The sequence below is a fragment of the Vombatus ursinus genome, unplaced genomic scaffold (genome assembly GCF_900497805.2).
Source record: "Vombatus ursinus unplaced genomic scaffold, bare-nosed wombat genome assembly UNPS02008961.1, whole genome shotgun sequence".
Taxonomy (NCBI): domain Eukaryota; kingdom Metazoa; phylum Chordata; class Mammalia; order Diprotodontia; family Vombatidae; genus Vombatus; species Vombatus ursinus.
Window position 1 is genome coordinate 10,066,159 of NW_020948739.1, and position 131,498 is coordinate 10,197,656.

At 37.1% G+C, this 131,498-nt stretch overlaps 1 protein-coding gene across 2 annotated transcripts; it reads left to right on the top strand.

The window, feature by feature from the left end:
* Positions 1 to 42,224: 42,224 nt before the first annotated feature.
* On the top strand, positions 42,225 to 105,093 carry FZD6 (frizzled class receptor 6). Of its 2 annotated transcripts, none has more exons than XM_027849969.1 (7): positions 42,225 to 42,309; positions 43,735 to 44,068; positions 75,289 to 75,485; positions 80,458 to 81,475; positions 84,596 to 84,744; positions 88,964 to 89,392; positions 104,337 to 105,093. In XM_027849969.1, the coding sequence occupies exons 2-7, from the start codon at positions 43,892 to 43,894 to the stop codon at positions 104,503 to 104,505; spliced, it is 2,139 nt and encodes a 712-aa protein (XP_027705770.1). In that variant the 5' UTR covers positions 42,225 to 42,309; positions 43,735 to 43,891; the 3' UTR covers positions 104,506 to 105,093. The 2 variants fall into 2 exon arrangements, with proteins under 2 accessions (XP_027705770.1, XP_027705771.1); XM_027849970.1 differs by lacking the exon at positions 42,225 to 42,309 and adding an exon at positions 42,547 to 42,566.
* The last annotated feature ends 26,405 nt before the right edge of the window (positions 105,094 to 131,498 follow it).

Consider the following 131,498-nt stretch of genomic DNA (forward strand, 5'->3'; position numbering starts at 1 on the left):
ATTACTGAACTATGAGGTCAAAGAAAAAATACTGCGAGTGGCCAGAAAAAATAATTCAAATATCAGGAAGCCACAATCAGGATTACATAGGACTTAGCAGTTGCAACATTAAAGGATCTGAGGTCATGGAACATTATATTCCAAAAGGCAAAGGAGCTAGGACTACAACCAAGAATCACTTACCCTGCAAAATGAAGCATAATACTTCAAGGAAAATATTTGATGAAATAGAAGGTTTTCAAGCTTTCATAAAGAGAAGACCAGAATTGAACAAAAAAAAAAATATCTCCAGTATCAAGACCCAAGAAAAGCGTAAAAAGGTAAAAAAGGAAAAGAAAACAAGGGATTTAATGGAGCTGAACTGTTTACATCCCTACATGGGAAGGTGATACTTGTAATTCTTAAAAATTGTACCTACTAGGGGCAGCTAGGTGGCATAGTGGATAGAGCACTGGCCCTGAAGTTAGGAGGACCTGAGTTCAAATCTGACCTCAGACCAACCACTTGATACTTACTAGCTATGTGACCCTGGGCAAGTCACTTAACCCCAATTGCCTTAAAAAAAAACCCCAAAAACTTGTACTACTAATAGTACAGCTAGAAGGAATATATCTAGACAGAGGTTATGGGTATAAGGTGAATTTGAGAGAATGACATTTAAAAAAATAACTAAGGATGAGAAAGAAAAGTACTCTGGGTACAGAAGGCAGAGGTAGAATGTGGTAAATTATTTCACATGAAGAGGTGTGAAAAACCTATTACAGTAGAGGGAAGATGGGAAGGTGGGTGATTGGCATAACTTGAACCTTATTTTCATCAGTATTGGCTCAAAGAGGGAATAATATGCACAATCAGTTAAATCAAAAATCTAATTTATCCAACAGGGAAGCAGGAGTGGAGGACATTAATTAAAAAAGGGGAGGGGACTGATAGAAGGGAGGGCAGACTGGGGGAGGTGATAGACAGAAGCAAAACACTGGTGAGAAGGGAAAGGGTGAAAGGAGAGAGAGGACAAACAGGAGGAAAAATAGAATGGAGGGAAATACACAGTTAGTAATCATAACTGTGAATGTGAATGGGATGATGTCTCCCATAAAACGGAAGTGGATAGCAGAGTGGATCAAAAACCAGAATCCTGCAATATTTTGTTTACAAGAAACACACTTGAATCAGAGAGATACCCATGGAGTATTGGAACAGATTCTATTATGTTTCATCTGAAGTTAAAAAAAAAAAAAAAGCAGCAGAGGTAGCGATCTTGATCTCTGACAAAGCAAAAGCAAAAATAGACCTAATTAAAAAAGATAAGGAAGGAAACTACATCTTACTAAAAGGTACCACAGACAATGAAGTAAGATCAATTTTAAATAGATATATATATGTACCAAGTGAAATAGCATCCAAATACTTAAAGGAGAAGTTAAGTGAGTTACAGGTTCATGACCAAACAAGAGATAGAGAACATCACAAAATGTAAAATAGATAATTTTGATTATATTAAATTAAAAACCTTTCACATAAAACCAATGCAACCAAGATTAGAAGAAAAGCAGAAAGCTGGAAAACAATCTTTAAATCAACTATCTCTGATAAAGGCCTCATTTCTCAAATACATAGAGAACTGAATTTATAAGAATACAAGCCATTCCCCAATTGATAAATGGTCAAAGGATATTAACAGGCAGTTTTCAGGTGAAAAAAATCAAAGCCATCTAGAGACAAATGAAGAACTACTCTAAATCACTTTGGATTAGAGAAATGCAAACTAAAATAACTCTGAGGTACCACTTCACACCCATCAGATTGGCTAATATGACAAAAAAGGAAAATGATAAATGTTGGAGAAGATGTGGGAAAATTGGGACACTAATGCACTACTGGTGGAGTTGTGAACTTATCCAACCATTCTGGAGAGCAATTTGGAATTATGCCCAAAGGGCTATAAAACTGTGCATACCTTTTGATCCGGCAATACCACTACTCGGTCTATATCCCAAAGAGATCACAAAAAAGGGAAAAGGACCTACATATGCAAAATTATTTACAGCAGCCCTATTCATGGTGGCAAAATATTGGAAAGTAAGGAAATGACCATCAATTGGGGAATGGCTTAACAAGCTATGATATATGAATGTAATGGAATACTATTATGCAATAAGAAATGATGAACAGGCAGATTTCAGAAAAACCTGAAAATACTTGTACCAACTGATGCAAAGTGAAATGAACAGAACCAGCAAAACATTGTACACAGTATCAGCAACATTGTGTGATGATTAGCTATGAACAACTCAGTTCTTCTCAGCAACACAATGAAGGAGGGAGAAAAATTTGGAACTCAAAATCTTGTAAAAAATGAATGCTAAAAATTGTCTTGACATGTAATTGGGAAAAAATAAAATACTATTTTTAAAAATACAGGGAGAATACTTGCATTAAGGTGAATCAGGAAAGGCTTCTTGTAGAAAGTGGGATTTTAGGTGAGATTTGAAAAAAAAAAAAGATCCAGGAGTGGAGATGAAGAGGGAGAGAATTTGAGTCATGGGGATATTATCTTCAAGTATTTGAGCAACTCCCTTATGGAAGAGAGATTAATCTTTTTCATTTTGGCTTCTTCCTCTTCCCCCTCCACAGGAAAAAGAGGAGAATAGAACTATTAACGATGGGTAGAAGTTACAGAGAAGCATATTTGGGCTAGATATATGGAAAACTTCTTAATCATCAGAGATGTCCCCAAAGGAGAATGAAAGTACTGCCTCAAGAAGTAATTAGTGTTTGCAGGGAGATCATAGCAGAAATTCCTGTTCAAGTATTGTTGACTAGATGACTTCTGATCAAATGAGATAATATTTGTAAAGCACTTAGCACAACGCCTGGCACATAATAGGTGCTATATAAACTCTTATTCCTCTATTCCTCCTTCGGAGGAAATTCTGTGATTTGATGACTCCCAATGTTCTCTCCTGAAAACTATGATTCTGTAAGAGTACATGGGAATGAGTAGTTAGTGCCAAGCAGAATCTTCCTCATACTTCCACAAAGAAATCAAATTTGAAATTTTCAACAAAAGATGGCCCAAGCCGGACCAAAGTTATAGAGTGAAAAAAAAAAAAAACCCAGATGTCTACCTTGCACGCCAAATATTGGCCATCTTTTTTTGCCATCCTACCACTGGGGCCCACAGACCACTCCCTGAGGACACTCAGCTCTGGAACACCTGTCCTGGGGCTCTGTCATCCTGACTTCACGTGTCTTATTCTGTCCACTTGCCTTTACCATGCTCTCTTCATGTCCTAGTCATCTTTTTGTCTGCTGCCACACACATATACTCTTCCCACCCCTCTGCTAGCTTTCCAGCTCTAGAACCATAAGAAATCAATACTGTCATGGCTACTAAAAAAGGATGTGTCAATATACTCCTCTGTGGCTACACTCACCATCTCTGTGGATTTTCATATCCAAATAACCCTCCCTGGCTACCATTCCTCTATATGTGTTATCTCTCTCTATTAGAATGTATGCTACTTGAGTGAAGTGACTTAATTTTGTATTTGTGTAGCGAGTATTATCTGACTGTATTTCCCAACCTGAGAAGTTTGGGTGTGTCTCTTTTCTACTGCCATTGGCTCAAAGCCCTGCTGGCTGTTTTTCTCCCAATTATTAGGGGCCAACTAATGCTTCAGTTCCATTTAACCACTTAACATAAACTACCTTTTATTTTGAAGACAGAGCAAGAACAAACATAAAACACTTCTTTCCAATTCCTCAGGGACATATTCTTCCTTACACCACCTCAGTCTCTGGGAAGAGAAGGCTCTTAGCACAGTTACAACATAGCTTGAGTCCCACCAAGTTCATCTCTAAGTGTGATATGATTGCCAGATGAGTTCTCATCTTAGCTTCCACTGGCCTGGGTCCAAAAGGTCACTCTCAAAGGTCAATCTTTGTTTCTTAGAGCATCTGTGGTTGCATAAACAGCCCAACTCCCAGATTCCTGTGGCTTGATCTCCTAATCTTTCAAGGTATGAAACTCAATTCCCTTTATCTAGAATAAGAAAGAATAAATTCAGAGGTCCATTTTTCAAGGTCACATGGCCTCCATTGGGAGAAAGCTCCATAGTGTCTCCCCCTAAAGCAATGTCTCTCACTGGACCCCTGAAGCAAAAGGGTCCAACTACGAACAGCAAAGCTGAAAGTGCTAAGGGAAAAGAGATGGTGGAGTTCTTCTAAGGCCCTTGGAATTCCTCTAGAGCCAAATAAAGAGTCTCCCATTCACCATGTGGGTAGCCACTTAGAACAATTACAGAATGTCTACTAACGTTCCACAATCTTTCCAGGGGACATCCCTTACATATCATGATGACTCTTTTGGAAACAGATTCCTCACATTCTCCTCAGGTGGGGAAATAGCATCAGCCAAACAAGGTGAGGCAAACTCTGCACATGCACCAGACCCCCATTACAATTGTATCTCCAATGTTTAATGCTCTTGCTGTGTACCTACTAAGCACATACTATGCACCAACCACTTTGCTCAGATCTTGGTGCATAGTAGGCACTCAATAAATACCTTTTTATTAGTTTACTTAGCAAGTTCTTTAAAAGTGAGAATTTTAGAATTTTTACTTGACAAAAGATAAACAATATAATTTACAAAAGAAAAATGGAGGATATAACCTGTCACATGGTAGCTAATTTGTTAAATTAACAATGAAGAGAAAATGTATACAATGAACTCTGGCTTTGCATAATACTATATCAATATCTGGAGATTAGTTATAAATCCTAACTTGTACATTCAATTCCTAAAATCAGATTATGGATGTGTAAGAAAGCAAGTGAAAACTAATAAATGTAATACCTCTCCCTAAGCAAAGCAGCATCTTCTTCCCAGACTCAGGGTAATTGGTCAATAAGCACATTTAACAATCTCAACTCAAAGCAATAATGTTATTACCATTTTGGAGAGCGTAGCAAACTTCGTTAGGCCGCATCTCTGATATCACTGCACAGGCTATCTCTGACTCACTATATTTTATATATTTCTGAGCTGAAAAATAATTATTTCTGACCTTCCTACTGCAAACCTCCCCAGGCTTACTAGGATAGATGAAGCAGCACCATCATAATCCATATTCTATGAAATTTTAGATCCTTAGCCCATTAGAAACTACACTCTTTACTATACATGGTTATAAAAACAGAGAAACTAAGGCTGTGATACACTTTGGCCTCCTCCTATCCTTCCCACATGCTTCATGGTGACTGAACTTGCTATTATGCCAGAGCAGAGAGGGTGGAGGTGTGTGAAATCATGCAACACGACAAACACAGATAGTTCTGCCTTTTTTGTTGCATGTAATGTCTCTTTGATTGAATTATTTGCTTAGTCTTCTGGAATTGAGAAATTCCAGAGTAGTTACCATACCAGCATTATTAATAAGTCAAGTTAACATTTCTTTATGCATATCCCATCTTTCTCAACAGCACTGAGATGCTGGTCTGTGGCAGTTAGAGAGTAGATATGAATTATTCTGGTTTCAAAATGCTGACTAACCAGAGGAACATAGAAAGCACAAATCCAGGATGTACTCAAGCACAGAGTTTCAGTGGGTGAGTTGTATATTTCTAAAACAAGGAGGAAAATTGCTGCTGAGTCATGCATAGGGTCCCAAAGTCAGTTAATTGGAAGAATAACAACCAACCACCAAAAGCAACAGATAGACCCTAGGAAAAATTTGTTGCTTCCAAGCAGGCCAATGGCAGTCATGAAACAAATAACAGCTCAAGGCAAAGGGCAATTATCTGTTTTTCTAAACATTCCTTGACCCAAAAATCTCCTAATATAATTCATAGCTTTGTAGCCTAATCTCTGGGCTTACACAGACCAAATTCAAGGTCAACAGGTATACCATAAAGTATGAATTAAAAATATATATATATAGGACCTGTTATTTAATTATTATAGGGAGCCCCCAGTGAGGAAATTCCTTTTACTGATGCAGATCTGAAATTGACCTGAAACATATAGTCTTATACAGTTTTCTGGGGTCTAGAGTGAAGTGACTTGACCAGGGTCATAAAACCAATGTGAGTCAGAAGTATAAGTTGAAACCAGATTTTCCTGGCTCTGAAGTCATTCATTATGTCATGTTTCCTCTCTAGCATTCATAACATGTACACCTGAATAATAACTTTTGAACATTAAAGAGGGGAAAAGGAGTAAGAAAAAGGGAAAAACTGTGTGTTGTTGCTTCCAGATTACCTTTTTACTTGGTTAATTTTAATTATACTTCAACATTTTGTGCTCTTACCCAAAGTTCAAGGCATTGTGGTCTAGTCAAAAATAGTAGTAGTATGTTAGTAGCCTGGGACAAAGACAACCTGCAAGCTAAGAAATCCTACCTTAGGAGTGCCTGGAAGAGTTTCCACAAACTTCCTACCCTATGAGGAATGATAACACAATGATATTCTATCATTAACAATAAAATCCTTTGTTTTAAATGAGAGACAATCTCTCTATATTCTTTTAAAAACACAATTAGTACTAGGAGGAATAACATGTTAAATGTGTATTTTCACATAGATTAATCTATCAAACATTTCCTAACTGAATAGAGGGTCGGGGAAAGCCAAAAGCACTGGAGAAACTCACAAAAGCGTTGAAAATGGGGAGAGAACACAGGAAGGGAAGAGGGCTTTGTGAAGGACAAGCTGTCCACAACATGATTTTGTCTAGGATGAACCATTTATGAAACACTATTTCTGGGTATGCTGTGTTCTTTAGGTACCTTTCTGAGTGTTTCCTATTCCCCATTATCTATGGAATGGAGTTTAACAGTAATTGCCCATACATGCCTCATAGGAGTGTTGTTGAAATTTATAAGGTATTGGGCTAGATCCAAAGAAGTGGGAAGAGAACAGGAGAAGGGAGGGAGTGGAGGAGGGGAGGAAGCAGAAGAGAAGAGGGCTGTCGAAGATGAAAAGAAGAGATGAGGATAGGAGGGGGGGGAGAGCCAGGGAAAAAACAGGAGGGGAGAAAGTAAAAAGAAAGAAGGGGAAGGCCAGAGAAGCAAAAGAGAAGGGGAAAAGAGAAAAGAAAAGAGGAGGAAACTTATCTCATTGTTGGGATGTGAGTTAACCTCTCTGACATCTTCATCTGTAAAATGAGAAAAATAACACCTGTATTACCTATTAACCTGAGATGTTAGGAGGCTCAAATGAGACAATGTATGTAAAGTATTTTGCAAACTTTATAATACCATTTAAAGTTCATTATTGTTGATTTTCATTCATGTTGAAGGGAAAAAGAGATAAGATTTTCTAAGACAATATTTATTGTTGCTATTTGCTGGCTATTCTTTAAAAAAAAATCTGATGAAATTAAAAAATGTTTGGTGAAGTTTAAAAAGTATATTCCAAAATTCTAAAAATATTGCATATTCTAAAAATGTCTTTAAAAATTGCATATTCTAAAAATATGCGAAATTGTTCAAGTTTTAACAGTTGATTCATTAATCCAGCATCTAAAAGACTGATCAAAAATGTTAATAGTAGGAATAGATAGCCTGGCTATTTGTCCCCCCCAAATACTGCACTTTTTTGGTCTCAGTTTCTTCTTCTTTAAAATGACAGTAGAAGTCTAGATCTACAAGATCCCTTACAGTTCTAAAATCCAGTGTTCCTGTGTTCCCTTTTTCTCCATTCAGGTGCTACTGAGAAGAATCAGAATATGTGGGAGAGGTAAAGTCTGGCAGGTAGGCGTGGGTAGCGAGAACTTTGGAACAAGAACAAACAGAGATGATGGAGGCAATTCACTGGGGACTGCAGTTAAGGAAGGGGGCTGGGATATAGTCATATCTTCAGTAAAAGAGGCAACTGTGCAGTAGGATATATATGATAATGTTTTTTTTACCAAATCCCCTTCAGTACAGAGCAACATGCCTGACACACGGGATGCACTCAAGATATGTTTGTTAGCAGACCGAGTTATGAAAAAAAATTCAAAAGTGTATTGCGTCATGCAAGGCAATGGGAGAAAAGAAAGAGGAATGTAAGGACAGATTAGCCCAGAGGGAAGAAAGAAGTCATTGTGTTGATTCCTAAGAATGCCTCTTTTCCATCATTCTCCTGGCTTTCTTCCTCAAATCACTAACCTTATGTCTCTGTCCTCCTTAGTGATAGTTTGGAAAAACCAGTATAAGGTGTTATAACATAGAGGGAATTCCCTACAAAGAGTTCCCAAGCTTTAATTGCTTCAGGACGTGAGACATTTGAGTCTGGAATCCAGAGCAGGTAGAGATCTATAGAAGTTGGCATGGGCTGCTTCAGACTCAGAATGGCGATGCACCCTTGGGGAAACAGCAGTGACACAGGCTAACTCACTGCCTCACTGCTGAGGGGAACAGGACCAGCTTAGTCTTTTGTGATTTGTGATAGCATCCATAATATGCTGATCATCTCAGAAGTCAAATACATAGTTTTCACTAAAAATCAGAATGAAATTAAGCTATTCCATGTGTTAAAAGTAAAGTCTGTTTAAATGCATATTTATTTTTATAAAGCCAAATTAATTGGTGTCATTGGTAGAGAGTAGTGGTCATCAAATTAAGGGAAGTATGAGGTCTGATTATAAGAGGTGTTTGATCAACCAATCAGAGGGTAGGAAAATAGGTCATATCCTACCCTCCCTACCCTGGCCATTTGTAAGGCTTGCTTCCAACACAACTATACACACGCCCTCCCCTTTATCTCCCAACATTCTATGACTCCACCCTCTCTCTCCTCTAAATAATCTTTTTTTTTTTTTTGTAACCATAGACTCTGAGAAGGTGGTTTCCTTTGTCAAGGGCAATGACCCGGAAGAACTCCAGAACTCATTCCCGGTTCATTTCAGATGAATGAGCGAGTCACACAGGATGAGCCAGAAGAGATGGATTATGACTGAATCTTATATCTCATTACCTTATCTCTCTTTCCAAACTCTTCCTCATTTCCAAACTTCCTTAATATTGTCAATCACCCAGGCTCACCGCCTCAGTCTCATTTGACTCCCATTTATCCACTTACTTACCAAATATCATCACTTCTCCCTCCATAAAACCTCTTACATCTGTGCCCATACATCTCTACTCACATAGGCACTATCCTAGTTTAGGCCCTCCATGCCTCTCGCCAGGACTGTTTCAAAAGCCTCCTAATTGTTCTCCTTGCCAAGTGTCTCACTCTTTGAATCCACCCCCTAGACAGAAGCCAAAGTAATCTTCTACAGCACATTCCTGACCATGCCTCATCCCTGCTCAATAAACTCTAGTGGTTCCCTATTGACTCTGTGATCAAATATTATTGATCTATTCCTTTTATATTTTTGTGTATTTTATGTGCATAATTGTTAATCATATGTGTTTTTATAAATTTATAAATAAATATATATACATATGGGAATGTGGTCAGTTAGTATAAACTGAAGTAGACACAATTCCCTCCTAGGGTCAAAGTCTTCCTCTACTCCTAGTTTGGAGTCCTATCATTTCCCAGTCCCCACGCCACTTATGTAACACAAGTACTCCTTCATCAGAATGACTTGGGCAGTTGTCAGGAGGCGTTGGGAGGCATTCATTGCTCTGCATGCCTTATACCATAGCAAGGCCCTGGCCTACTCCATGTACTGGTTCCTGACTCTCTCCAACTTGGCAGGATGAAGTTCATATTCATAATTTCTGTTGTGTAATCAGCATCATTACACTATAAAATTGCCTGTCTTGTCTTACTGAAGTTGCTGGTTCCTCTAAGGAGCTCAGCCCACCAGAAGGCATAATGTCTTTGCTTGGGTTGGAGATGGTCTGAGTCTGTGAATTCATTTGAGATGACCCCCACAACACACCATGAAACCAAAACAAGATGGGTAGATGGTGTCATGGAAGCAACGAACATGACCTTGGACAGACTTTGGGAGACAGTGGAGAATAGAAGGGCTGTGGCATCCACGGGGTCAGGAAGAGTCAGATATGACTGAACGACTGAACAACAATCTTCCCATTGTTCTTTACAAAACTCCCTTCATTGTATGTTTATTCCTTCAGTGTCCATGTCCTGCAGGTCCAAAGCATCCCAGGATGAAGGGTAAATTGAAGTATTGAAGTGCCAGTATATTACCAGCATGTTACCTTCTCTACACAGATAAGGGAACTTCAAAATTAAATTATTTACTCAAGGTCATACAGCTTGTATGTGATGGAGCCAGGAATCAAATCTTGGTCCTTTCACTTTCACTCCAGCACTCTAATGCATTATGTTGTTACTGCTGCAGCCTTCATTTCAGACATTATCTCACATGATAGCATAATACATGATAACATGAAAGCAACAGATAGATTTCACTCAATGGGGAGGAGTGTTATCAACAGTTCAAGGATGCATGATTTTATCATTGTGGATATTCCCTCCAATAACACAAATGGAAACACTGGTATGTTTGAGGAGGAAGGAAGCCTTAATGAGTTGTAATGAATGAAAAAAAAAACCATCAGACTGTGTCCAAACTTCTTGTGATGGGGAACACAGAGCTCAGCTAAGCTCGTTTCTTTCTTCCTTTCTTTTTCTTTCTTTCTCTATCTCTCTCTTTCTCTTTTTTTCTTTCTTCTTTCCTTTCCCTACTCTTCCCTTCCCTCTGTCCACACAGAGTATCATACCCTTACCAGCAGGTGTTCTGCCCAATGGAATGTAAATTTTGATTGCTGAAACCCTGCAAGGCATCTTGGTGTTTCTTGGTCTAGATTTATTTCTTAAGGACCATGCCTTAAACCCAAATTACTCTGGCTCTTATTGATTGGCCAACAAATAAGCCAAGCCCTACTTGGTCATTGTTTGGGCCCCAATTGTCTCAGAGTGAATATAAATAGCAATTTTTTCTGTTTTGGCCAGAAACCCTAAGAGTCTTCCCCTCCCAGATTGATTTTTTTAACTAGGTAAAAGAGGCCATTCTTTGCCTCATTTCTTACCTAGCCTTAATCACTGAATAGGTACTGCCTCATTCAAACTGAGACATGTTAAAGACCATAGCTTAAAAAGCCAATGTCTTCCACTGTATCCAGAACCATCTCCAGTCATCCTGACCTACATATCTTGCCACTGGACCCAGATGGTTCCAAAGAAGAAAGTGAGGTTGGTGACTTTGCACAGCTCTCTCTCACTTAAATCCAATTCACTTGTGTGCCATGCCATCACCTCCCTGACGTCATGGTCTTTTTTGAGAATGAAGGACAAACAACAACCTATGTGAGTAGTAATAGGAGCTGCGCCACTGGGGACCTAACTGGAATTGGCCAGTTGGGCAACACAGCTTCTTCCTTCCTTCCTTTTCTTCCTTCCTTCCTTCCTTCCTTTCTTCCTCCCTTTCTTCTTTTCTTCCTTCCTTCCTTTCTTCCTTCTTTCCTTTCTTCCTTCCTCCTTCCTTGCTTCCTTCCTCTTTCTTCCTTTCTTTCTTTCTTTCTTTCTTTCTTTCTTTCTTTCTTTCTTTCTTTCTTTCTTTCTTTCTTTCTTTCTTTCTTTCTTCCTTTCTTTCTTCCTTTCTTTTCTTCTTTCCTTTCCCTTCCCTTTCCTTCCCCTTCCCTTTCCTTCCTTTCCCTTCCTTCTGTCCACATAGAATATCATACCCTTACCTGCAGGTAGTCTGTCCAAAGGAATGTAAAATAGTTGGAGTTAGTCTTCTGGTATATCTACATTTATTAGCCATCCCTGCCACTGTGGCTCTCCTGTACCAGATTTTCTATAGCTTTCCAGCTTGCTTGATACTTAGCAAGTATTACTTCAGTGTAACCAAGTTATTTGCAGGGCTTGGTATATGCAAAAGCAGGAACCTAGCTGGAAACCTACTTGGTGTGATTTAAAGGATGCTGAAAATCCTGCCTGTACAATTAGCTATGATGTTTAAAATCTCCAGAGAGGCATCCTGGTATTGAGCATTGGATCATGAGTCAAGAAGATGACTCAAATCTTGATACAGTCACTACCTAGCTATATGACTTTGGGAAGGTCACTTAACCTCTTTAAGCCTCAGTTCCATCATCTGTAAAATGGGGATAATAATATCACTTAACACATAAGGGTATGATAAGGCTCAAATAAGCTATGGTATTTAAAGTACTATATGAAAGTATTATTAGAGCCATTCTTTTTGGATTAAGGTATTACATTTCCAGAAGGTTCCTGTTAAATTGTAAATACAGTTAATCCTCAACTTGGGGTGGTGGGGGCAGGAGAGGGCTATTATTCCACAAAAATAAAAGGCTCAAATGTTGATACGTTGAACCTATGAAAAATAGGGGGTCAGATTCTCATGACCACCCAAACTATAATCTTTCACTAAAGATTGCTGAAAATACTTTTCTGCATATGATTCTTTACAATAAAACATTAATTCTGATAATATGCACTTTTCCTAACACAGTAACCATGTAATAACCCATAAAATGCAGTATACAGAATAAAATCGGTAGCATGCAAAACATTTTTTCCTCACTAGTAGTTCCCTAGAATTATGACCTTTTGTGCTAACATCTCAATAAAATAAAATTGATTTCAGACAATACTCACTTTTGATAACACATGAAATCTACAGTACCATATATTGTACAGCAAATAAAATTTTTAAAACTAAAACATTTTTAACCTGAAACTTGCTTTCCAGATGGTATGTCAGATGGTGGTATGAGGGCACTGTACTGTATGTTATACTGCTATAAACTTCTCTACCTTGGCTGCCCTTGGAAAACCAAGAGAGAGGTTGCTGGGATTTTAGTTGTTACTGTCTTAAGATGTGGAGACTGCCAAGGTCTTGACATCCCTTCTGACATGCCGTCCTTCATGGCTAGTAGATGGCATTGGAGATTGTGAAGGACATGCCAGCCTGAAATAATCTGTCAGTAACATATGCTTTATGTACCATTTGAGATCCTTAAGGGTCTCAGAGAATGGGTGTCTAGCCGAGGTGAGTTGACATTTAACCTTGAAGCTGCAATCAATAATGGGATCAGCAGCCTTGATATCTCTAGTCCACTGTTGATCATGCCAAACTACCCTTCAAGCTTGGAAACTGTGAGTGGCACAATCTTGGCAGTTTGTTCATCTTCATCATCTTCACTGTCCTGAAGACCTTCCTGAGCCATCACATATAACTCATCATTCATCAGATGTGCATCAAGCCACTCGCTTTTTTCCATATTGCACATCACCAGGAATGTGTGGGTTACCAACACGAAAGTGAAAATGAGGTTACTAATAAAATGACAGAATGCTTAAAGTTGGGAAAGTTAAATGAGGGAACGTTAAGGATTGACTATTTACATTTTGGGAGGGAAAATCTATTCAAGACATTAGTTCTTCCACCAAAACATTAGGGCTGATTCTTTTATCTGATTAGTCAAGTACCAATGTGGAAAGCTGAGAGCAAAGCCCTGAAGAAACAGAATGCAGGATAAATGTTTGAATTATGATAGGTATAGGGTAGATAGAATGAGAAAAGTCTTTTGCTTTTTGGTGTCCACTGCTTAGGAAAGGCAGGTACAATGGGGTTCCATTGGGCACAAATGTATCAGCCTAAGAGAGCCCTGGGCACATAATGGGCAGGTGTCAAATAGGAACAATGGGCCCTGAAGACAAACCATTTATTTCACAACTTTTCTAAGGCCCAACCCTGCTGTGTAGCATTAGATAGGACTTCTAGATAATGCTAGTGAAACTCCTCAAGAAGTCAATATGATATCTGTGGAAGTTCTTGAAGTCACAAAGTAGGTGTGATCATTCTTCTGGATAAACTTAGTTTGAGTTAGGGCAGGAATTATCAGTCTCTAATCTGTAGTGTCACTAGTGTTGGGAATACATGGCACTTAACAATGTCTAAGACATAAGTAGGTAAAAAAAAAAGAATGAAGAGAAAATGGAAGAAGGGAAGAAAAGATCAGGGACAGAAGAAGGGCCTTTAGTCCATTACATATAAGGATGGCTTGAAGGAATTGAGGATGTTTAGCCTAGTGAAGAAAAGCCTGAGGGAGGAAGAGGGAAGGAGTGAAAGGTGGTACTTGTCTTTAAATATTTCTACTTGGTCCCAGGGGTCAGAAGTAGGAGCAATGGGTAGAAATAGAAAAATTTAGGCTGAATATAATGGAAAAATTCCAACTAGAGTGATCCAAAAATAAAACGGGCTTCCTTGGAAGGTAGCAGGTTCCTTTTCATTAATAATCTTCATACAAAGGCAAGATAACCCTTTATTGGATACGAAATATTGGGAATGTTTTTTCATTTTGGACTACACAGCCACTGAAACCTTTTCCAGCTCTGAAATTCTGCAATTATTTGAAGGAAATGATGAAAATGAGGAAGCAAAAGAAGGAAGAAAATAATTCTAAAAACCTAGTAAATGCTCATAAATATTTATTGGATTGAATCAAAAGGCTATATGGTGTAGCAGACATTTGAAATTAAATAACCTGTATTCAAATCCCACTTCTGCTAGTTATTACCTGTATGACAGTATGCAAGTCATTCAGTTTCTTTATCTATAAAATGAAGAATTTGGACCTCTAATTTCCCTTCCAGATCTAAATACCATGATTCTTTGAGAAATGTACCATAATGGGGAAGAGAAATACTACCACCAACCCTGGATGGTCCCTTACTTACGGTCATGCCATAGTTTATCTACTCAGTTACAGCTTTTTGCCTAAAGTATTTACACTGCTCACTTCTTCCATGTTTTACTTTTCACATGTAACAAGGGGACCAGAAGTTACAAACATATGCCCCCAAATCAAGGGAATGCTCTTCTCTATACCACTTTGGTTATTGGGGAGAGTGGGCTCAAACTTAAAGCCATTGCTACAAAACATTTACCCCACCAAGTGCACTTCCAAATGCAGCATTCTCTTTTAGTTACCTTTCATCCATTGTTAGGCTAAGTCAAGCAAGTTGCTCAAAGCTTCACTCTTCACCAGGTTTTGATTGCTAGTGAATTCTGTCCAATTTCTGGACCCCTGGCATTCTCCCAAAGCTGACAAAGTTGTAGATTAGTCCATTCATTTTGTCTCCAATATCTAAATCAGGAAAGAATAAATACAACAGGGAGAGAAGCAGCAGAGTGTGATATGCTCATGTCTTCATGTCTACCTGGGTGAGGACATTCTCTCTCCTCTCCTCTCTTTTCCTCTCCCCTCCTCCCTCCTTCTTTCCCTCCCCCCTACCAATAGAAGAACAGAGACAGAGAAACACAGAATCAGAGGTATATAGAGAGATAGAGAGATAGACAGGGACACAGACATAGACAGAGAGACACAGAGAGATAAACAGTTTCTCTCTGTGTGTCTCTGCCTCTCTGTCTCTTCCTATCTATAGCTAAGGAACTGGTATAAAGAAAAGATTTATTAAAATAAGAACATGGGCCAGAAAACAACCCTTATTAAATTAGCATTACAACAAACATAATGTTTTGGATTTTCATGTACTGAGTAGTATTCATCTTAGACTGAATGACCACAACATGAGTCTAGAACAAGTACAGATAGTTCATGGAGGCTGTAGCTAATCTCAGGTAAAAAAAGTCATCTGCCCTTGATTCACATTTACTGTTAAGAGCAAGCTGCTCTGATCATTTTGTTCCTGTGCTCCATAACAGGTTTAACAAGCTCCCATTTCAAGGCTCCCTAATTCATCCTCAATCCCAATTTAACTTGAAGTCTTTCAAAACTCCTCCTCTAGTTTCTGTCTTCACTCAGCTGGCACAGAGGTGACCTGAAGTGAGGTCCCTGACAGACCCAAGTTTCCAGCAGAGAACCATTCTGGAAACAAATGAACACGATGTGACAAGTACCATATAGAGGAGAAAGATGAAAAGGGTAAAACCGTCCCTTCTCCTTCAGCTTCAGTGTCCTTTGTAGAAGCATCTTCAGGCTCCTCAAAATGCTGTGATTTTCCAAAAAAGGAGGGGGGGAGGTTCCTCTCCTTGTTCTTTCCCATCAAGGATGCCTGAAGCTATTTTTGCTGCTCCCTCCTGCCTTCAGTATGCCTAAAGCTTCAAAAAGCACTTGGAAATGCACCAATGGGGTAAAAATTGTTTACTCATGGTGTAGTGGAATCCAGGATAGATATGGAGTCAAAGGCATCAAATATCAATTCTGCCTCTATCAACTACCTATGCAACCCCCAACAGTTTATTTAACCTCATTGGGTCTTTTCTCCTTCATTTGTAAAAACACAGGGTTGAACTAGATGGCCTGTAAGATCCATTCAACTCTCCATCTCTGTTCCTCTGTGTCTGTGATCCTCAACTCATCCCAGCATCATTGTTAATAGCAAGTTGCTACTGAGAAACCAGTAGTAACTTAAGAGCCAGATGCCATGGAACAGGAGAAGTGAATTATGATTCCCAAGAAATTGGCATCATCACATAGGACCATCTACATTAGTTCCATGCCCCCCAAATTCCATATTCAGACTCATACCATCACAAAGTACTTGTGATTGTGTCTCCCTCTCCTTAACCCCCTATGATTATTTGCTAATGGAAGCAAGCCTTATTGGACTCGAGGAATTACCTGGGGACATGACTTTTATAAACAGGCAATGATAAGGATTTCTTTGTCATGGGCCAAATGTCTCTCCTTCCACCTTATAATGAGCTACAGCTAAATGTCCCAGTCTTTCCTACTTTTTTCCTCCTCACCAATATTTGAGATGGGAGTGCTGGGGATGGCAGAGTAGAGAAGGAGAAAAGGCTTTATCAAGGGAGTAGCAGAGCCACCCAAAGTGAAGCTCAAGTTCTAGTATCTTGTTTCTTTTGCCATGAACAGATAGCACACGGGTGAAGGACATCTCATTACCAGAGATAGTGTCATCAGGACCGGAGGTCAGAAACCCTGGATTCTGGTTCTAGTTTTCCCACTAAGGTCAGCTATGTGACTTTGAGAAAGTAACTTAACATCTTTTATGCCTCAGGTCTCTCATTTGCAAAATGGATGAAGTGATTCCCAACCACCAGTAATGAGACCAGGTCTGGTCTATGGCAAATTTTTTTTATGGCCTCCAAGTTCTCCTTTATTAAAACCTATTAACCTTACTTTTAAATCCTCTGTCCCTGCTTCAGCAATTCCCAAGGTCCTCTTCATTCTTATCTTCTGTACTCTGAGCTAACAAGAAGGAAAGAAACCAGCATTAATTAAGCATCCACTATATCTCAAGTAATGTTTTAAGCACTTGACAAATATCTCTTTTAATCCTCACAACTCTGGGAGATAGACGCTACTACTGTCCCCATTTTACAGTTGAGAAAACTGAGATTAAGTGACTTATCCAGAGTCACACAGCTAGTATGTGTATGAAGCTGAGTTTGAATTTGGGTCTTACTGACTCCAGGCCCAGCACCCACTATCCACTGGGCATGTAGCTGCCTCTGAGAGCTCTTGTGTTGAATCTTTAGAGGGCAGACCAGTCCAACGTACAGAATTCAGATATTTTAACATTTACCCTGTAATTTGGATTAGGAAACACTTAACTAGATCATCTGTAATGTGTCTTTCAGTTCTAACTTTCTGTGACTCTATGAGTCTAGATGTATGTACACACTATGACTAAAGTCCAAATTGTAACTAATGTTCAGATTAGCTAATTTACTATATATAAAATAATCTGTATTTTATGAGGTTAGAATAAAGCTATGGCTAAACTTAAGAGATATTTTTCCCCAAAGGATTTTGATCCTTAGATACTCATTTTCCTTCATGCTGAGATTAACTAGTTAATTTCTATGCGTTTCAATTTTCTATAAACCATAACATTTTTCCAATTTGACTTTCTAGTTCAGGAACTGCATGAAATCCATATTTTCATTAGTTTTGGAAAGGAACCAGAACAGATGGCCTCTGGAAGTCCCTTCTTGCTCTGTGATTTTATAATTCTACATATTGGAATTTGTTCTTCCTTTTTTCCTATCTTCCATTCTATTTTTTTTATATCTTCATATATTAATCTCAGTCTTTCTTGACTAGTATCATGCCATACCTTACTTTTATTTTTCTATGGCCAAAAGAGACCCACTCATTTATGTCATTTCCACACATGTCCAGCATATTCAGGATGTATGTATGTGTCATGATAGTAGCTTGTATCTATGTGGACAGTTCTGTTCTCCTAGGTCTTCTTAAGGCTTTTGTGTTTAACTTGCAATACAATCTTCATTAGGAGCTGTTTGTATATCAAAATAATGCAAGCTAAATTTAACAAAGATACAGATGGTCTTTATAACTCACTCTTTTGATCCCATTGGTAATTTTTGGTACTACTTCAATGGGCTAATATCGTCCACTTGCATGGTCCTGTTTCTCCATACAAATACATATGTATGCAAAATACATATCAATGTGTTTGCTTGAGTTTTTGATTTTGCATGGTGGACTGTCAGCTATAGTCTCACTTTTATAACATAGCATCATAAACTCAGAGCTTAAAGAGACTAGATTGCTGAAAGCTTCTAGATTTTCTAATCCCCATTTCCAAAGAGCTCCCCCTGGTTTTATGTAAGTCTCACATGGTGTGACCAATTCCCTTAACCAATCCAAACAGATTTCCTGTGCAATACCATTCCAGTTCATCCAATGGATTTCAAAAATAGCTAAATTGATCAATGACTTTTTGAACTTGGACAATCAATCAATCAATTAACATTTATTAAATGCCTACAATGTGCTAGGCACTATGAGAAGCACTAGGGATAGAAATGGAGGCAAAAGACCATCCCCAACCTCAAGGAGCATATAATCCAATGGTCTAAAGCCTATGATTGATTGATTGGCCAATTCAACAGAATTATCAAGGGCATGTTCTCATCTAGTGAACAATCAAGATAATTCTTCCCTGGTTCAGGTATCTGGACTTAGCATCCTGTCACTTTCTTGAATTAGGGTGGGGATAATTGATCCCCATCCTGGCAGAGGCATAGCTTCCAGGAATGAGGAGGCAACAGTCCCACCACATTCTGCCTTTGTCATATCACACCAGGAATGCATTAAGTTCTGGGCACCACAGTTTAAGAAGGACATTGATAAGCTAGTGAGATGACAGAGGAGGTAAACCAGAATGATGAAAGGCCTTGAGTTCATGTCATTTGAGCATTGGTTGAAGGAATTAGGAATGTTAACTTGTAGAACAGAAGGCTCCAAGGGGACATGATAAAGAGAAGTAGCCTGATGGAGGGTAGTGGTTCTCAAATGTGACTCATGGACTCCGGGGCATCCCCAACACCCTTTCAGGTGATTTTCATAATAATACTGACATTATATGTCTACTAAAACACTCCTCCTTTTTGTAACTACATACCTGTTTGAGGCCATATTTTCTTAATACACTTCAACTAAAACAATATATTACAACAGACTGAATGCAGAAACAGATTTAAGAATTCTCAGTTGTCTTCTCTTATGCCAGACATTAAAGAAATTTGCAAAAACAAAAACCCATGTAAAATGACATTTTTTCACTAAATATTTTGAAAATATAGCCATTTTTCATAAAAATATGTTATTTATGTGAACATAATATGTTTAATATTATTTTAAAATGCTATTTTAAAATATTAACTTCTAGTATAGTAAATATAAATAGATATAATCCACATAAACACAATTTGAGGTCCTCCATAATTTTTATGAGTATAAAAGGATCCTGAGACTACAAAGTTTAAAAAGCTCTGGTGGTAGTGAATAGAATACTAAACCTGGACTCAAGAGGACCTTGGTTCATATCTCACTCCTGACACTAATGAGTGTGACCACAGTTACGTTTAATCTCTCTTAATCAGTTTCCTCATCTGTAAAATGGTGGGGAGGATCTTGGGCTCAATGGCCTTTAAGGTTCCTTTGAGCTCTAAATCTACGATCCTATGACAGCTGCCTTCAAGCATTTGAAGGGCTGTTACATGTAGGAGCAAATAGACTTGCCTCCTAGGGGCCGTAACAGGAGTAATAGGTGGAAGTAGCAAAAAGGATAATTTAGACCATTACTTTCATAGTTTTTGAGGACAGCATGACATAAGCTATAAGAAGCAACAGATGGATTCCTGTCTTACAGTGTTTGCTTTTGTCTATGTGCTCATTTATATCTCATTTTTTTCATCTGGGGCCTCTATGAATTGTTTGCTCTACTCATTTTTTTTTCTTTGCACATCACACAGATACCAAATATCTTCTTAGCTTCCTATGTGCTATGAATTACTTGTCCACAGGTGGGAATTCTGCATTAGGTAAAACTAGGCTTTATTTAGGAGTAGTGATAAGAGTCATGATATTTTTGGGTACTGGGTTTTGACCTTCATTCCCACTTAAACTCTTACAGCCATATACAAACCTTGCTATAGAGGTTGTGGCAAACATATTGCTACATATTGCCAGGCTTGTTCATTTGAGTTTTTGTGCCAAAAGCCATAGCATTCTTTTGCACCCTACCCTCCAAGGTTATTTACCAGCAATATCATTCTTTAGGTATATTTAGCTATTATTTAGCAAAGAAAATTGGGAACAACTTATATCCAAGACCATTTGAAAGAGGTCTATGTGAACTTGGGGATCTGGATCCCAGTTTTTCTATAGGATTATATATACACTGTATAACTGAGTCATTACATTCCATGTGATGACTTCCCTTTAATCATTGTCATCTCATTTCATAATATTTGAGAAAAACTTCCTAACAGTGAAAGCTGGCCAAAAGTAGAATGGGGGGCAGCTAGGTGTCACAGTGGATAGAGCACTGGCCCTGGATTCAGGAGGACCTGAGTTCAAATCCAGCCTCAGACACATAACACTTACTAGCTGTGTGACCCTGGGCAAGTCACTTAACCCCACTGCCTAGCCCAAAAACAAAAAAAAAGAAACACAAAAAAAAGTAAAATGGGCTGCCTTAGTTGGTGGTGGGTTCCTCTCCTTGAATCAAAAGATGGAAAGCCCCTTGTTGGATATTTCGTATGGATTCCTTTCTTGTATAGGTTGGACTAAATAGTTGCTGAAATCATTGCCAAATCTCAAATTTCTGTGATTCTGTGGTTCTGTGAATTAGTCCAATGTCCTCATTTGTCAAATGAGGAAAATGAGGCCCAGAGGGTCAAGTGACTTTTTTTAAAAATCACACAAATGATAAGTAACAGAGCTGGGTATAATGTGTCCATGGTTTCATAATGCTTGTTTCCATTGTACTATATACTGCTTCTCCCACTCATCTAATGAATGATGTTGATAAAATTGAGGTAATCGAGGGGATTAGAATACTAAGTGAGAATTAAGTGAAAATATTGATCCCATCTTGTGACTCAATTCTGGATCTAGCTCAGTTCTCTTTCTATTCAATTATGGGTCTAGTCTAATTTCTGTTTTGTGAGAAAACTTTATTCACTTGGGGGAATTGTGAGAAAACTTAATTGCATTGTTTGAACCTAGTCTGACATGGCTGAGAAACTGGACCACCTTTACCTCTTGTTTAGAGACCCTTAACTAAGGGTTTTGGTTAGCTGACCAGAAACCCAGTTAGATCCAAAGATTAATGCAAGATTAATGCAAAGATTAATCCAATGAGTTTTCTCACAATTGTACATCTCAAGTAACCCATATGTCTTATCTGAAAACTGGCCCCATACTGATAAATCATTGTTTCCATGTTCCTTTGATTGTTTACAGACACTTGCAGGGAGTGGGACACCTCTTTTTCTGATTTCAGGGAATTGCACCTGTTCACTCTCTCCCTCTCAACTTGGAAAGTCTCTAATCTTTCCTCCAGTTAGAAATCAGATTATCTAATTTTGTATCCTGGTTAATTGTTTTCTTTTAATTAATTGGTCTTATTTTATTAATTGTTTTTAATGTATAAAAGTTGTCTCCCCCTGTGTTTGGCATCCAGTGCCACAGCTAAGGAAGGGGCCTGGTCCCAATTTGTTGGGTGATTGCAATGCATTGCTTAATAAATCAATATGCTTAGAAGCTTGAACCTTTGTTTCCTTGGTCATTTCATCTTTCACCATTTACAAAACCTGTCCGTCAGTGACCATGTGAAGCATAGATGCAGCTCAGGGGCACAGTGGATGGAATGTTGGACCTGGAATCAGGAAGACCTCAGTTCAAACATAGCCTCAGACAATTACTAGCTATGTGACCTTTGATGAGTCACTAACCTCTGTCTGCCTTAGTTTTCTCATTTGTGAAATGAGGCGGGGAGGGGAATAATAATTGTACCTATGTCCCAGGGGTTGTCATGAGGGTACAATGAGAAAATACTTGTAAAACACTTTGAAAACCTTAAAATGCAATATAAATATTAGTCATTATTATATGGTGATGGGAATTAAATAATTTAGATGCTTTCTGAGACTAGTTTACCTCACTGAGTAGCAATGCTTGTAGCCTCATAACTCAATTACAGTAAAAGCAGAGAAGATTTCATGAAGAAGGAAAGCCTTGAAGGAATAGAAGGACTTCAACAGACAGAGAGTCTATTCCAAGCCTGGGGAACCTTCTAAGTAAATGTGGAGAATGGAAAGGACAAGAGAAAGAAAGTCAAAGAAAACTATTCTCTTTTGAGAATATGTAGAGGGAAGAAGTGTAGATTAAGACTGGCTAAGTATATTATAGATTGCGACTTCATTCAGTAAGAAATGGGAAGCTTCTGAGGTTTTTGAGTAAAAAACAGAAGTGATTGGCAGTTATTTAGGAAGATTACTTGGGCAGTGATAAGAAGAATAGATTACAGAAGGTACAGTATAGACTGAAAGGAGAAAAACCCTTTAGGAGGTTGTTGTAGTAATCTAGGTGAGAAAATATAAAGCCTCCAGTAGAGAGGAGATGGGGCCAGATAGTAAACGTAGGAGGTTTAAATCTGGGCAAAATAGGGAGGTAGAAAATTTTGGCAAATGATTGAACGTATAGGGTTAAATAATCAAAGATTATTTAAAGGTTACTAACCTGTGTAACTGAAAGATTGGTGGTACTTTTAACAGAAATAGGGAAGTTAGGGGGAGGAGCAAATTGGGAAATGGATGATAATAGTGTAGCTGAAAAGTAGGCTGGATTTGGAGTCAGAACACGTGGATTCTAATCTAAATCCTGTCACTATTACCTGTATGCACTTGAATAAATTATTTATCTTCTTCACATCTCACTTCCCCTAGGTAATACAGAAATTAGAGCACTAGGCCTGGAATCAGGAAGACTAGAGTTGAAATCTGGCCTTAGACACTTAAAAAGCTCTATGACCCAGGGCAAATCACTTAACTCCTGTTTGTCTCAGTTTTCTCATCTATAAAATGAGAATAATAATAGCACCTACCTCCCAGGGTTATTGTGAGGATCAAAATAGATAAGAATTGTAAAGCACTTATCACAGTGTCTGGAATATAGTAAGTAACTATATAAATATTAGCTGTTATTAATATTATCATTAAATTTATGATTCTATAATGAGTTCAGTCTTGGCATATTGAGTGTTTAGTCTCATGAACATTCCAAAGTGGATCTTAATTTCAAAAGATATTTAGCGAAAGTTAGATAACATATGGGAGAAAATATCATTTTTCAGAGGACTTTTCTCTCAACATGACAAATTTTTCCATACTTTAGACGTGGCAAATGAGCATAAATTGAGATTGGAAAAACATATGACATGAACTTTGAGGGGCCTAAACAGGGTGGCTGCAATAAATAGTTGCCTTAGTGGATTATTCCAAACATTTTCTATTACAGATGCGATTGCCAAATGTTCTTTCATTACTGTTCCCACACTGGCTCAGAATATTTGCTATAATTTCTCATGTAACAATCTTTGTTAAATACAGGGAACTATATATAACTAGAACAGCAATTTGGTCAGGAAGAGGAAAGGCAAAGAAATCCACCTGCACATCCTTGACATTTCCTTGTCAACCCAATTCTGTGTAGCGCTCATTTGTGAGGCATCTCAAATAGTCATGTGCCAATTCATTAAATATGGCAAGGAAAGAACCAACTTTTAAAAAATTATTATCCAATTCTTTGCTCCATCACCACTCTCTCACCTAATTTCTCCCACTAAATTGGGTAACATTAGCATAGCAATTTACTTTGGAGTGGTTACCATCATTTCCTCTTGTATACCCAGTCCATCTCCCATTTCACCTCTGCCTCTCAGAATTCCTAAGTCCCTTCCAAGCTCAACTCCAGTGCCACTTCCTACACAAAGCCTTTCCTGATCCCCCAACTTGTTAGTTGGAAGGGAGGAAGAAGAGGAAAGAAAAAAGAACAAGAAGAAGAAAGAAGAAAAACACCCATGCTGTATTTTAAAGTTCAAAAATCATCTTCTTTACAACAACCCTATGAAGAAGGTAGTGCAAGTATTAACAATAATATTTGATATTTAAAGGTTGTAAAGACCTTTATATACATTCATATTTAAGTATTATCATTCCAATTTTATAAATGAAGAAGCTGACATTTTGAGAAGTGAAATAATTTGTCCAAGGACACAGGGGTTCTAAACAAGATGGAATCTGAATGCAGTTCCTCTCACTCTTAAGTCTGGAGCACTAACCAGGAAAAAAAAACAAAACAACAACAAAACCACAACATGGCTCGATGAAGCATTGAATTAATGCATTCAGTATATAAATCCCAGGATGATTGTGAGGAAATTACCTTGCACTACCCCCTCACAGTAGATTAGGGGGAACTACCAGGGCAGAATGCTGTATACATTATCAGACATGGTTACCTAAACAGATGTTCTTACCTGATTTTCTTTGTTTTGGGGAAGGGTTCAAAGGAGAGGGAGAAGGAACAGTTCCCCTCCCTCCCCCACTTGTGATACAAAGACAAAAAGCATTAACAAAGCATTTTTTTAGTTAAGGAGGCTGGACTAGATGGTCTCTGATATCCTTTCTAACTTTAGATCTATGATCCTAAGTTGCAGAACAGTTGAAGACCTATATTGGAAGCCAGAGTTTCCTCTCTGGGAGTTTTCTGTAGCTAATAAATTGATGGGGAATTTCTCAGCCTCGGTTCCTAGGGAGCCCAAAGAGAATCTCATCCCCCAGCTGGAACCACTGACTGGAGGTCAAATAACTTGAACGGCCAAACTGAAAAGAAGATTTCTGAGTATGCTAAGGAAGACTTCTTGCTGGTAGCAGCTTCTGTTTCTCATAGTATAGATCTGGTTTTTATGACTTTTCAGGCTCACTTAGAATAACCGGCCAATCAGCAGCTTTCGGCAGCAATAGAGGATAGAAAAGTAAAATTTTTCACAGGAGAGGGAGGGATAGAGAAAAAGGGAATCAGTCAAGGGAAAGGGTAGCGGGGAGGGATATGGAAGAAGAGGGAATCCTGGGAGAATACTGGCCATGGAATTGTCAGGGTTTGTTATGGAAATGACAAAAAAATCCCATTCAAAGGCAGGAACGAAGTGCTGGTGACCAAATACTTTCTACAATAATTAAAGAAGTCCATCTGATCTATGATGTCTCTTTTCCTTAATTATTTTACTTCCACTTCTATTGAGCCTTTTCTCAAACCACATACAATAATAATAGCTAACATTTATACAGCATTTTAAGATTTGCAAAGCACTTTTTAATTATCATCTCATTTGCTCCTCACAACAGCCCTGGGAAGCGGGTGCTATGGTTATCTCAATTTTATAGATGAGTAAGCTAAAGCCGAGAGCAGTTAAGTGGCTTGTCTAGGGTCACATACCTAGTAAATATCTGATACAGGATTTGATCTCATGCCCCCTAAACTCCCGGTCCAGCATTTTATCTATTATTCCTCTTAGAAGTCTGACGCTTAGAACTCTTACCTCACTCCTTTTTTTCTTCCAAGTAGCTTCTGAAATCTGATCGCCTCCAAAAGCCTTTTATATCTAATTGGAAAAGTGGTAGTAATTGCAATTCTACACTGTCCTCCCTAGAAATTCAATTGTATGATTTTTCTCTTTAGTTATAATTCACTTATTCTGATAAGTTTACAAAGGAATTTTGCCTATTAGCATTCTTAGCATAGTGGAATTCAAGTGGACATGAAATTACTTTTGCTAGCCAAGTGGCTGAATTTGAGATAAAGAGGATTTTCTAGACACGGAACTGTTGATGCAGAGAGGCAGCATAGACTTAGTAGATAGAATACTAGCCTCAGAGTTAGGATGTCCTGGATTCAAGTCCCTCCTGTGACATATATTAGTTGTGTGACCCTGAATAAGTCACAACCTCTCAGTGCCCAAGAAAACAATCTAAGACTATAAAGTTCAGAAAAGTTGCTGACCTGTATTGGTAGAGGGAACTTCTTCTATGGGAATTCCATCTGAAATCATAGTTCTGGTTAAAAAAAAAATCCAAAAAACTCTTGGTCAGGGAAGGAATTGGAAGAGAGAAGTGGAGGAGAAAACTGTCACTAGTAATAAATTAAAATGTGAGTTGATAAAATTATTGCCGGAAATGTTCACAGGATATTAAAGATGATCAGATGTTCTACATTGATGTCATTAAAAGAAAGAAAACAAACAATAGGGCAAAGCCAGGGATATGAAATGTGGTCCAAAATACTACTAAGCTGAAATTTTTTTAAATTTAAAAGTATGCGATTTAAATGTAATGAGAAATAAATGGAAATACCAGAGCATCAAAAGGTAAACTGACACATGGTAAATGGTTGTGTTTTTTAAGTGTAGATGTTTTCTGCACGTTTTGTTGACATAGAGCTGAAAAATATATTTTTCCAAGAATTCTGGACGTAACAATTAGAAAGTGTCTCATTTCTAGCCAACTATAATGGCCCTGACTAGAGCATATTAAAATGTTAATTGCTACACTACAAACACACTACAGTAATAAACTTTTCTTGAAGGAGTGACAGGTAATGGACAGTTAATGCCAAGTGAAAGTTATTTTAAAAACAGATGCTATCCTACTGCTTATGTTTCCATATCACTCTCCTTAATTACATCATTACATGTGTAAGTTCAAAAAAGTCACATCCTATGTTGCATTGAAATATTTATTTTTATTCCTGGAAAGAAAAAAAAAACCTTTCCAAGACTAAATTTGGTCCTAAAGACATATGTGAATATTTAGAGGCAAACCCTGGCCCCATAGATGCTGGCTTTACTGTTAGTACTTGAGGTTTATTCCATAGATGTTCAGTCCTTAAATCCTGCATCGATTGTTATGATTGACCTAAACAGGCATATCTTTGTTTTGGGAGGGTGTGGTTTACAAGGTGAATTGAAGATAAGTGGTGTTTTTTCTCATAGGAAAAACTCAAATCCTGAAGGAATAGGAGAACAAAAGAGGCATCCAGGGAAAGTTGCATTTAATAGAAGCTAGGGAATATAGGATATGAACAGAGCAATTTCCCTCTAACGTAATTTTCTTTTTGTCCAAGCAAGAGGGAAAATGGGTGTTTCTCAAAGAGGGAACTGTAGAGTATTTCTGAGGAGTTTTCAGAAAATAGATGTAGCAAGGTCTGTCTCCTATATGTAGCATGGGGGTATCATTGTGTAGCTCAAAGGGAGGCACATAGACTTCTCTATTCTCCCTCTTCTCCTTCCACCCTTCTCTAATGGAGACCTTAATTTTTGTCAGTAAGGGAAGATGAAGGTTGGGGCCAGAGGACACTCTGCTCCCCTCAGAGAGAGGATGCACTGGGCTAGAATTACATTTATCTGCTTCCTTAAATATTGTTAGTCTAAGGGATGCGATTTTTCAGATTCTACTAACTTTTGCCATCAACTCATTAGAGTAAAAAACCAAAACCAACACCAAATTATAAGGGAGGATAAAGATGAAAAGAACACATAGTGTATAGTTAAGACAAATCCAATCTATTCAAGCAAGCTATTGAGAATGGAAAATGGATGAAGGAATGGATGATTCTGATTATCAATATTTTCTACAGAAATTTAACCAATGTAAGATGATCACCACAGAGAGATCTAAATTGCACTGAAATAACCCTGCCAAGCAGAGAGTCCTGGCAACCAAGAGCAACAGTGTTTTATATGTAAGGGTGGGGAGTGATTGAACAAATCAATCAAGTTCATCTACCCCATTTAAAGCAATGATAAAATATCACGTACTGATACTTTGGTGAGATAAGAATACAACACAATTAACTAATCATAGGTTTTAGAGTAAGTGCTGAAAAAGTCCTTGATCAACCAGAATGAAGTTGCATAGGAAGTATGTTTACATCAGTGCTTCTTAAACCGTGGGTCATGACCCCATATGGAGTCACGTAACTGAATGTGGTAGTAGCAAAAAATTTGGCAACAGCAAAAGGTTTCTGAATGTGCAATGCCCAAAAATTAATTCAAAATCAAACATATAATGAATCTGAGGTGTTTCTGGCAGAGTTCCGCCATGTTGCATCACGTGACTTCACCGCAGCCTTGGTTCTGAATATACAACATGCATACTTTGCACTGTATATGCTGTCATGCCACACAGCACTGCCAGAAACACCTCGACTCAGATTCAAGACTATTGTATGTTATGAATTGCAGTGTTTTTACTGTATATACAAAGTTTTCTACTCTTACAGAAACATAATAGTTTAATTATGGAAAATAAAGACTTTTAATATTTTCCTACTGTCATTCCTCAGCATGTAAGCATCAAATTAGTTTATCTTTGGATTGTATTGTGTTACAATGTTTGATTTTAAAAATTGCTGTTATCACCTTCTTTTACAGAAACAAATGTTTAACTGCAGGAAGTGAAGGCAAAAGCCCTTTAATCATATTTCTCCACCATCACTGCTGTATGTGTATGTAAATGTGAACATCAATTTTTTTTTAAATTAAGCACAAATAAATATAATTTCATAAACTAAACCTAGTATTTATTTGAAAAATTATTAGCAATTTATTTCTATTTCGGACAAAACTATTTTTCAGTTATAGATAAGTGGCTAAATTTAGATAGAAGAGGTAAAAATACAGATAACAATGCAGCAAAGTATTCACTATCAGGTTATAGTACACCTAAATTGACAAGAAAAAGAAAATATGTTGAATTGTTTTTGCAATATGGATTTACTTCTAATAATGATGAAAGAGGAAAAACCTCTTTGCTTAATTTGTAATGAAGTTTTGGCTTCAGAGAGCACAAAACCAACCAAACTAAAACAACATCTTAACACCAAGCATGGAGCAAACTGCAACAAACCAAAGGAATATTTTGAATGACTTTTAAAATCTTCAAATAAAGAAAAACCATGTTTTGAGAAATTTGTTACTGTCAATGAAAAGTATTTACTTGCATCTTTCAAAACTTTTTATTTAATTTAAAAAACTAAAAAGCCCTATGTGGTAGAAGATCTCATGTTACCTGCTGATATTAAAATGTCAGAAATAGTTCATAGAAAAAAGTATGTGGATGAAATTAATAAAATTCCTTTATTGAACGATACTGTTTACAAAAGAATTTATGAATTAGCAATGACCAATTCCAGCAGCTTATTACCAGGCTTAAGGGCAACCCAAAATCTGCAATTCAGTTAGATGAAAAAACTGATATTTCTAACATGGCATAGTTGTTACTTTATATAAGATGTTTATGAAGGAAGCATACATGAGGAATTACGATTTTGTTGCCCTTTGTAAGGGCACACAAGAGGGGAAGATATATATCTTAAAGTCAATGAATTTTTCACAAATGAAGGTTTACAGTGGAAAAATTGCATTGGAGTCTGTACAGATAGTGCTGGAGCAATGATGGGCATGAGTGTTGAATTTGTAGCAAAAATTAAAGCTGATGGCAATGAACATATCAGTTTTAGTCACTGCATGACCTATCTGGAGGTACTCATGGTCAAAAAAAAATCACCAGAGTTAGATGGTGTGCTTCATGATACTATCAAATCATTAACTTCATGAAAAGCTGTGCCCTTAACAGTCATTTGTTTTCAAACTTTTGGAAAGACATGGACTCCAATGACAAAAGCTTATTACTACAGGCAGAGGTAAGGTGGCTCTCAAGAGCACAAAGTTTAAAGATATTATGGAAAATGAAAGATGAAATTGTTACATTTTTGAGCAGAAATCCAATTTTGTTAATTTTTTTATAATTACTTACGGTGCATTTAGGGTTTCAAAACTGTTATTTGTCAGATATTTTTGAAAAACTCAATGATTTAAATGTGTTGTTTCAAGGGGAAAATGTAACATATTTATGTTAAAAGATAAAATTCAAAATTTTATTAAAAAAGTCAACATATGGAAGAATAGGTTGGAAAACAGTTCTTTAGAAATGTTTACAGCTACAGATGATTTTATAATTGAAGATAACCTTCCCAAAGACTGAACTGTAAGAGTAATAATTGATCATCTGAAGTGCCTGAAGGCACAGTTTCAGAAATACTTTCCTTCAAATTTTGAATCTAAAATATTAAGTTGCATTCATAAACCATACTCAATTGAAATAAAAAATGTCAGCCATTTGCCATTAAAAGTTCAAGAAGAATTAGCCAAGTTATCAAGTGACACAGGTTTAAAACAAGTTTCCTAAAAAAATCATTAAGTGAATTTTGGTTTGGGATTAGGATGGAATTTCCAACTGCTTCTGAAATGGCCCTAAACATACTTTATCCACTTTGTGTTATGTATTTATGTGAAGCAGCATTCTCAGCATTGACAATTATAAAATCAAAATATCAATCGACTTGGAAAAACATTGAAGATACTCTATGTCCTGCAGTATCAAATATTCCACCAAGATTTAATTCTTTATGTAAAAATAAACAAGCACATCTATCTCATTAGTATGCAAGTTTGCTTTCATCTTTAATATATGGGAAAATGACATGTATACCAAAGAATTATTTTAAAATAAATTTCTTTATGATTTATTATCAGTAAATGTTTTATTTATATACCTATTTTATATACCTATATACCTGGGGTCAAGTAAAAATTCCTAGGGCAAAAAGGGGTGGCAAGTGGAAAAAGTTTAAGAAGCCCTGGTTTTGATTCACTGAAGAAGCTTGGCAATACCATGTGGGACCTACATAAAAACAGGGAGCTAGTTCAGAATCTGGAAAGATTCCTGCAAGTTGAGAGGTTAAGAGTATTTCAGCTACACCTCTAAGAAGCAATGGATTGGAAAGGTGGGAAGCAGAGCGTTGGGCTCTATTCTCAGTTTTGGTCTTTTCCCGACTCCCTCATTCCACCTCTCCCTCCCCTTAAATGGAGTAGGACCTTGTAAGCTTAGAAGGGCCTGGAGAATTTTTGACCTCTCATCTTCTCATTTGCATTATAGCATTGCTCTCCAGGACAATAGCAGTTGGTGACAGTGTCCTAAACTGAGAGGAGAGAACAGACTGGGTATGATGAGGGAAGTACCAAGTAGCTTAGTAGAAGTGATACCATACCCAGGTGAAACTTTATGAGAGCCTTATGAAGAGGAGAAAGGGACTTTCATGATCAATGACTTGCCATACCACTTTAAGCTTGAGTCCACTTCACCCTGGACTCCATATATACTTGTGGGAGAGAATGTCACAGCCTTTTGGGGAGATTTTTATACTAACTGTTCTTAATGTACCAACTTAGAAAATATCCCTTTTTAAAAGAGCTAATTGAGTCTATCTGACAAATTAATAACCAACTAACAATAATCACAGGGAGAAAAGCTCTGGTGGGGGCTCATGAACCACATCATTAAAAGGGCATCCCTCCCCCAAACTTCTCAGATTTACTCCTAGAGTGCTAAGTAGAGATACTGTAGCCATGACTTGAGAATCTGACTCATCAACATGAATAGGAATTGGGATAGTCACCAGGGCTATGAACTACATATAGTATAAACTTGTTTCTAAAATGTTACGTAAGATAATGGTGTAGATTAAAAGCAACCTAACAAAGTAACAAAGAGTAGTTAAAACTATAAAGAATATAAGGAAAATTTGGCATGAGACCAAGGTGAATCAGGTCATCCCAAGAGTATATGAAACTGGAAGGACTAGAACAAGGAGAAAAATGAAACAGCTACGACTACATTTCTTTTTTTTTTTCCTGGCTAGGCAATGGGGTTAAGTGACTTGCCCAGGATCACACAGCTAGTAAGTGTTATGTATCTGAGGTCAGATTTGAACTCAGGTCCTTCTGAATCCAGGGCCGGTGCTCTATCCACTGTGCCACCTAACTGCTCCCCCCCCACCCCGACTGCACTTCTACAACAAATTATTTCCATTATTCAGGCTATTGGAACTACCATATTTAGATTCTAATATCTCAGTCTGCAACATGTCATATGAGGAGGTGGAAATGGCACTAAAAAAAAAAAGACAAAGACAGGAAGAGCAATTTGACCATATCAAGGACACAGAAAAGAAATCCTTGTTAGGACTAACAATTTTGAAAACATTCAGGGATTAATTTTCAAGACACTTGAAAGAGAGGAAGTTGCTGAATAATGAAGAAAAAAACAAAAACAAAAGCCATAATTAAGACATCAATAACTACCAACCTATATGCCTATTATTCTCTTGCATAAAGTCAATGCAATATAATCTACATGTTTTAAGGGCATACTTGATGAAAACACAAGACAGAAACAAGCAGATTTCTGCAATTCATTTTCTATAACAGAGCACATTTTCCCAGTTGTATAATCCATGAAAGGTCAAGAGAATATGGAATTCTGCCATACTTATTGTTCATTGATTACTTTAAAAACTATTAGAGAGTAGAGCAAAGGATTCTTCTCTAGTAAGGTAGCTTCCATGCAAATGTTTAACAAAATTTGTTGATAATTATAACCACATAAATAACTTGCCTCAACCTGTCTCTGTCTCTCAATATTGAATAAATATAAAACAGGGATATGTATGTTCACCAAATGTCCTCCATGATCATGGTAGTTGTTTCAATGGAAGAGGGATCCCATATAGCGGGATGTGACTTCTAGATTGTAAATGACATTGTACTAATTGCATCCAGTCCCAGAATACTAGAGATCAATTAATATATCCATCAATCAATAAGCATTTATTAAGTGCCTATTATAGGCCAGACACTGGAGATACAAAGATAAAAGTGAAATAGTTCTAGCCTTCAAGGAGCTAACATTCAACTGGGGATAGACAACATGCATATAAATGAGAAAAGGACAGGGACTGGACCCATGATTTCATTAATATATGGAACTCCTGAAAGAGGAAGTACCCCCCTTCCTATGCAGATTGTTACCTTCTCAGCAACTTAAAGTCAGAGAGCTGCCCAGGGGGCTGAGAAGTTAAGTGATTTGCCCAGTGACACAGAGTCAGGAGGTGTCAGCGATGGGACTTCTACCCAGGTCCTGACTTCAAGATCAGATCTCCATCCAATATGCAATATTGCCTTCCTGCATATGCATGTGTGTATATGTACAGCTCGCGCACTCACACACACAGCAGATACAAGATGATTTGCAGGGGAAGGCACTAGCAGCTGGGGGGATCAATAAAGGCCTTATTTAGAAGGTAGTGATTGAGTTTTGAAAGAAACTAGGATTCTAAGAAATGGGAGTGAGGAGGGACAGCATCACAGACATAGGGAACAGTCAATTCAAAGTCCCAGAGGCAGGAGTTGAATATTGTGAATAAGCAACAGTAAGAAGACCAGTTTAATGTTCATGAAGGGGAGTAATATTTAATAAGGCTACAAAGATAGGTTTGGGTCAGTTTATGAAGGGCTTTAAATGCTAAACAAAGGGATTTATATTTAATTGTAAGTAATAGGGAATCACTCAAGTTTACTTACTAAGGGAATGACATGGTCAGCCATGCTTAAGGAAAATCACTTTAGCAGCTGTGTGGAACATGGATTGAAGTGGGGCAATATTTGATGTGGGGAGATCAATTAGGAGGTTCTGGTTCAGGAAGGACCTGAACCAGGGCATGTGAGTGGAAAGAAGACACATATGAGAGATTTCGTGAAGGTAGAAATAACAAGATTTGACAAAGGATTGGATATGTGAGGTTAGTGGGAGTGAGGATTCTACAATGACAATGAGATTGGAAACCTGGAAGAATGATGGTGTCTTGGACAGGAATGAGGATGTTCAAAAGACAAGTGGGTTTAGAGGGAAAGATGAGTTCAACTGGAGATGTCTATGGAACATCTAATTCAAAATGTCCAGTAGACATTTGGTAGTGCTAGACTATAGCTCAGGAGAAAGATGAGGATTAGAAGTACAGATCTGGGAGTCATCTGTATAGAGATGATAACTGAACTTATCAAAGTTGATGAGGCCACCAAGTAAGACAGTGTAGAGAAGAAAGAGAAGAAGATCCAGGACAGAAACTTGAGAGAAACCCACAGTTAATGGTCAAGACATGGATGAGGGTCTAGCAAAGGAAACTATCAAGGAATTGTCAGACAGGTAAGAAGTGAAACAGGAGAGAGTATTGTCATGAAAACCCAGAGAGGAGATAATATCTAGGATGAGAGGCTAGTCAACAATGCCAGATGCTGCAAAGAGGCCAAGAAGGAAGAAGACTGAGAAAAGATCATAAGATTTGGCAATTAAGAGATCACTGGTAATTTTGGATAGAGCAGTTTAAATTAAATGATAAAAACTGCAGCCAGTTTACAGGGGATTTAGAAGACAGTAAGAGAAGAAATAGAAGGAAGGAATGTAGAAAGCTTTTTTCCTAGGATTTTGGCTGAGAAATAGAGAATTGTAGGACATTTACTTGCAGAAGTGGTAGGGTTTAGTGAGGGGGGTTGTTTGTTTCTTCAAGACTAGAGAGACATGGGTATAATTGTAGGCATTAGAGATGGAACTAGTAAAAAGGGAGAGACTGACTATTACAAAGGAAGAGGAAATGATGGAGGAGGCAATCTGAGAAGACAGAACGGAATGGAATCAAGGATACTTGTAAGGGGGTTGACTTTGGTGAGAAGGCTCACCTCTTCATCAGAAAACTAGAGCAAAGGAGAGAAGGGAGATGATGTCAATAGAGGAGTTGTGAGATAAAGAGAAAAGAGGGAGCTCATAGTGAATGGCCTGTATTTCATATAAATTACATGTATCTATATACTGTATACATATACATAAATACATACATATATTATCTCATCAAATAACAAAATATTTGTAAAGCACTTAGCACAGCGCCTGGCACGTATTAGGCACCACACAAATGCTATGATGATTATGATTTTTATTATTATTATTATTAGTAGTAGTAGTAGTAGTAAGTAGCAGCAGCAGTAGTGGTTGGGTTGGTGGTGGTGGCAGTGGTAATGGTAGTGGCAATAGTAGTAGTAAAGTATGAGGCAATGTCTTCTGCTGTCACTGCAGGGGATGATGTAGAAAGCTTAAGGAGAGAAGAGAAGGTTTGGAACAGCCACCATGGAGAATGAGATAGAGAATCAATTAAGAAAAATGAAAAAGACTATCTTATTGCAGTGAGGACTCAGTCAAAAAAGGCAGCTTAACAATCTGTACCCAAAAAAAGGATAAAGAATGCATATACACATACACATATATAATACCATGGTTGGACAGGCATCCCATTGAGTTAGTCTATGAGTACATGTATTTGGGATAGGTGCTGAAGATAGACAATGAGTTGGGCTCAAAATTAAAGAAGAAAAATAGGCCAGCATTTTTCTTTTTCTTTTTCTTCTTCTATGTATCTTCAGCATATGTAAGGAATATAATGAATACTTTTTGTACTGAAATGGCTTGCATTTGGGAAATCATGCAGCCCAACTTCTTCCTGAAACAAAAATTCACCTGTTTAGCATTAGTACTTTTTTAGTGCTGCTATATTACTGTGGTTCAAAAAAGTCACAGTAAAGATTGAAAACTGTGGAGGACCCAAAGGGCAATGGAGAATTATATAGGAGAGTGCAAGTAGGTAGTAGTGCATTGTGAATAAAGACATACAGAAAGTGGGATAAAAGGTATAAACAAGAAAATGATTGGAAAAGGACACATCCCAATCATTCATCAGAGTACGAAACAAGAAATGGATGGCCCAAGTAGGGATGGCCCCCACTATTACCTGAAAAGGTCTCTAGGATGTTATATAGATCTGTATAAGATGTAAGGGAGGACATGGAAAAGAATTACATACAATGAGAACACAAGGGTGGGTTTTGATCTTTACTGTTGAAGGGGGTACCCACATCAGTGAGAGCACAGATGGGCTAAATATTGAAGCTTTCATATCTCTGCAGTTCTCTAGTGCATACTAACCAGGAATACCCAGCCTATTCCATTATAAAATACAATTCAAAGCAAAACTTATATAAAGGGGGCTTGACCTATAGGAGCTCTATTCTTGGAGTATTGCAGCACATTTCACTTGTTGGCCATCCATATAGGAGAGAATGGGGGAGCTCATTTCTGGAAAGGCAAAGTGACATGTAGTAGAAGGGTCCCACTCCCCGACCTGGAGCATACATGGATATCCTATAACTAGTTCTGATTGTATAACCAGTTACTCAGTGAAGAGGATACATTCAAAAGTCACTAACCACCCTAAGTAAGTTTCTTCCTCTTTCCTGCCTACTTGTGTTCAAGTGAGGAGGCAATAACTGATGTCAACCTTTGGTAGGAGGAAGTCTCAGGTCTTTATTTCCCCACTAGGGCAACTACCATGTGGCTCATGAATGCATGGCCCTGCTGTTGACTGTGTCTCTGTTCTATTTCTCCTTCTTATTTTTAGGTGAAATATCAGAAATGCCTACAACCTTGTGAGCTTCAAAATGGAAAGAATTTTCCCACTTCAAAGGTGGGGGCAAAGGGAGTGAGTAAAACAAGTCACCAGAGTCTGGGGGAGGAGGTATGGTCCATGCCAGTTTCTGCAGCCAGGCAAAATGGTGAGGAGTGAAGTCCATAGCAACCTGTTTGATGCAGCACAGATCTAAGGCAGGACAGAGAGAGCTATAGTGATTCATCTATTGGCTGTGCTGAATTCAGTGAGTGAAATTTCTGGGGAAAATGCTATGTAGAAACTGCTCTAGTTTGAGCTCACTCTGCCCAGAAACTGAGATGCTTCCAGGTGTTGGGAGGATTTATTGTTGTTCAGTCATTTCAGTTGTGTTTGACTCTTCACAACCCCATTTGGGGTTTTCTCATCAAAGATACCGGAGTAGTTTGACATTTCCTTCTCCAGGTCATTTTACAGACAAGGAAACTCAGGCAAATAGGATTTAGTGACTTGCCCAGGGTCATACAGCTAGAAAGTCCGAGAGTTAAGGGAATTGCTTTATAATTTCTATTCTTTATCTTTTCAGTAAATATCTCTCAGCAAATGTTAATTGGTTAAATGAAACTTGGGGCACTAATCATTAGCAGAGGTACCCCTAGAACCCTGAGGGGGGAGATGGAGCTGGCCTTGCTGGGATGCCAGGGTTGCAGTGAGTTCCTAGTATTGCTATAGAATGTATATTTCAACAATTAAACAAATATCTAGCACCTGCTGGTGAAAGGCCAGGAAGAATATCAAGACAAAAAAAAAAGCCCTTGCCCTCAAGGTGCTTAAACTCATTAGCATCCATTTCAATTCAATGAGCATTAATTGAGTGCCTACTATATTCCAAGCACTGTGGATTCAAGGAAACACTTCTAAACCTCAAGGAATTTGCATTTCACTTGGGAGAAACAAGTTATTCACAGATCAAAGGATAATAGCTTGAGACCTGGAAGAGATCTGACAGACCGCCTAGTCCAACCCCCTAATTTTAAGGATGAGGAAATTGAGACCAAGGAGATTAAGTCATTTGCCCAGTGTCACAGACACAGGGTCAGAGGTAGGACATGAATGCAGAGCCAGTACTCTTCCCACGGTACCATGAAGACACACATGAGCAAAGATGAAAAGAAATACAATGTGATTTCAGGGGAAATAAAGCCCTAACAACTAGGAGGATTAGGGACGGCCATGACACCGAAGCCCTTCTTTGAAGGAAGCTGGTGAATCTATGCATTAAAGATGAGGAGGAAGTATGTTCCAGACATGGGGAATTACTTATATAAGGGTAGAAGACAAGGGATACAATATTGTTTATGGGAAACAGCTAGCAATCAGGCTAATTTGACTGAAATGAAGGGTATATTTTTTGGCATTTATGTACGTTCATATACAACATCTATTCATTCAATACATTTAAGTGTACGTACATACATTCACATATTGAGTATTAAGTATAAACTTGCTAATATTTAAGTATAAATATATATTTAAATATAAAACAACTTTCTTCCAATAATTTAAAATCTGTACATTTTAAATTTAAGAACATGATTTCTGAAATTTCACAGAAATTATTCAGAACTTCAGATTCAGCAGAAAGGCACTGGGTGGGCAGTTCAAAGATTAAGTCCATTAGTTTCAGCATCTAAGATACGCACTCTGCATCCAGAATTGAATAGAAGGAAAAAATCTGCCAGGATCACATATGGGAAATTACACAAACCTTTCAATTTCAGGTGGCTTTTTTTTTTAAACACAATACTCTCCTGATAAAACTCTATGGCTGTGAATCATGGAAGAATCAAAATTGTAATTGACCTTCAAAGAACAATTGAAAGCTGGAGAGGGGGTGTGAGCAGGCTGCAGCATATTACTGATGCTGACTTGTGGCATAAAGGCATCATCAAGGCCACGTATGAAAAGACAAGGATGTAGGCTGATGATGTATCAAGAAAAAAGGGCAACAGATGGATAGGTCAAGTGCTGCAATGGTACCTATAAAATATTAAAAGAAACTAATGGAAGAGCTCCTACATGTATAGAAAATATGGATAGATAGGGCAAGAATTAAACTGGATAAGTTGTGGATGGGTTCCAATATATACAGTGAAGGAGTGCTTATTGATCTAATAAAGTGTCACTGTGGAAACAATATAGTGAGTTTCAATATTTCCTTGTCTTTAAGTTTAGTTAATTAATCGATTGACAAGAATTTAATAAGTACTCACTACGTTCCAGGGACTGTGCAAAAACACGTCCCTCACTTCAAGGAGCTCACATTCTATTGGAGAAGACAACATGCCAAAAATGTTGTACAAAAAAATTTAATCTTGAAAAAAATTTATTGTAGACAGCTATTTGGCATAGTAGATAGAATGCTGGACCTGGAGTCAGGAAAACCTGAGTCCAAATCCAACTTCAGACTCTCATTATATGTGTGACCCTGGGCAAGTTACAAACCTGTTTGCCTCAGTTTTTTCATCTGTGGAATGAGGATAATAATAACACCTACTTCCCAGGGTGGTTGTCAGTCAATAAATATTTATGAAGTGCCTACTACACATAAGGCCCCGTACTAAATTCTAGGGATACAAAGAAAAGCAAAAGTTTGTCCCTGCCCTTGAGCCTCACAATGTAATGGGGAAATAACATGCCAGCTACTATGTACAAATACACAAAACATAGGATAAATAGGAAATAATCAATCAAAGGAAGGTACTAGAATTAAGAGGGATTAGGAAAGGTTTCCTGTAAAATGTGGGATTTTAACTAAAACTTGAAGTAAGCCAGGGAAGTCAGAAGACCAAGATGAGGGAGAAGAACAGTCCATTCATAAGGGACAGCAAGTGAAAATGCCAGGAGTCAGGAGATGGAGTGTCTTGTTCAAGGAAGAACAAGGAGACTAGTGTCACCGGACAAAAGGGTGAAGTGGGCATAGGATGTAAGAAGACTGCAAAGGTGGGGAGGGGGCAGATTATGAAGGGCTTTGAATGCCAAACAGAGGATTCTGCATTTGATCATGGAGGTGACAGGGAGCCACTGGAGTTTATTAAGTAGGGGAATGATACGGTCAGACCTGTGCTTTAGAAAAATCATTTTATCAGCTGAGTGAAGAATGGACTGGAGTGGGGAGAGACTGGTGACAGTCAGACCAACCACCAGACTATGGCAATAATTCAGGCATGAGGTGATGAGAACTTGCTCAAGTGAGTGGTGGCAGGATCAGAGAGAAGGGGGCATAGTAGAGAGATATTACAAAAGTAAAATCAGCAGGCCTTTGGCAACAGATGGGATCTGAAGGATGAGGGCAAGAGAGGGTAAAGAATCAAGAACGACGTCTGAGTTGCAGAAGGTATAAGGGGGCAAGATGAGTTCTGTTTTGGACATGTTGAGTTTAAGATGTCATTAGGATATCCACTTTGAAATATCTAATAGGCAGTTGGAGATGTGAGACTGGAGGTCCAGCAGTGAGATCCATCAAAAGAGAATGGGAAGGTGCAGTCAGATAGGTAGGAGGAGAACCAGGAGAGAGGAGTGTCAAGAAAATCTGGAGAGAAGAGAGCATCAAGGAAAAGAGGGTGATCAACAGTATCAAAGGCTGTAGAGAGGTCAAGAAGAATGATCACTGAGAAAAGGTCATTGAATTTAGCAGTCAAGAGATCATTGGTAACTTTGGAGAGAGCAGTTTCCTAAATAATGAGGCTGGTAGCCTTGTGTTATGAAAATAAAATGAGATAATATTTGTAAAGTGCTTACAACCTTAAAGCACTATGTAAATTCTAGCTATTACTATTGATTTGCTAAACTACTTTTGTTCCACAAAGTAATCTAGACACAAAATATGGATTTCTGTAGTTGGATAGCTTAAACTGGATAGCTTAAGTGGCTCATGCAACTCAGTTCTATGATTTTCTAATACTTTGCAGCCATCTCATGGTTTCTAAATTTCAAGACTCTTGGAAATTTACAGTAGCTGCCCTTCTGAAGTCTAGGGCTTTTTCCCTGGGTCAATCTGGGGTTTTTCAGTAGCGTTTCAGTGAAGTAGTGATATCTTTTCATTGAGAGCCCCTCATCACAAACCCAGAGATGTAACCAGATATCCTGACCTAGACCATGTAAAAGATACAATGACTCAGCATTTGGCTTGATATAAGAATAAATGTCCTCACAACTAGAAATATGTGAGAGTTGCTTCCTTGGGATACAGAGGATCCCCTCTTACTATGGTTCTTCCTGGTAAAGCCTTATGACTGCTTGTATGAGATGTTTTAAGGGAAATTCTTTATCAAGGAAGAACAAGGAGGCTATATATAGATACATACACACATACATATATGGATATATACATATATGGATAAATGTGTGTATATATTATATATGTATACATACTTATTTATATCTATATCAGTCTCTCTTATAGCAGGTGATAAGTGAGTTTAATGAAAAATCCTTATATGTATTTCAAGATGAATTTGAGAAGCAATTCTGAGAAGCCAAGTTCTTTAATTACTGGCATACTTCTGTACAGGTAAACCTTCGTTGTAAGCAAATCCTGCATAGGAAGATTAAAGTTTTTAAAAAGATAAATTAGGGCATGATATTATACTTTATAAAAGAATTCATAAGGAATTCTATATTTAAATAAGGTTGCTTTTCTATTTAAAATTTTTAAAGATAGAACTTGAGAAATGCATCCGTAGTACAAAGGAAGTCACATTTGGAATTCCCTTCCGACCTGCAGATTCTGTGACCGAGATCATTTTCTGGCCATTTGTGCACAAGGAGTGTCTATATCCAAAACAGGAGTTGTCCCACCTAATCACTAGCTCAGATTTCCTTGGAACCACAGGCTTTGCAGAGCAAACCTACCCTGGGAAAATACTTTTCACTGAGTGCTCAGCTACTGAAAACAAGAGATGAAAAGCTGTGCTGTTTCTTCTTCAAAGGACGCCTCATTTTGAGGTTCAGAGAGTGCTTCACAGACACTAATTACACAGAGCCTCACCAGACCCTGGGGAACAAGACACAGCACGGCCCAAGTACTCTGCCATTTCCCGGCGGGTAAACCACGGCTTGGAGTCGGCTCCCTCTTTCTAGGACTCTACAAAAGCAAGTGGGAAAAGAGCTTCTCTTCCTCAAACCTCGCAGCCGGACACAGTCGGGACTTTTCACTGCGCGACCCCCCCCCCCCCCCACTCTACCCGCGCGCATTCACCTGGGGCACAGGGGCGTCGGGGGCTCGCGCAGAAGCTCCCCCTCCCGCGCGCCCCAGTCCCGTGCACTCCCCCGGGATCCTGCGAGGGCCCGGCGCTCAGACTAGTGCGGGGGCGGGGGAGCGCTTCCCCTGCATCCCCGGGAGCCGCGAGCCCGGACCTGTCCCGGCTCGACCTGCCCCGGCTCAGTCTCGCGGGATTCCCTAGCTCTCGCGCCCCGTGCGGCCGCCGGATCCCGGCACCTCGCCAGAGCCATTTGCTCCCGCCGCGGGGACCCGAGGGGAGGGAGGCGGCAGCGGCGACGACGGAGGCGGCAATAGCGGCGCTGGCGCTCGGGCCACTCAGGAGTTCCCCCACAGGTAAAGAGGCGGCCGTCGTGGCCCGGGCCGTCCCGTAGGCGATGACCCTGGGGCTCCTTGGCAGAGCGAGCCCCGGCCGGGCGCTGGGGCGATGGATGGATGGGGGAGGGGGCGGTTGTCCAGGTAACGGGGAGCGGCTGCTGCGGGGGCTGCACGAGCCGGAAGGGGGCGGGCGTGGCGCTCGCCCCCTCCTGGAGTGGCCTGGTCCTGGCTTCTGTGTCGAGGAGGGCCCCCTGCACACCTCGCGGCGGCTACAGGTGCTCGGGGGAGGCGGCAGTGGTCACTTGCCCGCACCCGCAGAAAGTTTCTCCCGAAGTTGGGAGCCAAATCCCCTAAGCCACTTTCCGAGTTAATTGGCGGAAATCGTCCACCGGTGCACGGGGGGAGACGGCGGGCAGGGCAGGAACAGGTGCCCATCTCGGTAGCAGGGGCAACCTACTCCTGCTGCGGCCAGGAGGGCGCCTCGCCCTGGGCTCCGGTGGGCCAGGAAACCCGTCGAGGGGCTTTATTTCAGGGTGATTTGTAGTGGGTGGGGGAGGTGGGAAGGGCTTACTTTGCTTTTTGCGCGCCCCACCCTTGATCAAATTGCTAATCCCTCATTCCTGCCATTTTGGTGGGGAGGGGAGCGGCAGGGTGCTGAGGGTGATGATTATACTCCATAACAACTAGATGGAGTAGGTTCGTAGGGTCATGTTTTTAGACCTGGAAAGGACCCTGGAGGTCATCTAGTCCAATTCCCTCATTTTACAAAGGCACCTAAAACTGGGAGAAGTTCCTTGCCGGGGGTCTACACAGATAGGTGGCAGAGCTGGGGTTTTAACCTACATCGCCTGACGCCAGATGCAGTATTCTTCCTGTACCATGCATGCAGCCAGCAGTGCCTTCTATAAAGGAACCCGAGAAAGTTCAAATCTAGTTAGTTGTTCAACAAGAAGAAAACTTTTATCTCCAACATGCTGAAATAGAGTTTGGGGAGGCAGCTTGCAGGATTTAGGGATCTGAGGACCAGAATTTTATTCCAGGCCCTCTTACTTAGTAACTGTGTGATTACTTCACTTCTCTGGGATACAGTTTTCGCTTTTATTAAATAAGGGAGTTGCTAGATGACCTCTGTGGTCTCTAAGCTACTATGATTCAGTAATTCCTTTGTGATTCATTTTTACCAGCATTTTTCTCCCTATTCCTGTTTTAACACTCTGTATTTGAATTATTAATATTTGGGTGTACAGAATGTGCAACATAATATAAAGATTTTGTGATTATTCCTTAAAAATAATAGAAATGTGCCTTTCTTCTTAAAAGGCATGCAGTTGTAAATGAAAGTTATTACTTAGACATCATTTTAAACCTGGTTCATGTTAACATTTGTGCCTGAATTTAAAGTTGTGACTGAAGTTGATGATGTGTCCTTGTTTGGTTTTCCAGTTGACAATAAAGAAGTAAATTTCAGTAAAACAACGTCCTAGAGGATGGTAAAATAATGAGAAGAGCAATTTGAGTAACCTTTTGGTGATGTTGCCTAAGAGGGTGGAAATAGCTGCATTCCAGACCATGTGGTGATGAAATCAGGAATTGGAAGAAAATGGAAACAGTACTGTTTTTTGTGATGTGCATAACGTTGCCCCTCATAAGAGGGCACAGTTTCTTTACCTGTGAACCAATTACTGTTCCCAAATGTGTGAAAATGACCTACAATATGACATTTTTCCCTAATTTGATGGGACATTATGACCAGTCTATTGCTGCACTAGAAATGGAGGTGAGTTGCTGCTCTTCCTTTAACTTTGAAATTTTGTAAGGCATTCTAATAGTAAACTACAGGTATAACTTTCTTTATTCAATAGATTGATGTACTTCTCAAGTTGTGTATGTCAAATAATTTAATGTACACATGGGAAATTAGCTTATTTAAATGAATCCTATGGGGAAGTCTTTTATAAAGTTAAGAATTCTTCCTTATCTTTTTAAAAACCTTCAATCTTCAAATCCAGTATTTGCTTAAAATGGGAGTACACTTGTACAGAATTATAGCAATGAACAATTTTGAAGTGTCATGTAGTTATTAATTAATATCTGGCATATCTGAATCGAATATAATTGTCCTCAAATTTTATTCCAGATTTTTTCTTACCTCAATAAAAAGTCATTTCATATCTAACCATGACACTATGAGCACTCAGTGGTATGTACCTGTCAAACAAGTTTTCATACTTGTTTGAATAATAATTTAAACAATATAAAGAAATCTTTCAACCTAAGGTCTCATGTTAAATCATGAGATACTGCATTTAACTCTTAACAGTCTCTAGACAAATGTTTTTCTCTTTCAAGACTTGGTTCAGCTGCCACCTTCTCCATAAAGCCTCTCCTGATCTCCTTTGTTAGCTGCTAGTGCGCTCCCTTCACAAACTACCTTGTAGAGACGGAGGAGGGATGGAATACTTAAACAGTGCCTGCTATGTGCTAGGCATACTGCTAAGCACTTTTTACAAATATTCTCTCTCATTTTGTCCTGCAAAGCAGGTGCTCCTGTTATCCCCACTTTACATTTGAGGAAACTAAGGCAAACAGATAAAGTGATGCCTAGGGTCAAACAACTAGTAATTGTCTGAGACCAGATTTGAACTCAGGTGTTTCTGAGCCAGCATTCTCCATCTACTGCACCACTTACTTACTCTTTTTGTATATATTCTGTACTTCTATTTGTCTATGTTGTCTTTTCCATTAGAATGTAAGCTCCTTGAGGGAGGGAACAGACTCACTTATGTCTTTGTATCCCTAGGCTTAGCGTGGTCCCTAACACAAAGTAAGCATTTAATAAATGCTTTTAAACATATATGTATGTGTATAATACTTTTTTTCTTTTTTGCTGGACCTTTGATTTCTTCAGTATAGGGAGCTTCTGGTGAGGATTTCCTCTACCAGTATAGGTCAGCACCTTCTCTGCAATTTTTAATCTAAGTGATTTGCCTCCAACTCAAAAAGAGCTTAAGTGACTCGCGCAGCACAAACATGTCACACAGCAAATATGTAGTCAGAGATGGGACTTGAACCTAATTCTTACTCAGATGCCTGTTCTCTATCCATTATGCAATGTTGTCTCTCTTGGGTATATATATCCCTACTTATTTGAATGATGACTTGAATAACATAAAGAATAGTTTAATATTAAATTATGAGATAATGAGTTTAGGTGAATCTATAACTCAAATATGTGTTTCCTCCAAGACTTGATTCAAGTAGCATCTTCTACATGAAGCCTTTCCTGATTGAGAAAATAGATATGAATACATAATATATATTTTTATAACATATGTGCAATCTTTCTATCTATCACTAGCTAGCCACTCACTATTCTTTATGTAATGTTGGGGAAATGGGAATGAATGACTGGTAGAACTGAAAGAAAAGGGGAAAAAATGTACATGGGTTGAATTGGTTCTCTGGGAGCTTTACTTTTACTCTAGGTTAAACTGTGCATAAATGTTGCTAATACAGTTAAACCATAGGGCTGAGAGGAAGAAGAAAAAAGGGAAGTACATGTAAGGAGAAAGAGAAAACCAAACCTATCTCTGAGGTGGGGGGACTAAGAGAAGACATCTTACAGTTTGGTAGTTGTAACAACTATTGCCTTAGGTGCCACTCATTATTAGTTACCTCATGTTTAGAGATATGCAAATGTAGGTAGGTTGAGGGAGTAAAGAGTTACCCGTACCAGCAAGTTCAAGTTCTTATCCTACTCTACAGATCTAGAGAGCTGATCTAACTTATGTTGGAAGACAGCACTGTTGTTTTTTTTTTTAATCAGTTTTATCAAGAAAACAGTATAGTCTAAGAAAGGTTATTTTACCATATTGAACTTAAATTGTGCAAAGAATAGTTCTCAGGCTACTTCATTGTATAGAAGAGCTGTTAAAAATATTTTTAGAAGTGTACTACAAATTATATACCTGCACTCTTTCAGTGTGTGTTTTTAACTAGCACATTGCAAAATGGAAAGTTTCAATTTCTTAAAGTAATAGGGTGCCTTCAATAATACGCATTGTATTCTTAGTTACATCATTTATGATCTTTATATTACATCATGTGTAATTACTCTTTGTATGAAAACTAAACTTTCAGAGTAGCTTTAGGCATTTTCAATATTCCATTTCTTAAGAATCTCTTGTATATTTACCTAACCTGTTTGATCTATTGGCACTATTCAAATAATTCATCCTTTCATAAGATAAATTTGAATACTCATGTTGACCATGTGATGTTCAGCTATTTAGACAGTCTCTTCCCTGGAAAGGTATTTTAAAAGCTATAAGAGATATATCCTTGCTCTAAATAATTATAATAGTAAGGTAAATAGGAACTGATCTTTGTTCCATACCCTATTTACACTATATCTGAACATAAAATTTGTTTGTGAAATGTTGTTGAATCATTTACTACTTTTTAAAAAAACAGCACCGATCATTTTGTTTTGTTATTAGCAAATTTGGGAACTGTAGAAAGGGAACTTCTTTTCTTTCCTGTCCAATAATGTCATTTCTCTTGTATATTAAGCATATCAATTGCCCTTACTATTTGAGTTTTATTGCTTCAGTCAGTACTTTTCTGAGTTTAAAAGGAAAAAAGCAAGCAGGCCACCTGCTCCTTTCCTGGCCACACAGAGAGAAAGGAGAGGAGAAGGTAAAATGAACTTTTTTGTTTAAACCATTTTCCATTAGACTTTTTGTTCCCAGAAGAGTTTATATGGAACTGAATGAGGCAAGTTTTGGCATGACTACCTAGAGACAAAGCAGGAAATATTTAGAATAATAGACTAGGTGAAAGGGCCTGTAAGAGGTTGTATTGTACTTGTGTACAGAATTGCCAACAAATGATCATCCAACCTCTGTTTAAACACTATTAAGTGATAGGAAACTTGCTACCTCATGATGCAACTTATTGCATTTTTTGGGTGGATTTAGTTGTTCTAAAACATTTAGCTGTTTTTTTTACAGACTGTTGTCTAGCCATGTCTACCTCATTCTGTATTTGCATAGTTGATTTTTAAACACTTAAGTGTAGGACATTGCATATCTTTGTATTACATCTTTTAGATTTAGTTTATCCTGACTTACTGATTTTTTAGAAATATCCTGATTCTGTCATTTACTGTATTAGCTATAGATCCCAGCTTTGTTTTATCTCCAATTTGAAATGCAGAGATTCTTTTTCAAGTAACTTATAAATATTAGTAAAGCAGGTTACAATGATGTTTATATTTTTTCCACTGCATTTTGTGACTTCTTGTCCCTTCTTGTTCTGCCTTAGTCCTTTTAATTTCTTTTTAAATGAATGTTTAGCCCTCATCCACTAAGTCATACTTTCCTGCTGCGGTGACCCTGGTTTTTTTTTTTTACACTTTTCCAGCAGAATCCAAACTCTATTAGAGTCTACCTAAATTATAAAGATTTCAAATATGGCTCAGTGACACAGACTATGTACTGTTTGAAGGACTAAACTAGCCTTGTGTTTGGTGAGGCTCATCACCAGGTTGACTGCAAGGTGATGAAATTTGACTACAACAAGGATCACAGCCTGTACTGGTGGAGGGAATACTTATTGTTATGAAATAATGGCTTTTTGAAGTGTTAGAAGGCTATTTAGAATGAATTGACTTGTAGAGTAGGAAGAGACCTTCAAAATTGTTTAGGCATGATAAATCTTTTATGGGAACGCTTTCTGGCACCCTGCATTCCCAGACCTTATTATATGGTGTCTGTTTTCATTTTATCTTTCCTGATTGTATCAGAGGAACAGGGAGTATTATTACAGATTCAAATTGAGATGTGTTGATTCAAGTCTTTGCCAACTGTAAAATCTTTTAGATGTAACCTTGGATCAGAAAGTCAGTTTATTTGTCATGATTCTTGTCAGTTCCCTTTTCCTACTTTCCTCTTTCACCTTCTACTTAAAGTCCGTATCTAAATAGAATTTCAGTATTATCAAGAAAAAGGTACTACTGTCTCAACAATTCAGTTGAGAACATTCTTCCTAATCATTTTTGCCCAAATGCTTTTTCTCCAAATCGAATGATTGGCATCTAGGATGTTGTAGACATCTCCCTGCCTTAGTTCTAATGAACTGCAATTCAGTGTCATCTTCTTCCTCTTCACTCCCATTCCAGCCTCATACATTGTTGCCAAACTGTATTGAGAACCATTCTTGACTGGCTTTTAAGTGTTTGGGATAATGAGAGGACATTATTTAGTCTTTTGGCTTGATCATATGGGATTGTTAGCCTCAAGTCAGATAGTTCTTTGTTCAAATACTAACACTTCCCTTTCTGCTCAGACAGGATGCGTGGCCCCGTAATGTTGACTTACTAACCTTTAGTGCCAAATCCTCTTTGGCAGTGTTATTTTAATGAAAATATAGTTCATATTATTATTTTTTTTTAAACAGCCTAGGTTGATATTTCCTAGTCACTGCTAAAATTCTAACACATAAATGAAGATATAGGATCATAGATTTAGAGCTGGAAGACACCCTTATTCTATAAATGAAGAAACAGACAAACAAGTGAAATGATTTGCCTAGGGTCATATAGCTATTAAGTATTAAAGGCAGGATTTGACAGGTCTTCCTGACTCCAAGTCAGCACCATAGCCACTAAAGGTCATTAAACCATTAGGACAAAAAGGTGGAATGTCACGTAGATCTATTCCTTCTAGGAATTCAGAGGGTGGGAAACAAATATTAAATCTTCCAACTTGATATTAGATGTCTCCCCTTTGGTATTGCAAAGAATGAATATGTCTGTGATGTACAGTTTGGCTTTTAAAGGCTGTTTGGCACAGGCTAAGTGAAAAACAAATGGCTGCTAGTTTTCCATTGTGTCAATTTTTGCTTGCTGTCTAGAGCATTGTTTCTCAAATTCTGAGGCTAACCTCCCAAGGGAAATTATGATCTTTTCCGGAGAAGGCTGAAACTGGCATAGGAAAAATGGAAACAGGAACATTTTTTTTCTTGCTGAATTGCTTTCGTATAAGCCTGGGCAAAAGCAAAGCTATGTATTGTGTTTGGAACAGCATGTGGTGACTCTACTTTTGTTGAATTCTAAAGGGAAATGAGCAAAAAACCTTCCTTTTCCTTTCCACCTGTTAATATGTTATACAGAAACAATGTATTGTTTCCATATCCATTTCCATTTTTATAAAGGAGTAGAGGAAGAAAGGATAATCAGACAAAAAAATTCTGTTTCTATTGGCCAGTGATTCTTAAATATTTTATAAGTTGTTTTATTATGAAATCTAATGGATTCAACTTCTGCTGCCATCTCGCCTAATCTTCCCCACAAACCCTTCATATGCAGCATCAAAATTTAGAATTCCCAGCTCCTTTAAGGCATAGCTCAGGTAGTATGTCATAAAAGGGCCTTCTCCTGACTCCTGATCTCTCCTCCCAAGTTAATAGTGGTTCACCAAATTTCTTCCCATTTACTTTGTATATTTTTTGTATTTGGGCAGCTAGGTGATACAGTGGATAGAACTCTGGACCTGGAGTCAGGAAGATGAGTCTTCCTGAATTCAAACATGGCCTCAGACACTTACTAGCAGTGTGACTCTGGGCAAGTCACTTAAATCTATTTGCCCCAGTTTCCTCATCCGTAAAATGAAGCGGAGAAGTAAATGGCAGACTACTCCAGTATCTTTCCGAAGAAAATACCATAGGGAGCCACAAAGAGTCGGACACAACTGAAAAATGACTGAACACAAAAGTAGAAGTTATGTTTCTTTCTCCCACTTTCCCTCCAGCTCTTTGAAAGCAGGAATTGTTTTGTCTATTTCCGTATGTTAGTACCTGGGTTAATGCCTTTCACCCAGGAATGAATGCTTGTTCAATTGAATGACTGATTTTTAGATAGTTTCCAGATGGAACAGGCCAGACTCAATAGAGACATTTGAAAATTGATACTTCAGCTCTGAGAGGAAATTGTTAAAAAAAAAAAAGTATATATTATCAGGTAATATTAATTAGAAGTTGTAAAACTGTGAGTTCAGTGTCTGGATGTCTTGAAATTTAAAAATTATGAGAGTTTAAAACCTTGAAACAATAGGCTTTGCTACTTCTGTTATTATTGACTATGAATCTAAGAGAAAAAAACTGACAAAATTTATGAAGCTAAAAAAGTACATAGTAGGTAAAAATTTGTTTTAGAAACAGGATAGTATTGCAGTCAGTGATACTTGTAGTATTAAGAGCTGACATTTCTATCTATTTTTAAATTTACAAAGCATTTTATGATAAAATGGAAGAGAATCAAGTGCAAAGGATTGTTAACTGCAAAATGAATCAACAGGTCTTCATTTTTTATATTTTATGAAGTAATTGACTTTATCTTCTCCTCACTTCTAAGTTCCTATAATATATACAGGTTAATTTTCTATTATTTTAAATGTTTATATATTGCTTTGCCATCTGCAAGGTGCTTTTTTCTTAAATACTATGGGAGGTAGGTAGTGCAAGTATTATTGACTTGCCTCCATGGTGTATTATATGGCAGAAAGAACCACTTTCCTCATTTATAAAGTAGGAATAATAATCCTTGCACAACTACCTTAGAAGGTCATTGTGAGCAGAATACTTTGCAAACTTTAAAATGAGTAGTTGTCCTAAATGAAAAAAAATCAGTGCTAAAACCAAGATCTTCTGATTCAAAGAACAGTGTTCTTTGGGCTGTATTATATAGCTGTTTTATAGAGTGCCAGATGCAGAGTCAGGAAGACCTAAGTTCAAATCCAGCCTCTGACACAAGCTGTATGACCCTGTGCAAGTCACTGGACTTTGAGAGCTTTGCCTCATTTTCCTTAACTATATAAAATGGAGATAATGATCATACCTACCTCCCAGCGTTGTTGTGAGGATCAAATGAGATAATCTATGTAAAGAGCTTAGCACAGTGCCTGGGGTATAGTAGACGCTATATAAATATTGGCTGTCATCATCATTATTATTAAAAAACCATTTTGATAGCCTGTTGAAATTCTTATGTGTTACCCGAACTTTGCTGTATTTAATATTTCTTAGAATTTTAGGCATTTGTTGTAATGAAATTAGAATATTTCCTGGCAGTCACTGGCTTTCAGGCTTTCATCATCATCACCTTATGAAAGGCATTGACAAGCATGTAATAAACTAAAGTGCAATTTTTATTTTCCTTAAACTATCAGCAGTTTTTAATACCCACTATTTCTGAATCATTTGTCTTCCAAGTTACAGTTCTACCCTGGTTTGCATCTTTCTGCTCAGCAACATGTATAGTTGTATTTTTTCAGTTCAGCTAACACCTTTGGAGGTTCTTTGTTATGACTGTGTCCTAATGAGTTCCTTGTGCATTCATCCTGTTATAAAGAAGAGGATCTTGTACACCAGAGGAAATGTTTAATTTTTTCCATCTTCTCTTGAAGTAATTCATTTTGAAATAGATATATTAAGGACATTCTATATGCAAGGTACTGTGCTAGATGCTGGGCATACAGAGATGAAAAATAACACATTTCCTAATGTTGAATAATCTAATATGTATACAGACAAGTGGGATACTAGGTTGGATACATGAAGGACAGATGTAGAGAGCGAGACAAGTGCCATAAGAAAATACGAGGACAGAAAGATCCGTTCAACCGTGTTGGACGAGGCTCCATGGAGGAGATAGCAGCTGAACTGAGCTGTAGAGTGATTTTTGTCAGTGCATATAATTCCATGTGCCAGTTTTTCATAAAAACGTTCCACTTATATCACAATACAGGTATCCCTGAGTTTTAAAGATAAGACCAATACTGGAGATAAATGGGTGGATAATAATGACCGACTGAGAAGGTGGACCTACTTATTTCTTAATCTTCTCATTTTCTCTGCCAAAGAGGAATGATCTTTGGACTGACAAAAAAATGAGTGATGAGGCACCTCTGTGCATCTTCACAAGCCATCCCCCATTCCTGAAATGTATTCCATATCTATTTCAGAACTCTTCTTTCTAAGTTTAGTTTGGATGCCACTTCCTTTGTAAAACCTTCTCTGATTTCTCCAGTTGTTAATGCACTCTCCTTCCTCAGTTTTCCTTGTGCTGCTTTTATTTGTGTACATATTTTATTATAGTAAAATGTAAATTCCTTGAAGACAGAAGCTATTGGGGATTTTTTTCTTTTTAGCCCTTGTATCCTCAGTGCCTCCCATAATGCCTTGCACATAGTAAGTATTTAATAAATGTTATATCAGATTTGTTGAGACAGAGCTTGATTATGTATTCCATGAATTTGTCAATTGTGTGACTGAACATATAATTTGCTATAGAGAGTCATCTGAAAGCTTTTCCATTCCCTTCTCAAAAATTTCAGCGGTGCAGGTTGTTCTCAAAGATTTTATGAAGATAAAAATATTAGCATAAAGGTTAATGATGTTAACAGTTGCCTGTTTTTGGCAATACTATCCTTGAGGTTTTATATTCTTTAATATCCCTTCTCTGAGAGATCTTGAAAATGAGTTCTTGAGTGTCTTTAAAGTTTCACAAAATCTCAAAGTTAGAAGGAATCTCAACCCTTATCTGATCAAATATCTGCTATGTAACATCTTCAGCAGGTAGTCATCTAACCTTCACTTGAATACCTCTGTGCATTTGATTGGGTCCAGACAGTCTTTCCAGCTTCAACTTCTTGAGTGCCATTGCCTTATTACATACATATCAGGGATTGAGGTATGTTAGAGGGCAGATGTGGTGATTCCACACACCACGAGCATGAGATTCACTTTGTTTGACACTCAGGCAGAGTTCTTTTATTTCACATTTTTTTATTGCCTTCCTAGTTTAACTTGTAAAAGCTTTCAGAGTGATCTGGCTTAGGCCTCATTAAGCTTTTAGAAGACTTATTTTTATATGCAATTTTTTTTTTTGCTGTTTTGTGAGGCAATGCTGCTCATAATATTCCATCTTTTCTATAGATACATACATATGCATATATTTCCAGATTCCTTATAATTTTTAAAAAGAAATGTATTAGCACATTTTCATACAACAATTTTTGTATGAAAAACAAATATTTCCCATCATACACCAGAACAAACCTTTTTATAAACTAAATTCCCAAAGAAAACAGTTTGAGTATTTATAATTAATAGATAGAAGGGGTGTGTCCTTTAATTTTGGGAGTGTGGTACTAACATTGCCTTTGTATTTTAATACAATTTTATTGCCTCTTATACTAAGTCTTAGTATTGACTTAGTGTTGAAAAAAGAGTATGGCTTGATCACGAAGAAAGATTGAGGGATAACTAGGGGACGATCATGTGCTCCATTGGTATCCTTATAATCACAGGAAAATGTGAAGAATCTCCTAGTTAAATGAATGGACTTCTTTCGGCTAATTTTTTGAAAGATGTAGACAAAAGTACCATAGAATGGCTGGATTACAATCCATGTCATTATAAGAAGTACTTACGTTGAAATTCTTTACATTGGAGTATTAGAATAGTATTGCTTTTATTTACATTGTTTTTGGTTACATCAAATAGTGCTGCTAGTGAAATTTTTATCCATGTAGGACTTTTCTTAGTGAATTACCCATTAGGGATATTCTCTAATGTCAGGACCAAGGTACCTCCCTTCTTGCAACAGGGGTTAGGCTAGATTTTCCCTAAACAGTAGTGAAGATAGTACTTGATTGATCCCTGGAGGAAGGGGAAGGTTCAAACTGTACTTCTCTTAACACAATTTCCAGGTAGCCTCTGCCTGGTTATCTAGGGACATAAAAGGTCCTTCCCCCCTCGGGTTAGTGCCATTTAGACTTGGTGGATACTGGAACATCATGAGAGTCATTATACCCTGCCCTGCTGACCAAGTACATTTCCATATGGAGAAAGGGAGCAAGTCTACAGAACTTAAGTACTACTGTATCCTTGCTGGGCCAGGATTAGAAACTATGTTTTGTTAACTCTCCAATGATTTGGGAATGCCTCATTTTATCTCAGCATTGAACCCAAACTAACAGAGTGCCACTGTCATAATGACTCCTAGCAATTTCTGGTAATGGCATTTCTAAGTCAAGTGTATGAACAGTTTAGTACCTTTTCTGCCATAATTCCAGATTCTTTTTGATAGTGGTTGAACCAAATCATGGCTCCACCAACACCCACTGTAACAGTGAGTTTCCCCATTTTTAAGCAGTTTGGCTAGCTTGATGTATCTTAGAGTTGTTTTAATTTACTTTTCTTTTGCTTCACTATTTTATTTATTTTCATTTTAAGCTCTACAAATAAAATGAGCATATGACATAATATATAGCATAATAAAACAAAAAATTATTGTACATGAAACTTAAGTTTTCTGTTATATATAGCTTACTTTTGGAAACATAATAAATTCAACATCCAACTGTCAAACATAATAAATTCAGCATCTAACTGCTCTTTTTTCATTTTTACAATTGCAGTTTTATTGGAGTCTTGTTTTTACATTACAAACATTTACAGATTACTCCTGCTTCATGAGAAGTGTCTTGTAACAAAGTAAAACTAATAATACTCTGACCTCATGTGAAAATTTATGTAACATTTCACATCTATAACACTCCTCTATTTTAAAGAAATTAACAGAAATGTTCTCACTCCACTGGGGAAAAAAATAGAAGCAAAATTTTAGTGACATACATGTGGTCAAGCAAAACAAATTCTCTCAATGATGCCCCATCCCTCCCCACCCCATCTCATTTTGTACCTTAAATCCATCACCTTTCTGTAATGGATAGAGTATTTCATAATCAGTCTTCTGGAATCATGAATGGTTGGTATATTGATTGTAGTTCCTATAGCTTTTGTAATTGGTTTTATGGTGTTCTCATACAAATTGTTCTCTTGTTTCTGCTCGTTTCAGTCTTTGTTAGTTTATAAAAGTAATTGTTCATTTTTATAATATTGATGTTATAGTATAAATTGTTCAGTTTCTGTTCACTTCACTCTGTATCAATTCACATAAGTTTTTCTGTGTATTTCCTCATTTCTTAAAGCAGAGTAGTATTCTATCATAATTGTATACCACAACTTATTTAGCCATTCCTTAATTGTTGTACATCCTCTTGGTTTCCAGGTTTTGGTTTTTTTTTTTTTTGACACCAAAAAAAGAGCTGCTGTAAATATTTTTGTAAAAACTATTTTTGAACATAAATTTTTCTCTTTCTTTGATTTTTTTTTTTTTGGTGGAGAGGAGGGAAATAGGCCTAGTAGTGGTGTAGGTGAGTTAAAGTAACTTTTTGTATAAAATTCCAAGTTGCTTTTCAGAATAATTGTACCACTGACAGGTCCACCAAAAGTGCATCGATATGCCCATTTTCCCACGTTGATTGTTTCCCTCTAACAATTATAATTTTCCTTTTTCTGCAGTCTTTGCCACTCTGGGTATGACATTGTTTATGCATCTTTCTGGCCTTTCTTCTGTTCTTATCTTTAGATTTTTTAAAAAGGTGCCTAAATGACCCTTTTAATTTTCTTTTTAGCTGCTTTATTTCTGTTGATCCTTGCCCTCCTACTTGCTGTACCATTGAAAAAATGAAAAAGAAAAGCAAAGCTCTGAGATCTGTGTGATGTTGGTCTATGCCTAGTAACAAACATGCATAGTCAAGCCAAGATTTCCACATTGACTATATCTGAAAATGTGTCCTCTTTTGTTTCTTGGTTCACATCACCTCTTTGTCAAAAGGTGGGAAGCATATTTCATCATCAGTCCCCTGGATTATAGTTGGTCAGAGTTCTCGAGTCTTTCAAAGTTGTTTTTCTTTATGATGTTATTGTATAAATTGTTTTCCTGGTTCTGTTTACATTTCTTTGCATCAGTTCGTACAGGTTTTCCTAGGATTCTCTGAAACTGTCCTTTTTGTAATTTTTCATGGTACAATAATAGTCTATTACATTCATAGACCATAATTTGTTTAGCCATTCCCTAACTGATGGACACTCAGTTTCCAATTCTTTGTTACTACAGAAGATCTGCTGTAAATATTTTTGTACTACATATGCATCTTTTTGCTCTTTCTTTTAATCTTTGGGGTATATGCCTAGTAGTGGTATTAGTTGGGTCAAAGAATGTGACAATATAGTAACATATTTCAAAATTACTTTCAAGAATGGCTAATCCATATCATAGCTCCTCTAACCTGCAGTTCCTCCAACAATTGTCATTTTTCTTTTTGAAGATCTTCAATGATCAGATGGATATGAGGTGGAACCTCAGAGTAGCTTTAGTTTGAATTCCTTGAATTTTTAGTGATGTGGAGCATTTTTTAAATATTGTTGTTGATGTCTTACATGTATTCCTTTGAAAATTGCCTGTGTGATGGGCAGCTAGGTGGCACAATGGATAGAGCACTGGCTCTGGATTCAAGAGGACCTGAGTTCAAATCCAGCCTCAGACACATAATACTTACTAGCTGTGTGACCCTGGGCAATTCACTTAACCCCATTGCCTAGCCAAAAAAAAAAAGAAAAAGAAAAGAAAATTGCCTGTGTGTATCCTTTGACCATTTATCAGTTGAGAAATGGCTCTTTTTTAAAAAAATTATTTTGTTAAATATTTCTCAGTTATATGTAAAAAAAATTAACAATCATTTTTTAAAAGTTTGCATTCCAAATTCTCCCTCCCTCCTGCTTCTTCCCTCTCCTTGAGAAGGCAAGCACTTTGATTTTGAATGTTCATGTGAGGTCATGCCAAACATTTCCATATTAGCCATGTTGCAAAAGAAAACACAAACAAAATAAAACAAAAATAAAGTCAAAAAACTATGTTTCAATTTGCATTCACATTTCATCAGTTCTCAGAAGGTGGATAGCATTTTTTATCGTGGGTCCTTTGGAATTGTGTTGGATCATTGTCTTGATCAGAGTAGCCAAGTCTTTCATAGATGATCATTCTTATTGTTGTTATTACTATGTACAATGTTCTTATTTTGCTCACTTCACTTTACATGAGTTTCTATAAATCTTCTCAGGGTTTCCTGAAACCATTTTGCTTGTCATATCTTATAGCAACATGTTATTTGTTCTGCTCACTTCACTCAGCATCAGTCCATGTAAGTCTTTCCAGATTTTCCTAAAATCATCCTGCTCATCATTTCTTATAGCACAAGAGTATTCCATTACAATCATATACCTCAACTTGTTCAGCCATTCCCCAGTTGATAGACATCCTCTCAGTTTCCAATTCTTTGCACTATTATCAATATTTTTGTACAAATAGGCCCTTTCCCCTGTTCTTTGATCTCTTTGAGATACAGACCTAGTAGTGGTATTGCAAAGGGCATGCATAATTTGATAACCCTTTGGGAGTAGTTCCAGATTATTCTCTAGAATGGTTAGACTAGTTCATAATTCCACCAACAGTGCATTAGGGTCCCAGTTTTTCCACATCCCCTCTAGCATTTGTCATTTTCCTTTTCTATCATGTTAGTCAATCTGATATGTGTGTGGTGGTATCTCAGAATTGTTTTAATTTGCATTTCTCTAATTAGTAGTGATTTGGAGCATTTTTTCATGTAACTATTGATAGCTTTGATTTCTTCTTCTGAAAATTACCTGTTCATCCCCATTTATCACGTGGGAAATGGCTCTTATTTTTATAAATTGGTTCGGTTCTCTATATATTTGAGGAATGAGGCCTTTATCAGAGAAACTTGTCACAACTTTTTCACCCCAGTTTCTTGTTTTCCTTCTAATTTTGGCTGCATTAATTTTGTTTGTGTAAAAGCTTTTTAATTTCACGTAATCAAAATTGTCTGTTTTACTTCTTGTAATCTCTGTCTCTTGTTTGGTCATAAACTCTTCCCTTGTCTATAGAGCTGACAGTATGTTTTCCCGTATTCCCCTAATTTACTTATGGTAACACCTTTTATGTCTAAATTATTTATCCATTTTGACCCTATCTTGGTATATGGTGTGAGCTGTTGGTCTATGCTTAGTTTCTTCCAGACTACTTTCCAAATTGGCAAATATTGAGTTCTTACCCCAAAAGCTTGAATTTTTGGATTTTTCAAACACTAGATTGCTATGGTCTTGTCCTACTATATATTGTGTACCTAATCTATTCCACTGATCCACCATTCTATTTCTTAGACATACCTGACTGTTTTGATGATTACTGCCTAGTTTGAAATCTGGAACTGCTGGGCTGCCTTCCTTCACTTTTTTTTTAATCATTGATTCCCTTGATATTTTTGACCTTTTGTTCTTCCAGGTGACTTGTTACTATTTTTTTTTTCTAGCTCTATAAAATAATTCTTTGGTAGTTTGATTGGTATGGAATTGAATAAACAAATTAACTTAGGAAGAATTATCATTTTATTATATTGGCGCAGACTACCCATGAGCAATTAATAGTTCCCCAGTTGTTTAGATCTGTCTTTATTTCTGTGAAAAGTGTTTTGTTATTATGTTCATATAATCCCCAGGTTTGTCTTGGCAGGTAGACTCCCAAGTATTTTATATTGTTTGCAGTTAGTTTAAATGAGATTTCTCTTCCTATCTCTTCCTGCTAGGTTTTGTTGGTAGTGTAGGGTATAGTTTTTAAAATTTTAAATCTGTTCCTTATATATCATGCATATGAAACTTTAGTTAGAAAAATTTGCTGCAGAGATTTCTCTTCCCCATCTCCTTCCCCTGTTACCTGTTTCTTTTCTAATTTTAACTGAATTGGTTTTATTTTTTTCCCAAAACTTTAAAATTTTATATAATCAAAATTGTCTATTTTTTGTGAGCTTTTCTATCTTTATTTGGTCATGATCTCTTCCTTATCCATAAATCAGAAAGGTAATTTCTTCTTTACTCTTATAATTTGTTTATGATGTCCCTTTTTATGTTTCCATATATTTACTTGGAGCTTATCTTGGTGGATGATGTGAGATGTTGGTCTATACCTAATATCTACCAGACTTTATACCAGAAAACTTTCCAGTTTTCCCCACAGTTTTTGTCAGATAGTGAGTCCTTATCCTAATAACTAGGGTCTTTGTGTTTATCAAGCACTATATTATTTGCTTCTGTGTGTTGTATATGTGATCTGTTCTGATTGATCTCTTTTTTTTAACTACTATCAAATGTTTTTAATTGGAAACCTGGCACTGCTAGGCTCTCTTGGTTTCTGTTTTCATTATTTCCCTTAATATTTTTGAATTTTTGTTCATTGCATGCCCGATTTGATTTGTCTTTCCTCTAAGTTTTGACATGGTATCTCATCAATATCATTTTAAAAAATGAAATTTCTATTGTTTCCTTGATTTGTTCTTTAACTTACACATTCTTCAGGATTGTGTTATTTAAACTTCAGTTAAAACTTTATTTATTAAATATCATTTTTAATGCATCACATTCAGTAAAGGATGTACTTAGTATTTCTGTTTTTTGCATTTATTTGTGAGGTTGTTTGGTCCCAATATGTGGTCAGATTTTGTAAAGGTGCAATGCATGTCTGAGAAATATGTAAACTCCTTTCTGTTACCATTCAGTAGTCTCCAGGGAGCTATCTTCTTTCATTTTCCAAATGTTTTATTCAGGTATTTGCCTTTTTCTTTATTTTTTTTTCTCAGATTCATTTAAGTTTGAAAGAGGTATATTGAGGACCCCACCATTAAAGCTTTATCATGTATTTTTCCATATAATTCAAATAAATTTTTATTCAATATTTAGATACTAGATGTTCAGTACATATTTTTTAAGTGTTGATAATGATTCATTATCTATAGTGCCTTTAAGCACACTGTGTTTTCCAGTTTATTTTATTTTTACTGTAGCTTTGTTAGAAATTGTGATTGCTAAACCCGTTTTTTTTATTCACATAAAGGATAATAGATTGTGCTCCAGACCCTCATTTTAACTCTGCATGAATATGTTTCATGTATGTTTTTTAATTAACATTATTGGATTCTGCTTTCTAATCCCTTTTGCTATCATGGATAGGTTCATCTCACTCACATTCCATGTTATCCTTAAGTACTTTTTCTTCTCAAAGATGTAATCATTAAAGAGTAATTTGCTTAACACTTGAGATGTATACATTTGATGTTTCTATTCAGTTGCCTTTCTTCACTTCTCCTTCTTTCTTTCCTTCCAATCTCCCTTTCAGTTTCTCCACTACCCCTTTGATGTTGGAGGGTTTTTATTGTTTGCTTTTGAGCACTTTTTTACATATCCTGCCTTCCTCATACTCCCCTCCCCTTGCTCTGACCCCACTTATTTCCCTGTTGAGTTTAATGCATTTTTATGTCTTTTTTATGTATTTTAATGTATTTTATGCATGTGTGTATTTAACCTTCTTTTATTGAGTTCAGATGGAAGCAAGGTTCATGGAATTCCATTTGCTCCATCCCTTCCTATGTATTTATATACTGTTCATCTCAGGCCTGTTATGTGAGATAGAGTTCCTTTCCCCTGTTATTTCTTTCTTCCCCAGTATAGTCTCCTATCTTTCTTATTTTCTTCTTCTTTTAAGACCATCAAAACAGGACAAAACCACCCCCAGGTCCTCTGCTTCTCTCAACTAATTCTCTGTGACCCTTGTCTAATCTAAAAAATGACAGAATGATGTCTATTCAAATCCAAGGCAAACCATTTGGCATCACAGTAATACAAGTCTATGCTCCAACCACTGATGCCAAAGAGACTCAAGTTGATTAAGTCTATGAAGCCCTATCACACCTTGTAGAAATAAACAAACAAAAAAGATGACACATTAATTATAGGCGGTTGGAATACTAAAGTAAGAAATCAAAAGATAATTGGAATAATAGGCAAGTTTGGCCTTGGAGTACAAAATGAAACAGGGCAGACACTAACAGAGTTTTGTCGAGATAACTTGCTGGTTATAGCAAACACTTTTTTTTGACAACCCAAAGGATGACTCTACACATGGACATCACCAGATGTTCAATATTGAAATCAGATTGATTATATACTTTGCAGCCAAAGATCAAAAAGCTCTTGTGATCAGTTAAAACAAGACCTGGAAGTGACTGTGGCTCTGATATTATTGCAAAATTCGGACTTAAATTGAAGAAAGTAGGGAAAACCATCAGAGTGTATAGGTATGACCTAAATAATCTTATGAATATGAAGTAGACGTGATGAATACATTTAAGAGATTAAATTTGGTAGATAGAGTGCCTGAAGAACTATGGACAGAATTTCTCAATATTGTGCAGGAGGCAGCATCAAAAACATTCAAAAGAAAAAGAAGAGCAAGAAAGGAAAATGGCTGTCTGAGGCTTTACAAATAGCTGAGAAGAAAAGCAAAAAGGAAAAAACAAAGGGAAAGATATACCCAACTGAATGCAGAATTCCAGAGAATAGTAAGGAGAGATAAAAAGGTCTTCTTAAATGAGCAATGTGGAAAAATATTAGAAAACAATAGAATGGGAAAGATGAGAGATCTCATTAAGAAAATTAGAGAATCAAGGGAATGTTTTGTGCAAAAATGGGCATGATTAAAAAAAAAACTGGTAGAGACTTAACAGAAGCAGAAGAGATTAGGAAGAGGTGGCAAGAATATACAGAAGAACCATGTGAGAAAGATCTTCACATCACTGATAACCACAATGGTGCGGTTACCAACCTAGAGCCAGACATCCTGGAGAATTAAGTCAGGTGGGCCTTAGCAAACATTACTAACTCTAAAGCCAGTGGAGGTGATGAAATTCCAGCTGAGCTGTTGCTGTTAAAGTGCTGCACTCAATATCCTAGCAAATTTGGAAACCTCAACAGTGGTCACTTGATTAGAAAAGATCAATTTACATTCCAATCCTAAAGAAGAGCAATGCCAAGGAATGTTCAAATTACTGAACGATTATGCTCGTTTAACACTCCAAGAAGGTTATACTTAAGACTCTGCAAGCTAGGCCTCAGCTGTATGTGAACTGAGAATTGTTAGAAGTATAGGTTGTTTTTCAAAAGGCAGAGGAAGTAGAGACCAAATTGCCAACATTAGCTGGATTGTGGAGAAAGCAAGAGAGTTCCAGAAAAACATCTACTTCTGCTTCATTGATTACACCAAAGCTTTTGACTGTGTGGTTCACAACAAAATATGGCAAATCCTTGAAGAGATGGGATTACCAGTTCATCTTATTGTCTCCTGAGGAATTTGTTTGTGGGTGAAAAAGCAAAAGTTAGAACTGAACATGGAACAACTGATTGGTTTAAGATTGGAAGAAGAGTACAGCAAGGCTATATGTTGTCTTCTTATTTATTATATACAGAGTGTATCATGTGAAATTCCAGACTGGATGAATAAAAAACTAGAATTAATGTTTCCAGGAGAAGTGTCAACAATCTCAGACATGCAGATGATACTACTCTGATGGCAGAAAGTGATGAATTAAGAAGCTTCTTGATGAGAATAAAAGAGGAGAATGTAAAAACTGACTTCAAGCCTAACGTTAAAAAATTGAGATCATGGCAATAGGTCCCACCACTTCCTGGCAACTAGAGAGAGAAGAAATGGAAGCAATGTCAGATTTTTTTTTTCTTGTGTTCAAAGATCACTACAGATGGTGACTCGCTACTTGGAAGGAAAGCTATGGCAAATCTGGACAGTGTGCTGAAGAGCAGAAACATCACCTTGCCAACCATATATGGACCAAAGGGTCCATATAGCTGAAGCTGTGGTTTTTCCAATAGTAATATATGGTTGTGAGAGTTGAACTATAAGAAAAGCTGAGTGCCCAGAATTGATGCTTTCAAATTGTGGTGCCTGTAGAAGACTTTTGAGATTCCTTGGACAGCAAGGAGATCAAATCAGTCAATATTTAAAGAAATTAATTCAGACTGTTCATTGGAAGTTCACATACTGAAGCTGAAATACTCTGGCCACATAACTAGAAGACAGGACTCATGGGAAAAGACCCTGATGTTGGGAAAGATTGAAGGCCAAAGGAGAAGGGGGCGGCAGAGGATGAGATGGACAGATAGTTGCATATGAAGCAATGAACTTGAACAGACTTTGGGAGATAGTGGAGAATAAAAGGGCCTAGTGTGCTTTGGTCCATGAGGTCAAGAAGAGACAGACATAACTGAATGACTGAAAAACAATGTCCCTTATCAGGTTCTGAGAGTATGCTTGTTTCTTCTCCACCTATTAGCAAGTAAACATTCCTCCTTACTTAGATCCATCCAATTGATCAAAACTGTGTGCTTTCCTTTCTTTATCTTGTCCCCTGTTTCCATTTCAAAGCAATCTTTTTGTCAGGACTACTTAGAAATATTATTTAGCTAAAGGTCCACTTTTTCTCCTATATGAGTGCTCAGTTTTGCCATGTAGATTATTCATGACTATAAGCCTTTATCTTTTGAAGGTAGAACTTTTTGTTTTCCTCCCTTTTGTGTAATGGCAATTGCTACCAAAAAGTTTTGTGTGATCCAGACTGTGGCTCCTTAGCACTTGAACTCTTTCTTTCTAGCTGTTTATGTTTTTTTTTCTTTGCCTTGGAAGCTCTGGATTCTAGGTATGACTTTGCTGGGGGTTTTCTTTTAGGAGGTAACCACTGGATTCTTCTATTTTCTCTTTGTGCTCTGCTTCTATGAGATTTGGGCAATTGTTTCTTCACTTAATCATTTCTTGAAATATTGTATGCAAGATTTGTTTTCAGTTATGATTTTTAGGTAGTCCTTTGATTCTTATATTATCTTATATAATATATTATATTATTTTTGAACCATGTTCTAAATCAATTGTTTTTATAATATATACTTTCCTCTTTTTTCTTTAATATCTTGATTTTGTTTTACTGTTTCATAGAGATTTTCATAGTGATTTTTTCTATTTAGACCATTACAATTTTCAGAGCATTCAGATCTTGGGTAAGGTTTACCACTGTCTAAGGTATTAATACGCTGCAATTCTTCCTTCTCTAGTCATTCCATGTTTTATCTCTTGTTTAATTTCTTTGAGGTATTTTTGTAATCTTTGTGGTTTGGGCATTCTTTGCTCTGAGATTCTACTTGGACTTGTGGAGTTATTCACTTCTGGGTTTACCCTTAAACTTCTTTCAGTACACTGTATTTCTTCATTATATTAGGTGGTTTTTTTTTTCTATTTACTCTTCTCTCCAACCTCAGTTTTTGGATTGTTGGCTTGTGCCTGTTCCTATACTGGATGATGGTGTAGGCCTTGCTTGATTCTGAATTCACCATCTTGGAAGACTAGGTTCTGCTTTATGTAGGAATTTTCACCTTGCCTCTTGCTGGGGTTCAGGCCTGGGCTGTCTGTCTAGTTGGTAGATTTGGCACAGACTTCTAGGAATCTGGATAGGGGTCATGCTGCCTGGATATTAAGGCTTTGTCTTCTGCTAGGGCTCCTGAGTTACCATGTACTGGCTGCTACTTTGGCTCTACTTCCTGTCGTGGCTAGGGTCACTGGAACTTCTCTGGCCTTTTGCTCTGGCTGAGACCCTAGATTTTCTTATAGTGGGTACCATTCTGGCCTTGTCTTCTGTGATGAGAGCATTTTACTTCAAACTGTGCTTTCCACCCATCCTAGCTTACTGTCTTTGCTCAGAGCTTCCAAAGGATTCTGGTAGTCTGTGTATAGTCCTGGATAGGAAAGAGGAATTAGATGATTCTCTTAAGATTTTTTTTTCATTCTTATGAATTTTTAGAGCTTTAATGTACATGTCTGTGGAGGATTTAGGCTTCTCTAGGTCCTAACGTGCCACCATTTCCCCAGGGTCTTCTTAATTTGCATTTCCCTTATTAATAATTTTGAAATTTTTTTGGATGATTGATCATTTGTATTTATTTGTTTTTTTAATTAATTTATTTTTTGTTTTCAGCATTCACTTCCATAAGCTTTTGAGTTTTAAATTTTCTCCCCGTCTCTTCCCTCCTCCCTCCCCAAGATGGTGTGCAATCTGGTATAGGTTCTATATATATATTTCTATTAAACATATTTTCACATTAGTCATGTTGTAAAGAAGAATTAGAACCAATAGGAGGAACCACAAGAAAGAAGAAACAAAACAAAATAACAAAAGAAAAGGACTGCAAATAGTATGTTTCAATCTCCATTCAGACTGGATGTGGATAACATTTTCCATCATGAGCCTTTTGGAGATGTCTTAGATCCTTGCATTGCTGAGGAGAGCTAAGTCTATCAAAGTTAGTCATCGCACAGTGTGGCTGTTACTGTGTACAGTGTTCTCCTGGTTCTGCTCACTTCACTAAGCATCAATCCATACAAGTCTTTGAGGTTTTTCTGAAGTCCAGCTGTTCATCATTTCTTATAGCACAATAGTATTCCATTACATTCATATACCACAACTTGTTTAGCCATTCCTCAGTTGATGGCATCACCTCAATTTCCAATTCTTGGCCACCACAGAAAGAGCTGTTATAAATATTTTTGTACATGTGGGTCCCATTTTCCCCCCATTTTTCCTGTTTTTATGATCTCTTTGGGATACAGCCCTAGAAGTGGTATTGCTGAGTCAAAGGGTATGCACATTTTTATAGCCCTTTGGGCATAGTTACAAATTGCTCTCCAAAATGGCTGGATCAGTTCATAACTCCACCAACAATGCATTATTAGTCTTCCAATTTTCCCACATGTTCTCCAACATTTATCATTTTCCTGTTTTATTACGTTAGCCAAACTGATAGGTCTGATGTGGTACCTCAGAGTTATTTTGATTTGCATTTCTCTAATCAATAGTGATTTAGACCATTTTTTCGTATGACTATAGATAATTTTAATTTCTTCCTCTGAAAACTGCCTGTTCATGTCCTTTGACCATTTATCAATTGGAGAATGACTTGTATTCTTAAAAATTTGACCTAGTTCTTTATATGTTTTAGAAATGAGGTCTTTTCTAGAAACACTGGTTGTGAAATTCGTTCCCAGTTTTCTGCTTCCCTCCTAATCTTGGTTGCATTGGCTTTGTTTTGTAAAAGCTTTTCAATTTGATGTAATCAAAATTATCCATTTTGCATTTCAAAATGTTCTCTATCTCTTGTTTGGTCATAAATTCTTCTGTTCTCTGTAAATCTGATAGGTAAACTATTCCTTGCTCTCCCAGTTTGCTTATAGTATCAGCCTTTGTATCTAACTTGTGTACCCATTTTGACTTTAGTTTGATGTGTGGTGTAAGATGTTGGTCTATGCCCAGTTTCTGCCATACTATTCTCCAGTTTTTTCCTGGCAGTTTTTGTCAGATAATGAGTTCTTATCCCAGAAGCTGGGGTCTTTGGGTTTATCAAACAGTAAATTACTGTAGTCATTGATTACTGTGTCTTGTGTACCAACCTATTGCACTGATCTACCACTCTTATGTCTTAGCCAGTACCAAGTAGTTTTGATGATTGCTGCTTTATAATACAATTTAAGATCTGGTATGGCTAGGCCATCTTCCCTAGCATTTCTTTTCATTAATTCCCTTGATATTCTGGACCTTTTGTTCTTCCAGATGAATTGTTATTATTTTTTCTAACTCTATAAAATAATTTTTTGGTAGTTTGATTGGTATGGCACTAAAATAAGTAAATTAATTTAGGTGTAATTGTCATTTTTATTACATTAGCTCTGCCTACTCATGGGCAACTGATGTTTTTCCAGTTATTTAGATCTGGCTTTATTTGTGTGAAAAGTGTTTTGTAATTGTGTTCGTATGGTTCCTGGGTTTGTTTCAGTAGGTAGACTCCTAAATATTTTATAACGTCTACAGTAACTTTAAATGGAATTTTTCTTTCTATCTCTTGCGGTTGGTCTTTGTTAGTAATGTATAGAAGTGCCGATGATTTATGTGGGCTTACTTTGTATCCTGCAACTTTGCTAAAGTTGTTTATTATTTCAAGTAGTTGTTTACTTGATTCTCTAAGTATATCATCATATCATCTGCAAAGAGTGATAGCTTTGTTTCTTCTTTGCCTATTCTAATTCCTTCAATTTTTGTATTTTTTTTTAAAAGTGGTTATGTCCTTTTGACTGCTTGTCTTTTGGGAAGTGTTTTTAATTTTATATATCTGTCAATTCTCTATTTGGACGTTATACTCTGATTAGAGATAATTAATGTCAAAATATTTTTCCTAATGTGTATCTTTATTTTTGATTCTAAATACATTAGTTTTATTTGTGGAAAAACTTTACAATTTTTATTATGAAACTTATCTATTTTGTCTTTTTTGGCTGTTTCTGTTCTTTTATTACAAATTTCTCCCTTCATAATTTTGAAATATACAGCTTTTGGTTCTTTTCTGTCCGTTTTGAATTATGGTATATAGATTATGATAATGACTTTTTTTTTTTTTGCCAGACAGCCTTTCAGTTTTCCCAAGAGCTTTGTTGAAAAAGGCATCCCTTCCCTGGTAATTTGTGATCTTGGGCTTGTTGAACAGTAGTCATGCCCTATGCATTCATTTCTAGGTATTGTTTGTCCTGTTTCATTGATTGATTTTATACTTTTTTATTTTTAAATTCAGTATTAAATAGTTTTGAAAATTATTGCTTTTGGAGAAAAGCCCTTATATATCAAGTCATGTCCCTAAGTTGGACTGACTAAGCTTAGGAAAAAGAGTCTCCTTATACATGGTCTAGAAATTGAGCATGTTGCTCTAGCAATGAGAGAACATCTACCAGCACTTCTTATATTATGCAGTGATGAAGTCAGAAAAAAGTATGCCATTATGACAATATGTACCTACATAGTCTGCAGAATAATGCCAGCTTTTGCGCAAGAGCTTTGATGTGCCTGAGTTTCCAAAGAAATCTGATGGCATTCCAGTTCCCTGGTTACCTGATGATTATGGCATGGACAATGCTACATCAGAGGTATTCCTCATGATGCCTCCTACTGTCTTGGACCAGCAGTGGGGAACCTATGGCCTAGAGGCAACATATAGCCCTCTAGGTCCTCAAGTACGGCCCTTTCACTAAATCCAGACTTCACAGCACAAATCCCCTTAATAAAAGGATTTGTTCTATAAAACTTGTATTCAGTCAAAAGGCTGCACCCAAGGACCTAGAAGGCCACGTGTGGCCTTGAGGCCCCTGGATTATACTATGCAGCAATACATATTTTTATTGCATTATTTCTAGATTTCTTGGGATAATTCAGATGTATGAGCAGTAGATAAGATACAGTGCATTTAAGGCGACAGCAGTATTCAGTGTCATGTATTCAGATTACATGCAGCTTGATATCTCCACCCATGTTGCTATTATGTCAACCTGTACTTGGTGTCATGATGTACTTATCTCCATTCTTTCAACCAAGGTCACAGGACCAGCTAGTTCATTGATGGTTCAAGTTCATATGGTGGCAAGAGAAGTACAAATGAAAACTCAGGTTGCTATAAACATATTCCTTAAAGAGTTTGACTCTGCACTAATCCCACTTCCTGGTATGATAGATGAAATCACCATGTTTAGAGATGCATGGGCCCATCTAGAGTAGTGTGAGTGGTTTCCTTATACAAAAGCAATGCATCACCCTGTTTGCACTCAAATAGTGCAATCTGTGTTTCCCAAGTTAGCGTCAGTAGCACTGTACCTCTCCAGAGAGACCAACTCTACTATGAAAAACTACTGGCAAGGGCGCCTAATACTGGGAAGCATACCTGAGACTTAACTCCATGATGCATTTAAACAGAAACTGTGTAAGAAGGGCAAGTCAACATTCACCGAGGAGCAATGAAATGTTTATGAACCTGTAGAGTTACACCTGAGATCGTTGATGCGACCATGGGCACCAAGAAACAACACTGTGATGAGTCACCTGGATCCACTTCTGACGTAATTGACTAAAAAACTGAACTAGGTGACTCTCATCAAGGTGTCTGACTAGCAGTCACCTACACCTCGCAGCCTTCTGTCAGACACACACCCAAATCCACATCTCACCATCTTGCATCTCAGGGCACATCTCAACCTCGAAATCCTCAATCTAGCACTCTTCTAGCTTTCCCTGAGGGAATTCCAGGTGTCAAAGTGCCAAGACCTATTCCTCTCATTGGAACCAAGGAGGAGCAAACTCCAGAATAATTTGTAATAAAGGACAAACCCCAACAAAAGAAGACCAGAACCAAAAGAAAGAGACAAGAAAATGAGCTTTCAAGTGGTAGCATCTCATATGATCTTAAAGAGCTTTAGAATCAATTAATGGACAAACTTGACGATGTGAAAACATTGTTGAACAACTTGTCTCGATTTATAGAAATGAAGTTCAAGAGTCTTGACATAAAGGTCAAGAGGATTCAGACCAATATCTCCTTCATGCATTCAAAATCAGCACAAGGGACTCCCCTGCTTCCACATCAAGAAGATCATGCACCAACTGCACCGAGCTCAACACACTCTTCATCATTGTGTGTTCAAGAATCTCCAAACAAATGATGGAACAGATAGTGATACATAATCATCACGGAACGGATGGTGATAAGCCAGTTAAGTGAAAACAGGCAAGCAGATCATCAGTCAATCAGGTCTACTGATTAAGCAGTATGGAAATGGGTATGGTGATACCACAGTGATTTTTTTAAAAAAAGAAAATTATTGCTTTGTAGTATAGATCTGGTAACCCCAAGCTTGCTAGCCTCTTAGCTTTTCCATTATTATTGTCCCTTGAAATTCTTGAGTTTTTATTCCTTGAAATGTATTTAACTGTTATTTCATCTCTTTTTATGCAACATCTCTTTGATAATTTCAATGGGATAGCACTAAGTCTACAGAGTAATTTGGGTAATATAACAATATTTTGACCCGACCAATAAGCATCTAGTATCTCTTTGTTTATAACTGTCTTTATATAAAAATTGCTTTGTAGTTGAATTTATTTAATTCCTGTGTATACCTTGGTAGGTCAGATCTCTTAATATTATACATTTTGTTGTTTTCTTAAAGGGAACTTTTTTCCATTCTTTTTCTCAAGGATTATTTTTTAGCAATATACAGAAAAGTTGGTGGTTTTGTAGTTTTTTTTTTGGTATCCTGCCTCTTCGCTGGTTATCAATTATCTGTTTCATTGTTTCTCTGGTCATATAAGGATATATCCAGTGGAGTGTCTAGAATTGGATATGAACCTGTGCCATTTGACCTTTATGTCAATGTCTTGGGTAAAGGGATAGACAACATGATTATTAAATTTTCAGATAATACAAAGTTGAGAGGGATTGATAAGGTACTAGTTGACAGAGTTAGAATTCTGAAAGGTCCTTGACCAAGTCTAGGACATTGGACCAAATCAATTAAGATGAAATTTAATAGGATTAGATGTAGTCTTATTCTTGGATTCAGAAAATTTATAAGTATGTTAGGAGAGACTCAGCAATTTATCTGAAAAAGATTGAGTATTTTGATGGACTGTAAGCTTAACAAGAGTCAATGTAGCAGCCAAAAAAGCTAGTAGTTCAATTGTCCTTTGCCCTGATTCAACCACATTTACAGTAGTGGTATTCAAGGCTGGTTGCCACATTTTAAGAAGGACATTGATCAAGGAGAGTTTATCCACAGGAGGACAATCAGTGTTGAAAGGCCTATAAAGATTGGACAAAATAATTAGAGATTTTTAGTTTGAAGAACAGAACACTCCCTAACAGGAAGAATCAGGAAGGAATAATGGATCAAACTTACAAAGAAGAGAATTTAGGCTTCATGTAGGGGGAAACTTCATTATAATTAGAGTTATCCCAAAATGTAATTGATTGTCTACGAAGTAGTAGGTTCCTGTTCTTGGGAGTCCTCAAATAAACACTGTACAAGTTGGACCAAATAACTGATGAGGTCCAGTTTTGAAATTCTATAATTCTTTGCTTCTAGTTCTTAGATCATTTTTAATCAGAGATAATTTTCATATCTTTCATCTCGTTTATGTTTATTGTCTCGTGTTTTTTAACTTCTCTGATAGCTGTAGCTAGCGTTTCTCTCGTGTTGTCAAGCAAAAGTAGAGACAGTGGGCATCTTTGCTTTACAAAACTGGGATCTTACTGGGAAAGCTTCTTATGTTTCTCTAACAAATAATTATAGCTTTTGGTTTCAGATTATTTTAATCATAATAAAGGAAAATTACTTTTATTACTATTTTTAAAAATGCTTTCAATGGGAGTATAACTTTTTTCTATACCTGTTGATGTAATCATTTTTATCTTTGTTATTGTGAATTATTTTTGAATATATTGTCACAGTTTCTTTATTAATTTTTGGTCTATAGCTCTCTTTCTCTGTTTTGGCTCTTCCTGGTTTAGATATCAGTACCATATTTCTATCATAAACAGAATTTGGTAGGACTCCTCCTGTTTTTCCAAATAGTTTATATAGTATCGGAATTAATTGTCCTGTAAATGTTTGGTAGAGTTCACCTGTAAATCCATGTGGCCTTGGTGATTTTTTCTTAGGGAGTTCATTGATGGCTTGTTCAATTTCTTTTTCTGAAATGGGGTTAAGTATTTTATTTCCTCTTCTGTTAATCTGGGCAATTTATATTTTTATAAATATTAATCCATTTCACCCAGATTGTCAGAAACAAGGTACAGTGACATACACTTTTGGACCTGACCACTGTATTGATTCATTTTGTTTGACTACACTTATTTATTTTAAGATCCCCCTCCACTCCCTTTTCTCTCTGTTAATTGAGAGGAGGATCCAGGGAGTGTTACATACCAAGAAAAAAAAAAAGAGGGCCATTATAACACTCCTTTAAAAATGTACTTAAAACTGAAGGAAATTCAGAAGGAACACAGACAAGTAGGACAGTATTAGAAATATGAGGAATTTATTATATATGTTTCAAAATCAAGTGTTTTGAAGTAGAGATTCATAGTTTCATATAGAATCCTCTTTTGAAGTTCAGCTGTGTATGATATACCCTTTTTTTGATGTTTTAAGTTTAAAATAATTTTTTTTAAAGATGGAAACTAAATTTACAAGGTCATATCATTTAGAAATTTGAGGAGCATGGAAGTAGGTACCTTTTATGGCCATATGTAGCTAGTGGGAGCATTCTTAACAAAATAAGGAATAGAAGTGATAATAAAACATAAAATAGACAATTTCAGTTACATAAAATATAAAGATTTTGAAGCAAAATCAGTGCAGATAGGAGAAATTGCCAACAGGAAATTTTTTTTTATCAGATATTGCTGATAAGTCTGACACTTACCACAGAGGGAAAATTAGAATATATACATGTGTGTAAATGTTACATGTATATGCATATATATACACATATACATATATGTGTGTGTATATTTGTATTTATATGTGTGTAGCTATATTGAGTGTATATGTGTGTGTACACACATATATGCCATTTCCCAATAGAAAAGTAGTTAAATCAGTCAGTCAGTAAGGATTAAATATCTCCTATGTGCTTAACCATACATAGAATAGGGAGCCGCTGGAATTTATTGAGTAGGGAAGTGACATGGTCAGTCTTATACTTTAAGACAAAGCATTTATTAAGTGCCTACTGTGTTTCCAGCAATTTTCTGGGCACTGAAGATATGCATACAAAAGTGAGAAAGCCCCTGCTCTTAAGGAGCTTACATTCTGTCCAGGGTAACAACACGTATGCATATAAGGATAGACAAAATAAAAACAAAGTAATGGGGGGAGGGACACTAGTAGGTGGGACAATCAGGAAAGACCTCATCTCACATAGGAGCTGAGCTTTGAAGGAAACTAGGGAATCAGAGAAGCAGAGATGAGGAGGAATGCATTCCCAGCAAGGTAGACATACAGAGGGAAGGAGATGGAATGTCATGTGTGAGGAACAACAGTTATACTAATTTGGCTGGACTTTAGACAGTGTGAAAGGGAGTTTCTAGCCTGGAAAATTGGTTGAAACCAGGTTGTAAAGTGCTTTAAATGCCAAACAGAGGAGTTTGTATTTGAATATACAGGTAACCTGGAGTCATTGGAGTTGTTTGACCTGTACTGTTTAAATATTACCTTTTTGTAGAGGATGAGATTGGACTGGGGAGAGGTTAGAGTCTGGGAGTCCAGTTAGGGGATATGAGGGGATGTTATCTGTCTTGAAATGATAATTGATCATACATTTGAGCTGATGAGAGATTACCAGGAGCCTAAAAGCAGATCCATAGTTAATGGAGTAGAATGTGATACTGTTCCCCTTCAGGAGATTCATCATTACCAGATATCAGATACCAAATTACCAGGAAACTAGGAAATTTCCTTTCCAGAGATTAGTGAAAGATTGTTCATTACTTCAAAACTCAAGGATGCCACTATCAAAGTCACTTTACTAATGTCAGCCTTAGTTTTCTTATGTGTAAAAATGGACATAGTAATAGCTACTACCAGATAGGGTTATTATGAGGGTCAAATGAGATAAGATAACAATAATATTAGCTAAGGTTTAGATGGTGCCAGGCACTATGCTAGGCACTTTACAATTATTATCTCATTTGAGATAATATCTCATTTTACAGTGGAGGGAACAGAGGCAATCTGAGGTTAAGTGACTTGCCCAGGGGCACACAGCTACTAAGTATTTGAGGCCAGATTTAACTCAGGTCTTCCTGACTCCAGGGCCAGCACTCTATCCACCAAGCCACCTATCTGTCTTTATGTAAAATGTTTTGCAAACCTTAAGGCACTGGGTAGATGCCATCTATTATTGTTATTTCCTCCTTGTTTTTGTTCTTTCTATAAAAAATGTTGATGATTTTGTATATTTTGTTCCTTGTTACTTTACTTTTACTTCAGGTAGCTAGTGATGCAATAGTACTGGACTTGAAGTCTGGAAGCCCTGAGTTCAAATCCTGCCTGAGGCACTTATTAGTTCACTGATCCCTGGCAAAGTTATTTTATCAATGTCACCATCAGTATCCTTATCTGTAAAAATAAAGATAAAAATATCACCTATTTCCCAGGATTGTTGTTAGGATCAAATGATAGACACACACACATACATACATACATACATACATACATATATGTGTGTGTGTGCGCGCGCATGTGTGTGTGTGTATGTAGCACTTTGCACAACTTACGGCATTGTATAAACGCTAGCTAGCTGTTCATTGATGTTATTAATTTTTTTCTTTTCTGATTTCCTGGGATTTTTTAGGTAAACCATTGTGTCATCTGGAAATAGCTATAATCTTGTCTCTTCTTTCCTGATATTTGTGCCTTTGATTTCTTTCTCTTGTTTTATTGCTATCCTATTATTTCTAGAATAAATAACAGTAGAGAATGGGGGAATCTTTGTTTTACTTCACTGAATTTATTGGGAAAGCGGTTAACCAACTAGATTGTAAACTCAGGTTTTTAAGGGCCAAGGGTGCTATCACATTTGTCTTTTAAACCTGTCATCAGGGCAGCTAGGTGGCACAGTGGAAAGAGCAACAGCCCTGAAGTCAGGAGGACCTGAGTTCAAATCTGGCCTCAGACCAAACACTTGACACTTGACACTTACTAGCTGTGTGACCCTGGGCAAGTCACTTAACCCCAATTGCCTAAAAATAAAAAAATAAACCTATCATCCATCAGTGCCTGTTTAATGAATGTTCTTTGAATTGAATTACAGTCTGGAGCCAGTGTAAACAAACTTGATCCCCACTGACATCAGCTTGACAGTCCTTCAAGTAATTGAAATACATCTATCTTATTCTCCCTAAATTTTCTCATTTTTCAATCAGAATACACCTAGTTTCTTCAACCAATCCAGTGATATGATTTTCAGCTCTCCATTTTCCTCCTCTGTATACATTCCAAAATAAATAGTTCAGTTATAAGAAAGATTTTTTTTCTTTTCTTTTCTCAGCAAGAATAGAGTTGTTGGATGAAAAACAAAAACAAAATGTTCCATTTGTATAAATAGTTACTGAATTAAAGGAGAGTTAAGTAAATGTACCACCTCTTTAAAATACAGTTACATAGAGAGGAAAGGTTAAAGATTACTTTAAACAGGTGTTAAATATGTCTTTTTAAAGAATTTCTAACCATCTTCTTATTTTTGTTGAAAGCCTTTTCTCCCTCTAGCAAATCTGCACTGTTCACCAGATGTTGACACTTTCCTCTGCAATGCTTTTGTGCCAGCCTGCACTGAGCAAATTCATGTGGTTCCTCCTTGTCGAAAATTTTGTGAGAGAGTATACTCTGATTGTAAATATCTAATTGACACTTTTGGGATCACGTGGCCAGAGGAGCTTGAATGCAGCAGGTATGGTATTATTTTAGCTGATAAGCAAAGTATTTTCATGCCAATGCCTTAGCCCTAAGTGAACTGAAGGTTTGTGACAGGTTTATTGTATAAATGAAGGAAAGATAGATTGCTTCCCTTATTTTTCCTTGTCCAGAATCTGATGGCCATGATTTCACATTGCTTATATTTGGCCATTTGGATAATTAAGTGGATATTCATTCTTAAGGCAATTTCTTGCTCCATTGTAAAATAGCAAGTTGTGGAATGTGGATAAAGTTAATATAGAAAAAAAGAGAACAAAAACAAAGAGTCGAAAGTAAAGCAGACTCAAAAGGGAACAGGAGCAAATACATTTTGCTTGGTTATTTGATTCTTTCTACTTTGTGTAATGTTTGATGCAATATGTAAAAGAGCTTTATGGATGTAAGGAATTATTTTGCGTATTTGTTTGTTTGATTTTGAATGGTTACTAAGTTTATAATAAGTTTTAAGGTAATAACCTTAATAAATTTTTGGAGTTTTGATACTAAATAGTTTGATTTTGGTATACTGCATGTTCCCTCCTAACACACATAAAATCTGTTAGAAAGTTCTTCATATTACTTTTATGATTCATTTTCTCCTAAGATAAACAAAATTGATGTTTAAGTATGCAGTATGCCTATATCTTGTTGAATGTCATTGGAGACATCATCCAATTTCCCCAAACCAAAGTTTGGAATCACTATAGTAAGTACACATAATTCACAGACTTGTCCTGTATTTGTCTATATCTCCATAAAAATAAAGTCCTGTAAACGAATAAAATTAAAAAATATATCCTGTTTAAGACAAATGTGTCACTTGATTTCTAAATCTTGTATTGAATCTTAATCTTTTGACAGTATTTAGAATAATACTGTTCACAGTCATTTAATAAGTACTTATAGATGACCTTTGTAATTTTTTTACCAATTATATAAAATTATAATATTTTAGATGTATAAAAGCTCTTGAATGCCATAATGAAATATTTTGAATTATAATGATTTCCCAAATAGGATTGTATATCCACTTCAGAACTTTATATTCAAATTAAACTTAAGTTTTACTCTCATACATCAACAGAACCAGGAGCAGTGGGTGAAAGTTATAAAGATCAGATTTAGTTTCAATGTAATGAATGACTTTAACAATTAGATCTTTCCTACTTGTATGGTCTGATGCTGAGTGAAGTGAGCAGAACCAAGAGAACGTTGTACACAATAATAGCCATGTTCTGTGATGACTAATATCGATAAACTTAACCCTTCCCAGCAACACAAAGATCTAAGACATCTCCAAAGACCTCGTGATGGAAAATGCTATCCACATCCAAAGAAAGAACTATGGAATTTGAATGCAGATCAAAGCATACTATTTGCTATTTTTTTTTCTCTTCTGTTGAGTTTTGTTTCCTCTTTCTGATGGTTCTTCCTATTGGTTCTAATTCTTACTTATAACATCACTAATGTGAAAATATGTTTAGTAGGATTGTATATGTATAACCTATATCAGATTGTGTGCCATCTTGGAGAGGGTGGTGGGGAGGAAGGGAGAGAAAAATTTTAAACTCAAAAGCATATGGAAGTGATTGTTGATAAATCAAAATAAATTAAGAAAAAAAGAAAAAAAAAAACAATCAGACTTTTCCAAAAATGAAATAGGCTGCCTGAGGATATTGTGGGCTTCATTCTCCCTGAAGGACTTTCAGAAAGCCTGGACAACTCCTTCTCAGGGATGCCACTGAGGAGATTGATTGTGGTTATGACCTTTGAGCTCCCTTCCAATTCAGAGATTCTTTGATTCTCTGACAAACCTTTTGTGTCTTAGGAGCACATACTATGAACCATGTTAGCCATTCAGTAGTATTCTAAAAGAGTCTTATGATTGATTATCAAAAATGGAACAAAGTAGATCAAAAAACATCACAGTGTTTAGTATACATATATATACGTTAATACTGTAGAACCATGGTATGTTAGACTTAGAAGGGCTTAGAAATCATTTAATCCAATGGCCTCCTTTTACAAATGAGAAAACTGAATTCCAGAAAGGTTATATGACCCAAGACTTATTAGTGTGTAGAACAAGCAAGACTCAAATCCAATTTTTCAGATGCCACAAAAACAGTAGTAAAAAAATGTGGGTCATATAAGTTTGCTGCAACATAGGTGGATCCTATTTTCTTTGCAAAACAAAACAAAGGTATAATGTATTGTGTAAAACAGATCTTTAACATAAGACTTTCAGTGATGGGGGAAAAAGTAGGGAGAAAACCTAAAATATTGTATTGTAGATTGATTTTAGGCTGATTTCAAACCCTTCAGTCTTCAGACTGGACATGAAGGAAGGAAAAACATTAAGAGCTTACTAAGTGCCAACCACTGTGCTAAGCAATAGGATGCAAATAGAAGTAGGTAGACTGTCCTTTCCTTCAAGGATCTCACTCTAATTGGAAGAGAGAACACGTAAGACAAAGTTTAGTAGTGGTGTAGATTGGAAGTCCTAAGGATGAAATTGTGGAACAGATGGCAAGGCTCAAGGATCCTTAGGTTAGGCTACTTAAGAAATTAAGTTGACAGTGCCTGAAGGACTCTACTACAGAAAGGTAGGGCAGATGATAAGGTTGGCCTGCTGAAGCATAGGAAACAGTGGCTAGCCAGAGAGTAAGGCTTGGTAGGCCTCCATCTCATCAGAAGGAATCAAATTGTTGGTTTCCATATCAATCAGACCCTCTGAGCAGTCAGGCAGCCCGGTTAAGGAAAAAGACAAATGAGTACACAGCATGTCCAAAGTAGGAAACAATAGCTGCCAGCCAGCTGTCTGAAATGGGAACTGTCTGAGTGTAGGGAGAGGGCCAAGAAGAGAAGGCAGAGGAATAGATACAATTATGTGTGTGTAAAATGTATGTGATATATATGTATACATATACCTATATGTTTATATATGTACATGTGTGCATATGTGTGTGTGTGTGTGTGTATATATATGAGTATAAAAAACACATTAATTTTAGTCCAACTAGCTCTCTAGGCACTTAGTTGTTTGAGATATATAAGTGTTTTGTCTTAAAAATAATTAAGTTATATATTATAATTAAATTATATAAATTGATGTCTGCAATATTTTTCTCCTAAAATGTAGTAATAAGTTTCTTAATAGTATATTTGTCCTTATAAACTGAATTTACTTTCTTTTGATAGCTGTGATGACTATTTATAAGTTTAAAATATTGAGAGAAATAATATTTAATAAGGTTTTAGATCAGATGTATTCTCATGAGATCTCAACTGCAAGTGGGGGTGATGTTTTTTTGTTTTGTTTTGGTTTGTTTTTATGGCAGGATATGGGATTGTTTTTCGGTTCGGTTTGGTTTGGTTTGGTTTGGTTTGGGTAGATAGTAGAGCTGGAGCTGATAAATGGAAGAGAGCTGTAATACATCTATGTAATATATGGTCAGACCTGCAAGTTTGGGTAACACCTAGGTTACAAACCTGAGTGACTGGAAGGATGGTGGTGAGTGTCCTTTACGGTAATAGGAATGTTAGTGTAAGAGGTTTTGGAGAAATGGTAATAAGTTAAACTTTTGGGCATGTTGAATTTAAGGTGTCTATCAAATAGGCAGTTGGAGATGTGAGACTGGAGGTCAGTAGAGAGGTGATGGTATTGGTGGTAGTGGTGATGATAGTTGTTTTCAAAGACCAATGACAACACAAGGGTGATGTCTTGATTTGCTCATTAATTGGATTTAAGTGAGGCAGAACTGTTCAATCATCATCCTCCTTGACAAAAGTCAAGATGATTGGTAGTGGCTTGGGATGCAGTGGATGACCTTGGCCTGTCTAAATTGAGGTCTTTTGCGAACAAAAACAGTCAACATATGAAAGGAAGCTGAAAAGGGAGGGCAATAATGGGGCACTAGGGAGTATGGATATGAGACACATCTGCATAGAGATGATAATTGAAACCATGAGAGCTGATAAAATCACCAAGCAAAATAGTATATAGGGAGAAGGGAGAAAAGGGCCCAGGAGAGAGCCTTAGAGGATACCCATTAATAGGCACAACTTGCATCCTTTTTGTCTTTTAGGGTCCCTTTAAATGTGTTTTTAAATAAGTTTTTTATTGTGTCTTTTTTATATCACCAAACTCTTCCCCAGTTTTCCTCCTCTTCCGCTCTGAAAGAGCCATAGAATATAACTTAAGACAAAAAAAAAAGAGGAAAAATAAACAAAATTGAAAGAATCTGAAAGTATGTACAATGTACCATAGTTGTGGACCTCCTACCTCTTCAGAGGGGTGAGAGCTGGGATGTCTTCTCATATCTCCTCTTTTGAGCCATGCTTGTTCTTTATAATTTTGAAACACTCATTTTATCTGTTTTTTGTGTTTGTCCTTTCCATTTATATTGGTGTAGTCATTGCATATGTTGTTTTCTTGGCTTTGCTTACTTCATTTTGCATTAGTTCATGCTTCTGTATATTAATTTTATTCATTATTTCTTAGAACATAATAACATTCTATTACATTCAAGTACCATAATTTACTTAGCCATTCCACAGTCAATGAGCACCTACTTTGTTTCCAAAACTTTGCTATTACAAAAAGTACTGCTGTTAACTGTTTTGATGTATATTGGAGACTTTCCTCTTGTTAATAGCCTCCTTAGGATTAAACCTAGTGGTGACATCTCTTTAAAGTCTCTTTAAGTGTTTTTTTTTTAAAGCCCTGTAATTCACAAATATGCCAATTTTTTCCAGTACATACTTGCAGTGTTCCTCTTAAGCAGTATCACCTTTGCTATGATAAAATTTTTAATTGATGCTATATTTTTCCTGTGATTCAGTTTAGTTCCCCCAAATTGTGAATTCATAAAAACTTATGTTTTAAGTTTCACAAGTATTGTGTTAAAGGATATGGTCTATAGAATAGTTGCAGTTCATTTTAACAAGTTATATAATCTTTGCAGGTTGCAGTATTGTGATGAGACTGCTCCAGTCGCTTCTGACCTCACCACCAAGTTTCACGACCCACCGAAAACACCACAACAGGTTCAAAGAGACTATGGATTTTGGTGTCCCAGGCATTTGAAGACATCTGGTGGACAAGGCTACAAATTTCTTGGAATTGACCAGTGTGCACCTCCATGCCCTAACATGTATTTCAAAAATGATGAATTGGAATTTGCAAAAAGCTTCATTGGAATTGTTTCAATATTTTGCCTATGTGCAACTTTGTTCACCTTCCTGACTTTTCTAATTGATGTTAAAAGATTTAGGTACCCAGAAAGACCAATCATATATTATTCTGTCTGTTATAGCATTGTATCATTAATGTACTTTATTGGATTTTTGCTAGGCAATAGCACAGCTTGTAATAAGGCAGATGAAAAACTAGAGCTTGGTGAAACAGTTGTTTTGGGTTCCCAAAATAAGGCTTGTACTGTTCTCTTTATGCTTTTGTATTTTTTCACAATGGCAGGCACTGTATGGTGGGTGATTCTTACCATTACGTGGTTCTTAGCTGCGGGAAGAAAGTGGAGTTGTGAGGCGATTGAACAAAAGGCCGTGTGGTTTCATGCAGTTGCTTGGGGGATGCCTGGTTTCTTGACAGTTATGCTTCTGGCTATGAACAAAGTTGAAGGGGACAATATCAGTGGTGTTTGTTTTGTTGGCCTTTATGACCTTTATGCTTCTCGATACTTTGTTTTATTGCCTCTGTGCCTTTGTGTGTTTGTTGGATTGTCTCTTCTTTTAGCTGGCATTATTTCTTTAAATCATGTACGGCAAGTTATTCAGCATGATGGAAGAAACCAAGAAAAACTCAAGAAATTTATGATTAGAATTGGAGTCTTCAGTGGTTTGTACCTTGTTCCATTAGTGACACTTCTTGGGTGTTATGTCTATGAGCAGATATACAGGATTATCTGGGAAACAACTTGGGTCTCTGACCATTGCCATCGATACCATATCCCATGCCCCCATCAGGTAAAAACAACCATATGTATTGTAACATAGAAGATTATGTTCACTGAAATATAATTTTGCTTGTTGAGGATATTTAATTATATTTCAGATTTGGAAATGCAACATTACTAATACTTCTGTATTTATTAAGGTACAATTTCAAAATTGCATAATTTTTCATCTCCCCTTTTTTTTAATCCATTGGAAATATAACTTGCCACATTGAGAAGTTCTTCTTAAAAATTGATAGTGAGTGTCAAAGGCAAACCAGTTGTTCTGATTAAGGATGGAGAGTCAGAAGCTGAATGCCTGGTTGAAAAACAGGGAAAAGGTGGTGGTTAGGCGTAGTAGGCAAGGAGAGATGGAAAGTAGTCATTGCAGAGAGGTGTGAGTTAATTTTGAATTTTCATTCAGTTAGAAAGAATCAGTAAGTATTTTTCTTTTGTGATCTTAGTGAATTTCATTTTCTCATAAAATATTCTTCAGCCACATAATTTTAATAGAAATAGGGCTAAATCAGTCTGCTTTTTCCTAACAGAAAACATACACCATTTGAAATAAAACATGGTTTCAGTTTTCTTAAAATTCCATTTATTCAGCAAACACTGATTAAGCATCCACTGTGTAAAAGCTCTGTGTTAGGCATTGGAACAATACAGAGTTTAAACAAAGCATGATTCCTGTCCTCAAAGAGTTTATAATCTTTTTTTACTTATGATTTTAGTCAGACTTGCTTATAAAAGTTGTAGATTAGTGTTTTTAAGATTTAAGGTTTTTAAATTTCTGAATATAATACAATTCTGTAAGCATAGTTCTTCACAGTGTTTTTCATAGAAATTTAGTTCATATGCCAACAGTTCTTATACAGTGTTCCAGAAATCTCGGTGCAACTTTGAGCTACTAATGTTTAAAATTGCACTAAGACTTTTGGGACACCGTGTATATTCCTCTCTCTGGATTAATTATTTATTATTATATCTAGTACTTCAAAACATCCATGATTTCACTGGCATAGGTACTCCTTCCATTGATGCAGACCATGAGCCCACCACACCTCACCAGATGTAAGTTTCTGTGGACAAAAATCTTTTACCACTTGGTGAAGCCAGATTCTACCTCTCTCAGTGTAGCTAAGCTGGACCCCAAATGGTAGGCACAAAATTCATCATTTACTTAGCCTGTAGCCAAAACCTTTCTAATTTGTTAAGACTTTATAGACCTTGTCTTCTACTAGTATAGTCTTCAAAGATCTAGTCATCTTCATTACTTAGTGAAGCATCAGTGTAGAACTTTAGCAGAGAATTATTTCTAGTACATAATATTAATATTCTTCCATTTAAGTCCTATTATGATGCCTTATTACAGTGGGACATTACCCAGAATTCTTGAAGGCTGTCCATGAAACACAAGTTTTGACAGGTCCTACTAACTGAGGCATTGTGGCATAGTGTATGGGTCCTGTCGTCTGATGACCATCTTAGCTACATTCTGAGAGTTGGCCTATAAGTGTATGAGCCATAAGAAGTTAGATCTTTTAACCCTAACAATTCTTAACACCACTTACTTAGGTGTAATAATCTGCCTCAGTGAAGGGAATCCCCCTACCAATAAAATCATAGATCCTAGAAGTATTAAAGTAATAATAATATTAAACAAGTGAAAACATAGTCTTTTAAATCAAGCAGTTTGTGGGATGAGTTGTGCTAAATAACTTCCTAGAGACAGCATTAGACAGAGCAGTTAGCCTGGAGTCAGGAAGAACTGAATTCAAATTCAGCCCCAGACATTTATTATCGTATGACCCTGGGCAAGTCACTTAACCTCTGTCTGACTCAGTTTCCTCAGCTATAAAATTGGAATAATAATAGTACCTACTTCCCTAAATTGTTATGAAGACACAATGAGATTATATTTGCAAAGCACTTAGTACTGTGCCTGACTCAAAGTAGATGCTTAATATATTCTTGTTTCCTTCCTTCCTAAATAGGAATTAAAATAATAAATAATTTGCCAACCAGTGTGTCATTTGGTCAGTGGATAAATACATTTGAACCCATTTGGCTTTGGCAAGCATAAGTAACACCTGCACATAGACAACCCAAATTATGATTGGATTTTACCCTGTATTTTAGGGTTTGTGATTTCGCTCTTAGTACCACCAAATCCAGCTAATATGTTAAAATGGGGTTTTGCTATACATTCTTGAGCCTTTTGGTAAACTGAAGGGAAATACACATTCTGTTAAAAACTTAAACTCTGTTTTAGGAGCAACAATTCAGGGTTCCAGTTTCTGTTTGATTCTTTTCAACTTGTTCTCACTTGCTCAGTGTCAGTGTTAGGATATATGTTAAATAAGGTATAATCTATAGGCTGGCCTGGCCAATCAGACCTTTTAAGACATAGAAATAAACTAGAGATAGAAAATCCAGAATAGGCGTATTGTAGTATGATATAACCTGGTTTTTTTCCTGATCTTATTTGGTTTTTCAGTGACTAAAAACTTAAACAGGTCATGATGAAACTTTGAACTTGGAATAACAGAAGATTTGCCCATTTTCTTGTCTCTGATTTTAAGATAAAACTTTTACACACACAAGACAGTGATACTTCTTATTTATCTTGTTACTCCTCTAAATATTTAGATTATCATTTGCATTAAGTGAATCTAGAAATAGGAATGAACTGAACAAATATTTAAAGAGTTAGATATTTTAGCTACAAGTTTACCCTCCAGAAATAGGGGAAAAAAATGGAAATGGAAAACAGATCATGCTATAAAGCTTTTTTAATAGATTTCAATCTTTTTGTCTTTTAGCACCATATTTGATAGATATACCTTCTATGTTAGTCTGTTTATAGATTCAGTAATGAATCTTATCTTAAAATTCTGTTCACTTCTACATAGCTTTTCTTTCACAATTAATATAACATTTAGTTTTATGTAATAACTAGACCTTTAAGATTTGCAAAACACTTTAAAAGTATTATTTTATCCTTGTAAAAACCATGGGAACTAAGTGCTATTACTATCCTCATATTATAGATGATTTAGTTATATAAGTAAATTGTATCTAAAGCTTTTATACCCTTTAAAAAGCAGTACTGTAAAACTGATTCCATTGCTCTGATTTTTTTCATTAGGCAAAAACATTAGCACGTCCAGAATTGGCATTGTTTATGATAAAGTATCTGATGACATTGATTGTTGGAATCTCTGCAGTCTTTTGGGTGGGAAGCAAAAAGACCTGCACAGAATGGGCCAGTTTCTTCAACAGAAATCGCAAGAGAGAGTAAGAGAGATTTTAAAACTGTAATTCTTTTTGTGTATGTGTGTATTTTAATAGCTAAACATGAAACAGTTAATTATATATTTTGAAATGTGCAGGCTGGTAGCTATTCAACAAGCATTTATTAAGTACTTACTGTGTGTCCCACACTATGCTAAGTGTTGAGAATACAAAGACTGCACTTTGTTCCATTGAATCCAGTGCTGTTTTTTAAATTGAACATGACAGAAGCTTGTGTTGCCTATATTTCTAGTCCTTTGTGTGCCTATGAAGGTATAGTAGTCTGTTGTAGAAAACCATCTGCGAAAGCCTACTTTTTCCTTTCTCATTTCCATCTGATACTCTTCATACAGGCATATACTATTCTTATAAAGGTTTTACATAGAAATTAAATATATGGGTCAGTACTTGAGATCTTGTCACATTTTTGGTTTAATACTGTCAGTGTTCTTTGCCATTCTTTTGAAATCTTCCCCACTTCCTTTAGTGCCTTTTAAATTGTCATCACTAACACAGATGTTTTCTCTATGTCAGACCCACCCAGTCTTCCAGATTTTATCTTTTTGAGTTACATTTCCACATCTTTACGTAACAGTCAGGTGCTGAGGTACTGGTGTAACATTGTGGTGATCCTGCTTTGGTTGATGTTAAGGAAATGTAACCTAATCTTAATTTTTAGATGAGGAAACTAAGACCCACTGAAGCTATTGAAGGACACATGCATAATAATTAGTAGGGCCAGATTATTTGTACCATTTTTATATTTCCTGTCCTTTAGTACCTAACTGGGACTCTAGGGGGTGAAGATTCTTATTCTTTTGTATTTCCTTTGGCACCTACAGTTTCTTTAATGTGTTACTTTGATATCAATATGATCTCATAAATGCTGGTACCCTTTTCAAATATGCAGGTCCAAAACTGTCCACACCATGTCACTTTTTCGGACTCTTGTCTAATTTTCCCATCAGTTGTAGGGCAGAAGGGTGTACTCATCATGTTTGGGGCATTCTTTTACTCTTGTCGTTGTAGGGATATCAGTGGAGTACATTCTTGGGCCATCAATTAGTTGTCATTTCTTCTTATTACATTGCTGCCGCTGCCTCCTTTTCTAGTCATACATCTTTCTGATATCTTTTATGCTACTTTTTGATAATATATCACAGCATGTTCACACCTACCACATTTGTCTCCATTGTCCTTTGCATAACCACAACTTTAAATCTCTGAAAAATATAATATCCTGATTCCCAGGAGAATCTTTGTTTCGGGGAAAGGAGACCATTAAAAGCCTTATACATTTTCCCAAAAGCAGTCCAGCCTGCTGTCCTCTTCCTGTTCACTTCTAGCCCCGTTTTTTTTCCATTGTGTCAGTGCACATATCCAACTGCACTTTCTCAGCTGCCTGTCTCTGGATATTATCTAGCTTGTCAGTGTCATGCAGTGTCATTTCTAGAACTGACCGCAGTACTCTTAGTTGTGGTCACTCCAGCCTTTGCTTGTAGGTTTCCAGTGAGAGGAACCCTTCTACCTCCTCAGGCAGCCCATTTCACTTTTAGACAGCTGTATTTTGTTTTGATATGGACAATTCTCTTAAACTCTCTGAGCTTCACTTTCTTCCTCTGTGTGATGTCAAGGGGTTGAATAGGTAACCTTCTAGCTTGAGATCTTTAACCCTATCAGCCAGACAGTGAGCATTTATGATCCCCACCTGTGATTTCATTGTGAAGCTCCCAATGAGACCCCTTCTATCACGGTAGATCAGCAACTGTTCTGTAAATTATAATCTTAGAAATTTACATTTCTGAAAAATGTAATTATTTCATTCTACATCAATTAATACCAATTGGCATTACCGAAAAATTGTGATTTGATGAGGGGAATACACTCAGCATTTGTTGGAAACAGGATTTGAACCCAGGTCCTGTTGACCTAAGGGTAGCATGCTACCTCTCTCAGATTTTCTAATTGTCTGGCATTGTTAACTCTAATTCTAAACATTTTGCTTTACATAAAGTCTATATTTGCTGTTTTCTTAATGTAGCACTGAATCATTTTAGCTTTTTTTGGCTGCTATATTATGCTGTTGGCACATTGAGCTTTCTATACACTAAAAACCCCAAGTCTTTTTCAGATGACTCAGTTTCTTCTCTCCCTCATATTAAATGCGTGAAGTGGTCTCTGAACTTAAGTATCGGACTTTACGTGTATCTCCATTTCAAACTTAGGTGCAGAAATTCAATTGTACAAATACTGGGAAGTAATGGCTAGAAAATAGGTCATGTGAAAAAGAACCGAGGTTTTAGTGACCAGCAAATTGAATACAAGTCAACTGTGTGATAGAGCAGTCAAAAAAGGTAATGTGATCTTAAGCTATGTTAAGTGTTCAGAATGAGGCAAGTGATTGTCCCACTTTACTTTGCCCACATGGTTTTGAGGTGGCAAGGTCTAGGTCATAGCAACCATAGTGTCAAGATCTTCCAAGGCCAATGTGATTATCAGTCCCAAGATCCACTCAGTAACAAACACTGTGTTCCCCTTAGCGCATACTTATATGTACTTTTTGTTCCACCACATAATTCCATGGCTGTCTGGTCCTAGTTAGAGTAACACATGGCTGCCTTTGGCCCCTCAGTATGGTTGCTCAATAGTAAGTGGCTCTTCATCCATGAACAAAGATAAGTTCCAAATGTCCATTAGTTATTTTATACCCTCTTAGAGGGTCTTATCAATGACCTCACTTCTTGATTTCTGCTTTGGATCTTCCAGTGCTTTAATTATTGGAGAGATGAGATGCTGTTGCTTATTTTCCACTTCTGGATGTTCTCTTGAGGGCATTTTGACTTTTTGATTTGTCAGTGCCTTGCTTGTCAAATGGTCCCTTGGCATGAAGCCTAAACCTGCCTCGACAAAACTTTTAATCCACATAGCATGAGGCATTTCAGGATAACGTTAGGAATACTGTCAAGCAAGCAAAAGCTTTACAGATACTATTATTTCTTTTACAGGGTAGAAGCAGGTTATAGCTCTTATCAAACATAGCAAAGATTTCCTAAATTACAGGGTAGAAGGAAGTATTTATTTAGGCCAATATTTATAGGAATCCTAAATAGGGAAGTTTCTTGAACAAGGGAGCTTACTTAGAATTAATCATAAGCATACTGTTCAAACTTTCTTGACTGAGGATCTGCCAGTCACCTTTTGGTATGTATAATTAGAACAAATCTGTAGCATCCTATTCAGTTCTGGGTGTCATATTTTAAAGGTATATTAACAAACAGGAATATGCCCAAAGGAGGGTAATCAAGATTGTGAGGATACTGGAAGCCATGCCATATGAAAATGGGTTGAAGGAACTAGTAAAAATTTAGCATGGAGACGTAATAGCTGATTTCAAGTACTTGAGGGTTTATCATGTGGAAAAAAGATTAGTACTTCTTGGCTCTAAAGAGTAAAATTAAGTGTAATGAGTAAAAAATTTTAATTCAACATAAGGGGAAAACTTTCCAACATTTTGAAGTGTCTAAAAATAAAATGAGTTAGCAGAGTTTTCCGTAACTAACTAGAGGTGTTAAAGCAGAGGATAGATATCCTTTCATTGGGAATATTGTTCAGTGGGTGTATTAGACAAATGACATCTGAGGTCCCTTTCAGTTCTGTGATTCTTGGAAATTGCAACTTAATGGAGTCAAAACTAATGAGTTCTTGATTTATTATACTTTTTTTTCTAACTTATTTTCCTAACTTTGAAATCAGAGACCACTGATACAGCACTTTCACGCCATAATCTTTCTTGACTCTTCTAACTGCCCATTGTGAAGATTAATTGCTATTGGTTTGCTTATTTGGCTTTTAATAAATATAAGTGGATTTTTGGGGAGCCAGTTTACATTTTACCAATCTCATCTTATTGCCTTCACCAGCTTAATTTCCTAGGCCCTCCAAAGTACAGACAAAGGTAACAACTCATACATAATTAGGATTTTGATTTGCTGATCTTCTTTAATGCACTCACTAAAAATGCATTACTTCTAATAAAGGATACCAACCATATTTGTAATCTTGGATTTTGTGGATTATTTGTACTATTGCCTGAGTATTTAAGGCACTTTGACTTTGAATATAGCATTTTCCAATAAAAGATATGTGTTGTATTTTACGATCTTTGTAATTGTATTTGATGTTTATTTACCAAATTAATACTTTTCCTGGGGTTTTCTTTCAGTCCCATCAGTGAGAGCAGAAGAGTGTTGCAAGAATCCTGCGAATTTTTCTTAAAACACAATTCTAAAGTTAAACATAAAAAGAAACACTACAAATCAAGTTCACACAAACTGAAAGTAATTTCCAAATCCATGGGAACCAGTACAGGAGCTACGGCAAATCATGGAACATCTGCAGTAGCGATTGCTAACCATGATTGCTTAGGGCAAGAGAATTTGACAGAAATCAAAACGTCCCCAGAAGCATCTGTGAGAGATATGGGAGCAGATGGATCCTCCCTTCAGAAAGCAAGAGAAAATAATGTGGGAGAGCATACGTCACCTGCAGATTCTAGTTCTAAACTGTCTGTAGAGCAAGTAGAAAGAAGATGCAAGACAGGAAACTCAAATGATAAGAGCAGTGTATCCGGAAGTGTGTGGAGTGAAGGAAGGTAAGGTTTTCTTTTTTTTTTTTAAAGCCACTATCAGGCCCTTCAGTAAAATAGGAAAGATTACTACTACTTTGGTTGACAGAGTAAGACTTCAGGAGAAAAAAAAAAAGAAAAACAAATTAAGCTAGAGCAATGGGCCAAATATAACAAGATGAAATTTAATGAGTGATTAAGTTAATAAAGTTCTTCACTTATTCTAAAGTACTTCATCCTTATCTTTGTTTTTCCATAAATTTTCCATAGAGAGTTAACATATGCTGGAGACATTGTCTAGGTCTGCATTTTGGTTTGAAAAACAAAACAAAACTCAACTACACAAATACAGGCTGTAAAGGGTGTAGCTTGGTTGTAGTGCATATGAAAAAAGACCTAGAGGTCTTAGTGGACTGCAGATTCAAATACACGAACCGTAGCAGAGTAAATTGAGCACTGAATTTAGAGCCAAAAAACCTAGTTTCAAATCTTGACTCTATCCCTTATTATCTGTGTGAATTTGGGCATCAGTTTCTTCATCTACAAAATGAGAAGATTAGACTAGATGATCTTCTTCTATCTCTAAAATACTATTATGCCACGAATTGTGTGATGTGGTCACCAAAAAAAGTTAGTTATCTTAGGCTTCATTAATAAACATAGATTTTACAGAGAGAAGGGAGAAATCACCTGAAGAAATGGAAATGGGTGAAAAATCTGGTATATGAATGTAATAAAATGTTATGCAGTATAAGAAGCTAGGAATTCAGAGAAACAAGGGAAGATTGGTATGAATTGATGTAGAATGAAATAAGCAGAACCAAAGAAACAGTATACTTATTAAAACCATAGTGTAAATTAAAGGATCACTAAAAGGAGATTGAACTGAGTATTTGGAAAATCAGTTCCTGGAATCCTAGGAAGATGAAATAATGAGTGATAATCCAAGGGACTTCTCTCCCTTCACCATAACAAATAATAAAAATAAAGAACCCCTCCAAATGAAGACATCTTAGCAATAACAGAAAGAAGAAAAGTGAAAGAACTTTTCACAGTTCTCATAAAAAAACAAAAACAAAACAAAAAAAAAACATTAAATACCACCTCAGCAGCCTATGTTTCTGCCCCTGGATTCCTCCATCTACTACACATAGACCCTGGATGGTCCTATTGTCCTTATAGCTGCCGTAATTTTAGATATCAACTTAATCCTTCAGTTTACTCCTTGGAAGAGGGAGATAAGTTCCTATTCCCAAGGTGGGTAGAGGTCCTGGCACACTAGTTTCTCTCACCCCTGAATTTTCCTCCCTTTCTCGTATCTATACCTTGGTCTGGTGTCCCTTGTAGCTTTTGCAGTATTAGGTACCGAATTTCAAAGTTAACCCCTTGCTTCCAGGGAAGGTTGAAACTCATGAATCAGAGAAGCCCTAACACTCAAAAAGAATAAAATGATGAGACTATGGAGAAGTGTAGAACCTGAGGAAGAAAATTTTTCAAAACAGAAAAACATAAATATTATGTTGGTTGCAGGGATTTACAAGAAGAAGTAGTCAGTAGAAAGAATAACAGTTAGATGAAAGTGAAAAGCAAAGGCTTTTTGGAGAGCCTCCTTTAGCTATATGCTGGGGGACCCTCCTCAAACCTTTCCACAGCCAGAACTCAGAGTCTAGCCAGAAGACTAGAGAAAGGCAATTTGCTGAGAGAAGGGTTGAACTCAGAAATATGGGATTGCTAAAGGTAGAAAACAAACATAACTACAATGGCCACCAGCATTCTACCTGAAGTAGTATTTTGACTGGTCATCTTCACCTTCTAAGGGACACAGACTTCATCTAACCCTGACAGCCCTAGAGAAGAGAGTACAATCAGCGAAGGCTTTGTCAGTCCCAACCCTTGTTATTACTTAATCCCTTAAATAGTGTTCAGCCTACAGAATTTTAATGACAAAGATGTTTTTAGTAAGGGTACTATACAGGAAAATCAGAATGATTAATACAGACAAAAGCTGATTTAAGAATGAAAATAACCCAAAGAAAGGAACAATATGAAAGGAAAAGTGTTTAGCAACATGTGTCAACACAACTAGAAAAAGAAAATTTAAATAGCTTGCATATTAGAGGCAAATAAATTATAGATTCAGAGAATCCACAGAACTCCGACTGAAAGAAATCCTTAGTTTAATTTGTCATGAAACATCATAAAGCTCAGAACTACATTCTCAAAGAACAAATTTTGCAGGTAGAAAGGGAAAAAACCCTTTAGAGTCCAAAAAAGAACCAATCAGAATAGTACAGGATTACTCTGTGGTTTTGAGAAAGTAAACGGAAAATTAAAAGATGATATTTTGAAAAGAAGAAAGATCAGTTAGCATCCAAAAATATTTTTTCCTGCAAACTTGAACCTAAATATCAAAGAAGAAAATTAAAAGTTAAAAAAAAAAGAAAAAACTTGAATCATTCTTTCAGAAGAACCCATAGGTAAGCAGAATATTCAGTAACCAAATTGGATGAACAGTGGAAAGTTAAATTATTTCAGCTAATAATGAAAGACTGAGAAATGAAGTACTGGTTTTTACATGGCTAGAGCTAGACAAAAATGTGAATGTTGTGTGGAAAATTATCTTTGCATGTTTTTTTTAATCACATAAGAGGCAGCAAGAAGGCAAAAGAAAGCATCAATGCACTAAAGAAAGTAAAGAGTAAAAGGTATGATGTGAAAAATAAGAAGAAAAGTAGGTGGTAGATGTGCATTATTTTTCAGGAAGAAAATATCCTTTCATTTTGTTGTTTAGTCATTTTTGTCATGTCTGACTCTTTGTGACCTCATTTGAGGTTTTCTTGACAAAGATACTGGAGTGGTTTGCCATTTTCTTCTCCAGCTCATTTTACAGATGAGAAACTGAGGCAAACAGTGTTAAGTAACTTGCCCAGGGTCCCATAGCCCATAAGTGTCAGAGGCTGGTTTTGAACTCAGGTCTTCCCGACTCCAGGCCCAGCCAGTACTCTATTCGCTACACAGTAGGCAGTAAGATAGTACAAGTGTACATCTCCTAAATAGGGAGAAAAGAAGTCAAGATGGTAGCCTAGGTTTTCAGTTTCTCCTCCTTCCCTTAGGGTTGTGGGAAAATAAGAATAGAACAAATATGGGGCAGATCACAGAGGGGGGAAGAATGGGAGTTGAGTACAGACAGGAGAAAGGAAATGACCCCTCAGAGACAGAAAAGAATGAGAGAAGGATTTTGTATTTAACCCTCTTTGGGGGAGTTGTTCACTTAAAGAGATCAGATTCTACATGATGGGGTTACTGACTCTGTGCTAACTCCCACTATTCATAGGAAGTATGGACCACTAGAAAAGGTGTGACTCAGAGGACATTGAACAGGGCATAATAGGTTCAAAGGGAAGATGAAATGACGTTAATGGTGAAAAAACCCCATAAACTTAACACATTAAGTTTACTATGAATGGATTAAAATCTCCAATAAAAAGAAAAAGAGTATCAGAATGGATGAGAAAACCACATACACACATACGCACACATCCCACTCCCCAATTTGCTGTGTCCAGTAAACACATTGTAAATATATGTGGATCAAAATCTGATAAAGTCAAGACACAGTCCCAAACATGTTTGCATCACTAAAGAAGGTGTTTGCAGAAGTAACAATTGCAGCTTCCACACCAGTATCCATTATTGAGGATTAAAAGATTGAGACTTTTGACAAGGAACTTGATAAGACATTCAAATTTAAATCAGCATATACTCTGGTACTAAATATAAAAGTGGGGAAAGATGAGGAGTGTGATTAACATGTGGAAAAGAATGATTTGTGAAAAAGAAATGAGAAAAATTAAAGACTTAGAGATGTGCAGAAGCATTAAACCTTTATATCATGAACAGGATAAGAAAATAATTTGTAGGTAGTGAACATGACTAGCATCAAAGAATATCACAAAAAATATATATGCATATACATATGTATATTTTTTAACAAAAATTAAAAAAACCCGATATCAATTTAGGGGCTCATCCTTGTAGTAGTTTATCCTTGAATCAGCTATATCTATAGAGTCAAACCACCAACAAAATCAGAGTGAGTGAAAAAGCAAGGACAATGCAGTGAGAAAAATATATGGTGTACAGTTGAAAAAAGTAAATTTGAAATATAAACAAGTGATTAGCAATGAAAAATGGGAAGCAGAAAGCAGAAATAATGGCACTGATTTTGATAATTTTATACAGAGTAAATTTAACTGATGTAAATCTATTGTCACAGGACAACCAAAACAGCCTAGAAAATGCCTTATTGAGTAAATACTTTAAGTTACTTTCCAAGCAGAATATTGCCAAAGACAGTGCTAGAATGTAAACTATAAAATATGGATCTGAACAGATTGTTGGAAAAACTAGACTTGACCAACATATGGAGAGTTCTGAATGAAAATACATTAAATACAAATTTTTTTTAATAATTTATAGTCCCTTTATAAGAATCAATCATTCTAGGTTTAAAAAACTGAAACATGTAAAAAGGCAAATAATAAATGAGTGCTTTATAGACTAAAATGTAATAAAAACAGTAGTAAGGAAAATATAAGCAAAAGATACAGACTTAAACAGACATTAAATTATGACAGCATGTATAATGAATGGATCAAAGGACAAATAATAGAAACAATAAGTAATTACATTGAATATAATGATAATAGATTTTACATACCAAAACTTAAAAGATACAGTTAAAGCAGGCTTCACTGGAAAATTTCAGTTTTTTAAATTTGATAGCATAAATGAACTGAGCATAGAATTTAAAGAGACTAGGAAATTAATAAATTAGCAATCCTAAAACAAATACAAAAACAAAAATATTGAAAATTAGAATAAGAAGAGAAAAGCTTTAAAATAAAGACTATAGAACTGGTAAGCAAAATAAGAAGTCTTTTTTGAAAAGAGTAATAAAAACACCTGAACAAGAAAAAGAGAAATCAGTTACCATTTTTAAACTGACAAAGTGAATTCACAACAGAGAGGAAATAAAAAGAATTAGAAAACATTAGAAGATTATATGCTAGCAAAACTGAAAATTCAAAAGAATTTAATGAGTGCAAAATATAAAGTTGCTACATTAACAAAATAGATTTTAACCAAATCTCAGTAAATTAGGGAAATGAACTGCTAAAGGAGAAATGAAAGCCCAGGCTAGCTGAATTTACAGTTGATTTCTATCAGATACTTAACAATTAATACCTATGCTATAAAAAAGTAGAGGCAGAAAGCACTTTGCCAAACTTCTTTTCTAAGACAGATATGGTCCTGACAGCTAGGTAGTGCAATGGAGAGAGTGCTGGGCCTGAAGTCAAGGCTTATCTTCTGGGTTCAAAACTGACCTCAGACACTAACTTTGTGACCCCGGGCAAGTCACCTAACCCTATTTGTCTCAGTTCGTCATTTATGAAATGAGCTGGAGAAGGAAATGACAAACCATTGTCTTTGCGAAGAGAACCCCAAATGAGGTCGTGAAAAGTCAGACACAACTGAAATGACTGAACAATAACATTTGTTCTGATACTCAAACTAGGGAAAGAAAGCAGAAAAAGAGAACTATAGACTAATCTCACTAATTAATTTTAATATAAAAATTTTTGATAAAAAACCCCCACAAAGTGATTATAGGAAGATATCTGGAAAATAATTTGCTGTGGCCCAGCTATTAACCTTTCCAGGTAACTCTTCATTTTCCATTAACTGTTTTGATTAGTTTCAGCAACACGAACATCATACTTCCTCCAGGATAAACTCATCATCTGAAATATCATCATCATGCAGAGTGACTCAGCTTTTGATACAAAACACCTTAGCACCCTCAGTTACTTGTCCCCTCTGAGTGGAGGGCTGGAGGGTAGAGCAATAAAAATCCTTCCTCCCAAAGCCGCCTTTTTTAGGGCTCAGGATTTCCAGGTAACTCTTCATTTTCCATCAGCTTCTCTGCTTGCTTTCAATTCCACAAACATGGATATGTGCCTACCTCCTTTCCCAAACCTTTTTGGTTACCTTTTGTATATTGTAGATTGGATTAGATTGTAAGCGTCTTGAGAGCAGGGACTGTCTTTTCTTGTTTCCCCAGTGCTTATCACAGTGCCTGGCACATAGTAGATGCTTAATAAGTATTTATTGACTTGACCCAGTTAGATTCCTACAAGGGATGTAAAGATGGTTCAATGTTAGGAAAATAATTAGCATAATTGCTCATAAACAGAAAGAGAGCAGGATTTTGTCAATAGATGCAGAAGACATTGCATCAAATATTATCTGTAACACTGACATCCAAAGTAAAGAGTTGATACAACACCAAGAACCATTCCTCAAAAGGTCAAGGAATGTGAACAAACTTTTCATATAAAATGCACACTACAAAGGACCATATTTAAACATGCTCCAAATATCAGAAGGTAAGACAAATGCAAATTAAAACAACTCAGAGATTCTCCTTTATACTGTGCAAATTGGCAAAGGTAGTAGAAGATGGAACTGTCATTGTTGGAAGGGCTAGAGAAAGACAGGCACACTATTGATGGAGCTATGAAGTGATCCAGCTGTTCTGGATATCACTTTGGAATTATGCAAAGAAAATTTAAAAAGAGAAACTCAACTGTCTATAATTTGAGTAATCAGGGAAGTCATAGATGGAAAAAGAATTTCCAAATTGGTTACCAAAATATTCCAAATTGGTTACCAAAATATTTATAGTGACATGTAACAAAGTGGTAATAAAGAACTGAAAACAGTGGTTAGCCACCAGTTTAAGAAAGTCTGAAAACACTATTGCATATGAATTTAATGGAATATTATGTAGCAAGAAAGTGAGGAATTCAGAGAAGTGTATGAAGACTTGTATGAACTATGAGTGAAATAATCAAAACCAAGCACATTGATTCTAATGTAAATGAGAAAATCATTAAAACAAAAAAAGTAAGTCGTGCTCTGAGTATTTGAAAATCCAGTGATGGTCCCAGAGTATAGATAATGAAACATACATACTCTGCCTCTCCACCATTACCTCCAATGCTAAGAGACAGGGCTACTAGAACAGAATATTATATTCATTATCTAATGCGGTCATTCTGGATTTTTTTTGCATAATTGCTTTTCAGTCAGGCAGAGAGATTTTAAATGACAATAATATAAAGATTAAAAACATTAATAAAGTATATTTTAAAAAATAATTCTGATCCCAGAGAACACATGATAAAATATCCCTCTTCATGATAAAAATAAAGAGTCTTATTAAGGAAACATGCTTTGTCGGATGTGGCCATTGTTCTTGGTGGCTTGAGTTGATTGCTTTTTCTTTGTTTAAAAGGAAGGTTTAGTCTAGAAAAGTTGCATAGGTACATCCAGAAATGACCAATGTAAAAACAAATAGAATATAAAGTTATTGAGGCAACCAAAAGAGAATAACTTTGGGCTTGAGGAAGGGGAAAGAATTATCCTAGATAATAATTATCCTTCTCTAAAGAAGGAGAGGGAAGTTTGATGAAGCGATTTAATATTTTGTGGAACCAGGTTTTCACAGGTGAAGTTCACTCAAAGAGAAAGAAGAATCATGAAATACACCCTTATCTGACCTGGACAAAAAAAAAAATTGTAAAATGAAGTTACAGCAATAAAAATAGAATAAAGTGGTATGGAGCTGGACTGAGCCAAAGGTGAGGATATACACACACTCACTGTAGTGTAGACTAAGCTACCCATAAAATGGAAAAGAGCTGCAAAATGGATTAGAAAAGAAAAACCAACAATTTGTGAGAGAAACACTTAAAGCAATTTAAGTGAGGGGCTGGAGTAAAATTGCTGTGCCTCCCTGAATGCAAAAATGCAGAAGTGGCAATCAGGTTTTCAAACAATCTAATATTACAAATGGATACTATAAAGAGATACAGATAGGGAAACTACATTACAGTTAAAAGTATAGTAGAAAATGAAATCAATTAATAGAAATTTAGTAACCACCTACTGTGTGCCAGGCACTATGGAAAATATCAGATATTAAAAGATGAAAGTGAAGTCTTTTCTTTCCTCAAAAAACTTTCATTATGTTGGGGGAGAAACATATATACTCATAAGTATATATAAAAGAAATGGCATCAATATTAATATACATGCAAAAAATTTCATAGCATAAATACCTAAAGGAAAAGTTCATTATTAAATTGTAAAAATACCCAGATTGTAGGACAATAATTCTAGTTCACTTTAGAGTAACTTTTTCAGACTTAGACATCTAACAGAAAATAGAACAAGAAAGAAATAGTGGATTTGAGGAGACATTTTGGAATACGAGAATTTTGACAGTTATGACTGGGAATTTTGACTATACTTTTTTCAGCGTGACATTGTCCCTTTCCAAAAAAAAAAATCATGTGCTAGGGCATAAAATTCATAAAGAAGGGCAGAAAGACACACATATGCAATTTATTCTTGACAGACGATAACACAATAAAAATTTTAATCAGTAAGGAAAATGTAAAGAGAAGAGACTGGGGGCAGCTAGATGGCGCAGTGGATAGAGCACCAGCCCTGGAGTTACGAGCACCTGAGTTCAAATCTGGCCTCAGGTACTTGACACTTACTAGCTGTGTGACCCCGGACAAGTCATTTAACCTTGATTGCCTCACCAAAGAGCCAAAAAAAAAAAAAAGAGACTGACTTAAATGGAGAATATGGTGAAAATAACAATGAGGTAATGTGCCCCAAATGATAAAATGCAACTGAAGCAGTTTCCTTAGAGAAAATGTATATCCTGGAACATTTATATTAACTAAAGAGAGAGAGGAAGTTACACTAATGTTGAACATGAATTTTTAAAAATTAGAAAATCAACAAATTGGTAATCCTAAAACAAGTTCACAAGAAGGAATCCATCAAATGAAAAATAAAATTGAAAATAAAAAGAATATTGATGACAAAAGCTTTTTTAGGAAAAAAATCACTAAAATCAAGAAATCAGTAGCTAATCTGGTCCCTATGAAAACAGGAAGGCAGTTATCAAAGTAAAATTGAGAAGGAAATTATTAAACTTGTACCATGTTCCAAGCACTATGCTAAGTGCTGATGACATGAAGGACAAAAATAGCCTCTATCCTCAATGAGTTTACTTTCTAACAGGAGAGACAAATATGAAAATAGGTATATGTAAAATATAGAATAGATGGAAGGTTATTTTATAAAGAAAGGTGGCGGCAGCTGGTGAAACTGGAAAAGGTCTCCTATGGAAGGTGGGATTTGAGCTGAGTCTTGAAGAGAAACTAAGAGAAGTGAGGAGAGAGAATATTACAAGCTTGAGGGACAATACAGAGGCATGGAGACAGAAGGCCAGATTGTAGAGTACGTGGAGGGGAGTAAATAAAAATCTGCAGTCTGTAATAAAATCTAAAAGGGGTCAGGTTGTGAAGACCTTTATGTTCCAGAGGACTTTATATTTGATCCTGGAGGTACTGGGAACCAGAAGAGTTTATTTAATGGGAGATGAAATGGTTATGCCAATGCTTTAGGAGAATCACTTTGAGAGGTTAATAGAAGATGGATTGTAATTGAGAGAGACCAATTAGAAGGCTATTCCGTAGTCTAGGTGGGAGTTGGTATGAGCCTGAACTAGTCTGGTGGCTGTGTGAGTGGAGAGAAGGGGATATATTTGAGAGATGTTGTGAAGGTAGAAATGACAAAAATTGGCAACCTATTGGACATTTGGAGAGAATAAGAATGAGGAGTCAAGACATACTGGTACAGGCTTGTGAGCTGCGGTTTTATGAGTGTAGAACTACAAAGTACCATGAACCTGGAGTAGTTGTCTTCTGGGGGAATCTAATCTATGAGTGTGAATTAGAGTAGTATCCCAGAAAGGGCGCTACAGGACAGCTTGACTAGAACAGATTTACCCAGAGTAGGTCCATGTTCAAGAATCAGAGTGTGTTAAAGAATAAATTCTCAAGGTATCTGAAAGGACATGATGCAAAATGCTGGGGAAGGATGGCAATGGAGTCATAGATATTACTACAACTGAAAAAAAGGAGTTGTGTTCACAGGGTTTTTTTTTTTACTATGAAAATGTTATTCATTGATAAATTTAGTATGTCATTGAAAGCATTTCATAATCTGACCTCTTTTCCACCTTTCCAGGCTTCTTACACTTTACTCTCTTTCACGAACTTTTATGATCTAGTTGCCCTGTTCTATATGCTTTTCCTTGTATGTGACTCTTCCATTTCCCAACTCCGTGTCTTTGTACTGCTGTCCCCCAGGCCTGTAATGTTTTGGCCTTACCTCTAATTCTTAGCTTCCTTGGCTTCCTTCAAGACTTAGCTTAAATTCCGTCATCTACAGGCAGCTCTTTCTTGTTCCCTTGAGTTGTTGCTAATTCTTCCCCTCAGAGATTACATCCCATCTACTCTATAATTACCTAGTGTGTGCCAAATCTTCATATGTTGTTTTTCCTATCAGACTGTGAGCCGCTTAAGTTCATAGACTGTTTTTACCTTTCTTTGCATAACTAGCACTTAGCACAGTATCAGGCACACTTGTTGATTAGGTGATTTTGACTGCAAAGAGTACTGGATTTATAGTCAGTGGATATAGATTCATATCCTGACTCTGCCACTTACTATTTGTATGACTACGTGCTACTAGTCATTTAACTTTTGGGCCTTAGTTTCCTTATCTGTAAAATAATGAGAGTGGACCTTAAGTGGTGATCCCTGAAGTCCCTTCTAGGTCAAAACCTAAAATCTATGCTTTAAATCTATAAGCTTTCTTTGCTTTTGTGAATTCTATAGCTCCTTGAACTATGAGGAATATCTAGTCCTAGGGGCCAACAGTAAAAATAGATCACCCCATGTCAGTAAGTCATAAAGTAGAACTTTCTGTTGTTCCTTTGCATCAAGAAATAAAATAATGTTTCATCAAAAAAAAATTCCAAAATTATCATTTCCAGGATGTTGCAAAGGTTGGTTCCAATAAAATCCTTGGTTTTCAGAACATATTATAAAGCAACTTACATAAACTGAGGATGTTATGACAAAGAATTAGGCCATAGATACCTACTTTTAAAAAAAACCACTTCTAGCCAAAAGCTAAAAGACACTTACCTATATATACAACATTGTGCCACTATTAATAAAAGAAAAAAAAAGATATTGGATTTGGGGACTGCGTGATATAAATTATAGAGGATAAAAAGTACTACAAATAACAGAATGGAAAAAGAATGAGGAGTATTGTGGTATTAGAAGTGAATAATGGTTACATTAATCTCACATTTTAAAGCCTAGAATTGTGGTTGAATTACACTGGGTTGGACTAAGTGATATCCATGTCTTTTCCAGTTCTAAATCTATTATGCTCAGTATAAATCCTCACAAAAATCTGAAACTAATTTCTTGCCCTGGCCCAGATTTAAGGCTTTCCTTAGAACCGGAAGGTTAAATTGTGTTTCAGCCGTTAGTTTTGTTGTTTATATTATCCTCCTTCACTTGTAAACTCCACAGAACGAAAAATTAACAACATTACCAATCAAACAGAAAGTATTTACCAAACACCTGCCTTGTGTCAGACACATGCTGGGGCAACTAGGTGGCGCAGAGGATAGAGCTCCAGCCTTGAAGTCAGGAGGACCTGAGTTCAAATCCAGTCTCAGACACATAACACACAACACGTACTAGCTGTGTGACCCTGGGCAAGTCACTTAACCCCAGTTGCCTAGCAAAAACAAAAACAAAACAAAAACAGAAGGAGACACACTATGCTAAGCACTGGGAATACAAAGACAAAATGAAATGTTCTCTATCCTCAAGAAGCTTATGAGAGAAAACACATAATTAGAATATATACCAAGTAAGTAGGTTGGGATAGGGAAGGGAACTCCCAGATGAAATTCCTACAAATCCAGGATGGTAACTTCTCTATTACAGTCTTAGAGGACTGTCTAGGGCCCTGAGAGGTTCAGTGACTTGCCCAGTCATATAACTCGTGTGTGTCAGAAGTAAAATTCAAACACTTTCTGGATCTTTCTGGATGGGCCCTTGGCTAGTTTTCTATCTGCCATGTCATGCAGCCTCTAAGTAAATATGAAGTAATTATGAGGTTTGGGTACTAGCTGATGGGGAAATCAGAAAGGCCCACATCTTGGAGGTGGTACCTGAGCCAGGCTGTGAAGGGAACAAGGAATTTTAAAAGGTGAATTTGAGGAATGAATGCTTTCCAGGCATAGGAACAATGGGGTACCCTGGCCATATATATTTATATCCTTAATAAATGTTTGTTCATTGACATATAGAGAAGATGGAATGTTTGTGAGGAAAAGCACGTAGACAATTTGGCTAAAACAAAGAGTTCATGAAAGGAAATAGGATGTAATAAGTCCAGAGAGGTAAGTCTGAGCCAGATTGTGACAATTTTTAATCACCAAACAAGACTTTGTATTTTGTCCTAGTGTCAGTAGGGAGGCACTGGAATTTTTGAGGGGGAGAGGGGATAACATGGTCAGACTCTTGCTTTAGGAATATCATTTTTTCAGCTTTAGGAGGGATGGATTAGAGAAGAAAGGGAGACCAATTAGGAGGTTGTTGGAATAGTACAGGGTGATAGGCAATGCAGGCCTGACTTAGAGTGGTGACTGTGTGTCAAGAGAAGGGGCCGTATTTGAAAGATGTTGGAGAAATAGAATTGTTAAGACTAGGCAACTGATGAGATATTGAGGTTGAGGAAAAGTGAGGAGTTAAGGATGACCTCTCAGTTTCAAACCTCGATGACTAGAAGGATAGTAATGCCTTAAGAGAAATAAGTGTCTTAAAAAGTGAGGAAGAAGAATGAATCTGAGGGCAAAACTAGGGACTCTGTTTTAAATGCCTTTAGAGCATTTAGTTTAAAATGTCCAATATGTGGAACTGGAATGCAGGAGAAAGACAAAAGCTGGATATGTACATGGGGGAGTCATCTGCATAGAGATTGTAATTGAAACCCTGGGATCTAATGAAATCCCCGTGAGGAAAGGGCTAGGGATAGAGTTTAGAGATGCAGCCACAGTTAAGGGTTGGGATGTGGATAGCGATGCAGCAAAAGAGACTGAAGATTTTGACTCAAACAGATAGGACACCTACCCCATGTGAAGTAAAAACCGTACAGGCCTAGAGATAGAGTTATGTTAGGTTTGAAGCCACTAGAAACCACTTGTTCAACAAAATCCATCTCTAAGGGGTTTCCAAGCTAGTGTAGCCTCAGCAGATACTGTGCAGCAGAATCAGAAAGTGAATGGTAAGAAGAAACCAATGAAGCTGGAGTCAAAATGTTTTAGAAGGAAGTTTCTGTAACGTCACTTCAATGGTGTTTATCTCAATAGGTGTTCAATGAAATGCTAAAAATAATGACATAAAGTGACTTAGAGATTTTGTAATTTCTAATGTTCAGTCTCACCTCTACTCAGGTATCTTACACCATCATCTTTTCACTAAATCCAATAGGGTTTTGTGCTAATTTAGGAAACAAAAATAGTATGATGATTTTTCCTTTCACTGTCTCTTCCCTTTAAATAATATTTTCAAGTAGGAAAGCATTCTAATATACTGTTTCTCACTCTTTAGAATTAACTTTCTGGCAATGGAATAAAAATACCCACATGTGTCTTAACTAGTGGCTAGTATCTATGGCTAAAATTAGCCTTTTCCTGACAATTGGGCCATTCAAAATGGCTATTCAAATCTATCTAAAGAGACTGATGGTTCATGCTAATGCTGATGATGTGAATTTACATCCCTATCCACTTAGTAATCGATCTTTTACAAAAATGCTGTGCTTTTGGCAAAGCATCAGTATATGGTGCCCATAATTTTACAATTTCAAATAGTCTTCATAAAATTTAAAATTTATTTCCTGGCTGTTTGGAGCTAAATAATGATAGGACTCCAGATAATTCATAGTGGAAACAAATTTTAAAGTGTTGTAGCTTGCTTTGTGTGGATCTGGGACCTTGCAATCATTGCCTGAAGTTTAGATGTGATAATTCACAAAGCACTGCATTCATTTCACGTTTTGCTTCTATCCTCACAACAACATTAGCATTTATATAGCACTTTAAGATTTGCAAAAAATTTGCAAATATCTCAATTTATCTTCACAACAACTCTAAGAAATAGGTGCTATTATTATCTCCATTTTTCAGATGAGGAAACTGAGGCAGACAGATTAACTTACTTGCCCAGGGTCACATGGCTAGTAAGTGCATAAGGCTAGATTTCAACTCTGGTCTTCCTGACTCCAAGTCCAAGCATTCTATCCACTGCTGAACTAATAGAATTCTAGTAGACTTTTTTTTTTTTACCTCCTAACTCCACCAGCCAGAACAACCAAAGCATCACTAACACATTTGTTTGAAAAATCTGTCAGTTCTTATTCATTTCTTGTATTGAGCTAAAAGTTACCACCAAGTCCAGTTGTATTTTACTATCTCAGATGCAACTTCTTTGGAATTGGGAAAACATATCCTTTTGCATAACACTAACAACCCCATCTGTTGTTTGTATGCAGTATGCAACTAATATTTGTTTTATGCAACAAAAAAAAAACACCTTTGTCTTTTTCAGATACAGTTTTTATCTTCTATAACAATATACTTCTATTTTACTAAGGTCTAGTCTAGATGGTATATTAAGGCAGACTTCTTCCTATTCTCCCTTTATTAAGTCAGCTTCAGCAAGATGGCATCCTTTATCCTCCATTAAAAAAAAACCAAACATATTAATAGAGAAGAGAGATCTGTTTATCAGCAATGATGTAAGTATTTCTAGCAGGATTATTTAAAGGCCAGAGAGGTCTGTACTGTTCTGAGTGATAATTTCACCATTCTTACTACAGAATCAAATCCAGTATAATTTTGTGCAGATGTATTTTTCAATGTGTAAGTTAATCTTTTTTTTTTCTTTAGGGTAACTCCAAAAGCCAATTTTACTGAAACTCACCTTCTGCAGAGTAGCAACTTGCAGATACCCAGCACTTCACAACCAGGTAGTCCTAAGGGCTCTACATCACTGCTCATCCACTCTACTTTGGACACTGGGAAAGAACAGAGTTCTGGAAATAATTCAGATACTTGAAAAAGGAAAATCTCCACACAATTTCATTTAACTACTAACCTAGAAGGGGATTCATATTACACTGGAAAAGACCAATGAACTAAGCCTTACAAACACCTTTGTATACATCTCTCATTTTGCACATAGAGTTACATTGCTTGCTGTTACAATGGAGAGAAGGGATTTCAAGGATGCTGTGTCAGTTTATGAAGAGGTTAATGATAGCAAGAAACCCAAAAAACTGAATTGCACAGGTTTAACAATAACAGGACAGATATGGAGATGGTGGAGAGAAGAATCTTTCTCTTAAGTTGATGAACACTGTCTCTTAAAACTTATTGTAGGCTGACCATTTCACTTTTGTGAGATTGTCAAGATTTTATTTTACTGCAATAATTTTACTCTAACTCTTCCTACTTGTCTTTTTTATTTTAAGAGTAAGTATATAAAGGATTGCCAAAACTATTTAAATTTTGTACTATACTGCTGGGCCGTTATCTCATTTTAACACTGTCATTGGTAGTTTTTACACTGAGTTTTAAAGAGAAAATAGGGAGTGGAATGGAGATAATAATAGCACCTATCTTACAACATTGTTGTGAGGATCAAATGAGGTAATACATGTAAAGCACTTTGTAAACCATAAAGCGCTTTATAAATGTTAGTGACTATTAATATCATTATCAATATTCATTTTTCAGGGTAATATAAAAAAAGTGGCCCTCTAAAACTGTTTGTGACTTCATAGGTATAGGAAACCTCTTTACCAGTGCATCTGAGTACCTGCTCTGCGACTTCTGGTCTTAGAGAATAGTCAGGGCCACTTGAGAAGTGCAATGACTTGCCCCTTTGCCACTAGTATCAAAGGCAGGACTTGAATCCAGGTCTTCCTGGCTGCAAATTTACCTTTCTGTCTTCTATGCCATTCTTCCTATCAGAATGGTGATCTACCATCTAAATGTTCTTAAAATGACAATTTAAGTTTTTTGCCATCTGTCTTTAAAATCTAAAATCTGTAAATAATTTTGTATGCCTCAAATATTAGAAACTCCTACTGATATGAAGTGCCTATTGATTTTTAAAATTAAACAGATCTTTAGTGCAGCAGAATTTAAGGTGCTTTCTTCAAGTGTAACTAATGTGGTATTGTGCTGTTCATGACATTTCTGTAATCAATCCTTTTACTTTTTTTAAGCTCATTAAGACAATATTCTGAAGGATTCTGTGATGTTACCTTCTTTAATCAAGCTATATGAGATTGTGCTCCTCTTTTTTAAAAAATGTTTATGGGGGCAGCTAGGTGGCGCAGTGGATAGAGCACCAGCCCTGAAGTCAGGAGCCAGCCTCAGACCAAACATTTGACACACTTGACACTTACTAGTTGTGTGATCCTGGGCAAGTCACTTAACCCCACTTGCCTTTAAAAAAACAAAAGTTTATGATCTCCTAAAAATGTAATTAAGACTTTGACAGATAACTTGATTTTAACTCCCCAAAGGAAAATATTATTTTCAGTGATAAGGGGAAGTTTGTATGATAATTTTTATCAAAAATGGACAATAAAGCATGTAATGAAAATCAAGATGTTCTGCCTTTACAGAAAGAGGTATCAAAACTTCACAGAATTTTTTAATTGTATCTCTTATTAGTAATAGGTGTATTTTCAGTGGCACATTTAAAATAATCAAAATACTTTGTGTCACATGATTCTTCTTCAAATAAATTGTATAGAATTTACTCAGGTGCCTTAGGATTTTGCTAAACATTCACCATTATATATCAGTAATACTAGTGTCACTAAAATAAGAAATGTAGTTATGGTAAACAAAAAAAAAACTTTCCAGCATACTTTGAAATTTAAAGATATTTCTTCATGTCATTTTATTTCACACCAAATAAAATGTTTAGTAATTTATTGCCTTAAATAAGATTCCCTGATGCTTTTGATTTTTCCTGTTTATTTTGAATACACAGTTGAACTATAAAGAAAATATCCAATATGCTACATTAAAATATTGTAAATATTAATGTTTTTACATTTATAAATGTGAGCTTTGTATACACTTTCAGCTATATGTAACTTTACATACTTTGTCAACTATTTGTTTAATCTTTTCCATAATAAAATGTTGTTTGTTTAAGCCAGTTTTTCCAGAGTATTCTGTGGTTATAGGGATTGTTCCATTTTTTTCTTTTCTATCCCCAGTGTCTAGCACAGTGCCTGGCACATAATAGGTATTCAATATAAATGTTTGTTGACAGATTGATTATATGAACAGACCTGACCTGAGAGCAATATGGTTTCCTCTGTAAACTTCAGATCAAGATTTGAATTAGGTTCTCTGATATGTGCTTGGGGATAAGATGTCTGCAACACTTAATCATAATTTTTCAGGAAAGCCTTATATTGATAAACACATTTGTGTATATATGCAAGTATATGAAATCTGTAGTATCTAAATTGCTTCTAACAACATGAGTAAGCAAGACAAAGTTGTCAGTGAATAAACAAAGAGCTGGGAGATGTGAAGGGCAAAGGGAGGACCTAAAGGGTTCTATCATAAGGATTATAAACAGGATGCCCTGAAACAAGACACAGAGAACTACAGTAAAATAAAGTATGGGAGGTCTCAAAACAACATTTGACTCTAAATCTAGCATTCTACTATATGAAAGCTTAGATGTCCAGGTTTCAAGCCTGAATGCCATCTAGACAATTGTGGGGTTTAGAAAGAACTTTCCTAACAACTTTTATGAGGTAGGCAGTGAAAGTACTATTTTATAGCTGAGGAAAGTAACATTCATATCTATAAATAAGTTACACAAGGTCACATAGCTAGTAAGAAGTAAAGCTGGGACTTGTACCCAAGTCAGTGAACTGCAAGTTTAATGTCCTTTTCATTACACCACACAAGTAGTTTGGAGCAAGAAGTCCAGAGTATGGAGCATCTGGAATGGATATGTCTCTTTGAGGTTATAGAAGTGTCATTCTAAAGACAGAATGTCAAGAGAGTATTCCAACATGAAACTGAAATTCCATTCCCAAATGCCTGGGAGAATGTCTCCACTGTTGGAGAAATTACAGAAGAGGGGGTTAAGGAATTGGGCGGATAATTTACATGTTCTTTGCCAGGAAATCCAAGTGAAGGCATCAGAGACGAAGAATGACACTAGTTGCAAAGAAATGGGTAACAATGGAAAGGTTGATCTGAGAGTCATTTTAAAAAGTAAATTGAACATGACAAAAGAAGGACTAATTCAGACCTTCAGCAGATGCACGAAGATTTGTTGGTAACCAATGGTTATGAAATGAGAATGTGGAAAGTACATTTGATTATTTTTGTCTTGAATGTGTGAGAAAAAAGATGGACTGGTTATTTGATTCATAAGTATAAGAATAAACTGTGTCTGTGTCAGTGGAGGCTAGAAAAGAAAAAATAGAAGAGAATTAATAGCTGCCTTCAAGTATTTGAAGAGTTTTACCACAGAAGAGTGATTAGACTTGTTTTGCTTGGGCGTAGATGACACAATTAGAAACAATGGGGTGGAAGTTACAGAGAGACAAAAAGAGAAAAAACTTTCTCCTAATTAGAGCTCTCCCAAAGTGGAATGAGCTACCTTGGGATTTAGTGCCTCCCTCTCCATTGAATATCTTCAAGCTCAGGATGGATAGACACTTGTGACTGTATCAGGGGGGATCCCTCAATAACTGAATACCCTACCATTCACTTGATGAAATCACAAGATGTAAGGAGCAAGTGACAGAGACAGTGAGGTATAAGTGTATATACCTCTTTCAGATTTTGGGTGACTACATTTGGAGGATGTAGGGGCATACTTCTTTGGACTTTGACCCATTTGAACATGATAGGACAACAAATTCAACTGAGAACTGGCAGAAAAGATGACCTTACCCCTGGGTGGAGATCATCTGGATGATAGTTTTAGGAATCATACTACAGAGTCAGCTGATACAATGAGCTCTGAGGAAAGAATTCACTCTTCAATTTTTCCTTTGTGCTTCTTCCAGAATGTGGCCAAGCTTGGGTAGTAGGGGGAAGGGGAAGAAAGATTTCTCTTTCCCACATGTACATTTAACAATGATGTCTTGTGGCAGGAGCATGTAGTCATAGAAGAGGATGCATCAAGCAGGGAGCAGGTCTGGGGAGGTCAGCTGTAAAGTGGAATCAAGCAAGTCTTTGAGAGGAGTCAGAAGTCTGGCTCCTGGAGCAGGGGTCCTGCCAGCCCTAAATTGTAAGCCCTGCTTCTTTCTGAAAGCGTACCCCAGACCAGAATGTGAGCAGAGCCTGGAGGCAATGATGACGACAGCCAAGCACTGAAGCAGCTTCTAAAAAAGATTGAAAGACCAAGGTTGGTGGGAGCAATATAAGGATGTCATCAGCCCTGAAACACTGCAGCATCCAAGGTGTCCGTTTCCCTTCTTACATATGTCTTGGCTACATTTCCTACATGTGTGCTTCGTTAGTTGCAAGCTAAATGGGCATCCATTCTTCCCATGTACATTGCATCTGTTTGTGAGAGCATATACCTCAGGTCCTTGGATAGAGACTTTTTCAGGTATGGACTAGATTGCATCGGATTTCCCTTCCAACTCTGAATTTTTTTTTTTTTTGGTATTGTGATTCTATCAAATCTAATAACCCCTACTTACTCATAGTGAATCCTATGGACTAAGATCCTAAGAAGTAGTGCTAAGGATTTTGAAGCCCTGAGGAAAAGAACACTGCTCATGTACCTACCATGATGCTGATTAAAGGTATTAGACTCAGAAGAGAAAGGCAGGTTCAGGACATGAGTAGCTAGCTATGAACATAGTCTGAGGATGGGATTTGATTTCTAGATGAGAGCTTAAATCACAGGAATGATGGACCCCTTGGCTAGGGATGCAGTCTACCTAAGAAGGATTTGTAAAAACATAATTGCCTAGAGTCTTGCAAATTGGATGAATAAGACTTTAAAAAGCTGGGAGGAGGGGAGAGAAGCAACTTGTACATAGGAGGTACTCAGTAAAAGTTTGTTGAATTAAGGGAGAAAAGTGCCCAAAAGATCTTTCAAGTCTGGATAAAGAGTAGCAGGAAATAGCAAGAAAAAAAGCATTTCTGCTATAATAAAATGATGAGAGAGAGAGACAGAGAGAGAAAGAAAGAAACAGGTGAACAACCAAGGGCAGGGCTTTGAAAAACACTTAAGGGTGATATATGGATGAAAAACCAGCAAAGACTGAGTTGGATCAGACAAAAAAAGGAGGAGAATGAGGAAAAAGGAGTACCATTACAAACTAGAAAGGAGAGAATATCCAGAAAAGAGGGTGGTCATCAATGCCAAATGCAGTAAAATCTGAGCTGTCCTCCATTTGGGTGCAACTCCTTTGTCTTTGGGCTTTGTTTATAGCAAAAAATATCAAGATATAATTTAATTCCTCCAATAATATGTTGATTCATTGGTAATTAGACAAGGATTCCATAGAGTAACAACAGCCAAATTATACAGTTTATTGGATCTAAAAACTGTTATTCTTACATACCCTCTGTCCTCTTTTCCACCACTCTGCCACTATTACTGCAGAAGTGGAAGGGAGCTACAGGGCTGGGAGACATTTTTCTGTTTGATGAGTAGCTATGGAAAAAAAAATGATTTATGGTCAGGTACCCAGGCTACCAGTAAAGAACCCCTCTACATTTAGCTAGATTAGTCCTCAAAAAACAAACTCAACTTATTGCTGGGATCATACCCAAAGCCTTTCCAGCATAGTAGATCCAACCATTGTTGACATTCTTTTGGTATTGCCTTTGACAACTCAGGATCACTGTGATGCCATTATGACATCAAAGTAGGATTCTGCAGAGGATGTTTAGACATACTTTGTTAAAACTAGAAATATAAAACTCTAATAATAACTGTTCATATTGAATATATGAGTATAGAAAAGCAGGAAGACTTATATGAACTGATCCAAAATGAAGTAAATAGAGCCAAGAACACAATATACACAATGGCTACAAAAATGCAAATGAAAGAACAACCACAAAATAATTGAAAATGCATTTTGCAAAATTATAAAGAATAATCATGCCCCCCAGGAAAAGATATGAGAAGATGCCTCCCCCTTCCCCAATTCCTTTGCAGAGATAGAGTCTCCATGTGTGAAACATTGCATATGATGTCAGATTTTTTTAATGTATTGATAACATCTACTGAATTATTTTCTGTTTTCCCTACTTTTATTTTTCTTTTCTTTCCTTTTTTGGGGGGGAGGGGTGAGGCAATTGGGGTTAAGTGATTTGCCCAGTGTCACACAGCTAGCAAGTGTTATGTGTCTGAGGCCAGATATGAACTCAGGTCCTCCTGACCTCAGGGCCGGTGCTCTGTCCACTGCACCACCTAGCTGCCCCCCGAGTTTTATTTTTCAAAAAATTATTTGTATGAGGGATGGCTCTCTGAGAGGGGAGGGATAAAGGAAGAAATTTAGATAATGTAAAAACAGAAGATACCAATTATTAAAAATTTAGGGCAGCCAAGTGGTACAGTAAATAGAGTGTGGGACTTGGAATCAAAAAGACTTTGGTTCAAATCCTGCCTCAAACACTAACTAGCTATGTGACCCTAGGCAGTTACTAAGCCTGTCTAAGCCCCAGTTTCCTCATCTGTAAAATTAGAATAATAACATCACCTTATTCCTAGGATTGTTATGAAAATCAAATAAATAACACCTTAAAGTACAATGTAAGTACTATTTTTTAAAGAAAAAATCATTTACATTTTGAGGAAAGTGCTTTGTAATTCTTAAAGTACCATAAATTTATGATATAGATAGTATGAGTATTATTATTCCCATTTTATGGGGCAACTAGGTGGTGTAGTGGATAGAATGCTGGCCCTGAAGTCAGGAGGACCAGAGTTCAAACCTGGCCTCAGACCAAACACCTGACACTTACTAGCTGTGTGACCCTGGGCAAGTCACTTAACCCCAATTGCCTAACAAAAAAACCGGCATCAATTATTCCCATTTTATAGATGAAGGAATATAGATTCCAAGAGAGATTTAGTGACTTGTCTATGGTCATCCAGATAAGTTAGGAAAATGAACCAAAGGAAGAACAAATAGAAATGAATAAAATAGGTCTTTCTAAAATTATGAGCGGGGCAGCTAGGTGGCTCAGTGGGCAAGTCACTTAACCCCATTGTCTAGCCAAAAATAAATAAATAAATAAATAAAAATTTAAAAAAAAATTATGAGGGAGAAAATGCCTTCAATGTAGTCAGTCTTATCAAGCAAAGTAACATTTCTCACTGAAGAACATTGTCTGATTTTCTCATTGGTTCCTTTCAGTTGTTATTCCATTATTCAGTTATTTTCTTTGGTGGTAAAAATATACACGTGTATGTATATATGTCATGTATATATAAAAATATACACACATACGGTGGAAAATATATACATATATGTATGTAGAGACAGATTCTAGTCACTTCTTCACTAGAAGGAATTAGAGGGGGAGGGAATAAGCATTTATTAAGCACCTACTACATGCTAGAAATTGTGCTAACTGCTTTACAAATATCTCATTTAATCCACACAACAACCTTGCTAATAAGTGCTGTTATCTCCATTTTAAAGTTAAGGGAGGCAGACAGAGATTAAATGACTTGCCCAAGGGTTGCATAGCTAGTATCTTGAGTGGCTGAGGTCTGCTCTAGCCATTGTGCCATCCTGCTGCCTAACTAACTCTGCCTAACTCAGTGAAGATTTACTTCATTCTCAATGGCCACCCTACTGATTCCATCAACAATTTAATAAAAAAAGAACTCTCTTTAGAGTGTGCAAACAAAATTAATCATTATCAAAGGATTTTAGTTATTTAAATTTTCATTTGTAAATTTCATTTATTGCATAGCCATTAGAAAATTATTTCATTGACACAAATATCATAGGCTACATGGAGAAAGAATGCTTTCATATGTTTCTGTCCTGGGCTGTGTGGTCAGACTGTGGATTAGTAAGAATTTTTATTTTAAAAAAAAACCCACTAGTACCATATTTCTTGGAATTGTGGTCAGCACTGCCTCTGTAAGTTTGGTCTCTAGTGCCTTCAGTCTGTTACAGCAGACACTGGGGATTTTGAATGTTTTCTTTGAGAAAGAAGCAACCATGAAAGTAGATCAAAGTACACCCTAAAATGAGATTCATTCTGCTTGGAAGTCTCTGTACAAAGCAGAGTCAAGCCATGCTCATCCATCCCTTTGTACTGATACTAGTTAAGACGCATACTAGTTAAGAAACAACAACTACACCACAAAAAAATGTGAGTTTTCAACAAAATTGCAAACCTAATTATAGATGAATAGCTTTTCACAGTACCTGGCACATATTTGACTGACTGATTTTCTGACTGAATAGAACTACAAGCTCAGTGCTAGGATGAGTGGAGTGACTGCTTGTCAGGACAAGGAGGGACAGGCAGATTCTATGAGGTCCAAACCACTGAAATGGGGTAAAGTCTTATTCCATCTAGTCTATTTTGCTTTGCTGGTTCATCCTACTGGAATTTCCTCTCTTCTTTCCATATAGAGTCCTCATTGCATCATAACTCACATCTTTATTCTTGAGAAAAGTGAGCTTTACCACTTACAAAGAACTTTGCTTCTATAATCTCATTTGATCCTCCCAAAAACATATGTCATAGCTAATACCCCATTTCACAAATGAGGGAAATCAGATCAGAACGGTTAAGTCAACTGGGGAGAAGAAGAATGCGAACACTTAAATCAGTTGGGTAGAGTAAGGATGTCTCACACTTAGCCGCTGTGTGATCCCTGGAAAGCTACACCCTGGATTTGTTTCCTCCTTTGTAAAATGGAGATAATAACATCTGTAGCACTTACTTTTGTAGGATTGATGTTGCCATTATGTGAAAGGCACTTTGGAAATCTTAAACTGACGTATGAAGGCAGTTAATATAATTTGCAGTGTTTTAGAGCTGAGGTCAGCAAACTATGGCCCAAGCCTGTTTCAGTACAGCCAGCAAAGTAAGAATGGTTTTTATATTTTTAAATAATAAAACTATTTAAATAGAATTATTAAATTACATGCAATTTAATATACTTATTGCATCATATAGTTGTACACAAAAATTGAATATAATTATATACAATTGTTAAATTCAATAAAACTTTCTTTTAGAAGGTAAAAACTGTTCTTAGTTTGCTGGTTGTAAAGAAACAAGTGGATATGGCCTGTAGCCTGAAGTTTGATGGTTCCTGTTCTAGAAGGTACTTACACTGATAACAAATATTGAAGTATTAAAGGTCATAAGATCATTCCCAAAGTCACATAGGTAGCAGACCTAGGATTCAAAGCCAGATATTCTGACTGAAAATCCGGGGCTGTTTCCTTTATGTTATGTAGTGTTTTTATTGGATGGATAGATAGATGAATGGGTGGATGAATGAATACATGCTGTTTCCATTAATTAGACACTGTCCCTACTATGCCATTATCATATGAGAAAAGTGATTATTAGTTTTTCTAAACTGATAGCCTAATTTGATGTGTCATATAAATAAATGAGATTAATCTATTTTTAAGCTTTCATTTTTCAAAAAGAAATTCATATTGATATATTTACTTTTTATATCACCTTCATTTCCCAATGGATCCTTCCCTTCTCCCCAACTGAGAGATAATCCTTATAACGACCTTTAAACAAAAAAATATATATATATATTTATATTTTAAATGGGAGTAGGGGGAAGCCGCTTAGCAAAACTAGCCAATGCATTAACCAAGTCCAGGTCTAACGACATACGCAGTATGCCACCCTTGTGGTCCCCCCACCTCTGCAAAGACAGGAGGGAGGTGCAGTCTCATATCTTTTTACATTGGGGTAAATGTAGTTAAAGCATATGTAAAATGCTTTTCAAACCTAAAAGTGCTATATAAATGTTGGTTATTACTATTATTTCATAGCATTTGGTCTTGATTTTCTGTGGGTGTCATTTCCATTTCCATTGCTGTGGTCATATCAAATATTTTTCTGGTTCTGCCTACTTCACTCTATATCTTATGAATCCTCCAATGCTTCTGTGTATTTTTTCTTAGTCATCATTTCTTACAGCACAGTTATAGTCCATTGTATTCATATATCACAACTTGTCCCCAATTGATGGACTTAAAATTTGTTTTTAGTTCTTTGCTACTACAAAAAGTGCTTCTTTTAATAAAGTACTATATAAGTATATATGGGGACTTTCTATCTTAGACTTCATGGTGTATATGGTTGCCTAGCAGGAGAATCTTTCAATCAAAGAATATGGACATTTTACTTATTTTTGTGGCATAAGTTCAAATTACCTTTCAGAATTGTTGTGCTAATTCACAGTTGTTGTTGATCTTTAGTTTTCAAAGAGGACCAATGACATCACAGGGTGATGTCTTGACTTGCATATGAATTAGATTTAAGTGAGGCAGAGTTGCACAAAATTGTCAGCCTCACTCTCTCCCAGAGTCATTGGAGCCTGTAGCAAGACAGAAGTCAGGATGATTGGCAATGGCCCAGGATGCAGTGGATGACCTTGGCATCTTAGATGTCTGACCAGGCTCTAAGCTCTCCACAGCATCTGCTTCAGCCACCCATTCTGCTGAAGGAAGTCTTCCCATGCTTGGGGTAGACATCCCCCTGATTCATTGAAGGGTTTGAGGCCTCCTAGTTACCCTCAACCTGGTTTAGCCCATCTGCTAAGATGATTTTACAGGAATGTGGCCAATGTGCATGCTACAACATCTTGGAATCCCAGGTAAGATCCAGGTGACCTGTTGGACACCAAAGGTGGATGAGCAGCCCTGAAGAGGGCGTGGCAAGCCCTCACACCAGAGGTTCTAGTTCTCCTTGAACACCCCACACTCCCCAATTCACAATTACAGCAACAGTATATTAGTATGCATATTTTTGTACAGCTTCCCTAAGAACTGCTAGAAAAACTTGAAAGCAGTTTGGCAAAATACAGGTTTTTACTAATATCTTACATTATGAACCACAACAAACTCAAAATGGATACCTGACCTGAATATTAAAGGTTACTCTATTAAAAAAAATTTAGAAGCACCAGATTTGGTCTTTTTCATAGCTATGCCTGCAGGAAAATTCTTAACCAAACAAGGGACAGAGGCAGTAACAAAATATAAAACATATGTAATAGAGATCTAAGAACTAACATTCTATGATCTGCAGTTTAGAAATACAAGTATTCCCACTCTCAGCCCTGAGAGCCATTTGCTACTATCTCATAAGTAGACTTAAATTATTCCCAGGAGTTCTTAACAGGACACACAATATTAGAGACATGGACTGAAAGAAAAAGTTGGGGACTTCAAGAACTCTCAGACATACCTCAAATCTACCTTCTGGCTCAAAAATCTCAAGAATCCCAAATCAGGGGCAGCTAGGTGGAGCAGTGGATAAAGCACCAGCCCTGGAGTCAGGAGGACCTGAATTCAAATGTGACCTCAGACACTTGACACTTAACTAGTTGTGTGACCCGGGGCAAGTCACTTAACCCCAACTGCCTCTCGAAAAAAAAAATAAAAGAATCCCAAATCACTCTTATATCTGAGAGCAGAATACTTATATCTCTGAACTACAAAACCAAGGATGCCAATAAGTTATCAAGCTCCTATTGTGTAGATAATTTAGATGACATGAAACTGAAGATCTTTTATGTGAATGAAATCAACACAACTGTGATAATCATAGGATCAAAGATTTAGAATTAGAAGGGACCTCACAAATCATCAAAATAGCTGCCTCATTTTACAGAGGGAGAAACTGAGGTCTAGACAAGTTAAACGACTTGCTCAGGTAAATATCCGAGACAGGACAGGAGTTCAGATTTCCCTGATTCCCGCTCCAGGGTCATTCCCACACTACACAGCCTCTCAGTAGCAGGAAAGATTAGTCGTTGACTGGGTTTAAAAAAAATCTTTGCTTCACATATCACTGGTAAAGGTCTGGAATCCAAAATATATGGGGAACTAAGGCAAATATACAAGACCAAGAATCATTCCCAAATGGATGTGTTCAAAGGAGATATACAAACAGTTGTCAAAAGAATTATAACCATCAACCCTCATGTGAAAGATTGCTCCAAATCATTAAGAATAAGGAAAATGTGCTTTAAAACCATTCTGAGGTTTCACCTCACACCCAGCAATTTGGCAAACAAAATAGGGAATAATCTGTGTTGGAAAAGTTGTGGAAAGAAACTTTTAAATTATAATGGCTAGTACAAAAATAACTCAGAAAACTGAAACCCCAAAGTGAAGAGATAATAAGAGTGTACCTAGCTGATCTATGTGACTTCAAGTTTAATGAAACTCAGCAACTGTTTATTAAGTCACTAGGCTAGATACCAGGGGTTGAAAGGCAAAAATGAAAACAGATTCTCTTATAAGATGGCTTGGTGAATGGATACAGTGCCACCAGCCCTCACTTACCCAAGTACTCTGGCTAAATACAGCACCAGACCAAATCATGATCAAGAAATCCAGAGGAACTGCACTAAGGGATTTCATCCAGCTCATGTCTGAACAAAAAGATAGCCAGAAGCCTGCATGTAGTTTCCTAGCAGAAGAGCCAGGGTGAGCATAGTGCTAGGAAGCCTGCCAGTGTGGATCAAAAAATAAGAGCCAGCATTTATAGAAGACTTTGAGATTTACAAAGCTCTTTACCTTAATATTTCATTTTATTCCCACAACAACCCAGGGAGGTAGTTCATTTTACAAATGAAGAAACTGAGGCATATTCAGGTCTTCCCAACTCAAGGTTATACCCAACTCTGTTATACCATCTAGTTGCCTTGCTATAATTACAACAAATCTCGCCAACGAGGAACTTATATCCTACTGGGGAGAAGCAACACGTATATAATAATATAAATCCAAGAACATGGAAGAAGGGAAGCGAAGTGCTATAACGGGGGAGTCAGGGAAGACTTAATGAAGGTGTCCCCTGAGATGAGCTTGAAAGATAAATTCCCAAGAGGCAGAGGGAGGAAGGAGAATATTTCAGGAATTAAGGACAGCTTATGCAAAGACATGGAGAGGGCTGATGGAATGTTGTCTATTCAGAATGGTGAGTATGCTAATTTGGCCAAAATCAGAACGCTAGAGAGAGGAGTGGCAAATAAGTATGAAAGATAGGTCAGAAACTGTATTAACGAGTTCATTATTTCCTATACAGTCCTCCCTTTTATTCTTTGTATATTAGAATGTCCCTGTTGATGATTATTATGTTCATAATAATAAAAGAACTTTAAAAAAAAAAAGATAGATTGAAGTAAGATTGTGAAGAGATTTAAATTCCAGAGAGGATTGTGTTTTATTCTATAGGCAAGAGGGTGCCGCTGATGTTTCTTGAGTCAGTTGATGATGACAGGATCAGACTAGTGATTTAGAAATATCAACATAATAGTTGTGTGGAAGATGAATCAGAGAGGTGAGAGACTTGAGGCAGGAAAACCAATTGTAATAGGCCAGACAAGGGGCAGTTAGGTGGGTGCAGTGGATAGAGCGCTGGCCCTGAAGTCAGGAGGTCCTGAGTTCAAATCTGGCCTCAGACCAAACACTTGACACTTACTAGCTGTGTGACCCTGGGCAAGTCACTTAACCCCAATTGCCTAAAAAAAAGGAAAAAAAAATAGGCCAGACAAAAGGTTCAGAAGGCCTGAATTAAAGTGATATGGCAACTTAGCAGCTATAAGAGGGAAGAATTGAGAATCACTTCAAGGCTCCAAACTTGGAAGACTGGAAAGGTGTGTGTGTGTGTGTGTGTGTGTGTGTGTGTGTGTGTGTGTGCATGTATGTATGTATATGTAGTGTGTATATACTCTTCGCTTTCACTTTCCTTGAGGACCTAAAGGGCCACATGTGGCCTCAAGGCCATAGGTTCCTCACCCCTGCACCTAGTCCTAACGTCACTATTTCTGTAGAATATACATACATATACATATTATAGATATTCTATAATATGTATATGTATGTATATTCAGTCTCCAGAGGAGAAAGATGATTACTGAACCCCACATCAAATCTCTGGACTCATACGATTAAATAATAAGGTGCAGAGAAAACTTCTTTGTGTGATTGCTAAACTACTGCAGGTGATTTTTGAGGAATAGTGAGATGTGCAGTGATAGCATAATATGGTGGATAGAGAGCTGGGTTGGGAATCAGGAAGTCCCTGGATTTAATGCTACCTAGTACCGCTATACTACAAAGCAGTAATCATCAAAACAATTTGGTACTGGTTAAGAAATAGAGAGGTTGATCAGTGGGACAGATTACTCTGCAGTTTCTAGTCTTGGGAAATTGCCCAGGCTAGGGGTGGGGAACCTGTGGCCTTCAGGTCACATGTGGCCTTCTAGGTCCTTAAGTGTGGGTTTGTTCTGTAAAATTTGGAGTCAGTGAAAAGGACCTAGAAGGCTACATGTGGCCTGAAGGCCACAGGTTTCCTACCTCTGGCCTAAGAGCACTGAGAGGTTGGGATGATAGAAGGGACTTGCCCATGGTCACAGTTAATAATAGTTGAACCTAGATCTCCCTGACTCCAAGGTCAGCCTTCTATCCACTATATCAAATAACTTAAATATCCAATCAGCATTTTATTTATTTTATCCTTGTTCCCAGAGTTTCGTTTCAAACAAATATTGGGTGAATGATTGATATCTCTGAAGGGAGTTGCTTGGAACTGTTCTAAATGGTTTAGTCCTCTACTGTCTAGTAAGTTAAATATTTCAAGATGGCTTGAGTCAGCCAAACTTGACTGCTGGTATGCAGACTTGCACGAATCTCTTTAAAAAATAATAATTAAAGCTGTTACTTTGGATGTGCAGTTTGGAAGCCAAGGTATCTGTTAAACATATTACTATGAGTCATAACCACATGAGTTAAATGCACTAAAGAATTAGAGGGTTACCTCCTAGTACTTACAGGGTCTACTCTGGACCAGGGTCAGTGTACATCTATCAGGAAAACTGTAGTTTAATTAATCATATTGGATTTGATTTGACTTTAAGCCACAAATTTTTGTTAACATAAATAGCACTTTGCAATGCACAGAGAGGAGAGGAGTCTCCCTGACTTCATTGTCCTAGGGTTTCTGATAGCAAGGAAGAAATGTCAGCAAACACTGGTACAACTTGGGACTCTCAAAAAAGTAATAGGATCATAAGGTTTTCAAACTGGAAGGGACCATCAAGGTTGTCTAGTGTACCACCTTCATTTATACGAAACGCCAGGGCTAAGTGATATGACCTAGGAGGTAGGATTCAAGCCCAGCTCTTCCCAAAAGATCACAGAAGTAGCAATAGTGGTGGTAGTAGTGGTGGTGTTAGCAATGAATGACTCTGGTGGAGGTGAGAAAGAATCCAAGGAGTTTCTCTTCGATGGTCCCCAGTGACCCTACCTCCTCCCCTGGCCAGGCATTGGAGATGAGTTTTGAAGGAACACAGGGATCCTAAGAAGTGGAGGTAAGTAGGGATTACATTCCAGGCATGGGAAACAACCCAAGCAAAGGTATGGAAAGGGGAGAAAGAAATGTGATGTATGAGCAATAATAAGTAAGGGATTTGGGGGCAGCTAGATGGCACAGTGGATAAAGCACCGGCCCTGAAGTCAGGAGGACCTGAGTTCAAATACGGCCTCAGACCAAACACTTGATACTTGCTAGCTGTGTGACCCTGGGCAAGTCACTTAACCCCAATTGCCTAAAAAAAAAATAACATAAGGGATTTGTTGAGATTGTAGAGCCCTTGAAGGAAAGTATTTCGTACTAAGACTACTAGAAAGGTAAGCTAGAACCATATTTTGAGGCTTTAAAAGCCAGAGGAATTGATATTTCATCCTAGAGACAAGAGAGAACCATAGTACTTTCTAAAGTAGAATGGTGCCATCAGACCTGTACTTTGGGAATATCGCTTTGGCAGTTATGTGGAGGATTAGAGAAGGGAGAGACTGGGCAGAAGCAGGCAACTGCCACCTAATCCAGGTAATCCAAGACATGATAAAGACTTGCAGAATGGGTGGCCATAAGGGTAGCTGAAGCAGGCACTGTGGAATGCTATGAGCTTGGTCAGACATCTAAGATGCCAAGGTCATCATCCACTGTATCCTGGGCCATTGCCAATCATCCTGACTTTTGCCTTGCCATTGGACTTAGATGACTGGAAGAAACAATGAGGTTGACAACTTTGAGCAATTCTGCCTCACTTAAATCCAATTCATGAACAAGTCAAGACATCACCCTGTGATGTCATTTGTCCTCTTTGAAAACAAAGGACAAACAATAACAACACTGTCCTAAAAGTCAAGATTCTCCTCAGAAGATAAATGAACTTGAGGTTGCTAGACAGGCAACCCCCTGACTTTCTGGTGAGTTCCCCCATTATCTCCCTACCCCCAAAGAACCTTTGAAAGTCTCCATACTTATGGGACTGCCCTCAGGGCTTGGATTTCTTCTGGAAGGGTAAAGAAAAACGTTGTTTCTAGAGAGGCAACCCCCTTTCCCATTGGATTTGTACTATCTGAATAACTCATAACTTGCAGAAAGCAAAGTCCAAGATTTTGCTCTTCTGTATCCTGGCTCAGTTCCTTACTGTTCCTCCAGCTCTGGGGACACATACTTGACTCTTAGGCCAGGAACGCTGATCAGGATACTCTTCCAGAAGGCTAGGGATCAGGAACTCCCAGAACTTGGGCACAAGATTCCCTTTTCCACAGCTGTCATCACTTAAGTTGAAAAGTTACACCACAGCATTTTCAAGGCTGGATCCAATTCCTTTGGGACCTACCATTGCCTCTCATTGCTGCCTCTCAGGTGCATTGATGAAACATGCACAAATGCAGTGTGCCTCTGCCCTAAGGTTGCCATTAATAGCTCCCCGTAGGGAGGCTAGAAGGATGCACAGGCTTTTCATACAAGACAGGCTCTCAGGCCCTTCCAACTCTGAGATTTTGCGATTCTGGATAGGCCTACATGGGTCACAATTTCTAACATTGTAGGCTATGACCACAATGATGAGATCACAAATCCTTTGAAGGGCTGGAGTGTATTATTTCTTCCCTCTTCTTTTTTCCATGCTTGACAGCTATAGTTCCCTCATCTTACTTTGTATGATATGATTTCTGAAACCTGAATCATTCTCATCATCTCCCCCCTCCCTCTTGAATGTCCATCTGTGCTGGAACCATCTGGCCTTAAAATGCGGTGCTCAGAAATGAACATAATATTCCCAAAGTGGTCTGACCAGCAATGCAATCCCATGTGACTATTATTTCCTGTGATCTGGACTTTGTATTTACATCAATCCAGCTAGAGGTTTCCTTAGCTTTTTTAGCAGAGACATCATATCAATGATTCACATTCAGCTTATGGTCAAATAAAATCCCCAAATAGTTTTCAAATGATCTACTACCCAAATTATTTTTCTAAATACCCTTTCCTCCATGGACAATTGATTTTTTGAACCTCAGTGGAGGACTTGTTTACATTTTCCCTGTTAAATTTCATTCTGGTTGCTATCTGCCAAGATGATGCTCATGAAACTCAAGTCTTGTTATTAGTTATATTTGTTCTTTCCCTCCCTCACCACCCCACCCCTTCATGTCATCTGCAAGTCTGATAATTGGGTCTCCTATCCAGGGCTTTTTAAACTTTTTCCACTCGTGACCCCTTCAGCACTTCTTAAACTGTGGGTCGTGATCCCGTATGGGGTAATCAGAGTAGTTAAGAAGTTCAGGAAAATGGGAACTAATAGTCCAAGGTAAGAGGAAAAAGAAACATGGCTGATCTGAAGAAAACTCCTTGCCTCCTGGGGAAGGAGGCACTGGGTTCCAATTATTTTAAGTGATGTTTTGATCCTGAAGATTATAACAGCCGCCATTCATAGATATAGTTTAAGCTGTAACACTGATTGAGGCAGTACAGCTAACTTAACAACTTTTTTCCTGACTGATAAATCCAGCTACTTCTTTGTGTCTAAGAGCAAGATGCCCTTGTTTTCCCTTTCCTTCTCCTCTCTATCTAGTACCATCTCCCTGCCTGTTAACATCTCTACCCAAAAGTATTCAGCAGCAGTGGAGAATAGCCAAGATGCTGGTCACTTTTAATACTTGCTAACAGTTTAATACTTGCTACCATCTAACAGTTAATCCTTGCTAACAGAGTGATGAGGGTGTCTTTGTAACACCTGGAGATTTTCATTATCCACATTCTTCCTTTCTTCCCCACTGGGAGCTGGTTTTTATATCAATATAATTTTATATCAATAAAGCTCTCACATAAGCAACAGCAGAAGAAAGAGAAACATGAAACAATGACACAGTTGCCTCTTGGTGAGTGAAGACATGTGGGGGGGGGAACTGAATGCATGTCATAAACCTAATTATATCAAGATGCAATTCCAAAAAAGGCTACTTACTTTGGCTTTCTCTTATCACAAAACAGGCTGCTCTTAGTGCCTTGAAAGAGACACACAGACTGCAATGAGCCATCTGAACTGACCCGCAATCTCTTCCATCTTGACCATTTTCAAACACAAATCTCTGTAGTTCACAATTTTCTGAGGAAGGTCCTTACAATGCAGAGTCTGTTCAGAGGACACCGATTTAAGAAGCTCTACCCACAGGGCATGGGGAAGGTGTGTGGGGGAGGATTATGTGTAATTTAATAAAAAGGAAAAAAAATCAGCTGGAAATGAAAGACTACCCACGGTGAAAGCACATAGAATGTTATGATTGTAAATAAAAGAACTTTAAATACTGTAGAGCCATCAAAAAAGCCAGTGGTTACCCTCAAGTCTTCCACAGAATGAGAACTCCCAGGTGTCCAAATATTCACAACTTGAGAAGGAGGCTTGGAAGGTCTGGCTTAAGGATGTCTGGCAAATACTTTGCTTGGACTATTCTTTCACCAATGAATTTCACCAAAACATTTCTATGTTTTTCTATTAATAATAATAATAATAGTTAGCATTTATTTTGTGCTTTAAGGTTTGCAAAGTGTTTCACATATATATTAGTTCATTTGATCAAAATTTGTTCTGCAAAAATGACTTAGAAGGCGACATTTCCAGCAGGCCTGGTTTGTAGAGGCCCTTAGACAGTTAAACTCTACCAGGAGTGGGTGTCCAGCACCAACCAGGCAGGGTTGTGCTGAGCTCCTGAGCCTATCCTTAAATTTTCAGTGTCAGTATTTACACCTCAGAAATAGGCAAACACTACAAAGGAGGGCTTGGTTCATTGTTTTGTGGATTATCTAGACTTAAGAAAGTGAGAGAGAAAACTTCAATAATGCATATTAAACTTGTGCCTATGTAAGTAGTTTTTTTCTCTGAGAATTGATACTTAAACATTTACTAGCCAGCTCCTACAGTACAGAAGAGGCTGCTAGGTGGTACAGGAGTCTGGAAAATTCAAGTTCAAATCCAGCCTTAGATGCTTCCTGGCTGTGTGACCTTGGGCAAGCCTTTTAGCCTCTGTTAGCCTCAGTTTCCTTAACTGTAAAATGGGAATAATAATAATATTCATTATAATGATAGCTCTTAGGATTGCTGTGAGGATTAAATGACATAGCATTTGTAAAGCACTTACTCCAATTCCTGGAACACAGTGGGTGCCACATAAATTAGCTATATTATCAAAGTATGTGTAGCTTGCAACACTCAAGGGGGAACCGATTAAAATGTCATTAGGAAATATTTAACAAAATAAATAAAAATACATTAGAACATAGATAATGTTAGTATGTGGTTTTCTAAGTCAACATGGGCCCTCAGGAATCCTTATGTACAGTTTAATGACGCCCATCTGTATTTGAATTTGACACCACTGGTCTAGAATTGCAGGTCATTTACCTAGCATGAACAACCATTGTTGGATTCCTAGGCTTCCCAAGCTAACAGGGTCAGCAGTTAGGTGGGCAGGGGAGAGGAGGGGTGGTTTAAAGCTAAATTATTTTGGGTGGAGTCAAGGGAAAAGAATCAAAGTACAAATTCATTCACGTAGAGTGATGATACAAGGCTGACTGCTGGAGGAGAATTGCGCCACCTACTGAGCCACTGGTGTCCTATGGTATTTGCATTCCTCTTTCAGGAAAAGCAAACAATGTATTTGTTTTTTACTGTGATGCAGAGTGCTGGTAGGTGCTGAAAGAGATGAGAGCTTACATTCTAGTATGGCCAAAACCCACCAAAACAAATAGCTATGATATACAAAGCGTATGGTGAGTATATTTGCTATGTGAGGTCCAAAAGGGAAAATCATTACTGGTGGGGAGAGATTCAGGGGGAGCTTTAAGTGATAAGTAGGATTTCAGTTGTCAAAGAAGTAGGAGGAAAGGCAATCTGGGCATGGGTAAAAGTGAGGAAATGAGGAGAGGCAGGACAACTCAGTGCAGAGAGTAGTCCAGTAGAACAATTTCTTTTACCCTATTTCGTGAATGTAATTGGTCATTGTGAATATGCTTCAGTCTATTTGCACCCACTGTATGTCACTCTGTGGTCCTCCCTGATGCATAGAATAATCTTCCTTTTCATCTCCTCCCTGCTTCCTTGGCTTGTTTCAAATCCCATTTTAAACCCTACCTTTCAAAAGAAGCCTTTCCTATTCCCTCTTAATTCTAGAATCTTCCTTCTTTTGGCTATTTCCTACTTATCCTGTATCTAGTTTGTACATAGTTGTTTGCATATTGTCTCCCCCACTAGATTATGAGTTCCTTGAAGGTAGATGACTGTTGTTTTGCCTTTCTTTGTATCCCTTGTGCTTAGCACAGTGCCTGACACAAAGTAATCTAATGGAAATTTAGAGTCATATAACATCAATGGCAGAATTTTCTGGATCAGACTTATGATTTCCTCAGTAAAGCAACCCTGATGAGGAAACTCCTACCAATGCAAATCAGGAACTGATTTGCATCAGATATTCTTAGAGAATTGCCCTGGTGGTCTTGAGAAGTTAAGTGATTTGGTCTGAGTTTCATAGCCAGTATGGGTCAAAGGCTGGACTTTAACCCAGGTCTTTCTAATTTTGAGGCCTACTCTCCACAATTCACACTGCTTTTTGCCCATAGAAAATATCAGTGTTGAAAGATGAATTTTTGTCTCTTGGAGAAACTTTTTTTAAAAAAATTAAGATGACTTTTGTTTAAGTATGGATTGAACTTGATGGCCTCGGAGGCCCTTTCCAACACTGAGACTCTAGTTGGAACCTGGAATTCTTAGTGGGGAGTACTATGAGAAAAATCTATAAAGTTAGCATAATACCAGATTGTAGAGAACTATGAAAGCCAAGCTGGAGGGTTCATGAACATCATGAACAACATGATGTTCAGTTGTAGCCTTGCCAGCTGTCTCAATCATCCTATTAGAAGAGGACAAATGGAAAGGCAGGTAGAGTAACCCAGATTACCATTAATTACATTCTCTGTCAGTTAACATATATTCACTTGGATGTCTAGGAATAACATCATCAGCTTTAGCATCTTTGCCCAATCTCCATGGGTAACAAGGTATTATATGTCAAGAGAGGTTGAATGGCAGACAAAGAGAGCAATAGGGTATCTCCTTTCAGAATGGAAGGCTCTGCACCTGAACCCCAGGAGAGTTAAAACATGTTCTAAAACCAGGGAATCACCAAAGCTCCTTCTCACACTAAGACAATCCATGGCCCTTGAATCAAAGATTTCAAGCTGTGAGGCACCACTGAGGCTTTCATTTTACAAATAAAGAAACTGAGGCCCAGAAAAGGGGGAATAGCTTGCCTAAGCTCATAGGATCACAGATTTAGAGCTGGAAGGGGTCTTCAAGGCCCTTTAGTCTAACTCCCTCACTTTGCAGATTAGGAAACTGAAGCCCAGGGAGGTTAAGTGACTTCTTTAAGGTCATGCAGGTAGTAAGTGGAAGAGCCACAGTGTAAACCCAGGTCCCTGACTCCAAATGCAGCACATTTTCCACTGTACCAGAGTGCCTTACCAATCAAGTAGCTAATAACACACGTTCTTTTGTAGATTTTTGGCAACTGGTTTAGAAAAAAAAAATTACACTTTCCCCACTGTTGACCATATGGGCTAATGTAAATATTTCCTCCATGAATGCTTTCTGCCAAGGTGCTTCAGACCTCTTCTCTCATCTACAATGAATCTTATTGAATCAGTCATATTTACATAGGACACCAATTACGTTACTGAGCTACAGAACACACTTAAAAGTGCAGCTGTGGGGACTGTTTGTTATCTTCTCTCCCCTCTCTCTACCCCCCCCAAGTCAAATAACATCACTTTTTTTGCCTTTTATTTTGTTTTGTTTTTCTAAGTTTTTTTTTTTTCCATGCCTTTGCCTTTTACATTACAGTCATTCTGGAAATGCCTTTCCCTCATTCCCCTCTAAATAGAACTTTCCTTTACAACAAAATAACTCAGGCAACAAGTAAAACCCCTCAAGACAGTGACTTCATACTGAATCTGATAATATATACAACATTGCACTCTAGGAGTCACCTATCCCAGCTGCACTCACTGACTACACATTTTCTTAAATCAGAACATTCATAACAGGTCAAGATGTATCACTTGGTTTTATAGGGCAGTCAGACTAATGAGAATAACTTATAGACCATGGATTCAGAGCTGGCAGACTCTTTCAAGGTAATATTGGAGGTGTGCATGATGCTTCTGTAGTAGCAGTGGTGTTCTTTTCTTCAGTCATATCTGACACTTTGTGACCCCATTTGGGGTTTTCTTGGCAGAGATATTGGGGTGGTTTGCCATTTCCTTCCCCAGCTCATTTTACAGATGAAGAAACTGAGGCAAGCAGGGTAAAGGGACTTGCCCAGGGTCACACAGCTAGTAATTATCTGAGACCAGATTTGAACTCAGGGAGATAAGTCTTCCTGACTCCAGGCCCAGCACTCTATCCACTGTGCCACCTAGCTGGATTATAAATCCAGTGTTTCATTGTCGCTCCTATTTTTCTTCCTAAAATGCTTCTTTGCCAATCCACTGTTTAAAAAACATCACTAGTTTCTAACTGTATACAGGATCAATTTTGATTCATTAACCTGAAATTCAAGGCTCCTGCACAATTTGACTGGGCTATACTGATTGTGCAAATGTAGCACAGTCAGAGGCGGGTGACCAGTAGAATGATGACACTGACCTACAAAGGTGTGTTGAAGGAGTGAAGGTCAGGGAGAGGCATAACCAGATACAGTCTTGAAGTATTTTGAAGAACAGTTACATAGAGGGGAGATTAGGTATGTTTTATTTGAACCCAGGGGATAGAACTAGAAAGAAAAGGTAGAAGCTGTAGGAGACATATTTTACTTTGATATAGAAACAAACTTCCTAATATTTAGAGCTGTCCCAAAGTGCTACCTCAGGAGGTAGTGAATTCCCCATCTAGATCACCAGAGTTCTTCAAGTTAGAGCTCATAGATATAGAATTGGAAGGGGCCTCAAAGCTCCCTGAATGTAATCTCCTCATTATACAGATGAGGAAATGAAACACAGGGAGGTTAAGTGACTTATCCAAGGTCACATAGAACTCAATTCATCTGACTCCAAAACCAACACTTTCCACCATACTTCTTAAAGCAGAGGCTGGATGCTGCAGATGTTATAGAAGAGATGCTTGCTTCAGAATAGACTGGACTTAAATGGCTGCAGAGATTCCTTCCGACAACGAGATGATCTGATTTTGTGGTTCAATCTTTTCTGTTGACTTTTATCCCTCTAATACAACCAAACCAGTCTGCTGACTGTCAGATAAAAATTCTGGAATAGAAGACCAGCCAGGATGGTGGAGTAGCAGGAAGCAGTACAGTCAAGCTCTCCCCCACAACTATGCCACAAAGATCTAGAAAATATATCACATTGAGTCCTGACTGGGAAATCCAAGAAAAAAAATCATGAGTCATTTTTCCAGTCCAGATCAGAATAGGGAAGAGAGATTTTATTTTAAAAATAAAATTAAATGTAACTCCATTCCCAAAGTCCATTAGTATAGGACTCTGTTCTTATTGATGTAGATTAATTTCCTGAGCTAGTGTCAGGGGAAAGGTGGAGTTGGCAAGAGCAGGATAGAGAAGACCTTTTCAGTTCTTATCAAGTGTTCTTTAAGTTAGCTTTGAGTCATTTTGGGCACTTCTGGCTTCCAGCTTCAAGAAAGAAGATGGAGGACAAGGCCAACCCCATTTTAGGTGCTGAAGGAAAAGGATCTGGGAAGACAGGATGGGATCTGGCAGTCTCCAGCATGTCCCTATCCCCAGTTTGCTACACTAGAGACTTTGAAGAACTTTCTCTTGGATGAGATCTGGGACTCTCTCTCTCTTGATATCCATATTACACACTGTGAGAAGGCATCCTGTTGCTCACATTTGGGGAGAACCTAAACAGGATCCATAACTAAGCTCTGTTTTAGATTTGCCTTGAGTTTTACTCAGGAATGGGGGCAGAACTTGCTTTGGAGATGAAGTCCCAGGATCAAACCTAGTTCCCAAAAACCCAGAGTCTCTTGTCAAGGATGGAGTTTGCAGGGGAGGTATCTTGGGCAGGGTAACAAAAGTAATTTGAAAATGTTACAAATGATATTAAAGATATGCAGTAATACCAACTTCCAATGCTGGGATAGCCCCTTGCTTCCTTGTTGACAGCAGAGAATACAGGAAAAAGGTCAAGGAAGGTGCATCAGCTTGGAAGAGTCAGCTAGAAACAACAGGCTCCCTACTTTCTTGTGCACGTCTCAAGTGATAAAATGTAAGGATGAAAATATTCTGGCTAGTTATGTGGCATCTAAAAAGTTCAAGAGACATATTTTCTGGGTAATTTAATCATTTTATTAATAATGCCAGCACATTTATTAATAAAAGGATGTTCATTTGGCAGTCTTTCTCTTAGACCAAAGACAATCATGGTGGTGGGCTCACAGTTTATATACCCTTTGGAAGAGGATTGTTCCTGAGGGTGACAGTCAACTCTGATTGGTTAATAATAAACGAGAGGGGGACTTTACAAAGAGAAGTGAGCTCACTCCAGTGAGGGGGCTTGGCCAGAGAAACTATCCCTATACCCAGACCACCCCTAATCTTGGGCAATCTAGACAAAAAAATCTATATCCCCCCCCAAGTTTGAGCTAGTTGGGTAGAGTAACAATACCCAGAATGAAGAAAATTTTAATCTTATCTTCCATCATTCCTCTCCTTGAGAGATTGGACAAGGAAATAGGACAGGGAAAAAAGCTGAGGTCTCCCCAATTTTAATAACTGGCTGTTAATATGAGAGAAATAACTACTTGTCTCAGTTATCTAATCTACTGACAGTGAGGCTGCTGCTTTCAAGGCAGAGTAGGACTGAGCACCAGAACCTTAATTTGTTCTGCCTTAACGCTCATGTGTTTCTGGCAACTGGAATGAAAATTATTCAGATTTGGATCCCTGAGCAGGAAATGAAGTTCCCTAGGGTTCAAGCTGCCTAGTGAGCTGCCTGGACTCAAGATGATTTGAGTAACCCCTATTTGAGACTGTAATCTCACTCTCGTAATACTATAAAATGGAAACAAAACTTCCACTCATTTAGAAGTACATAATTAGGATACTTTGAGCAATCCTTGATTTTACTGGTGAGAATATTACCATCCACTGATAAAGATGGAATCCTCAATACTGTCTTATCTTCTACAATCTCATCTATACTTTGACATCCTCAATCAAGGTCCTGCTAATGACCTGAAAACTTTCCTGTAGTTCTTTTTGTATCACCAGGACAATAATATATTGTCCTACTGTAGCTGTCAATCTTTGGAGCCAGAAGAGACTTCAGAAACCATCTAATCTGACCCTTTCATTTTACAGACATGCAAACTGAAGCATAGATATACCAAGTGATTTGCTCAAGGACCTAGAGGTAGTAAGTGGTAGAACTGTATTTAGCTCTTCCAAACCCAATGTTCTTCCTAAACCATTATACCAAAGGGCAATGGATCCAACCCTCACATTTTACAGGTGGTATTTGGGTTTTGCAATGTGTCTGGAAGTCAAATAAAGTCAAATCAAGCCCAATTCACAAATACTTACTGAGTGCTTACAGCATGCAGGACAGTATACTTATGCTATGAGGGGATTCAAAGAAGTTTGGAACAGTCTTTGCCCTCAAGAAGCTTGCAATCTAGTTGAAAAGATAAGGAATTAATACTTGGAGAGTTAAGGAAACAATGTGAGAGGTAAGATAAAAAGACAAAATATGCCACATAAATTCTAGGATAATTTATATAGCCTTTATATTGTACCTTAATGTTGCAAAGTGTTTCACAAGTATTATCTCATTTGATCCTCACAATAACCCTAGGAGGTAAGAGCTATTATTATCTCAATTTTACTGATAAGGAAACTGATAAGGAGACAGACTGAGGTTAAATGACTTGCATAGTCAGTCTATAAGGCCAAATTTGAACTCAGGTCTTCTGGATTCCAAGTCCAGCACTCTATCTGCTGCACCACATAGCTGACACAATATATTTCTGTGGAAGAGGAAAAAAAAGTTTAAGGAGCCATAGGATGATTTCTTAAGGTTCATTCTTTCCAGTACTGGCTTTCATAATTCTGGATAAAGGTAGCTCATATTCAAGAACTGGGTCTAGACGTAGCAGACATTACTTCTTTCCTTAGTGGATAGGGAGATAAATGAGTAACTCAGCTCAGAGTGAGAGGGTTTGAATAGTAATAATTATCATTCAAGTAGCACTTTAGGGCTTACAAAGCACTTTGCATATACTTTTTCATTTGATCTTCACAAGAACCGAGGGAGGCAGGTGCTATTATTATCCCAATTTTATAGAGGAGGCAACTAAGGCTGAGAGCAATTCATTGATCTGCCCAGCGTCACACAGCTAGTTTAGCACTTTAACCACTGAAGTATAGCCCCATACCAATTTTGCATCATCATCATCATCAT

Bases quoted from the DNA above. Each gene is read 5' to 3' on its own strand.
- FZD6 (XM_027849969.1), top strand. From the start codon at position 43,892: ATGGAAACAGTACTGTTTTTTGTGATGTGCATAACGTTGCCCCTCATA. The intron at 44,069-75,288 runs GTGAGTTGCTGC...TTTTGTTGAAAG, and splicing joins TTGCTGCACTAGAAATGGAG to CCTTTTCTCCCTCTAGCAAA. The intron at 81,476-84,595 runs GTAAAAACAACC...TTTTTTCATTAG, and splicing joins ATATCCCATGCCCCCATCAG to GCAAAAACATTAGCACGTCC.